Here is a 144,179-nt window from a genome sequence, read left to right on the forward strand (position 1 = left end):
GGTAATTAAAAAACAAAAAACTATTCCAGAAACAATTTTATGAGAAGATATGGCAAAGGTGAATAGGCAACAACAGTGTGTCTTCATACTCAAAACAGTAACGGATGGTTTGTATTTAAGTGTAAATATACTTTATTAATATAATTAACTCAGTTTTCTGTGGTGGGTATTGTCCAGGTGTATATTTTACCTTCATTTTACTTTCAACCTTCCTGTGTTTTAAAGTTTTAGGTGTGCCTCTTTTGAACAGAATGTTACTGGGGAACCTGGGTGGCTCAGTCAGTTAAGCCTCCAGCTTCGGCTCAGGTCATAATCTCACGGTTCCATGAGTTTGAGACTTGCGTTGGGCTCTGTGTTGACAGCTCAGACCCTGGAGCTTGCTTATAGCTCAGAGCCTGCAGCCTGCTTCAGATTCTGCGTCTCTCCCTCTCTCTGTCCTTCGCCTTCTCATGCTACGTCTCTCTCTCTCTTAAAAATAATTAACATTAAAAAAAGTTTATGAACAGAATGTCACTAGCTGTTGAGATTATCTTAAATCCAATCTGGCAGTAGTGACCTTTTCAGTCTGCTTACATTTAATATTATATGACTGTCTATCGATTTATTGCCATCATTTCATTATATACAATATTTCCCCTTTGCTATGTTTTTAAAATTCCTCTTCTTTTTTATCGCGTTGAATTGATTGTATCTTACAGATTACAATTATCCCTTCTACTGGTTTAGAACAAGGGTCAGCAAAGTATAGTCTATGGGCCTAATCTTATCCCCACCTTTTTTCATAAGTAAAGTCTTAGTGGAATACAGCTACACGTATTAGTGTACCTATTTTTTTTTAATTTTTATTTATTTTTGAGAGAGCACAAGCAGGGGAGGGATGGAGAGAGGAGGACAGAGGATCTGAAGCACGCTCTGTGCCAACAGCAGTGAGGCCCACACATGACTCAAACTCACAAATTGTGAGATCATGACCTGAGCCAAAGTCAGCCGCTCAATCCACTGAGCCACCCAGGTGACCCTAGTGTATATATTTCCTATGACTGCTTTCACACTACCGCAGTAGAACTGAGTAGTTCCAACAGAAACTTAAAACCTAAATTATTTATTATCACATCTTTTACAGAAAAATTGTATCAATCCTGATTTAAAATACACACTATTTCGTGTTCTGAGGTTAATGAGTTTAATCGTCATTAAATAAAATGCAAAACCATTTCCAACCATCCGTCTTTCATTATATATTCCATAGTTGCACTGTATTTTACTCTACTTAACCCGAGTTAATGTTATTTAATTCTCTTCATTTTTAAAACCATGATTATTAGGCATTATTATTTATTTTAGCCTACCCCCATCTTCTTGCTCATCATTATTGTATATATTTTGGGGTTAACTGTTTTTCTCCCTAAGGTAAAATCTTTAGCAGTGGTTTTGCTATTGATGATAAATTGTCTCTCCATTTTACTTGCCTAAGAATTATTTTGCCCTAATGTTTGATATAGTTTTGCTGGGTATAGAATTCCGAATGATGGTTATTTTTCCTTAGCAATCTGAGGATAGTAATTACCTGTTGACCGACTTCCAAGTTGAGAAGGCGCTCTGATAAAGAGGTCGGCTGTTGACCCAAAAATTGTCTCCAATTTTCTGGAATACTGATTAAATAGATGTTAGAACTCCCTTTGATCTTCATATACTTTAAGTTCTTTTAAATTTCTTGTTGCATGTATTTTTCCTTCCCCGAAGTTCATTTAAAAATTTTGTACTCCCGTTTTTATTCTCTCTTCTTTAAGGCATGTAAAATTATTGGGGCTCCTGGGTGGCTCAGTTGGTTAAGCCTCCAACTCTTGGTTTCAGCTCAGGTCATGACCTCAGGGTTTGTAAGTTCAAGCCCCACTTTGGACTCTGTGCTGACAGCTGCAGAGACTGCTTAGGATTCTCTGTCTCCCTCTCTCTTTGCCCCTCCCTCCACTCATTATCTCTCTCTCTCTCTCTCTCAAAATAAATAAATAAACATTTAAAATAAATGAATAAAATATATAAAAATATGCCTATTCATATGTGTGCGTGTGTGTGTGGGTGTATGTGAATTATTGAAGAAAGTATAAAGATGCATAATCTAAGATATCTCATTGGCCTTGTGGCTCAAGGTAGAGAATTATTTTCCTAGTTTGGGCTTTTTCTAGAAGCATCCGTGGGAAAATAAACACAGTCCAGCTTTTTAAGTATGTCCTGTTATATTTCACCGTCTAGTAGTAGCCACAATGAACTGGGGAACAAATACTGCTCACCTCAATAAGCTATCAACTTAGGTTCTGGTTCCAAACTGGCTGGGTCTGGGGGCTCTATACGCAGTCTTTTGTCTCTCATCCTTCTACATATAAGTTCTAGTTTGAAGCTGTAGTGCTTCTACCCATTCTCTCCATTGTGTACCTATATTGACATCTCAGGAATGATTGGAGGTTAGCTGCCTCTGCAAAGTTGAAACTGAGACGCAAAGGTTTTAAGGTGCATGCTTTAAAACTTCTGAAATGTCAGGGCACCTGGGTGGTTCAGTCGGTTAAGCGTCTGACTTCAGCTCAGGCCACGATCTTGCAGTACGTGAGTTCGAGCACCGCGTCGGGCTCTGGGCTGATGGCTCAGAGCCTGGAGCCTGCTTCCGATTCTGTGTCTCCCTCTCTCTCTGCCCCTCCCCTGTTCATGCTCTGTCTCTCTCTGTCTCAAAAATAAATGTTAAAAAAAAATTAAAAAAAAAAACTTCTGAAATGTATTTGTTATTTTTAAAGGCTACATCTGATCCAGGTTCTTCTTTGAAATCCCCATGTTTCAAACACGCTTTCACAAATGTTACGACAGATGTTGAGGCAGTTTTGCAGACCCTTTGCTCTTTTTAAATTGCTAACTTGGACAAAGTGTCACTTTTCTGCCTAAATAGGAATAAATACTGGCATTGATTGTTACTTTACCTACTTTCTTCTCAATTATGATCTTAACCAGTACACATAAAGTACAGATGCATGGATGTATACTCATCAACATATATGTTTTATCAGCAAAGGCATTTTCACTTCTAACTTTAAACAAAGTTCCAGGCAAATAAAATAAAATAATAAAATAAAATAAAATATGCAAAAGAGAACCCATAGAAAAGCAGGTAATCCGAAATGGAAATTGGATGATAGATTGAGCACTTGACTGAGTAGTTATGAGATGGTGACTTGTGTTTGGGAATGATGATTTCTTCTGCCTTGCATGGAACTGCATCATAAACATTATTCATTGTAAATTTCTTGGGAGATGATATTTGCCAAACTGTATAGTAGCCAGTAGACTCTGGCTTAGATTCGATGATGGTGATATAGGGATTATAAAATGACAGTTCTTGAGAAAAAAAATAATTTTGGATATTCTTTACTGCATTTTTCTTATTTCTTTAGTTCGATGTAGACGATTTATTTTTGTCTTAATTTTAAAGAACTGGAATGTTTGTGATTTATGCCCTTCTCCTTTCAAAAAGAATTAGGGCCACTTTACAAAGCAAAATGCATATAAAGCAGGAAATTTAAAAAACAAACACAAAAAGCCAATACCTAAAGAACTAAAAGACTTGAATTATTTGGATTCTATTAAAATAGGCCAAATTATTCTGGTTTCTGACAGCAGCTTAAGTATTACCAAAGTAATACTACAAATTTACTATAATAGTTCTTTGAGAATAATGTAACTGAACATATGTGCATATATGTACATATATTCATATATCTAATTTGAAAAAGTGGGAAAATACTGATGCTAATGATCTACTTTCTTAAATGAAAAAGAACCAGTGGGGTATTTTTCCATCTCTATCATTTTTTGCTATTTTCAAAATCTCTTTGTTACTGGAGCCGATTAAGAAGATATTTAATTCATGGATTGTTGCTTTATCTATTTAACAGTGAATTATTTATTAAAAACACAAAAGTTAGTTTTGGCAATTAAAAACAGCATAAAGAGTCAAGTAACCCACGAACATTTTACATCTGATAGTCTTCTAGTCTCAATTCATAACACACTTACATTTTTGTATCCCTCTTAAATACAGCACAGCAGAAACTAGCGTCACACATTTAATAGATTTTAAAATATAGAAATATATTTAAACAGCACATTTAGAGAATAATATAATAGACTTCCGTTTCTTATTCTTACAATGGCACACTATTTATTTTAAAATATATTACTTAATGTACCCCCCCAATATAGTTATTATCAAATTTTCTTTAAGATAAACTGTATTTTAAAACAACATTGCAATATACTGAATTACAAATGAAATTATAACATTTTGGAAGCTATTTCTGATATAAGTTTGATTTGAAAGGTCCAAAACATGATTAGAAAGTGGTGCTTTATGAATATTTTAGATGAACTGTAAATAAGCCTAACCATGGAGCCACCAGGAAGAGCAAGTAATCCATCTAAATGTCATCCTTCCCAAAGTAACTGTGTGTTAAAGAGAAGCCTTAGAAGGCAAAGAAAGAAAATAAATTAATTTCAGAGGGAAGAATACACATGCACATACACACAACAGAACCTTCCCGTTTGGAATTATTTGCTCTTGGAGGAAGGTTTACAAAATCCCCTTACAAAATAAGGTTTTCATTGAGCTCATTCTCAAAGATATGAAAAATGGATTTCAGCTGTTCTTTCGAAATGGCAATTCTGTCAAAGCCATTCTGGGGTTTTTGGTAATTTCCTTCAGTTTAGTTTCAGTGCTTTCACCTAAATAAAATCCCTTGCATCACATCAATCAGCAAACTCAGTTTGAAAGGAGAGCTAAAGAAAATGGCTCTGTCGGCATCTTTGCTCTGGTATGTTTTATGTATGCAGTGACTCTTGTCTGTGGGGAGGGAAGCGGAGCGCATGTAAACGTTTCTTTATTTTAGACTGTTTTTAAATCTGGGAAAAAAAAAATCTGCAGAAGTCGTGTTCTAGATAATAGGCAGACGTGATTTATTTGAGGTAAGAAGGTTGTACTACGATTTTTTAGTGTTAACTTGGAAAGTTACGGACATAGGCTCAAGCCTGTCTCCACAGAGTTCCTGAAACTTTGAGTGCTTTGCAAAATCTCCAGTCCACAAGCCAGGAAGGAACATACTCCTCCAGTTACACGAATTCGGTTAAAGAAAACAGTTACAACAATTGTGTGTCATCTTTCGTCTTCTGTGTTCTGCCTACTGCTTATTTATTCAAATCCAGTTCAAGATTTCACTTTATCTAATGAAGCAGAAACTCTAAAAGAAAACTTGTGTTTATCCAAGCATTTTTGTTTGGGTTGTTCATCTTTTTTTTTTGGTTTTAGTTTTATTTCTAAATAAATATCCTATCACAGTTTTCACTGGCACAACATAACTAAATGCGTTCAATTTCCCTCACTGATGACAAAGGAGTCCTGTCTGATTTCAGATAATCATATAAAGATTGTATTAGAAAAAGAGTGTTGAAATGGAATTGAATTGGACTTAGCATATCCCATTGAATGTCAAACTAGGCTATCTACATTTAATAGACCTATAAAATAGATTTTATTGATAAGGCATCCACAAAGGAGATATATACCATTAAATAAATAAAAGTGACTATATACATGATATCGTACATAGGAACAGAGATGAAAAGAGTCAGACTAATTTTATGAAATTCCCTTTTTGTCTGAAAGCATACTTTTTATTTTAGTCATAAACCTTAACACAGATCTTTTTCTTATTACCATTCTTATTTAATATTAATGACAGCCGCATGAGCGCACTACCATATTTCTGTATTTTTTCAAAATGACATTGGAGCTGTCATCAAAGTACAGCACAGAGATGGCATTTAATTTGGTTGGAGCACAACAAGGCTTTGGCACATGGTCAGGAAACATCAGATGAACCTGGGAAAGAAAAACATGTTTTGTTTTTTTTTAAGAAATAAGACATTTTGTCCACAGCTTTCAAATAATATTCCTATTTTGTCACTCACAGTCAGGTACACCCTTAACCTATCACTCTTCTCCTATTTATGCTCAATGGCTGGGGTGGGGGTTGGAAACTGGTAGTGAAGGATGTATTTTTAAGCATTAACACCTAGAACCAACTCACCAGTTCTAATTATGTGTTGGGGCCTTGAAAAATATTCTACCAAGTAAGGAAAACTCCTTCTATGGAATATTCAGTGGAAATTTTCCTGGGGGAAAGAACATGGCAACCTGCACTGAGTTGCTTTTGGTTAAAACGACAACTTCTATAGACTTCATGAGAAGTACAGAAGTTATAAATGCAAATCAGTGAAGTGACAGCACGAGATTTGAATCTCAGAAAGATTTGAATCTAAGAATTATTTTTTAAAGGACAATTAAGCAATAAATCACTAAAGTTATGCCAACTCTTAATTTTCCACAGTTAAAGGAAGCATAAAAATCACAGCAAAATATATTCCAGGTACAATCCAAAACTTGTTTTAAAGCAATGATTTCAACTCTTCTCTATAGAATTTTTTCTTACTGGATTGGCTTTGACTTTCTTTCTCTCCTAGCCAAGTGCCAAAAAAGCAGGCCAAGCTAAATCAGAAGCAAAGAGCCTAGATATTTTACAAATTGAATATCCCTCTCCCCCAAAAGCCTAAAAGGTAGCTGTATACTGAAAGTGAAATGCTTAAGTAAAGGGTTTACTCTCATTTCCATCAGACTGGCAGTCTGCCGATGATTTGCAATAATTGAGCAAGGAGCCAGAACATGGTTTCCCCTTTCCCACCCACCTACCCCGGCCCTTTCCCCAAAGGGGTTTATGGGAAGTCCCACTGATGAGTCCTGAGGGATCCACAAAAAGCAAATACAGACTCTTAGAGTTTTGGCTGCACAGTGTCCTGGCTGAAATGATATAGGAGCCCTGCATGTGGATAGAAACAGCAGGAAAAATGAGGTGATCTGACATGAACTTGAAATTTCCTAAGACCTCACAAAACTAAAAGTTGGATAGTTTCTACAAATTTCAGATGCAGCTTTTGTCCCTCATCAGCTTTATCTTCCATAACCCACACATACATGATTGATAACCCCTTGTTTCAATGGCCTTGGCAGCTTCACGAAGCAATCATTCTCAAAAAATGGATTGTTCTTGAATAGTTTCTCAAACATATTAGTCACAAATATGCTTGCCTTTAACAACAAACATGCCTGTCTTCTTGTTTCATGTCCTACACAGAACAAACGTAGAGTGCACAATGCCAGGAAAAAAAAATCAAACTTCCCATGTATGCTTCAAGTTTTGCAATGACTTATGTCCCATATCCCAGGACAGTGATACACAGCAGGGTCTTGTTCCAAGTCCATGTCAGATTTTTTTTAAATGTTTATTTTTTGACACTGCCTTCCAGACTACAGCCCTAAAAGCTGACAGTATGTGCTTGTATATTCATAAGAAAAAAAATGAAAAGAAAAAATGAGAGAAAGGGAGAGTTTTTGACAGAGTTTTTCAATAATTAAGCAATTCTTAGCCTGAGGGAAACTTTGATATATTAGATGCATATCTCATGAAGCAGAAGTCTGCTGAGTCATTGAAATGACAGCATAAAGAAGCAAAGAATTTTCTGAAAAAGTGTCATTTCTCTATAAGCTAATAGTGACTGTTGCTCTGACCCTACAAAAAGCCAGTGATCATGGCTATTCTTCCAAGGCTTGAAACAGTAGCACTTCTCTCTAAGTAATTGGCTTTTGGGTTATGAAGTCTCATAGGCAAGGATAGATGGCTAGAGTTCACATAGTCTTTTTACTGGAGGAGGTTTGAATACAACTTGAAGACCTGCCCATTCCCCAGAAATGATCTCCTGTATCAAGAAGTGCTTCTATTTATAAAAAGCAAAGATGAAAGCATAACAAATCTTAAAATTCTCACAGGAATTTACTCTATACTTTGCATATGGCACAGAAGTAGACAATCTCATTAGTCAAGCATAAAAAGAATATTTTAAATGACAGCCTTTCAAAATATACATTTGTTTTATCTCTGGCTTTTTGTTTTGTTTTGTTTGTTTGTTTTTACTCTAAATTATTTCCAAAGTTTTTGACAATATCCATGCTCTAGTTGCCACAGATGTGTGTCTTTGGTGTCTAACTATTCTCTAGTACCTATGATGTCAATGAAGAGAATAGAAAATACCAAGTCATTCAAGGATTAATCTGTCAATTTAGATATACCCTTTCTTATTCAGAAGAAAACTGGGATAGTCTTTCCATTAGCTTTAAATTTTAAATTAATTCTGAAACAATCTTCTGAAGAGTCAACTCACAAATTCTAACAGTTATGTTTCTTATTGGCCACAAACAAGACTCACCCACAAGATTTTTTTTTTCTTATAGCTACTGCTCACCTACTGCCATCCACCAAATAACCACTCTGTCACTAAATCTTAAATCTCAAATACTTTGTTCTCTTCCTTCTATACTGATGACATACAGTTAAAAGGTTCGTATTAACCTAAACATTAATTTGTAATTATATCAGTCTATTGCACCTTCTAGAAGCCTTTCACTTAGTCTTCCAGACTGCCCCACTGCCAAATCAGTAAGTCATACACCATAAGGCAGGTATGTCAGAGTCTCAAGAGGTTTCTCGAGCTCATTAGATATAGTAGAATCATTTAGACAGCATGAAACCAACACTTAACTATTGTTTTCACAAAAATAAGCCCAGGTTATTGGAGATTAAATCACTGCTAAATTCCTGAGTGAGGAAGGGAAGAAAAGAAGATTAAATCCACCTTAAAGATTATTTAAAACAAACAAACAAACAAACAAAAAACCTAGTATCAAGAAATAGAAACGAGTCTTCTACTTACATTCTATTCGAAGAACTTTCATAATATGAAAATATGTTGTGGAACATTCTTAAATAATTAGAGTAAAAGCGCTCAGATGAAATTCAGTAAGGCTATTATTCAATGTTTTTGCAATGATTACTAATGAATTGCTAGGTTAGAAATGGCCCTTGGGAACCTGTGTGGTTAGTCATATTGCATAGTGAAGAAATCAGTGCAGAGTGACTACTTCATGTGGTTACTCCAATTTTCCTAGCTGAATCCTTCCCCATTCTGGAATCAGGATTATTCTTTAAACAAGCCCAAATGTCCTGACTATATCCACAATTGTTAGTTTGGCTCTAAAAAATACCAAAGGAGTTTTAAAAGAAAAAATCATACATTTATAGCTATAAATGGATGCTTCCCTTTAAAATAACTTTTATATGATGCTTGCATCATAAACCACTTTCAATTCTACAAAAACAAAGCATACCAGAGTCTGAACGATGGCATGGTTGGTGGCATTCATGTGGGCATTGAGTGGAAAAGAACATTCTCCATCACAATAAAATGCAGCATATCCTTCCGGTGCTATAATCCAGTCCTAAAATACACACACACACACACACATAAACAGAAGACAAAACAAAACAAAACAAGGGAGGAGGAGGAGGAGGAGAAAAGAAATCACCAAAATAAAAATAAAGTAATTCTTGAAGAATACCCATATTTAGTTTAGATAGGTTTCTCTTCTTCATCCAACAATTATTCTAACATGACAGCTTCCCTCAAGCCATTAATTTATTTTTAGGTTCAAGTTTACAACACAAGTATAAATATTTTCACAAGAAATTGCCCTCTGTAATTTTTCCCAAGAGGTTACTATGTAGGATATTCATAGTATGTATTAATTCATGTATTCATGAATAAAACCATAATCATTAAACAGCATTGTAAATATTGTTTAAACAGGAAATGATGAACTTTGGAAAGTTCAAGTGAACCAGAAAGGAAAAGAAGAATAAACTTAATTGAGATAATTCCCATTACTTCTTAATAACTCATTCCTGGTTTTAGAAGTCTGACAACCTCCTAAAGCTTTAATATCTGTTCCTTTTTCTGTTTTTCTTTCCATTCATGTGTTAACTTTATAGTCTCCTTAGAAGAAATAATTTGGAGCAAATTCTTGAGAAAGGCACATGAAATTTTTTAGGAAGCCAAAAAATTGGCATGTGGAATGGTTGTCCTGATTTTTTTTCCCCAAGAAGTAAAACTTGGTCCAAATATAAACTTACTGAATGAATCATGTTGAAGGTTTATCATAAAATTTTTAAATGCTTACATTTTATTATTACTTTTCAATGAGATAACTCAAATTCTGCAAATCCATTATAATTGGATAATATAATCTAAAAACTTCAATTTAAACTATCAATACATAAAGCCATTAAAAACTATTTTGGTTGGGGCACCTCGGTGTCTCAGTCAGTTAAGCATCCAACTTTGGCTTAGGTCAAAGCCATGGTTTGTGGGTTTGAGCCCCGTTGGGCTCTGTGCTGACAGCTCAGAGCCTGAAGCCTGCTTTGGATTGTGTGTCTCCCTCTCTCTCTCTGCCCCTTCCCCACTAGTACTCTGTCTTTCTCTCAAAAATAAATTTTAAAAAAATTATAAAAATTAAAAAAAAAAACTATTTTGGTTAAATTCTCTTCCTCACCCTCTTTGTGAAGCATTTGTAAAAGACAGCAATAAGATTTTTTAAGTTCAAGAAAAATTTTTTTTCTGTAGATCTACTTATTAATAACATTATAGACAAGGATTCTGTTTCCTAGCTCTTGAGTTTGAGACCATAAGGGGGCAAATGCTGTTACTCAAGTAAATCTGAAAAATTGGTATAAAATTAAAACTTTGGGATATGTAAACAACAGCACCTGTTTTTCCACTTTCTTTTTTTTAAATTTTTTTTAACGTTTATTTATTTTTTTTTGAGACAGAGAGAGACAGAGCATGAACAGGGGAGGGGCAGAGAGAGAGGGAGACACAGAATCTGAAACAGGCTCCAGGCTCTGAGCTGTCAGCACAGAGCCTGATACGGGGCTTGAACTCACGGACTGTGAGATCATGACCTGAGCTGAAGTCGGATGCTTAACCGACCAAGCCACCCAGGCGCCCCTGTTTTTCCACTTTCTAAGTATCATAGGATTATGTTTCTTCTTCAGCGTAGTTGTTTTTTTACTGTAAACCCTAATAATGATGTTTCAATGGCAAAAGGATAAGGGAGAAATAGAAATGATGTGGGTAACTTATATACTGAATAGTCATATCAAATATAATTGGTTAATATATTGGAAATATTACTAACAAAGATTATGAATAACTCTGGATTTATAATAAAATGGGAAAGAAGCACCCTAGTTAACTGGCCATTCTTACCTGCCATCCCAGATCCCGGAAACTCACATAGAGTTCATGCTTCTTACAGGCTTGTTTTTGTTCACTTGTATTATAATCTGAAGGTAAAAATCAGATTTTAAAGACAAGGCAGCTTATCAGGTATCATAATGTTTCTTTTGTGAGATCACTGATAAAATTAAAAAGAAGCTGTATTTAAAGTTGTAAACTAGGAGTTTGAATCATAAACTAGGAGTTTGAAGCCAGAGGCACCTAATTAATTATGTGAACTTTAGGCAAATCACTTGTCATGAGTTTCTTTTTCTGTAAAATGTAGAAGATACCATTTACCTTCTGAGGTTCTAACAAGAATTTAGTTAGACTCCCTGCTTTATGGTGCACGGTCTGATGCCTGCTATTCATTGAGTACTAGCTGCTCAATGAATGCTCATTTATTATTTCACACTGTAGCGGTACTTCTTATATTTGTATACATTAAACGCTCATACAATGTTTTTTTAACATCTTCCATGAGGTAGACACTGGGAAGGTACTAACTGTGATCTTACTGAGTTGATTTTAATTCACTAAATTCAGAATACTCAAAGTTGAGCTTTTGATGTTCTCCCAAAACCTGTCCAATCTGTAAACCCCTCCATTTTTGACTGATGGCAGCTTCCCCCCAAAAAAGAGAGAAAGTGTCAAAATGTACTCTGCTTTTTCCTCTTGCTCTTACATCCGGCCTGCCAAGAAACCCTACACATGCTACCTTCGAAATGGTCCAAAATCCACCTACTCTTACCACCTCCATGACTAGTCCTGGTTCAAGCCACGTCAGCTTTCGCCTGAATTACTGCAATATTCCCATTCCTAATTCCCTTTGCTTCTGTTCTTGCTCTTCTACAACAAAGCAGTCAAGTAGACCTTCTAACAAGTAAATCAAATTCTATCACTCCCCAGCAAAAACTCCCACTCTGGTCTCCCCATATCACTAAGTGAAATATCTTTACAGTGGTTTACAAGGTCCTGTATGATTTGACCCCATCATCTCTCTCACTCATTTCCTATTAAACTTCTTCTCCTTTACTCCATTCTGGCCATTATACCTCCTTGCTGTTTTCTACCCAGGTCAGCTTCCACCCATCTTAGGGGCCTTTATACTCACTCTTCCCTCTCTCTGAAATGCCTACCCCTTGGATTTGGATATATCCAAAAGTTATATATATCCAAAAGTTGAGGAAGTTATAGGCATTCCTCAACTTTTCACTTAAGCATCATCTTGTCCGTGAAGCCTTCACTAACTACCCTATTTAAGATCACAACTCCCACCATGATATTCCTGATATCCCTCACTTTGCTCTTATTTTTTTTCCATTTCACTTACCATCTTTTTTTTTTTTTTTTTTTTTTTTTTTTTTTCAACGTTTTTTATTTATTTTTGGGACAGAGAGAGACAGAGCATGAACGGGGGAGGGGCAGAGAGAGAGGGAGACACAGAATCGGAAACAGGCTCCAGGCTCTGAGCCATCAGCCCAGAGCCTGACGCGGGGCTCGAACTCACAGACCGCGAGATCGTGACCTGGCTGAAGTCGGACGCTTAACCGACTGCGCCACCCAGGCGCCCCTCACTTACCATCTTTTAATATGCTATACCTTTTATTCATTTATTATGTACATTGTTTCTTGTCGGTTTCCTCCCACTAGAGTATAAGTTCCAGAGGGCCAAAATCTTGTTTGGTTCTGTTTGGTTCACTGATACATCCCACATTTCAGAAATAGTTTCTGACATATAGTAGGTACTCAATAAATATTTGAGGAATATATAAATGAATTCCTCAATGTGTTCCACAAATAACTTGAAGAAAAGGAAATATATTATTTCCTTTATATATTTTAGAATATAATTCGCAAAACTCACAATCTTTTATAATTACTTAAAAGAATTAAGAACTTTTTAAAAAAGAATTAAGGTTAAATAGAGAACCTCCATATTGTATCCAGACTAAAGCAAAACATCAAAGAAACACAGAACTTTATAGAAACTCTATGTTGCCTTCCTTAGAGCTTACTCACACTTTATACATATAACATTCAAAAAACCAACCCATTTTTTATTATTTACAATATGACATATGAAAGAGGAAAAAATGTAGGGTAAGGGAGCCAGCAAAATAACTTATTTTCAAAGAAGACAGCTAATTCTTTCTTTTAGGAACAATTGCTACATTCACTCTGACAGTCATCTCTGTTAAATCAGTGTAGTTGTTTACTACACAGAGTAGTCTGTCTTAAGATGTCACCCTCCAGTTTAATTATTCTCAACCTCTAATGAAAATGTAGACATTTCAAAGATCCATGGAGTCTATCTTAGCAGGTCTTGCCATCCACTTTTCACAGTTACTTCATGTAGTTATTTATTTAATTTCTGCCTAGAGGGGCGCCTGGGTGGCTCAGGCTGTTAAGCATCCTACTCTTGGTTTTGGCTCAGGTCATGATCTCACAGTTTGGTGAGTTTGAGCTCTGCATCTGGCTCTGCACTGGCAGCATGGTGGCTGCTTGGGATTCTCTCTGTCTCTCTCTCTCTCTCTGTCTCTCTCTCTCTCTCTCTCTCTTTCTTTGTCCCTCCCCTGTTCGCACTTGTCTCTGTCTCTCTCAAAATAAATAAATATACGTTAAAAAATTAAAAAAGAATTTTTAAAAATCTCTGCCTAGAAAATAAAATAATGATTAAATATTGAACTCAGGCTTTTTTACTTCTAGATCAGAGTTATCCCTGCTGTGCAATTAGCTTTATTAAAACAAATTAAATATGTAGACAATGACAGAAAATGGAGAAAAGAGAATGTATTTGAAATACAGCACTCTTATTCTTTTGGCAAAGAATATTCTTTGGGCCATACAGAATACAGCACTCTTATTCTTTGGGCAAATTCTTCTTGGGGCAGAATAAGAATTGCACAGGGAATCAATTTTGCCCAGGACAAAATTGGACAAGCATGCTGTAACAGTAAATACAAGAACATGAAATGGAATAGTTGCCTGTGTAATTTTTAGGGGAAAGAAATAATTGATTCTGGTGTTATTTTGATTCTATAAATTTTTGAAATTCAGAAGAAAATAAAAGTCAGCAATGCAGTAGACCAGGGGTCAGAAAACCTTTTCTTTAAAAAGATAGTAAATATTTTAGTCTATGGGGTCTACCATTACAATGAATGAACCTTGCCACTACAGCATGAAAGCAGCCATATACTAATGTAAATGGATAGATATGGCTATATTCCAATAAAACTTTACTTTTGGAGGCTAAAATTTGAACTTCATATGATTTCTACAGGAAACAAAATTGTATCCTTCTTTTGAGTCTTTTTCAAACATTTAAAAATGTAAAACCTATTCTTAGAAATTGGGTCATACAAAAAGAGGCCATGAGTCCTTACTTCGCCAACCCCTGCATTAGACAATAACAGGAATATTATTCATTCATCCTTGTCTTAATTAAAATCATCAAATATGAATAAAGACATTGTAGCCAATAACACATACAAGTATATATGAAAAGCCATAAACTACATATATGGTTACATGAATTCCATGTTTATAAAAAGAGAAAGTAAAACTTAAAAGTCAAATAGATCTGTTCCATCTATGCAACTTTTCATGAAGGCTAAGTGATGTATATAATGTAACATCACATAAAGGTAACGAGCAATGAAATTTATAACAGAATCTGGTTCCAAGAGTCTGATTTCATAAAGCATTAGGACCATATGTTTATTCTGTCAGAAATAAAAATTAATGGATGAGTGAGGTGAATGTGGTACCAAAACCAGCAAAGCCTACAATTAGGTTTACTATAAATGGTTGGCAGAATAAACTAAAGGAGGAAGGGCAAGGAAATTAAATTTATATCTTTAAAAATTATTGATTGACAGCTCTTTGAAAATTATAATGAAAGGGACATAATGCCACTGTAGAGTAACCTGCTGAAAAATGAAGAATTCTGCCAGAAATTATTAAAATGTTCTGTTGCCACAACCACACTAGAAAAGTATGCTAACATTCCTCAACCACAATGGAGGTGTTACAAATGCATCATTTCTTTGTTTTGTCTCATAACGGTAATAATATTGAGAAACCAGTGCCAATATTGCAAATATTATTAAATTCTTTATGCAAATTTCTTTATGATCAGTTTCTGCAAACAGTGCAAGTTTAATCTTTTCTTTTAAGGAGTTATTTTGTCTTAGAAAAAAATTGTGAAAAAAATATGGAGGTTAAAAGTAGCAAAAATCAATAATCCTGAACTCTACATAGGACTTCAATGGTCTGTCTACTAGTCTCTGAAAAACAAACATTCAAGTAAATAGACATGGGTTAGTTTAGCTATGAAGTAGGCCAGAAAAATTAAATCCAGACAACTCCATATACCAATATGGGTTTTCTTTCTTTCTTTCTTTCTTTCTTTCTTTCTTTCTTTCTTTCAAATCTAGTATGAGCTTCTTCAGTGGGTGAAATATAGACATATCTATAAAAGAAAAGAAAAAAAATACCCAAAACACAATTTAACACTCAAGCATGTCAAAAGCTTAAATAAGTCAAATATGATGAGAAACTATGCTTCAAGGTAAAAGAGGTGTTAGCATTCTCATGCTCAGGGCCCAACAGAAAAAAGGAAATCAGCACCTAAGCAGCAGGGTTTTCACTAATTTATAGAAAATGGAAATGACAAGTGAATGAAGGTCTAAGAGGTAAAGAAACAGGAATAATACTAAAATAGACTGATAATGTAAATCTTGATATGGCACTGGGGGGTACAGAAATTCATGATAAACTCCAAACACATAATAATCCCTTTCAAAGATAAGGGATTTTCAAAATGCTACCGCCATTCTATCTTAAATCACCATCTTCTATAGCCAATGAATCTCTCTCTTGAATTTATGCACAATCCGCTAGGAACTACTGTTATTGATTTGTGTAGCAGTAACTGTGTTCTTCTACGTACAAATGTCTGACACAGAACAGATTACAACAAAATGATAACTATCTGCTGTGTTTGTTGAATTCTGGTTAGCAAGGCATCTATGTGGGTGATCCAACTAATATCTTCAACTTTGAACTTACTGATGTAAAAACTGTCCACAAACCTGAGTTTCCATCTCCCCACCAGGCATCTCTAAATAAAAGCTTCCTAAATGCCTCCTACTCACTATTTTTACTTCTGACCTTACATTCTTAAGATGCTACCCTTCAGATCACTACTTTGCTTAACAAGATCACTGTCACCTAGTGGCCCAAGTGAGAACGTTTAGTAAGTTTCTTGATTTTCTTTCTTTCTTCTTCATGTCCTACACTACATTAGTCCACAAAGCCCATTGACTGACCCATTTCTAGTCTAGATAACCTTTTGGAAACCCCGTGCTCTCTTGGTTACCTCACACTTCCTCAACGTCCTCTTCCAGTAACTTTGACCTAGGATAACAGTTCATCCCTGCTTTCCTCCTCCATCTCTCACCATAGTCTTCTGTCTCTTTTACGGAATTGCTTTTTGTCCTTGCTTATATTTAAAGTACTGACGCTCCCACAGGAAGCTCTATTTTTTTTCTTTTACTTTATTTTCTGTGTCACTGTCAAGTCCTAAGCTTCATCTAACAATCTGGGCTCATATCCATATCATTTTCCTATACCTTCCACTTATTCTTGACACTCTCATCTCCCAAACCCTGTCTCACCACCCGCTGCTGGCCCCATCCCACATGTTTTGGTTTCCACTTCCCCTTTCTCCAATCTATAATCTTTGCTACTTGGAGTGTTGGACTAGCCTCCTAGTCATTATCTGGGCTTTCGATTTCCTCCCTTGGCATCCCATCCTTAACTTTTTAAAATGCATATCTGATTATGGTACTCCTTTTTCCAATTTCCAGATGAAGACACCATAGTTCCTAACTATCACATACCCTACTCTTTATAATTTGGTTCCTGCATACTTTTCTAGTTTTTCTCACACCTCTCACACAAAGCAACTTGCATGCCCAGATATTTAACATGGATTCATGGCTCTGTAACTGCACATCCATCTGAAATGGCTTCACCTCCCTTTCCATTTCTGGAAAATGTCTATTATTTCTCATATAAATCCTTCATGAAGTCTTTTGAGCCATACTTGGTATTGCTTAGGTGCTCTCTCCTTCCTACTATTACACTACCTTATATCTACTCTAATAGAATTGACCTCCTAATAATTACTAACTCTCATGTCTTTCCTATTGTCTGTGGGAGTGGTTTTTAAGAAGCAAATTCCTTAGTTATCCATCTTTTATCAGCATATAGTTAATACTGTGCTTATTGCACAATGGGTGCTTATTTACTTAAAAAATTTTTAATGTTTATTTATTTTTGAGAGAGAGAGTGTGAGTAGAGGAGAGGCAGGGAGAGGGGGACAGAGGATCCAAGACAGGCTCTGTGCTGACAGCAGAGAACCCAAAGTGGGGCTCAAACTCACGAACTCACGGACCATGAAATCATGACCTGAGCCCAAGTCAGACTGAGCCACCCAGGTGCCCCAATGGGTGCTTATTTAATATTGAATACATTTATTTTACAATAAATCATACCCAGATGTATTCTCTCTATGGATTCTTTCTAGACAGAGAATTGGCAACAGACACAATCCATTAATGTCTATTGATGAGTTTATTTTATATAATTAATTGCTCAGATAGACTGGCCAAATTAGTGAAGGCCTCTAAAATCCTTCTTGTGGGGCGTCTAGGTGGCTTGGTCGGTTAAGTGTCCGACTTCAGCTCAGGTCATGATCTCACAGTCTGTGAGTTTGACCCCTGCGTCGGGCTCTGTGCTGACAGCTCAGAGCCTGGAGCCTGTTTCAGATTCTGTGTCTCCCTCTCTCTGCCCCTCCCCTGTTCACGCTCTGTCTCTCTCTGTCTCAAAAACAAATAAACATTAAAAAAATAAAATAAAATCCTTCTTGCTTCTGAAGTCTCAAAGGCCAAGAAACTCCAATAAGCAGGAATATTGGTACTTTTTAGGGAGAGAGCTTCTAGTTTTCTCTGATATAAGAGTCTGAACTCTATGCACCAGTTCTGAAACACCAAACCATATGACTCATTAAAAATTAACAGTGATAATGGCTTATACCAAATAAGCCATGTACCAATGTTCTCAGTTTTTTATTAATATTAATTCATTTAATTCATTTAATTAATTAGTTCATTGAATTAATTTAATTCTCATCTGAGGGGGCAAATATTATTAACATTCTCACTTTACAGATGAAGAAACAGAGATAGGGAGAGGTGACATCTTGTCCAAGATTTTGCAAATAGTAAATGGTAGACTCAGGATTAAATGACAAAATCCTAAATGGATAACAGATAAATAAATGTACAGATAGATAGTATATGCACAAAAACAATTGTTTCTTTAGGAGGGATTTCCAAAATTTTGTATGATTCAGGGCACAAATAACAGTTTTTAGTGTTAATTATTAAAATTAATCAAGTGAATTAGAAACATTCTCACAGGTGCAGCCTTGTAGGGTTTCCACTGCAACCGTGATCTTGAGAGCCCCAATTTGGAAACAACCAAAATGCTGTTTAAGAGTGGCATGACTAAATCAACCCTGATACACACACTGTTGACTATATTGCAACAGTTAAAAAGAATGAGGTCATTCTATTTGAAAGATGGCTGAGACATATTGTTTTTTAAAAAAATCCATAAAACTAACTCTAAGACATTCTGGAAAAGCCAAAACTTTGAGGACAATAAGGAGACCGGTGGTTTCTAAGGGGAGAGAGAGATGAATAGCCAAAGGAAAGGGGATTTTGAGGACAATGAAAGTACTCTGTATGATATCATAATGATGGATACATGTCGTTATATATTTGTCCAAACCCACAGAAGGTACAACACCAGGAGTTAACCCTGATATAAAGTATGAACTTTTAAAAATTATAGATTCTTCCTTGTGATTCATCCTTGGTAAGAAAGGCACCATTCTAATGAGTAACGTTGATAATGGGGGAGGCTAAGCATGTCTGGAACAGCGGTATGTGGGAAATCTTTGTACCTTCCTCTCAATTTTGTTGTGAACCTAAAACTGCTCTAAAATAGTCCTGAAAACTACATAAGATATATCATTTATGTAATTAAAAACACATAATAAAAATATATTCTCCACAAGAGATGTATATAATGAGGAAAAGATTTGCAAATACATGTACAAAGAAGTACAAATACCATGTTGATATGTGTATCAGAGTAACCTATTTCAAAAGTACTTAGGGGATCGAGAGAGAATTTTAGTTTTGCTTATTATTTGCTTATTTTTAAGTAATGAAAATATGTGTTAATTACATGATATAAAACCTTTTGGGGAAATAATTGTAATTAATTGTTCTTTCTGGTTTTGATTAACATCAGTCTGTCCAAGAGGCATGACTTTATATTGTATGTATTAGGCAAAAGATAGTGACTATCAGAGTTGAAAATACATACAAAATGTTTCCATTCCAATGACTCTTTGAACTAGTTGGCCTAAGAAATCACCAAGATCTTAGGCAGAGCCACTAATGACTAGATTCACCTTCAACTACACTGAGTATCCAGCACACAATAAGCAGACTTTTCAAGATCTGCAGTGAACCAGGACTTGCCATTTGTCTTACAGTTCTTCCAAATTCTTAATACTCTATTCTTTTCAGCACTGATATAGTCCTTAGAACAGCATCTTGTTCTCAGCAGATTCTTTACAATCTTATCAACCTAGTACATACAGCATTTTTAACCTAACTAATAAAATAGCTATTACTTCCAGTTCTTTCCTCCACATGTAAAATTCAAATAAACATCCATTGTGCTGCCTCATGGGGAGGCAATATCTCCCGCAATGTGTCTGCTCAAACTCCTTGCCAAAAATCTGAACAGAAACAAAGAGGGACAGGTTCTACAGAAAATCTGGGCACTGTGGCACTGTGTATACTCCCCTGAAAGAGGAATTTCGTTTTTCCATACAATGGACACATTAATTTACTTAACAATTCCTATTTCGTGCTAGACAATGTTCTAGGCTCTTCCATAGAGCGAGCCTACAGAACAAAGGGTTACTAAGAAGTTGGAAGGCAAGAATCTTTGAAATAGAAAAGAAATTGGGTAGAGAAAGTGAGAATGACCTGGGTTTTAATTCTCCTGCATTAACTGAGACTTTTAACATTTGGCAATATGCTTTGGAGAAGAACAAAATGCAATCAGGTAAACATCTAATACAACTCTCTTCCCCCATTGGCTTCTTTCTTAGCCATGTAGTCTTCAAACAGTAATTTATTGTAAAGGCTTAGTGCTATTACAGCATTTATTATTTATATTTGAATAATTTAAAAATTTCACTGGCATTTCAAGTCTCCTAAGTATCAAATTTTGTGTTTATATTAGCATTCCCTTTCCTTAAACCCCTGTCTGTTAGGCCAAATCCTATGAGACTTCTTCCCGTCTGCTTGATTACTACCTATTGAAAGGTTACGTCTCCTAGACACAAACCAGCTACTTTCTTTCTTATTATCAAAATATGAACATGCTCCAAAACATCTACCACATATTTCACAGAAATGGCTGCCAATGACAAACTTTTTAAAAAGAAAATATTGGTCTGTATTAGAATAATTTTGTACTCTAAACAGTGTTAGGAAACTGGTGAAAAGTTACATGATTTCTGCTCCATGTGTTTTATTCATCTCTAGTTATAGAAGTACATTTGTTACTTGTGGTCAGAAAGAGAAGATAAATAGAGTTCACCAACAGGGAAAAGAACTTTGATGATTTCAGTCTCTGGAACGCCTCTGCCACAGTCGTTACAAGCTCCAATAATAAGTATGCAACTTGCACTTTTCCCTTTGTGACTTCCTGAAAAATTATTCACTATTCTATCCATGGTTAACAAAACTTTTTCTTAATGCAGTCTGCTACATCAAATTAAAAACATTTCAACCAATTTCAGAACCATTCTACATGAAAAGAAAAATATACAACTTTGACAGGCTAGTATTTACAGGGAAGAAAAGGTCTTAGAAAGTTATTTTTCTCCATCTTTCATATGAAGCAATTATAATTTTTGCCAAACTAAATATCTTGTGAAGATCTTTATAAAATAGCTTTGTAACAAGGCACAAATATCATGTTTTACTTTCAAGTGAAAAATATGGCTAAACTTATTTGTTGGAAAATTATTTTAAAACATTGCTCTATATGTAGTATGTAGTTTAGTAAAATGTAATTTCATAAAGAAATCTATCCCCATTTCTGTTGCTGGATACATCAAATAGACTTCTTAGGAAGCTTCCAGTGAACTCCAGCTTAGTATGTTTGTGGAGCGTCCCAGGTGTAAGAAACTTAATAAAACGTATTATTTTGGTTTTATTTATAATCATTTCTTAACACACATATACATGTGAGTAACAAAAAAATGCAGTATGATTTGTCAGTTTCAAGTGATTGAGGGAAAAAATGAAGATTTCAGGAATAACGGCAAATATTGTCTGAATGTCTTTTTGGAAGAGTAAAGCATCTAATTTGTTTGAATACCATATGCAGGGATCTTGTCTGTTTTGTTCACCAGCTCATCCATTGTGCCTGGCAAGTACACTCCATATGGTGGCCATTAACATAGAACACATACTTTTCAAATGAACAAACATATTGTACTCAGTTGGGATGTTCTAGGGTAAATTTTCCCCTTCAAACAGATTTATTTTTTATAGATAAAGAAAATTTCTTGGAATAAAATAGCCATCATTTCCATCTAAGAAAGGCTTACGAAAATCTGTTTGCAGCCTGGACTAAACAAGGTACTTACTGGTGTAAATAATATGATTCAATAACTTCAGATTTTGGCAGTTAACCATTCATTCCAAGCTACTGTACTTTTATCTTCCTTTTCTATCAATTAATAGATTAACTTGCAAGTACATTGGGATAATTGTGTATCTGTAATATTTTGTTATTAAATGTTATACGTATGTGTGTACGTACATACACATACTTAAAGCAGATTATCTAGACAATAGCGTCCAAGTAATTAGTGGAAATGGAAATATTATCTTAATTTCCATTTAATCTGTCCTGCTTTTATTGTCAGAAAAAAAAATGTAAACTGCATGATTCACATGTATCGCTTCAAGTACTAAAGAAGTATTTTTCTGTTGAATCTACCTGGTTACCCATCCATATTTGAGAGGTTCTGGGAGATGTCAACTCAGCAAGTTGTGCAGTTCAGTTTTGGCTAGACTCTGTTGACGTAGCCATTTCATAATTTTATTACTGCCAGCTTGATTTTAATTTGAACTGAATCTTTCAACATACAAAGGCGAGTCGTACTTACTTTGAAATGCACAACTGAGTGATTCAGTGATGAAATATTCTGAGGATGTTCGAAACATTGCTGCATGATTTAATAGACCAAACAAAGGTATATCCAAAGGGTAAATTTATCGTGGCTACTTGATTTGCAACATATGACCCCATAACTCTCTGCACACAACTGCTGCTCTGGTTTTATCTTACCTCCAACACTGGACATTCTGGAGGAGTCCTGATGAGAGTTGGATTTATTGCGGTTTTGATTTTTCCGTTTGTTCGCCGCTCTCACAGATCGAAGAAGTACCTCACTTGCCTTGAAGAAGGCCACCATGAACGGTTGTTTTGACTGAGGCCCATGTCTTCCCACGAGACCAGCGGATTTTACATTGATACTTCGTCCTAGAATGGAACGCACAAGCACTTGGTTTATGAAAAGAGCTAAAGTTTACCTGCCGTGAATGAATTCTGAGGGTACTTTGAAAAAGTAACATTACTTTTTCAAACATGATCAGAATGTTTTCTTTGCAGGCCACAGATTTTTATAAACATTGAGAGTTTGCTGTTACAGACAATTATCCATGCTTGGTTTTCCATTTTGCTTCATTCTTCACCACAGAACACCCTCAGGCTGCCTTCACTAGCTGATCCTTCTCAGACCTGGAAGTCAGCAATATTTTATATGGAAAGGCTTGACTACCATCAGCCTGGAAATGTCCACATTAAGTAACAATTTCAAAAATATTAGCTACGGGCTCTTCTGCATTAAATGCCCTATAATTTTCCTCTAAGTGATAAAAGCCGAATGGCTGGCTGGGTGTTTCTACTTTCTCCAGCTTTTGCACGCCTTTCAAGTGTTAATTAGTGCTGATAGCCTTCCCCCTTCACCTCTGGCCTGTGCCCAGCAAACTTGACAAAGCTATAGCTCCACTAAAAGCTCTTCACAGGTCATTCTGCAAGTCCCTGCTGGGGATGGAGGTTTGCTTTAAATTCCAGCTCTTTCTCAACCTCAGAAGTATTTTGAAGTAATCATGGAAATGTCAGAGACCTTCCCTTTCTGAGTTTTGACACACCTGGATGTTTCCTGAAGGGATTTCACAAGTTGTTAACGGAGCCTGGAGATTCTCAGAAAGGAGACAAGACTCCAGGTGAGTTTGGAGACTCACCTTTGTCTCTAAACCAGACTGCATCCCAGACCCTTCTGAGGCTGTCGGTGTGGTTGTGTATCAGAGAATGATTGCAACCAGAGCCTGTACAGGAATGCATTAGAAGTCAAGGTGTCTTAGAGACTAGAAGTAGATGTTGATAAAGAACCTCTCCCATTGGGTAGTAATACTAATACTTACAGTACTGCCAAATGTATTTGGAACATTGGCAATATATGTGCCAGGCATTTTTCTAAGTGTTTTCCATATGATAATTAATTTGATTCTACAGATACTCTAGGAGTTAGGTGTTAACTATTTTCCCCTTTTGACAATTCACTCTTGTTCTGCTCTTCTAATTTAAAAAAATCACTGAAATTATATATATTTATATAAATATATGTAATTTATATATGATTATAAAGAAATATATATATAATTTTCAGATACATACATATATGTGTGTGTGTGTATATATATGTGTATATATATGTGTGTGTGTGTATATATATATATATATATATAATCTTCCAGTTCTAGTCTGATATCTAGTTCTATGAAAATCACCCAAGGAGGAATAACTATTTAATCTTAGGTTGTAAATTTAGTTGAGAATTGCTAAAAACTCATGCAAAGTTTCTACTCTAGATACAGAAGTTACCAATCTTTTAAGAGTAATATATATAATGTGGCTTGAAATATGTGCATGATTGACTCTGCCTCGCCCCCTGAGAGATGAGCATGTTTTCTTAAAATATTTATTCAGTAAAGACTGTGGAGTAACCTCAGTCCATTATAAGACCTGACCCACCTTAGAAGAAAGGGAAGGAAAACAAGTCCTTGAAACGGCATCAATGGCATTTTAGCAAATAAACTCTTGCTCTTAACAAAATTTATTTTGGCAGCATAAACACTTTTGTGTATACTTGTATTGTGCAGAGACCTTCTACCGTCAGAAAATGAGACTGTGTCATGTGAGGCTGTGCAGCTGTTGAGAGGGACACAGAGGTCCTTTAAATGTGGAGGTATTGGTTAAAAGGAGGGAAAAAAGAAGAGTGCGTGCTAATCCAAGCTGCATCCGTATCCTCATCAATTGTTCTACAACGTCTCAGGAAAACTCAGTTCCCACAGTTATGAAAATGGCTATCTGCCTCACAAACGCCACTAGGCTCAGTCCTACCAAAGAATTTACAAATAATCAAAGCAGCAAACCTTAAACAAATAAGCATATAGGTTCCTCTTTTTAAATGCAAACTTACAGTGGCTCTATGCCAGAGTCTATATTTCTTAGAAAAACTCTATCACTGGCATAAATGAAAGAGGCAGTTTGATTTGTGGTCAGAGCAGTTTCCATTCGACTTCCACTGTAACAAATGTATTAATTCAGCTCAGACTTCCTCCTTCTGGCAGCCCTTTTGCTGTAAAAAGAGAAATTAGAAGTTCCAGCCAAATACCATACCTTGAACTGACCCACTTCAATACATAAACACTTTTACAACATGTTTATTCAGGTGTAGCACTTGAAATTGGTTTAAGATGTTTCCAGTGACAGAGAGCTCAGCAAAAGAAAAAAAAAAAAAAGAAAGAAAGAAAGAACTGAGAAACTTAGCTGTTATGGAATAGAATAACTGGCAATCTGTTCTTCAAAATTTTTTTCTATCTTGCAGTACAACATAAAATGTATTTGTTGAGCTTTTATTTTGAGTTTTTTAATGAAGTGTTAATTTAACAGGAACCAAATTTTTACTTGTATACATTGGTGACTGCAGAAATCATTTTTAATATATGATCTCTCTAATACTAAAATAGGTTGCCACAAGATGTTCACAAATGGAATAGAGTAAAATCGGTTTTCCATTCATTACAACACACACTGCCCCTTTTATAGTTAAATAAGCACTTAACACAAAGTTCCAAGTTTCCTTTGGTTTGCTAGAGAGTATCTTTTATTATCATTCTAAAGATTTTCAAAGTTTTAATTTTTATCTGTGCAGAAATAATACTGCCCTGAAGATTTACGTTCTGAAAACTGTAAAGATGTGTGTTGGTTACAAATATGGGTTTCTTGGCTTGACAAAGGTGGATATTGTGTGTGAAGAAAAGTAGTCTTCAAACCAATGTGAACTCCCTTTAAAATAACTTTTGATATTATTAAGTTTCCTTTTGGTTTCCATTTTACTTCAGCAACGAGGTGACTATTAAGATTCCATAAGTTAATGCTTGTTCAGTTGCTCTGGGTCTTGAGCTACACCAATAGAACATTAACTATGTGATCACCCCTTCAGACACAATATACCTGTATTGATCATGTTGACTAAACCTTCTGAATGGCCGAACAGTTGTTTTCGCTAAAAGTGCTAATGGGACCCAGACTACATTGCATGTATTAAAAATAGTGAATCTTTTATAAAATGTATTCGAAAATGTTGAATTTTCTTTTTAAAAGTACAGCTTGTCTTATTTTTTTAATATTTTTTAAGTTTTATTTATTTATTTTGAGAGACACCCAAGACAGTGTGAGTGGGGGAGGGGCAGAGAGAGAGGAAGAGAGAGAATCTCAAGCAGGCTCCGCACTGTCAGTGCAGAGCCCGACGCGGAGCCTGAACTCATGAAACCATGAGATCATGACCTGAGCTGAAATTGAGAGTCGGACACTTAACCGACTGAGCCACCCAGGCGCCCCAGCATGTTTTAGAGATTGCAAATATATAAAAAAGGAAGCCTCCCTGGGGCGCCTGGGTGGCTCAGTCGGTTGGGCGTCCGACTTCGGCTCAGGTCACGATCTTGCGCTCCGTGAGTTTAAGCCCCGCATCCGGCTCTGGGCTGATGGCTCAGAGCCTGGAGCCTGCTTCCGAGTCTGTGTCTCCCTCTCTCTCTGCCCCTCCCCCGTTCATGCTCTGTCTCTCTCTGTCTCAAAAATAAATAAATGTTAAAAAAAAATTCAAAAAAAAAAAAAAAAAGAAGGAAGCCTCCCTAAAACATTTGATGTAGAAAAATTTTATGTAGGTGTGTATCATAGTGTTTTTATTTTTCAAAGGTGATCCTTATTTTTGATTTCTAGCTAAAATCAATAGATATATAAGGGTTAAGGATTGGATGGATATACAGTGAAAATGGAAATGGGCTTGGGTAGTGAAAAGAATATTAAATAAAAGAATGATAAGGACACCAGCTTGAGCCCAGCCTTCATCTCCTTGGGATTTAGGCATGCTTAGCCATAACAAGAACGTTGATAGGTTTAATGCACTAGGCATGGAGCATAGAGCAGCCTCATGAGAAAGAATTCATCCTAAGAAAAAGGTGAACCCAGAAAGTATAAATTCAGGACAATGTCCCAGTGAGTATAGACAAATGAAACAATTTGAGCAGCAAATACATGGGCATATTATTTCTCAGTTTCATCAACTACACAGTGAGTAAAGACGGGCTTCAGGTGATACCTTCTAAAGAAATGATTATTCTCACACAAAAATCTGAGAGGGAAATATGTGAGGCTGGAACTCTAACCTACTAAATTTTGCCATAATTGAAGCTGGAGATTTGAGACTTTCAGACCCGCTACTCTGACCCTTATGACTTTGTATAAGCACTGGGGTCAGGGGATTGTATTCACATGTGCCTAAGGGTACAACCATCCATTTCAAATTTACAGTCACTGAGAAGGTAGACTGGCAAACAAAAGATCTATCCCAAAGTTACTAGTGTTATATCTCAGGCCATTCTTTTCGGAAAATGTGACTTTCAAAATGTTTATTTCTTTAAAAAGAAGGTTATTAAAGGAGGCTCTGACATAAAACAGCTCTTCAGAGGCATGTTGATATTATAAGGATAAGTGGTTCCAAATTTGAGCATTTAGTTTCCCTCCAGAATACACAGTTTGAAAAACATTCATTTGAGGGTTTATCAGTCTAATGTTGATATCGCTCTAAGATGTTTGCATAAATTCCAGTTTGCTTTTTTTTTCTCCTATAAACCCACGGTAATTGACTGCTTAACCCAAAACACCTGTGATGGAACTAGTGCCCAAATTACCTTTCCTTCATTTTGAAAAAGACTCTTGCAACATCCTTTATGAACTATTTCATAGAAGACAAATCATTCTATGCCATTCTATGTGCATTGTTTCTCATCCACATATCCTCTTGATCTGCCTTTATTTTCAATCTGTGATTAAATTTGATTCTGGTGCTCTTAAATTATAGTTTTTGTGACTCTAAATTATACTGGATTCTACCCTTTTTTTAGAAACAGATGATTTAAAATGTGCAGAATTCGCTACCGAGTATACAGACTAAATCCTTTTTATATCAGATTTTAAGGAATGTGGGGAAGAGAGAATTCTGTCTACTTAAATTCCATATACATTCTAACTCAAATTGACTTAAATTAAGCATATTGTATTCTAGCTATAAATTTCAACTCCATTATAATTTGATCAAATTTGCTTAGTTTCTAGTTGTATAGTAAACTCCCTATTGCCAGTTATAAGCACATGGATTTGAAGTATCACAAACATAATTTTACATTCGTGCTCAGAACTTTCTTGTGTTTAAGATGGTTTACATTGCCTTGTAATCTTAAACAAAAACAAGGAAAAGTTGGGACTTGAAACTATTTCATGTTGCTGGAAACTCACAGTTAAGTGGTATCTGGAAAAATTTTTGGAGCTTTAGAATACAAGGTAGTAGGATCTTTGATTTGTTCTTCAAAGTAATTCTGGGGTCCTATTCGACGAGCTGGGCACTTCATGTAATGCCTTTGCTAGATCTTTCCATTCCCTTCTTCATACTGACATTTAAAAGAGTAAATTAAAAATAATCACTTTATTTTATATGAAATATTATATATGTGCAATTATATATTCATTATTAAAAAGTGTTAAAAACAAAAGAAGGGACAAATTTGATAATATATGTGAATAGGATAGGATTCTGTGGCTGATAATAAAAGAGAAATGACACACTGGAGGTATGAAATCCATGGAGGGCAATTGGGAACCAGATCCTGACACAGTGACATGAACTAGGAGTTGAGAATTATCTGCAGACAAGAACTGAGTTTACCATTCCTGGTAACATAACCGTAGGAAAAAAATCCGTTTTCCTCTATCTAGTGTGTGAAGGGTAAAGAAGATTAAAGAAAGAAGATATTTTTTAAAGAGTTGAATTTTTTTTTTTTTTTTAATTTTTGCTGAAGGGACTGTAATGCCTCACAGTTTGAGAAAGTGGTGGGGATTAAAAAAAAAAGTGTTCAGAAACATTGGCATGATGAGTCAAGACGCATGTGAGGGGTAAGGGTGGGGGACACAAACATTCAGAACTGAAACTCATGCGACTGCAGGAAGGAGGGCCTGGGGGAAGAAAGGCTGAGAACTGTAAAGGAGCAGAGAGGTTTGTGCCTAGTTGTGGAAGCTGTCCAGAACACTCAAGTGTTTTATTGCACCAAGGGTGGGACTGAGGTGATGGAAAACGATCGGTCTCCTTCCATAGGACATCATTCTGAAATGAGGAGGCTTACTGTCTCAAGCCTGACAAGCCCAACAAATGTTTTTTACTCAGGCCTTATTTTCAGCTTGTGAAAATATGAATGTCAAACTAGGAACTGCAGTTTACCTTCACATAAGCACTTATTTTTTAAGAGCTCTTCTCTTTATATATAGCGCCTTTCCCCTGAGACCCTACAAGCTTTACAGACATCATCTGTCACATGCTCCCCAAAGATTGGTTAGCAGTTGGTCTTACAATCCTCATTTATTTTAAGAAAGCAGAAACATTCTTTTCACAAAACCATGAGAAGAGTGGATTATTTTTAGCCCTGTTTCCAGTCTGATGTGACTTTTTAAAATAAAAAAGTCCACACTTCTTTCCTTTCAAATCATAGATTTAAATAAAACTATAACATAGCAGAGTTTCCACAGAAATCGACAAAAAGCCTTGAAACGCTATTTCTGTGGGTTAAGAAATCAGTGAACAGAAATTTTAGAAATCAAACGTGTTTAGTTTGTTTGATAGCAGTGAAATTAAGTTAATTGCAGTGAAATTAAATTATTTTCACACTTCATTTTATCTCTAGTAGGTGAAAGTGGCCTTTGAAATGAATATAATGCAGTTACTTGGGAAACTGATAAGTGTCTAAAGGAATCATTCATTTTTACCAGTTTATATGATATATTATTCAAAAGAATTGTTATCATACAGAAAAACATGGTTCATTAAATGTTTGATCTTTCCTTTCCGTTTGATAAGTAAAGCCATGAAACCATCACAAGCTACTTGCAGAATCTTTAGACAAGTCCATACCACCAAAATGAAAGAAATTTATTTTGACACCTAATAGAGAACGAAGAGAGTAAAAGGTATTTTCCAAAATATGCAATGAAGACCTGATACTGAGATACCTAAAATGTACACCATGGTAAGTATCTGTTTTTGGGAAAAAAAAAAAAAAAAAGTTAAGACTTTTAGGAGTTAATTCTTTCCTTCACATATGAAGTTTGGATCACAAAACATTTTTTTTAGTGAAAAAAAGCAGAACTTTTCTTCACCCGTTTCTCATGTCTCTGGCTATGGAAAGAACGTGAACTGGCCTGCCTCACATAAGGGAGCAGTCGCACGATGAGATCTCGCACCACCATGAGGCCACGCGTGGTGTTCCCCAGAGCAAGTGCATCCTGCTGAGCTGTCTGCATGCAAAATAGTAGCTGGGTTCCAAGAGCATTACCTTTTGGTTATCCTGGGTCAGCAGCATCTTCTGATTTCATAGCCTAAGTAGATCTTTCATATTTCCATTAGCTCCATTACTTTAGAGAGAAATTACGTGAATACTTCCTCATATAAATATGAGTACCCATAATAAATAATAAGCATGCTCTTCAAAAGGATCAAGAAAAGTGGGAATTGAGAAGGTTGGCTAAGTCAGTACTTCTGATGATAAAACAGTTGCCATCTATTGAAGGGAGGTACCTCACTAGATGTATATGCACCATATTTACACCTTGCAATCACACACGGGTTACACTTGAAAACTGAATAAAATAACAATCAGAGAAGGATCGGATCTTTCACTCAGCCCTGTCAATCCTAAAGTAGCATGCTATTCCTTTAAGTGTTCCCTTTTGTTGAGGATTGGTTAGGCCTGATGCTTTGTCTTGGGTCTCTGCTTTCCACCTTGCAAAGACTCCAGGAAAACCATCCATCTCAGATCTGTCAGTGACACACACGTAGTGTCTGGAAGAAGTGTTACAGCTGCTTGTTTTGTTAAGTTCAAGGTTGGACTTTCCTTAGTAAGCAGGAAAATAAGGATTCAACACTTCCCACCAGCCATGAAAGGGCAACTGGTTTCCCCAGTGTCTATGCCACTCAAATTGCAATGTGTCACACTACAGAGAAATGAGCATTCATTTCTAAGCAGCTGAGATATGTCATCCCCTTATCAAAGTATTTTCCCTCTACTTTCAATTTCAAATTCTGATCACCTCTTGCAACACAGCTATTGGCTCTGTTTGTCAGACACTTTTGCTTCTCTTTTGGTTTTCTTCTCTCCCACTTGAGCTTACACCAGGTGTGCCAGAGGTGAATTCTCAGTTGCACAGAATACAGTGGCTGCTCATGCCTTATATTCACTAAAGCTTCTCTTTTCTTCCCACTGTGTTCTCTGCTCGCGATGCAAAACAAGCACTGCTGTTATTTTCACAATGTGTCTTTAAGAAATACGGATCTGCAATAGGTGAAGTTCACAAAGAGAAGAGTGGGAAACACGGAGTTAACTCTAGTGTATGATGAGAATAAGGAGAATCTCATATTGTTCATGGCTCTAAATCAATATTACCATGAAAATATTTACCCTCAGATCATTAGTTAAACCAGAATTAGAGTCTAGAATAGGGAATATAACGAACAACAATAACTGGCATATGTTCCTGACATTGGCATTTGTTTGGCAAGATTGGTGATCCATGGTTACTGTTCTGAATTAGGGAAAATCAAAAACAGAAATACAGATGTAGCCAAACACTTCCATATCCTTTTTCATTAAGGGAAGTCTAAAAAATGGTAAAATACATCTTTCACCAGATAATGAAGTAAGACTAACTCCTGTTTGTCTCTGCTTACTTTAAATCACTGATTTCAAAACTCTTTTTCACGTATGTTTTTGAGTTGTGATGATAAAATCTGGATAAGAAAATTATGTTTACCATGTGTCTCTCATTGAAATATCAACATACTATAAATTAAAACAAAGAAAATTGCCTTTAAAACCTAGTTTTAAAACATTGTATATATAATGGACATGGTAAAAGCAAATTCAAGTTCTTCCATTTATTACCGAATATATTCCATAATCAACATCTACTTATAAAGGAAAATTATTTCTCTCTACGAACCATTATACAAGATTAAATTAGGCTATGAGAGGCCCATTTCAGCCTACTGATCAGATACAAAATATAATGCAGACATTTTAAAAGAAATAAGAATCATGATTCTTCCTTTCTAACATAACTAAAGGATCTATAAATTACATTGTGATCATTTTGTTCAAAGCACCAGGTTTTTAGAAAAGCAGTCATGGTTCACCCAACTAAGCTCTGCTTATAGGGAAACAAAACGAAACAAAACAAAACACAATCACAAATTTTAAAAAACGTGTTTAATTGGCAGAGGATTTATTTTTCAATTTGGGGGGGAAAATCACCCTAATGTGTTGATTCCAAAACACAATTCAGCTAGTCCAAGATCTCTTCAGGGTTAAAACAATACCAACTTGCCGTCAGCTTTGATGCTGGAAGGTGGGAAGGTGAGATGGGGGAAAGGATTGACTTCACACTGACTTTCTGTACAATAATTTTAGAATTTGGAAACTGCATGCTTGACTAGCCTCAGGGCAAGTTTGCTGCACTCTGACTTAAACTACAAACTTGAGTACCAGATGCCATTTAAAAAGGGCGGTGAGGGAGGTAGATATGAGGATTCCATGATGAGGAACATGGATTACGGGAGAGAAAATGACAGGAGAGCCTATCAAAATACATTAGTGAGATAAATACTGTACCAAGGAAAGGCATGTTCATTATTAAATTCAAAATAAAGAAATTAAATTTGGCTAAATTTAATTACATGTTGATGTGAATCACTACCTTTTCTACTTTTTGATTTATGAGTGTATCAAATTAACTATAATTGTGTAGGGGCTGAAAGAAATACTGAAGTAGTTAGATTTAGAAAACAAAAAAATATGGTTAAATTGCTGTTACTTTTTGTGGTAACAAGAGGTAGATCAAAATTCAATACCAGACAGAAAATATAAAAACTCAAAGGTAATTCCCAAAAGGTCCAACATAAAATTCAATTTTGTCCCATAACAATCATTATTAATAGCATTGTTTTATATGGAAATTATAAAATTACCTTTATTTTTTCAGTTTGGAATTTGTACGAAATTCATATAATTTGTGGGAATCATAGTATATAAGAGCTGGCTCTGAAAATAAATCATCATTAGATTCATGGGCAAAATTATTAAACTTTCTAAGACTGAGTTTCCTCATGTACAAAATAGGATAATAGTGAAGATAAAGTAGATACTCCATTTAAAGAGCTAGTAAAATGTCAGGCACTTAATAAGCTCTCAGTAAATGTTAGATTCCATTAGTTATTAATATTATTGCAACTGACCGTCACAGCAAATACACAGTTTGAATATTTATTTAAGATGAACTAAAGATGTACCTAGGAAGTAAAACTTAGGTTAATCATAAAGAACTAAAAAATATGAAATATTAGCCTGGAAGAATAATTGATGTTGGCAAAAAAATATTGCCAAAATCAGGGTATAAAAAAGCATATCTTTATGTAGACAGAAGATAAATTTTGATAAATAGAGTGAGCTTGAAAATACATGAAGTATAGTTTATGAAAACCATATATGACTAATAAGAGAATTAATAAAGTCTAGGGTTGAACAAAGTACAAATTTACCAGTGCTCCAATATTTATGTATAGTTACTCTAGCTATGAAAGACATATTGATGATTTTGCTCATTTTTATGCAGTGGGAAAATTGCAAAAATCTAAAGCACACAGAAAAGATTTATGTTCTCTGATGTGCTTTAAGACATTACACGAGTTCGAAAACCCATAGGTCACAGCCTACATGATTTTGGAAAATTAACAATACTTATTTTAAACCACAAGGGAAATCTATGTCGTACTTATTTTCAATAGACATTTTTACCATAAAGATACAGGAATTCTTCTCAATGGAAACTTTTCTGAATCATTCACATAAAGTGACCAATATAGTTTGTTTCTTCTAGCCATCTTTTATTTATTTTCTTAATTTATTTTTTTAATCTTTATTTATTTTTGAGAGAGAGACAGACAGAGTGCAAATAGGAAGGAATGAGAGAGGGAGACACAGAATCTGAAGTAGGCTCCAGGTTCCCAGCTGTCAGCAAAGAGCCCGACACGCGGCTTGAACTCATGAACTGCGAGATCAGGACCTGAGCTGAAGTTGGATGCCTAAATGACTCAGCCACCCAGGCCACCCCTCTTCTAGCCATCTTCTAAATACCTCTCCATGGTTTGATTCATACAAAGAATGATTTTTTAGGAACTAATATATTTCCATAGATTAATTTATGCTTTAATGTTTTTGAAATTCTATAGAAATAGGATGGAAACTGAAGCCACTTTAAAGAAAATGTTCCGGAAAAATTTAGATTAAGTTTTATGTTTTGTTATGATACTGAAAAAGTTTGTGTGGCCCTTAAAGTAAAAGAAACTATAACCTGTCTAAATGCTGTAATAAGAACTCTCTAAAAACCTTAGTAATTATAGATTATCAACTGTGAACTTATATCTGATTCCTCCCATGATTACTTGAGAATGTGTTTATGACCAAATATTTTCCCTCTACACACACGTGTGTGTGCACGCATGCACACATTCACCTACATGCACCTATCCCAAAAGAAAGTTCATGAGATGTCTAACATTTCTTTCCTCTCTTTACCAGTTTCTCCATCTCTGGTTTTTATACAATATCTTTAGTTTTGGTTTGAATGTAACTATTTAATACCAGGTTCCTTTAAGAGGGTACATTTCCACTAACTGCACCCTCTCTGAATATAATATTTATATATGTATAATGCTTAAAGTATAAATTTAAGCTCATAAATTACAATTACCTGATAACTTATGCAATGTAACAATCCTTAGAAAAAAAGGTCAAATAAATGAATTCTTCCAGTCACATGTAGCTCATTCTCTCACCATTAACGTCCACTTATTAGGCACTTCTTTTTTCTTATGCCTAAATCTGCTTCCCCCCTCCCCCCCCACCTCACATTAATTTAATTTCTGGACTGTGGGGTAAAAGTTCAATTTTATTTATTTATTTATTTATTTATTTGAAGTCTGTTCTTCAACTATCTTCCTAATTTATTCTTAAATATTCATCTAAAAGTCAAGCAAGTATGCTCTAAATATCCTTAACATGAAATAGTACATACAGAATGACTTCCTTTATATTAATCATAGGAGTATATGCTCCCTATTATTTTCAGAACATTTAGCAAGATATGTGATTCTTGCAGTTTCTTGGATATGCAGATTCTCTCATTTATTTATTTGAAACCAATTGTCATCATCATAAATTCAGCAAAAGGGAGCCATATGGTTTTATGAACAAAAATGGCTTAATTACTTTATAAGATAAAGTTCAGATAAGGGAAGAGAATATTATCAATCTCAAATGTTTAAAAGATCCTCTGATAAGTAGACATAATTCAACTTTTTGAACTTAGATAAATAATGAGAAACTATAGTCAAAACAGCAGGACAAAAAGAAAAATATCACCCTTGATCTCTGAATTTCTTCTGCTACTTATTAGCACTATGTCAGCTGATATTCAGATTAACTGGCCACATAGATCATCTGACCCTTGACACAGATAAATAGTCATTTGACAACACAGGCGCTTAATTTGGAGATTTTTCCCCTGTGGTAAAAACGACTCTCTTAGGAATCCTTAGGATAACACAACAAACTTATTTAACCAAATACTTCCATTTAAAAATAGTAGATTCTAGGACATTAAATGGAAACAGATACACATTAAGAACTCTTCATCTATCTCACATCAACATGCTCACATTCAATAAAGTTTAAACGAATATCAACTTAGTAACTTACACGTCTGTTTAACATATAATGACACGAGGACTGTAGACACCAGGATATATTTTTCTAATTAGGAATAAATATTCTGCAATTCAAAAGATGCCAGTGAATTTTTTAAAAATCTGACTTTTTAACATAGCATATTTAAAAGATATAGCACGATACTGCAATTTTGAGGAAAATTTTTATCAGTATGTTGAATTACTCTTCACTGAGTAGGGAAAATTAGCAATTAACACAGACCTCATGGCTATAGAAAAAAAAATGAGTAATTCCACTCCCTATCATTAATGTAGATGGAGTAGCTGCTAATTCCCAGGAGTGAACAGCAACAAAAACCCACGAGTAGGAACCCTGGGTAATAAAAGTTCAAAAATACTCACTTTCAAGATAATAGTACTGATAACTAAAGTTGACTTTTTTTTTTAATTGGCACAGTGTTGGTGAAAATAATAGAAGGTTAAATTGTGTCTTTAGAAAAGCTCTGATATGTGTGACTTCTAAAAATACAACAGAGAAAACCCTTGTGCACTAACAAGCAGAAAAAATGCTCCAATTTTACTCCTTTACTATGTCTGAGAAATAGACAGCTGCTGACCAGCATGGGTCAGATTATAAACTGAGGAGGAGGAACATTTACAATGGTTTGTTTCCTTCACTTTCAGGAAGGTCTTCTCTGATTTTCTTCCAATGAATTCATATGGTATCTTCCATTTTCTGATTATTTTATAGAAAATGGCATTTATAGAGTGGGGATTTTATGCAATGTGCTATAAATATCAGCATGACATGTTCAGAAAAACCCTTTAGCAAAGACCATCAATATTTCTTTAGCCACGTGTTCTTTGAACATTAAAATACTGCTTCTAATCCTACCTTCTTTGTAAGAAGACATCTTGATGCTAATAGGTTTATGAAGTCAAATACTAGTAATTTATACTGAGGCATCTTTGGTTTGGAAATTGTTTCTAATGGTAATATAGGTTAGCCTTTAATCAATTATCCCTATATGGGTGAGCCTATTAAGTGACAAAAACTTGTTTCCATTATATTCTTTTTTTAAATTTTTTTTAACATTTATTTATTATTGAGAGACAGAGACAGATCGTGAGCATGGGAGGGGCAGAGAGAGGGGAGACACAGAATTTGAAGCAGGCTTCAGGCTCTGAGCTGTCAGCAAGGAGCCCGACGCGGGGCTCAACTCACAAACCAACAGATCATGACCTGAGCGGAAATCGGACGCTTTACTGACTGAGCCACCCAGGTGCCCCATTCATTATTTTCAATGAAGTAATTAGTTATCCCCAAAATATCTATGTTATGTTTTCTAAGAGTAAGATGATTGGGACTCAAGAATGCTACTATATCAGTACTAATAATTTTATAATCTCTGGTACCAATGGATAACCAATATAAGGAATCAATTAATCATGATGTATATCTCTGAGTGTTCATTTCTATTGGCTTCATACTCCAGATTGGAATATATTTAAAAGTTTCCTATCAATAATCACTTTATCAACCCAAGTTATTAGACATGAGCATAATAATGTAGCTACTTATACATTTGGCTGCCAACTCAAAGTTTAAGAACATTTATCAATAATCTCACCTTTTTCCAGTGGACTATCACTTGTGAATTTATCTAAAACTTCCTTAAATCATCAGTACAACCTCTATATTTAAAAAAAAATTGATCCTAAGTTAAATGAGTGTCACCTGGAGTAAGTGAAAAGTCTGTGTGCATTCTCTAGTCCTATTCAGCATAAAGACCTTTTATTCCTGTCTTACCATATGCCAGGTCCTTTCACCTAATACAGCCTCACACAGTCATTGTAAGTAATTAGCACTAATACTCATTCTATTAATGCTACGACTAAAACATGAACTACTTTGTCAGAGCCAAGATTTAAAAAAAAATTTTATGTTTATTTCTGAGAGAGAGAGAGTGAGGGAGAGAGAGACGGAGATAGTGTAAGCAGGGGAGGGGCAGAGATAGAGGGAGACACAGAATCTAAAGCAGGCTCCAGGCTCTGAGCTGTCAGCACAGAGCCTGACACAGGGCTCAAACCCACAAATCATGAGATCATGACCGGAGCTGAAGTCGGACGCTTAACCGACTGAGCCACCCAGGTGCCCCAAACAGAGCTAAGATATGAATCTAGTTTTCCTAATAATTTCTTCTTAGAATTTATATTTCTAGAATGGAGTTATTTATTCTATTTATTTATCCTTCTTATGTCAATTAAGTATGAAAAAATTAAGTATATAAACTTTAAATTCTATGTCATTTGTAGTAATAACTATGTTTCTCTATCTTATATTTAAGCATCAATCATAATGGAATTTTATTTCATAGTTAATACCTCTGAAATTTGTTTTCTTGAATTGGCTACAAAATTCAGTGAAACGTTGAAATCTGTCTTTAAATCTGAATTTTTACCTTGATAGGCTTGGAAATTATGCCACAACTTCATTTGAAGAAAAATGGATATTAGAGTCTTATTAAAAAAAGAACTTTATAATGTTTCTTGGACATTAAACAGTACTCTGACAAAACAACATTTTGATGACTTGAATACAAATGAATCAGAAACATACGGATTGAATTTTCTTTGACGTATAAGTGGGTTTGAATAGAAAGAAAAAAAAGTCATTGGCAAAATTCATTCTGAGTATTGCCAAACCTAAAATGTCTGAAAACATAGGATTTTTTAAAGACATTCTAATGAACCCAAAAATACTCTCTTTGTTTTTCCATCTCTATAAACCCAAGTTTGAGAAAAGGATTAATGTACTTGGAAGGTTTAAACTATATAAAGCATCAAACAGTGGGAAATTGTAGTGTTTGGGGGAAACACTTAGTCTTTAAAGCTCGGTTAAGTTGCTATCTGTGTAATAAGCCCTGTATGTATATATGTGTAAAGAATAATGGTACCATAGGTTTATTAACAATTTTAATAAAGACCTAATAATTCAGATGATTAATGTGTTTTTATAACTTGGTGAGCTAAAAATCTTACAATAAATTATAAGACAGACCTAAGCCTACTCATTTGCTGTTAATAAAGAGAGACTATCTTATCACAGAAATCTATTAACCACCATGAGAGAATGCTTGAGAACTTTGAAAGTGATTTTACACAAGTGGATCCATGTCTGGAATCTCTAGATTAGACCATTAAGAAGCAGCAGTGTTTCTTTTTTGTTTGCCTGCTCATATGTTTGCTTAATTTTGATGAAACAAATGTGTGGAGTTCAGGGAATTATTCTGTATGAAAAAAAAATCAATGGAATATTCTTAAAGTCTCCTGCCAAATCGATGGCAGTTCATTTGTCAAATTTCTAAAAAGAGTATTTCATAAACTGACATATTTTTCACAGTTCCTCTGAGGAATCATAATGCTAGTTTTGATTTCAGCAGTCTTTTGACTTCCAAAATATATTTGGGCCTCTTTACCTTTTTTTCTCTTTTTGCAGGAGAAAGATAATCAAAATTTAATAATATACATCACTGGTTTTCTCCTCACTTTATGACTAAAACTGCTTTAACTACTGTACTGTGAGTTGGGTACAAAACTCTGCTCCTGTGTTACACCAGACTGACTTGGTTAATAATCACCCAAAAGTTATAGTTTGGAATGTCTTCTTAAGAGTAACATGTTCAGGGGCAGATGGTGTATAAAAGTCTTTTAAATTACAAACTCATTCAGTGATCATTCAAGATACATTTTTAATACCTACCCACAAGCCTCATTGTACCAAGCACAGAGGGTACAACTGTGAAGGTGAAATATACATCCTATGACCTCATGAAACCAACATTCATACGATGGTGTTGCTGTGATTGATTAAAGCAGCAAGTCTGGTTCTTTTATGACGTGTGATCAAGCAACAAGAATATACTATACATAAGTGAGATTTCATTTTCCTTCCATGATTTGTCTCCAAATCACTTTCCTAATAGCATTTGCAGTCATATTTCATACATGATTGTTGTTCTGGCCAACTCTGAGCTATTGACTTTTTCCAGACTATTCCATGCAATTTGCCATTCTATTCATTTACTCACCTTGTTTCCTCATCTAGGAATGAATTCTCCCTTCCACCATTCCACATACGCCCACAGTTCCCTCTCTTCTCATCTCCATTTCTTGAAATCTTATTGAACTGACCTGGCTTAAAAGTCACCTGAACCACTGTCCTTCTGGCTCTGACTTGTTTGGAATTAACTCTCTATCTTCCATTTTCCTGTAGTGTCTTGATTGTGCTACTATTTTTAGCATTTAGAATGCTTTATCCTTTCTAAAATTAGCTACGTATATCTGTCTCCCAAATTATATTGCCCTTTAACATATTGTCTTTCATGTATAGATACTCAATAAGTTTATGCCAAACAAATGAATAAGTGGGTAATCAACAAATCATTTGAAATCATCTGAGTACCATCCAATCATGACTGCCAATTACTTTTGCTGAGAAGTAAATGTTTTCAGAACCCATTACTGTAAATTAAAGATGGTTTGCTCTGTTTGAAGCAATGTCACAATATCACATTGAGCACATCAGCAGTAGTAATGAATGAAGCAATAATAAGCTGAAGCATCTGGTTATTCATATTTATAGAGAAATGTCACAAGTATATTCTCCATAAGGTCACAGTTAATAAAACTAAGGGACCAGGAGGGCCATTTGCTTTCTGAAGGCCAAATATGCTCTAGCTCTGGTTAAAATCTGTTTTAAGTATTGCTTTAAGGCACAAAGCCAGTTTGCCTAGCACATTTAACCATTTTCATATTTTAATATTGGACAGTATTACAGAGATAAAGAAAAGCAACGAAGGCTGTATATAACCTAAGTCTTAAATAAAGGACTTGGAAACCTTTGAAAAAAATGAAATATTAATTTATTTTAGGCTCAAAACAATCTTCCCATATTATTAAATAATACAACATTAATTTAAAGTAAAATTACCCTAACATATAGGAGAAATAAATCAAGGAGTGGGAGGAAACTACAAAATATAAAGTAGTTCTTGGCAAGAAAAACATAAGTTGAAAGCAAGACAGAAGCCAAATTACATAGATAGTAAAGCAGAGAGAACCAATACAGAAGAAAGAGTGAAAAAAAAAAAAGGGAAATTTCAGAATTTTCAAGTGGGGTGCGAATGGGTAGGGAATGAAAAAGAAAGAGGCTGATCATATTTCATGGATCTCTTGAATTGTTTAGTTAGACATTTCAAGCATCTCCCTAAGGAGAAGACTAGGAGAAGCACATACCACTAATTTAATTTTTCTTGTTTGGGCCACATACCAGGGAAGAAATGACTGCTCACCCCCACAGTGCTGATTTCCCAGTCACATTTCTGACCATAAATGTACAGTAGTTTGACAGTGTAAGAATTCTTGGAAGATTATTTAAATGCATACTTTCTCAGTCTACATTCATAATGCTTGAACTCTGCAAATCCTCAATGCTAATCGCAAAGCCATAATTGAAAAATAACCTATACTTCAAAATATTTGAATTGTTTTAAAAAATTTAATTCGGCACTGTCATTAAAATCTATGAAAAGCCTAGATTTGGTGGGAAAATGCCTGAAACACTTCAATAACACTAAGAACTTCAATAACTCTATTACTAGATCAAGATCTGAGGATGAACTCGGTAATATATTTGGTTTGTATCTGTCAGTCTCATTTCATATACACAATCCTTGGGGAACCAGCATTGGTTATAGTATTCTTCAGCAATGAATCTGGTTATATAGGTAACACAATGTCACTGTGAAGTCCTAATGCTTATAGCGACGAACCCCTTTAAAAGAGACCCAAATCAGACCCAACTTTTACTTAACTGTATGTTTTGAGCAAGGCTGTAGTGTGATACAGCAAAGAGGAATGAGTAGGGCAGCCTCTAGGGTGAATGTGTCTACTGACTGATCCTGCAGAAAACTAAAACAGTAAAACTTAAATAAGGTACACCCTCTAATTAATCATCCTTTTATAAATTACCCTCCCTGGGCCTGGCCCTAACATTCACAGGGTGTGAGGCACAATGTAGCCCACTTGGTATATTTCTAAATATACCATTTTACGTCTAGCATCTAGCCAAGCGCATGCCATACAGTTGGTCAATGAGTACTGGTGAGCATAAAAAAAACTTCTGGAGCTTCTTCAAAATAAACCTTTCCTACCGATCCCCTCCCACCCCCAACTCCACAGATGACCCTGGAGGTGTTGTCTTTGACCAAATATTGGAATATGTTAAGACCAAACGATGTTATTTTCTGCAGTATTTCGTGCCTCTTTTCTCCCCTGTATTATCGATAGCTCCTTTGCCTGTTTCCCTAGCACTATTATGTATATGTGTATGTCTTTGTTATTTTTAGTCAAGTTTTCAGATATTTTTTACATACAGTAGTGTTCATTTCAATGTACAGTTCTATAAATTCTTATAAACTATATAGTTGTATAACTACCGTCATAATCAAGACATAGATCCATAGCATTTTGTATATAGCTTTCTTTTGGTGTTGTTATGGTAGTGCTATTTGTTTGCATACAGTTCTTCAAGACTAGATTAAAAACTCTTTCAGAGCCAGGACCGATACATAATTCTTCTTTACCCCTTATCCCCACCACAGAGGCTGAAAATAAATGTGTGTTGAATAAATATGTTTATAAATCAATTAACTAATTGATGTATTGCACTATCCTATGGCGGGTGCTACCTTGCACAACGTAGGTATAAAACATATCTTGGTTAAATTGTGTACAAAGTCGTAACTCTCAGTGTGTCAAAACTAGCCCCATGAAAAATATTGAAATTCATTGCTTACCATCTCCTGTTTCTGCACAGAGCTGTAAACCCAAATTATTCTGTGGATTAATTACCCAATGATTGCTGGTCACAGTGATATCAAAGACAAGCCAACCCACATCTAAAGCTTGGGTCTTTCTTGTGTCTAACAGGAACAGATCTGCATCCCTAGGGAGAAAAAGAACAACAACAAAAAAAAGTTAAAAGTGTGAACGAAAATCATCATTTCCTATACTTAAGTGAAAACATTCCAAAAGCACTCTTTAAAATAACAAAACTTAAAAGAAATAACAAAAGATAATTAAAGCACAAGGGGAACAAGTGACTCAAGTGACGGGTAAATAAGACACAGAACCTTTTATTGTTGGGCCCCCAACCCAAATCTGGTGCAGATTAGTAATATCTGAAAGTAATTTCCATTTTCCTGCTCTTCACTTGCCTTTACAAACAGGCTTTGTGGTCTAGATTTGGTCTCTGATAATCAGTGTTCCCTGAAACCACTATCTGTACATAGCCATCATTGGCAAGTTCACACTAGCAAGGATTAAATTGAAAGGAAACGGAGATGAAAGTAGCTAGTCTAATTTGGGTGATGAATGTGGCTTGTTAAAAGAATGGAGCACAGGCAGGTGATGCAAGCATCTGTTTTAGGGACGTTTTTCTTTTTTATTCATTTTTTAGTATATGTTTTCCCATTTTTATAATATATTTTTATTTTGTTTACTTCATTCCATTTTTATTATGTAATTATTTTATGGGTACCAAAGGCCAAGAGAGGGTCTCAGACCACACTATTTGATTAAAAGTGAATTCAACGGATTGAGCAGCAGGTGCACCCTGACTTGCTTTAACATCCTCTGCATGCATAAGACCCCTGCGGTGATAATTACAAACTTGTTGTTTTAGAATGATCTCCACAGTGATTGACATTTATCGAGATTAATTTTAGCATTCAATTTCCAAATGCATGAATGTTTGTTGAATTATAGCGAATTGCTTTATTTATTATTTCCTTACTAATGGCAGCCTCGGAGCTAAATGTTACAAATTTCCAACATGTAATCTTGACAATAGCTCTTTCATACTGATGAAATTGAAGGTCAGGTAGGCGAAGGGTAAAGCATTAGAACTTCTTCAAAGCAGAATAGAAATAGACTATTATGCACTTTTATGACCTTTTATACTGTGCTGATTCTGCTTAAGGACATTACTTGTATGAGGAAAGTCAAAACTATGTCATAATCAGCTATGTTAAATACTGTTCTACTGTATTTGCCATCTATCTGCATCACACAAGACACTTAGAAAATGGCTTAGAAAATGTAAAAAGCAAATTTTGAGTAAAACCAAATCATGTATATATTATTTCTTAAAAAATATTATAATTGAAAATTTATTTTTAACAGAAGTGAAGATTCTCAATGTTTTGGAAGTTACATCTTCATTTCTTTATTTCAACTTGATTTATTCCATCTTTTCATTAACCTAAAAAAGTTAAAATAAATGCATTATGATTATTTAAATCATCCATCTATACTACTCCGACTATACAACTCTCATCCTCCTTCACAATTTTATTTTTTTAATTTTTTAAAAATGTTTTATGTTTTTATTTTATTTTTGAGAGAGAAAGATACAGGGTGAATGGGGGAGGGGCAGAGAAAGAGGGAGACAGAATCTGAAGCAGGCTCCAGGCTCTGAGCTGTCGGGGTAGAGCCTGACATGGGGCTCAAACTCATGGACTGTGAGAACATGAGCTGAGCTGAAGTCAGATGCTCAACGGATTGAGCCACCCAGGCACCCCTCTCCTTCACAATTTTAATCATAATGTTTACCAAAGGAGGGTTCCAGACACCTTTTCATTTCCCAAATCGGACTCAGTGAGATATCAAAGACATATGACAAGCATATACTACAATACAGTGAAAATATACAATTAGTTCCCACTTGAATTATAAGGACCCATTATATTCTTAGTGGGAAGGGATCAATCAAATTGTCCCTCTTCTTCCTAACTTGGAAAACTCACCAAGTAAACAGAATCCAAGAAAATACAAATTATCATTAAATTCTTGAGATATTTGATAAGTGTCTTTGAGACTGTAATATTAGAATTAATTTAATCACATTATTAGCTCTTAAACAGAAGGAGTCGCCCTGCAGCTTGGGAAATACTTAAGCGCCACCCTGCTGTCAAAACTGCTTTCGTTTGAAATACAGTATACATGTTCTACTAAACTCCGCAAAGCTTGTAATGTCATCCCTCGGTATGATATAAACAGACACTTGAAAAACAAAAAAAAAAGAACAAAGAGGTAAAATTTGTTTTAGTGGCAATCACCACTAATTAACAAAGGTCTTTAGGTAGTTACTCAGGTAATATTTTCTTTTATTTTTAAATTATGCTATTTTTCCAGAAAAAAAAATTCCCAAATATCCATGCCCAAGTCCCCAAATTTTCAAGCATGACTGTGAGGAAAATGGTTTCAGTTTTAATGCACATATTTAGAAAACACACAAGCCAGAGGATTCAATCAAGCCTTAAATATACGAATTTCAGAGATGCAACTTGCAATTCATTAGAGGGTAAATTTAGGCAGATAGTATGGCTTGAAAAATCCATCCATTTCTAGTCACCTCCCCCCGAAGTTATGACATTTCCATTGCTTTCATAAGCTCCATGATTTCCTATTCATATTCAAAGCTATTTTATTTTTGACTGGATAAATTGTATGTTTTAATTTCTCCTCAGTCCTTTTATAGAAACTCTTCTGCATTACCTATGGGCAACAGAATATGCTTTGGAAAAATCAAGTCTATTACTAATCAATGCAATGGTAACAATTCTGTAATTTTCACTGATGTAGTACCTTTCATAACAGTCTCTTAAAAATAAATTCCCACTCGTTCTATAGAAAATTAGATGTGATTTCTTTTGAAGTATAAAATTACTCCTCTAAAAAATGGAACTTACATCATTGGAAATACTAGAAATAATAACCATGTCCTATGAATAATACAAAATAAACTTGGAAAAGTTGCCTCATCTTGCTATTTTCACCTGATGTTTTTATAGAAATTCTCAAAATGTCTAATAAAAGATATTTGAAAATATTAATTCATTTAAAAGGAATATGGTAGAGATAAAATATATGTGTAAGAAAATATATTTATTTGTAGAAGAAATAAGTCCATGATAGAATTTTTGTATATCTTTTACAATTATAATAATGAAACCAAAAATAAAATCTTCATTCTAGCAAAGTCAATAAAGTCCATTTACATAGATGTATATAAGCAATTATTTCAGAATGCTAGTGTTAGTTCCTAAGGTTGCCATAACAAAGTACCATAAGGGCACCTGGGTGACTCAGTTGGTTAGGTATCTGACTCTTGATTTCAGTTCAGGTCATGATCTCACAATTCATGAGTTTGAGCTCCATCATGGGATTCTCTCTCTCTCTGCCTCTTCCTCGCCTATGCTCGCTCTCTCTCGCTCTCTCTCTCTTTCTCTCAAGTAAATTAAAAAAAAAAAAAACTTAAAAAAAAGTACCATAGACTGGGTGGCTTAACAGAAATTTATAGTCTCACGGTTCTGGGGACTGCAAGTCCAAATCAAGATGTGAGATGTCAGTAGGGTTCTTTTGAGGGCTGTGAGGGAAGGATCTGTTCCAGGCCTGACTCCTTGTGTTGTAGATGGCCATCTTTGTGTGTCTTCCTATCATCTTACCTCTGTGTATGTGGCTGTGTCCAAATTTCCTCTCTTTATAAGGCAACCCTAATTGGCTCATTTTAATTTATTTATCTCTTCAAAGACCCTATCTCTAAATAAGGTCACATTCTGAGGTGCTAGAAACTCAGACTTTGATGTACGAATTAGCGGAGAAAAGGGGGCACAATTGAGCCCATAACACTATTTTAAAGTATTTTGTAAGGCATAAATTATTCTGGATGTGAATCTTCTGTTTATTTATGCTATAGCAATTATCAACACTGAAATATTTTCAAAAACAAATATATGAAAGTAAATGTATATTGATGAAAATAATTGAAAATTGCTAAAATTTGTATTTTTTTCAGATAGAATTTGATTATTTGTCTAGACTATGATATAAATAAGCATAATAATTTCTTATACAGCTAAATGAAGTCATCATGCAATTGTTAAATACAGGTATATTTAACAGAAAAAGGATTTGCAACATGCATGCAGACCTCTTTAATAACTTTAAGAAAGTTATTAAAAATAGTTACTCAAAGGTGAAAAATCATATGCACATATGTAGATACATTTATAGCTCCGTACAAACACAGTGGAGCAGATTTTACTTTAATCATGACCAGAGGTTTAAACATGTCCAGTCATGGGAAATCGGTGAGCTGTAGATGTGGATTTACAAGGGTGCTTTTTCTTTTACTGAGAAAGGAAAGAGTTTTGCAAATGTGCCTTGGGAGTCTCAAAATACCAGGAGGGTAGGTAGTTCACTATAGACTGAGCAGCAGGGGCCAAAATTCAGCAAACTTTGAATTGTCATCATTCTTACAACTCATCTGAAAATTTAGATGGATGGAAGGAGAAAACTGAGGCTATGTATTTCATTATATGACAACAGATGAAACTAAAGCTTAATTTTATCATTATGATATAACTATTAGTGTAATGTAATGAAAAAAAGGATTTGGGGATCAGACAGAGCTTGAACAATTAAGGGGTTCCTCAGCCTCAATTTCCACAATGTTTAAAATATAGTATGGTGACCCCTGCCTTAAAAGATTCTATAAAGACGGAAATGTAATATGATCTGAATATCTAAATGAGAAGCAAACTATATGTGGGTTTTTACATGCAGTGTCATAACACAGATGGCTCTAAATTGCTTAATTTTGACCTGTGAAGTCTGGGAAAGTATTACTTGGGGAGGCACATTAGCATCAAGTAACCTGAATCAATGTTATTTGTGGATGCTTAGAGATGTTAGGGATAGAATCGGTTACCACTAAAGCAGAACGGAGGAAGAAGATAAAGGCAGGAGTAGACTGGGGTGGGGTGGGGATAGGGAGGAGATAAGGAGGCAGAGAAGGAGAAGACCTAAAGAAATTTAGTAATTCTTCCTGGGTGTGTTGTCTTGAAAATCCAATTATTGGCTGTCTTTGTTAAGCCACTCTCTTAAAAATCACATATATAGAAGCATAGAGTCAGAAGCTGCATTGTGGATATATCATTTATCCATGTAGAAAAGTCTACAAACAGGCTCCTGGGTGGCTCAGTCGGTTAAGTGGCGGACTTGGACTCAGGTCATGATCTCGCGGTCCGTGAGTTCGAGCCCCGCGTCGGGCTCTGTGCTGACAGCTCAGAGCCTGGAGCCTGTTTCAGATTCTGTGTCGCCCTCTCTCTGACCCTCCCCCGTTCATACTCTGTCTCTCTCTGTCTCAAAAATAAATAAACGTTAAAAAAAAATTTTTTTTAAAAGAAGTCTAAAAACAAACAATAACAAAAAACGCGTAATACCGGTGCTTTTGATAACATAGTATTTCCAATGACAGCATCAAACACAGATTCAAAAAATGTTGTTTTTCAAACAACAGAGATGGACCTGCAGATGATGTGGTTTGTAATACTGTGATATATGACTCTAAATATGGCTACGGTGATAGATATGATGTCAAACATGCATGTAAAAAGTTTGAAAATTTTCACACATATATTTTGAGAGTGAAACAAGGACTATTGCTATACTAAAGAATATTTTCTACAATATGACTAAAATATATGTGCATAATTATTTATGGTATTACTTAACTGCATTGATTATATATCTGTGTTTATAAACAAATACATTATATAAATATTCAGTTTCTCCCTCTAATATTTTGGATCTTTTACTTGGGTAAAGCAGTTATCATTTTTATAGGATCATATCATGATTATGTGTTCTCTTTATAATCAGGCATATAAGTACGCCCATATAAGTATCCAAACATGTGCATAGTAGCACACTATGCATGTAGTTTTAAATGTGTGAAATGTTAACTTCTTCTACTGTCTAAATAGTTGAATAATGAGAGTATTCTCATTATAAAACTAAAATAAAAATTATGACCAAGAATGCCTGATGTGAAATCAGCTAGTCTGGGATTCTACCTCTGAAGGTAACCAAAACATATCAAAGAGTACTGGAACTAAGTGAGATATAAATTACTTAGCTGAATTGTTATTTTATCGATGAGAAAATTTAAAAAGCAATCAAATTAGTCCTATGATTACTCAGGCAGTTGGAGGACCAGATCCCAGGTTCATCCATACTTCATTTTCAGAACAATTTCTCATATATCATGGCAGTTCCCTTTAGTCCCAAACTATATTTTGACTGCTGTCCTACAGGAAGATCACTGGTTTTGAATTGGAATACTAAAAGGTTGAGCTGAGCCACCACCCTAAAACAAGATGGTAGAATTGGGGCCAAGGAGTGACCTGAGACATTTTGCAAATCTATTTACCCAGCCATTCATTTATTCATTCTTTCAATTTAACATTCATTGACTCCTAGTGTAGGTTTTATACAACATCAGTTTAACTCAACTGCAGCTATGCTATAAGGTTCTGGACCTGGGTTGGCCACAAAAGAAATTTGGTTAATATTTGGAAAGTAAAAGTGAGGCAGTAACCATATTTATGCTTGGAAGACTTTTGTATGATCAAGTGTTATTACAGCTTAGGCATACTGTTGAGATTTGCTGGTTCACCTTATTGGTGTGGGGCAGCTGCAGATCCCATTGAAATCTCCTTATTCAGTTCCTCTGAATCCAGCATCAGGCATCTGGACACATCTATGAGGAAAGATTTGGTAGCTAGGAAATAATCTGCATCATTGAAATTGAACCTTGAAGATAGGTTCCAATTTGGTTGTCTTCATGGTTACGAGACCAACCTCACAGGTTCTACTTTGCCCTTCTTTTTCCCAACTCACACCCATCTTTTCTTCTAGTCTTCCCTGAGGACCTCGGGCTCAGCACCAAATGCGGAGGAACAGCCTTACTTAGACTGTTTAACTATCTTCCACAATTGCATAAGGTCAAATCCCTACTCTAAATCCTTATAGTATCATTGTCCAGAGGGATTAGACAGCTACCTTGTGTTTGGTCAATTAGATTGAAGCACTTACATCACAGGACGGCAGTACTTGTCCTCACTGGAATAGGCATTCTGAATATAAATTTTCCTTCTCTGCCCATAAGGTTTCTGCCAAAATCACTACCCATGCACTTATAGAATGCCTTATTAACTGTCGTGGAATTTTAATGCTGCTTCTGATCAAAAAGTTGATTTAACAGCAAATGAAGAGCAGAGTGGCTCATGTCATGGAATTCTCTTGTCTCACCATGTGTCCCATCACCTTGCAGCAGATGGCCTGGCAAGATGATGGAATGGCCTGTTTAAAGACTCAGTTGTGCCACCAGTTGGTCGTCAGTATCTTGTGCAAATGGACTAATATCCTCAGGAAGCTTTGTATGCTCTAAACCAGCAATCGATGTAAGACTATTTTTCTCATAGCCCTCTCTCCTGGCTCTAGAAATCAAGGGGTAGAAACAGGAGTGGCTCTTCTCCTCACTCTTCCTGATTCAGCTAGCAAAAATTTTGCTGCTTGGCACCAAAATGTTGGGCTCTGTTGGTCCAGAGATTTTAGTTCCCAAGAGTGGAATGGTACCATTGGTAGCCTTAACAGTGGTCCATTAAATTAGACATCGAGACAGCCTGGGGTCACTTTGGACTCCTCATGCCAGTGAATCAACAAGTTGAGAAAGGGCTGCTTTAGTCTGTGGGTTGATTGATCCTAAATGTCAAGAGGAAACCACGTTGATGCTACCACAGTATGGAAAGGGAGAATGTCCGAAATATATGACGTTACCTCTTAGTATTCCCATGTCCAGTGATAAAGGTCAATGGAAAACTACAGCTCAATGCAGGCATTACCGCTAATAGCCCAGACACTTCAAGAATGAATATTTCATTTACTTCACTAGGCAAGGAACAATGACCAGCAGTAGTGCTTAGGGTAAAGATTACATAACAGAAGAAAGAAGTTATAAATACCTGCCTCAACCGTGTGACCAGTTGTAGAAGTGAAGGTGGTAATCAGTATGAGTATTACCTTCTTATTTTGATATTAATGTATTTGTACACATATTAACCAATTCTTTTTTTTTCCCTTCCCCCTCTGCCTACCATATAGTTTAGGTAGTTTTGATAGTAGCTAACCTTATATTTCATATTGAAGTGACAGGATATCAAAGGGGCAATATGACCCAGCCAGAAAAGGAATGAACAACATCCAAAGATGGATAAAAAAGTGAGAATGATTTTACTCTTATATTTTTTGGAAAGTGTGGATGGTTATAAAATGTATGTTTGTGCCAATTCAACAAAGATGGACCGCTACGGCTTCATACTTTGTCAAATCAACTCAACTGAAACCCAGACTCGCAGAACTCTCTTCCCTGTTTGGTTCTGTGTTACAGTGAGCCGTATAAGAAGTTTGTGCAGGAGTAGAAGCAAAGCAGCAGCCAAGTTTAGGCTTGGAAGTTTGGTAGAGTGCCAGACTCTCCTCCTGCTCATATGCATTGTCGCTGATCAGCTGGCTCACCTTGTTGTGGGGAACAGCTGGGCCTACAGCTCTTCAAGCTTCCCCTGGATCTCAGCAACATCAGTTTCTCCAAATCCTGACCCACAATTCCTCCTGCCAGATCACCCCCTTCACCTTCTGCACATCCTGAGCAAGAGGTATGTGGAGCTCACGGTGAAGTTCACCAGCTACCCCTGCAGGTCACCCACATCACTGAAGTTGGCATTTCTGAGAATTAGAATGGTTCCCCAATGTCTTTGGAGTTTGAGCTTATCCTCCCAGGTTTCAAGTTCTCATTCTCTCCTACTCCACATCCATTTCCCTTACCAGTTGCCTATACTACAGACTTCAGACTCATCACCAGATGCAGAAGCAACGGCCTCACCTAAACTCTCAGCCAGGTCCCACAATTGCAGAAAGACAAATCACTGTAATAAGTCCCTTATTCCTTATCATTCATGTAGTTCTATTTCTCTTATCTGAGACTAACTGACACGCTCCCTGGTATGCATTGAATGCATACGGTATGTTGAAGTCCTAATCCCCGGTACCCATAAATGTGATCTTATTTGAAAATAGTGTCTTTACAGTGTAATCAAGTTGAGATGAGGTCCTTACGGTGGGGCTAGTCCAGTATGGCTGCTCTCCTTATAAAAAGAGAAGAGACGTAGATAGACACACACAGAAGGAAGATGAAGATGAAAGCAGAGATGGGAATTATGCTGACAAAGCCAAGGAACTTTGGGGGCTACCAGAAGCTGGAAGAAGGAGGAAAGGATCCTCTCTTAGAGGTTTCAGAAGAAATATGGACCTACCAATACCTTGATTTTGGACTTCCAGCCTCCAGAACAGTTAGAGAACAAATTTCTGTTGCATTAAGCCATCCAAATTTTTTGGTTGTTTCATGTGTTAAATACGAGGTTGTAGGCAGCATCAAAGAATGAAAATGTGTCCATAAGATTTGGTAACAAGGAGGCTGTTGGTAGATGATCAAGAGAGTGGAATTATGGGAATCAAGTTGCAGGAGTTGAGGGGTGAATAAACATAAGAAAGTGAAGGAATTTAAAGGGAAGTTTTATATCAGTGAGTTTGGATAAAATGAGGAAAAGAGAAATAGCATGGAATTTGGGACAAAAGGAGCAAACAGAGTCAATTAGAGGAATTTTTAGTTAATGCAAGAGAAGTGAGGGTATTGATAGGACCCATTTAAATTCACATTTAGAAGACAAAACAACTTGTACTATTTTTAACACAAGAAGAAATATGCATATACAACACTGAAAATCTTCCAAAATAGGCATATGCTTGGTTACTTCTTTGTAACACTATCCTTGGTTTCACATGTAAAACTTGTTTATAAAAGAAATCACTTCTTAGCAAAGGGAATTGGGTAAACTAACATATATTGGATGAGTCCTTATATGGGACTCCCATTCATCTTTTGCTGAAATCTGTTTTATCAGGATACTGTATCACAGACTTATAGCAAATACTTTCTTATTACTTAAGCAGAAGGAGTAGGACTCATGGATACTCTGATGAACCTCATTATTATAAGCCTTCCTTTATAAAGCAAAGAATCATAGTTGTAGGTGGAGTTGTTATCTGCTTAATTTCAACAATGACTTGCTATACATAGCTTTGTTTAGTACTAGAAAAATAATTATTCCCTTCAAGTTACCTTTCTGAGCTTGTTTTTTCTTCTTTAAATAAAGGTTAAAATATCTACCTCTATAAATATATTGTAGGTATGAAAGGATACACAAATAAAAAAAATGCTATGCAAATGACTACCATTGCTATTTTCTTAGCAAAACACATTTATTGCATGTATGTATGTATATAATAAGTTGTGTTCATTATGCTTGATAGAATAATTCGGATAAGAAGTGATTTATGCAATTTTTACTGTGAAAGTTCTTTAATAACCTATACTTACAAATTTGGGGTTTAGGTATTAATTCATTTAAATTTAGTAAAATTTTTGATGCATATAATCCATACTGAACCTTTATATCTGAATCAATTAGAAGAAAAAAAATTCAGTGGAACATTTATCAAAAGAAGTAAAATTATTTGTATAATCCATAACAAGAAATATTGAGGCAGAAACATTCCCCAGATTGTTATAGTTTCAATATCTATTTCTACATGTGTATATATGTGTATATATATATATATATATATATATATATAGTTACCCAAGAGTATAACCATTCTATAATCTAACCAAGAAGCACTCAACCTGGTCAAGGAAAGCTTTCAGAAATTGTCTGGAAGAAACACAGATACATTTGGAAGAAAAGTTTCAGTACTTTACTTCCATAAGTCATGAACCTTACAGTCCACAGGACATCTCCAGTTTTTCCAAAATTTCTACTATTATAAGTATTTCACCTCCTTCCATCACCCTTTGCCTTTGGATAGTTTACCAAGTCAAACAAAAATGTAATGATTGCCACCCAAGGAGAAAGCATCATACATCTTCCTCTGGGTGTTTGACATAGATACCATAACACAACTTAAGGAGCCCACTGTCCAGCTCTGGTATGGAATACATGAACAAGGGACAACAAATTAATAAATTATATTCTCTGGAGTTTATAATGTCAGAAGTTTCTCTCACAAGCAGCTGTAACTTAAAAGAGTTAGAATTTGTTAGCCGATTGATATTTTCAAGTGTTTTTTTCTACCAAAACAAATGTGAAATAATAAAATGCTATGAATCTCACAGGGCACCAATTTTCAGAATATCTGATGTAATGCTGTATTTACATTTCAAAAGTACAGACACAAACTGGTAAAATAGCAATATTAGATGAAACTGGATGACACACATGGCAAAAATGGGAAAAAAAAGTTGAATTCCCACCACGAAAGTTCAGTTTTCTCTCTGCAGAATTTTTTTTTTAATTGCCAAGATATTGTTAATGTTTAACAGGTTTCCTGGCATGACATCATCCCATATTTTTCCCCTGCAGGGAAATCCAAACATGTGCTACTGGATATATATGTATATATATATACAGAGGCCCCATCATTCAACAAGATATAAGGAAGTAAGACGATCAGAAAGATAGTCCCACCACATTTAATGCCCCCTCATCAATGAGCCATGTGTCCAAAGCACCATGCACCCCAAACTCTAAGACCTCTAAAAACTCTTCCTTGCTATGATTCTCAGGACCCAAAATATGAAATTAGTCAAAGAAAATTGACTTGACAGCACTTTATTCCTGTGTTTAAATTTATAACTTAAATCTATACAAAGAGCAGGATTTCTTGGGGTGCCTGGGTGGCTCAGTCAAACATCCGGCTTTGGCTCAGGTCATAATCTTGCATTCATGTGTTCAAGAACTGCATCAGGCTCTGTGCTGACAGCTCAGTCTGGAGCCTGCTTCAGATTCTGTGTCTCCCTCTTTCTCTTACTCTCCCCCGTTCACGCTCTGCTCTCACTCTCTCAAAAATAAAGAAACTTTAAAAATAAATACATAAATACATAAATAAATAAATAGAAGGACTTCTCAACCTCAGCATTATGGACATTTTGGATCAGATCATTCTTTATTGTGTGGAGGTGCTGTCCTGTCCATTGTAGAAGGTTTACCCTAGCATTTCCACCCACTAGATGCCAGGAGCACCCCATCTTCCCACCCTGACCAACTGTGACAGTCAAAAATGTCTCCAGAAATTGCTAGTGTTTCCTGGGGGGCCAAATCACCCAAGCTGAGAACCACTGAACTAGAACGCAAATCCCTGCACAGTGAAGAAATTTAAGCTATACTTGTGTACCTACGATCCTGTATACTTAGTAAAAGGTCATGAACCACCAAGTGTCCTCCTCTGCTATCCTGCTCTCAAGAGCCCATGAAATCTTCCCGAGTAGAAATTGTCAATGTACATTCTGAAGTACCTCCACAGAAGAATCACAAATCTTAGAGTGGCAGGATCGGGAGATGATGTAAATATGAAGCTGACTGAACTGGAACGATGACAGCTTAACTAAATATATCCAAGTAGTGAAGGTGGCTAATGACATCGAGCAGGCTAGCTTCAGATGTTTTTGCAATGGAGTACAAAAATGTATATTCATAGCAGAACATTAGCAAAAGGTTGAATTATACATTATATATATATATATACACACACATATATAGTTATATAGATATTAATTTTTTCATATACATATAGGCATATGTGTGTGTGTGTGTGTGTATACATGCGAAAAAATTAATTCAAGTAAAGCATTTAGTACAGTGCCAGACACATGGTGAGTGCCCATTAAATGGGTAAGTGCTGGCTGCTATTCTTAGTAGCAGTAATACAGGCCCTGATAGTTTTATTTGTATTATTTAATTTATACATTTAAACATTTTAATGTTTAGGAATATTTCTTCTAGGACATGTCCCCCTCTCTGTTTCCCTGTCTCTCTGTCCCTCTCTCTCTCTCTCTCTCTGTCTCTCTCTCTCCCTCCTTCCCTCTCAATTGCTCTCTCCTTATAGAAAATTCCTACTCATCTCCAAAGGCCCAGCTCAAGGGTGCACCCCTCTCAGTGGATTCCCCTAAGGTCCCTCACCTTCCCACATGAAGAATTAATTTCCCCTTCATTTGTGTTTCCACAACACTTAGTGCATACTTACATCATAGTGCTTAGCACATTGTATCATAGTTATTAAAGTCTGTGTGCGGCAGGCCCACCACAGCCCCTGGCCCTCGGGCTGTGGGCTTTTGGGATTTTATTTACTCGGCCTCCTGTCCCTTGTGCTAGCTACATGGTAGGAGCTCAGCAAAAGCATGCCGACCTCAGCTGAATTATCTGGAAAATTCAATCATGTGGAAACCTCATTTCCCAATAATGCCAGATATATGAGGTGTGACCGAAGAGCAATGCCTTCTATATAGAATTTGGGGCTGTCAGCCTTATATGAAAAGATTAAATCAGTGAAATGATGCAAAGTGTGCTAACTTTTTAACCAAGAACAATAAAAATCTGGATAAATATCAGAACACTCTGTTAAATTGCACACATTTAAATACAAGTAGGAATAAATGGGGGAGGTGGGAGACGGTAGAACTAGAATATATCATTTTAAGACTTTTAAGTCTTGCTAAGATAAATAGCTGTGAAAGAGATGACATAACGGGGCATTAAAAATTTTTTGATTCATTAATGCTGTCAAAAAATTCACAGACTAGATAGTTAATAGATCAGACAATGTCTTGAGTAGAAAACATATCTATAAAACATCAATCTGAATTACTTCAAGAATCCCCACCACAACACTCCTTGATAATACGTTAGGGAAAGTAAGCCTTATATATTTAACACAGTGCATTCAAAAATGCATATACATACATGTATATACATATACATATAATATACATATACACATATATGCATTGTTGAATGCACTGTATTAAATAACACAATCTGTACCAGCTTTTTAATTGTTTTTGAGTTTAATTCAAAACACTAAGTAGGAGTGCCTGGATGGCTCAGTTGGAAGAGCACACAACTCTTGATCTTGGGGTCGTAAGTTTGAGTCCAACGTTGGATATAGAGACTACGTAAAGAAATACACTTTTTTAAATTAATTAATTTATTTTGAGAAAAAGAGAGAGCAGGGGAGGAGCAGAGAAAGAGAGAGAAGCAGCTCAGAGATGTCAGCACAGAGCCCAACAGACATGGGGCTTGATCTCACAAAAACATGATATCATGACCAGAGCCAAAATCAAGAGTCCCACGCTTAACCACCTGAGCCACCTAGGCACCTCCTAATAAATAAAACTGAAAAAAAAAAAATCTAGGTAAAACCTGTAAGCCTGAAGATAGAAGTTTTAAGAGGTGACCCCAGCTTTTAAATTGGCCAGAGGTACTGGTTTCTTTTCCTGTGCCCATTTTGGTTCTTGATCTAGGAAATATATAAAACCATAGATAATCAACACTAAACAAAATATAATAACATTTGAGTTTCAAAAGTACTTTTTAAAATTGAAATTCTTGGGGCGCCTGGGTGGCGCAGTCGGTTAAGCGTCCGACTTCAGCCAGGTCACGATCTCGCGGTCCGTGAGTTCGAGCCCCGCGTCAGGCTCTGGGCTGATGGCTCGGAGCCTGGAGCCTGTTTCCGATTCTGTGTCTCCCTCTCTCTCTGCCCCTCCCCCATTCATGCTCTGTCTCTCTCTGTCCCAAAAATAAATAAAAAACGTTGAAAAAAAAAATTAAAAAAAAAATTGAAATTCTTTCTGTTTTAACTGTGATCACATGATTTGTAAATTATTTTTAATCTATTCTTCCTCACCTTCACAGAGTTAAAGTCAAAGCTCTCTGTTGCAGAAAAACTTTCCTTAGTATAGAGGAAAAAATATATCTATTTCTTTATCTCTCTCCATATTCTGTATGGGAAAAATGCCTTCCATGGCTTAATTAAAAATAAGAGCTACTTATTGTTAAATTCTGGTGTTTTGTTTAGTCTCATTTTGATTTGGTTTTTGCCGGTCTCAACCTGGAGAAGTTTGGGAAGGCTATTTTGTAGAGAAATGTGTAGCATAAAGTTGTTTCATTATTTTCTCTCCCTCTCAACTAGAATTATGTTTGTTTCTAATTATAAAAATAATGTTTGTTATAAAAAATTTCAAAAGTACACAAAAAGGAGAGAATTAAAATTTCAAACCCACAAGTCTGCAATAAACACTTGGTGCTTCCTTCTGATCTGTTTTCCACATGAGTTTATTTTAAATTAGTATAATCATATATCATACTTTTAGTCAACTAATGTTATAATCTGAGAACCTTCCAGTGTTATCCAATATTTTTAAAACCCAATTTCTACTTGCTATATATAGTATCTCTGTTTTTCAGAAAACAAAGTGTAACTTCTTACCTCCTGTTTAACAATGAACTGAAATATTCTCAATTTATGCAATTGCCAACACTAATACTGTAATAAACACTTATATGTGAATCTGTGTCCAATTTGTCTACATCTCTGATATTCCTGTAAAATAAATTCATAAATAAGTAATCTCCCATCTCCACCACTCTTCAGCAGTATTTTAAATAAGAGCTTTATTTATTTACAATTTGCTTTCGGAGACAGCTTCACTGGTGTTGCTAGCAAGTTGGGTGGTATTCATTTCATTATTAAATTTAAAAGCATACTAATTCCTTTTATGTGAATCAAAGATCAGGTGATTTTTTTCATGAAGTAAAGGCACCTGGCATCATATGACTTACTTGATCTTTACGTAAAAATAGGTGTCAGTAAATGGTAGCTATTATTATCATAATAACCACGTACTTTTGGTTAACCTATGTATGCCATCCTCTAAACCTAGTAAACTAGGTGCTCCTACTGAACTATATGAGTATATATTGACCAATGTATTTATAAAATATCAGCTGTGGTCTTTGTACTGTGATAAGCACTAGTTCTTCCCAAATCATCTCAAATACTTTCATTGTTCTGAAATACGTATTATTACTTTTATTCTTTTCATATTTGTAAATGGAGACCCTAAGATATACAGCAATTTCCCCATAGGGAAATTCCAAACTCCATGCTGTTATTGCTATACATGACTATTTTCTGTGCTGGCTGAAATCCTACACAGACACTTGAAATATTCGAAGAATTACATGTACTGTTTGTATATCATCCATCCCTTAAATCTATTTCTTTGGAACAAAAAGAAGAGTGCAAAACGTGACTCCTGGATGTATAGACAAGAACCTAGGACTGCATCTTCTTACACTGTAGATTAATGAACACCAAGTAATGGGTGAATGCCAATTTCAAAGAAAAAGAAAGCACTTTGCCAGAGATTCTCTCACCTGATCAATAGAATATAAAATTTAAATGTAGGGTATACGTGTGGGAATTTGTATATTTTGGATATTGAAAAAGATAATTGGCAAAAATAAAACCCACAGAAAATAATAAGTATAGCATAAACTTACAGGATGATTCAGCAACAACATGTGATAGTAGATTTCAAGTGTGTGAACTTGATAGAATGAATATGGAATTGAATTTACTGAATTAAATTTTAATAAATGCTATTCAGTAAGTTGGATGCAAACCTATTCAATCTATGCCATCCTAGAGTTCAGAATATCAAATACAAATATTTGAGAATATCAAATACAAATACAAATATTTGAGAATTGATCAATATATACATGTATTTTAGAAATCACTTTTCAAAGATGTAGGGAAAATATCAAGGACATTAGGAAATCCTGTGTCTTAGATTTAAATACATGTTAAAAGAAGTAAAGACTTAGCCAACTTATACTCAAGAGTACTGAAAACGCATACAAATGTAGCTATAGAAACATTGAGAGTAATATTTTTTAAATCATGTATAATTAGATAACAAACTTTCAAGATAAACAAATGTCCCATATTTAAAGAAATAGAAATTCTCAAAATTGTGAAGTCTGATAAAGTAAGCATCAACACCCATAAGTATTCCCAGATGTGTTATTCATAAAAATCAGCATGGGTTCATCAGAAATGAATCCATAAACTATTATCGATAGTCTTTTCTATTATTCCTTTATTTTCATCACATGTATTATGTCTTAAATTATACAGTTCACATACTTAGAGGTGAAAGAAAGCTAAATGGATGGCTGGTTCAATGGATAACATTCAAAAATATCCTGAGCAGACAGAACAATAGACCTAATTAAAGGTTAGGACATCAAATTGTGATCATTGTAAAAGTCTGTATTTAGATTCACATAATCAATAAGTATATTCTAGAGGTAGAGATCTGGCATACCAGTGGTTCCTGTAAAAACCACTTGGGTGGTTATGAAATAACCAACTACAAATTCTGTGTGCATAACTATTGTGAATGACAAAAAATAGAGACAATTCAAGCATTTTGAGATATGTTAATGGAGTATTATCCCAGTCATGGACAATAGTAATTTGAAAACTAATTCATATCAAGCAAATTAGTGCTGAGGATTAAAAAAAAAAGAAACTACTTAAGACACTATCCTTTCTTGGGGTGCCTGGGTGGCTCAGTCGGTTAAGCGTCCGACTTCAGCTCAGGTCACGATCTTTAGGTCCGCGAGTTCGACCCCCGCGTCGGGCTCTGGGCTGATGGCTCAGAGCCTGGAGCTTGCTTCTTTTTTTTTTTTTTTTTTTTGGAGCTTGCTTCTGATTCTGTGTCTCCCTCTCTCTCTGCCCCTCCCCCGTTCATGCTGCGTCTCTCTCTGTCTCAAAAATAAATAAACGTTAAAAAAATAAAATAAAATTTAAAAAGACACTATCCTTTCTTTAAGGAGCTCACAATCCAAATGTGGGAACAAACATAGAAAAACAGAATTATAAATAAAATATTTGTTAGTTACAGAAATATAATTAAATAATACATGGAGTATTATTTTAAATTCTAATCACTTAATTTTAAGGTGCCATCATTATTTAGTACTAAAAAAATAATGTAGTATGCCAGGCTCTGTCTCTAACAACAACAACAAAAAACTTAGTATACTCATTTTTTTTTAATTTTTAAAAAATATTTTAATGTTTATTATTTATTTTTGAGAGAGAGAGACCGAGTGTAAGCAGGGGAGCGGCAGAGAGAGAGGAGACACAGAATCCAAAGCAGCTCCAGGCTCCAAGCTGTCAGCACAGAGCCCAACTCAGGGCTCAAACTCACGAACCACGAGATCATGACCTGAGCTGAAGTCAGACACTTAACCGACTGAGCCACCCAGGCGCCCCTTAGTATACTCATTTTATAAATGAAACCACTGGATTGAGATTTAAATAAACAACCGAAAACTCACCCACAGACAAATAGCTAGTAAGTGTTAGAGTTAAGAAAGGAACACAAATCTTTCTGCCATGAAATTACTGCTCTCAAAATAAGATCAGCACTTAATCAAAGTATGTCCTGCTGAACCAGTGTTTCATGGGCATTAAGTATTATGCACTCAAAGGAAAAGATTCCATAATGAGATAATTTTGAAGAAGACTAGGTTTCCTTACTTATAAAGCCTTTCTAAGACTTTAATATATCATGTGCATTGTGAATCTACTAGAGAAAGGTCTAGCAGGTAGGATTTTCAAATGCATTTAACCTCAGAAGCTTTTTATTCTTTTTTCTCCGTTGAGTATTGTGAGGGACCAATGTCCCACTGAACATCCATTGGGAACTCTGGCACTCTCCAAAACCAAGAAAAATCTAAATGTCAGGGACTAGAAATTTTCAAGGAGAGGGAGGAGCCTTGGAGGGGACAAGATAGCTGTCTTTAAATATCTCATCAAAGAAAGACATACTATTTCACCAGAGGGATGATCTAGATCTAATAAATGGAAACAGATTTCACCTTAACATTTCACTGTTGCACTATATGCTAACTAACTTGGATGTAAATTTTAAGAAATAAAAAAATAAAATAAATAAATAAATAAATAATCAATGAGAGTTGGAAAAACTACATATGAGAGCTGTCCAACAAAGGTGGCTAATCACCCATGAAGGTTTTACCCAAGAGATTTCTTCACTGGATGAAAGGTCAGACAACTCTGCTAAGCTTTCTTTTCAACTCTTCTATTTGATGGTTCATTTGCAGTAATTATCAACTGAAGTTTTCATATATTTTGTATTTCAGACTATCTGTCCATTTTTTGTAACATTTTGAATTAACCATTTTGTAGACAGAAGAAATACAGGTTAATGGGCAGAATGTTGCAAATATAGTGCCTTACATCAAAATACACATAACAACACACATATAATTTACATCCATGCCAGTGAGAAATAAAAGGTCTCTTCTCCAACTTAAAAAAAAAAACAGCAAGTGATTTAAATCATTTCAATTATAAATTTTGTGTGAGCTGAGTAAAATGAAAGTTTTCTCATTTACAAAAGGAGACAAGGGGACTGGAAAGCAAATATGGGGGAAGCATGGGACCATCAGTGCACAGATTGGTGTTAGGAGGAAGGAGAAGCTGGGGAATGTGGAAGGCACTCTTCAGATCCATTACTCTTACTTTCAATGTGTCTACACCTGGCTTTGAATGTCATTACACCCAAAGAAAACATAATATGATAGATCACATGATTATCAATGGATTTAACTACAATTCATTTGCTAGGATAGTAAGTTAGACATAGAGTTGTTACCTATTAGTGTATTCCTTGATGATCTGATATATGCTAATCTTAATTGTTTCATTTTCAAATCGACTATTACTCTGGTCCTTGTATATCCGGAATTCAGCTGCTGTCACTGCTTCCCCATGAGGAATTTGAGTCAGATCAAACCTGAATTCTTTGTAATGCCTTCGCTGGTGAGAAAAATCCTTGTCTCTTTCAACTGTAAAAGAAAAAAAAAGGGAAGGAAAAAAGTTAATCCTTTATAAAATATGGAAATTAATGGTAAATTCTCCTGCTTTGAAGATGAAAACAAGCAAGTAGGATATTATAAAACTGGGAAAACACTGGAACCGCAGGCTCATACATGTTTCCAGTTGAAGGAAATTCCACAAACCAACAACCTTTATTTCAAAAGCAATATAACCTCTGTGGTTTCATACAAATTCTTGGATCCTAACTAGAAAGGGTATCCAAAAATGTTTTTAAAAGCGAAGGTTGTAAAATGATTACTACTATTTTATCAGGTACCAGAACACAGAGGGGTTCATACAGGAATTAGGGATATGTAAAAGAAACCCCCAGGGTTCCAGGTGAAGTCAGTGATGAGATTTAGCACAGCTGAGGGAGGAAAATAGCAAGGAGGACTGAGAAATTGAAGGAGCATAAGAACTATGTTTATGACATTGCAAAGGTCAAGTAAATAAAGTAAATTCATGTTCACGAGAGGGATTATTTCTAAAATGCCTTCCACAGAATTTTTTTTTCTTCTTTCAGCAAATGAAATGTCCTTCTTTTGTTTAAAAAAAAAAAAGCACTTTTATTACTTCTTATACATTGTTTGGTATAACCTCCTTATCCATGGGGCAGCATAAAGCCTTCCAAAGACTTCTGTCTGTTCTTACTCAAAATAGAGAGGAAAACATATTTTCCCCCTTCAGCAACCTTCCCACCAAGTGAAGTCAGAGAACTTTTCCTCTTGGGAACATTATGGAATGTTGAAGAATGCGGGTAGTAAGTGTGAGGCATATTATTATATAACCTGGCTTTGTAAAATAGTATATTATTTGATACTATATCCACTGAACACCATAAACCTTCGTAAGAAATTATCTATGCAAAGGACTCATTTTTAGTAATGCACTATCATGTGGTGGAGTTATGTTTCTCAGTATTGGTAGCTTGCTCAAAATCTCTGTTATCTAAGATAATGTATAGGTCAGGATCACAAAAATTACACTGCAAAGCACTGGGCACAAGGTGCCTCACAATTACAGCCTATAATAATACTTCTACATATTTCCAGTGATGTGTTCTATTGCTAAAATTTTGTTACAAGAAGATAAAAAATGGGTAAGTTGCGTAAATGAACTCCTAAGTTTCAAAAATTGCAGGAAGATAGGAAAATATCTTTAGGTGCATCATTGAAATCATGTCAACGCTGCTGTAATTATGTGAAACTTGGGGGTCCTAAACAAGAGGAAGGATTAAGATTAAGGAAAAGATAAGAGGGTCACGACCAACCAGGAATGAGGGTGGAGGCCATGGCTGCTAGAACTCTGAGTTCCAGGACCAGATGGGTTCCATGTCTAGAGGAAGCTCATGACAAAGGAATGCATGATTCCTGGCCTTCATCCTTCGAAACAATCTTCAGTTTATTTTCCCCAGGAGTAGGAGGCCGTTTAGGAGGGCAGAGAGCTCATCTCCACCTCCACCTCCCATACCTAAGCCATCAAAGAAAAATATAATCTACACCTGGCCCCGGGAAGCTTGACAAGAACAGTGTTCTGGCAGTCGGGCACATGCTGACACCATCTCAGCATGAAGTTTTGTTTTGTTTTGTTTTTTTAAGTATCACTATCTTGGTCCTAAGAGAGGTCTGCTCCCAGGAAGATCAGTAATCAGCTTCTCACTAAATAAGGAAGACAATCCCATTTTTAGGATGTTATTTTGGTCCATAATTTAAACTTCTCCGTCTAACCTTCTGCTGGCAATAGCTTAGACTGGTATGAACATATCTCCCTCTGTTCTGTTTGTCCATCCTCCTGACTCAGGTACGTGAGAGGGAATGCGTAAGGGTAGAAAATGCCTACAAACTGGATGTCTAATAACTGAAAGTGCCTTAAAACTTGCCATATTAAAACTTGCCGATTGGGCGCCTGGGTGGCTCAGCCCATTAACCAGCCAACTTTGGCTCAGGTCATGATCTCACGGTTTGTGAGTTTGAGCCCCACGTTGGGCTCTCTGCTGACAGCTCTGAGCCTGGAGCCTGCTTCGGATTCTGTGTGTCCTTCTCTCTCTGCTCCTACCCTGCTTGCTTTCTGTCTCTCTCGCTCTCTCTCAAAAGTAAACAATAAAATTAAAAGGAAAAAAAAACTCGCCACAACTTTTGTTTACAAAGAACTAAATTTAATTCAGTACAAACTTATTCTTTCCTGATCCTCATATTTGGGCACCATTCTAAACATTTCATTCATATTAACATATTATACTTTGTAACAACCAATGAGGTATGTTCTATGATCATCTCTACTTTGAGGGTAAAAAAAAAAAAACTGAGGAGGCAGAGAGAATAAAGACCAAAGAATATGAATTCAAGTAGTTGAGGCCACCAAGCTATGTTCTTATGCAGCTTCTGCTTGTAGATTATTACCATGTCCTAATTTATTAAGTATTTAAGCTTAACTAGAGATCTGAAATCTCATATTCACAAGTCCAAAATCCAAAAAGCTCTGAAAACTGAATGTTTAACTTCAAGTTAGCTTGGCAGGAGAACTGGAAATTAGCTGATTTGAGGCAATTTAAAGTCTCTATTTATCCCACTTTCTATAAATATTTACTGCTTTGCTACAGAAATGTTCATGTGTTTGACTAGGTTCCACTGTTCCAGACTCTGCTTGAGGACTTCCATATTTTATGATGTATAAACCAACCAGCCATTCAAAAACGTATTTTTCTATTCTTAAAGTCAATATTTAAAATTCTAAATAACAATCATCATGCAATTTTTCATTAACAACCATTTTTGTATTTGAAATTTAGACCAAAGAAATTATAGTCCTAGAAATAAGGCCTGAGACACAGGTTAGCATCCAATCTAAAGCACACACCTGCATAATGCAGGTAAGTATTGAATTCATATTATGTAAAGTCATCTACTGTTTTGGAATCCCCTGTGAGATGTTAGTATAATAAAGTGGAAAGCTAGAATTTCAGCTGTTATTATAAAATTTCAGTTTTCTAATCCAGGCTATTTAACCTAACTCCTTAAGGAGGCAAATTTTCAAAGAGTTTAATAAAATTTTATATTAAATATACCACACAAAATAAAGTTGCAGTGCAGATTTGTCCAATGACTCAAATTCCTATATCCTATTGCTTTGAATTATAATTGCACTAGTAAATTCCATGGGACATGTTGGAGTGAATAATGGAATAAAACTTATATTTATATAGCTTTGCACTCCTAATGATGCTCACAAATATTCACAAGGTAAGCTCAGTTACCTCAAAGAGCAATCCTAGGGAGGTGTGAAATATTAATATCCCTAATTTAAGAATAAGAAATTGGGTGATGACAGCTAGGCGGTAACAGATGTCTGTCTTCTAAAGCTCATTATAAATCTTTGTTCAATGTCCATACCACCTACATAATGACATCCCACAGTTCTGTACTTAGAGACTAGTTCATAGCTAGTATATTTACACAATGTTTCTCAGCAATCAAGGATTTGATCAACAATAGTTAATTAGCATCTAACACAAAGAATGCTTGATCCAAAGAAATCTTTCAATAAATACTAAATGAAAGATTATATGAATGGATCAAAATCTGGCTCTGTTCACTAAGTATCATCCTGCTGTATTACCCGATGACAAAAGACATGATAATTTCTTTAACTCTCATTTGTTTGGCACATATTTGTCTAATCCTTACAACCTTACTTATGTTTGTAAGTTTCTATAACTTGCCCAAGAGCCCACAATATATAATTGGGAGAGAATAGATTTCATTCCACAGCCAAGATTTCAATTCCTCATCCCTCAACAACACAACACTGTATTTATTTGTTTTTTTCTGGATGTGGTTTTGTTTGTTTTATCTCATTATTACTCAGCAAAGTTGATCTTTCAATGCTCTCATTCTTCTCTGTGATGCTCCTACTTAAGAGGATGCCATACTTTCTGGAATCTTCTCATTCTTCTAGAACTCAGTGCCTCCAATATTTATCTGGGTAAATACTGTATTATATTCACTTATTTAATATTGATTCCATTTCTTATCTGAGGAGTTTTTACGACTAAACAAGTGATTGTATTCATAGCTTGAATTAATATTATATAACATCTATATTAATATGCAAGCTCATTCTTTTACTACAACCTTATTTTAAAATAATTGTAACTCACCAGCTGGATCCCTCCATACTCCAACTTTTTCTCCACCAGACCTACCAGCAGAATAACTTTCTCAAACAAGTTGAAAAAGAACATACAGCCATGTTTTATATCCCTTAAGTGTAAGCTTTTTGTAAGAGATGTCCTTGCCTTGTTCATATTTGATGATTTGAGTAAAAATTAAGCATTATTTCACCATATATTACAATGTGCTACAACCCACTGCAGTTATAAATGTCTTGGAAAGCTTAAAAGATAAGCAAGTAAACAAGAAAAAAATCAGAAAAATATATACATCTTTTGTTTTTTATTCATATTGTGTTAAATATTTTGTCCTTTCAATATGCATTTTAATTTGTATATTATATCAACTAAATACCATGAGTTTCCTTAATCACCTTTATTATCATTTCTAATAAAATCTGTATTACCGGATTAAAAGATGTAAGACTCCATAAAATCATAATTACATTCCTCTCTGGTGGTAGAAAAGACTCTCTTAATTACTAGACAAACAGAAAACAAATGGAAAAACAAAAAGGAAGACAAGAGCGTTAGCTCATCGAAAGAAGACCCAGATTTGTCAAAGGGGATAGAATGACACATGTTAAAACATACTGAGGTCAGGAGGTTGACCCTTTTCTCTAGTGAAGACCATTCCTTTTTCTCTTACCATAGATACCATTTCTCTCATGTGAAGTGAAAAAGAGAGTTTGGGAATAAACTTAAGTAGATTTAAAACACACCTCCTGTATCAATCAATTCACCTCTGGGAATTGCATTTAAAAAGAGAACACAATGACCTGCCCAGACTGCTATGTTCATATCTGCTTATATATCTAACAAGGTTCATAGGCTGTATTTTCAGCCATATGTACATTACACTAATGCCACACTCTCTTTACAATACATGCTTGTTTTGAAGATTGTTAGGTGTAAGCCGATGAATATCACCATAAAAGTGAAATAAGGCCATCAATATTGGACTGTTTATTTTTTTTTTATTTTTTATTTTTATTTAAGATGATGGTTGCCAACAGTTCTGTCTACAAATTAAAGAGTTGCTGTACTGCATATATATATGTTATAACATAATATATATATTATTATATTATATGTTATATAATTATACATTATATATTATATATATTATATAATATGTTATGTATTATACATATATGTTATATATGTAATGCATATATATGTTATAACATATATAACATATAACATATATATATATGCAAACTCAGAGAAAATAAACCATCAATAAGTCAGCAAAATTTAGAAGGTTTATCACACAAAATGCAATCATAATGATGGTGAATAATCGCTTTCAGGAAGCAGGTTTTTGAATATTGCAAACATTTCCATCTATGCGAACTACCAAGAGCAACTGAAAGCTCACCAACCCTGAGAGAACCAAAGAATCAATTTATTATTACCATTTGGTTTTAAAAAGTGGCAACATCAAAGCACACAAAAGGTAGAATATGAATCCAAAGAGTCACATTCTATAATTAATGGGCTGACAGTAAAAAGAAACAGACTGCCTTATATAAGCACCAAACTACATTCTCAATGCTCTAAATTGCTAACGTTTTGCAGATTAAGCTTCTTGTGTTTAAAGACAGCCACTGAAACCTTTTATTGCTAAGATACAACTGAACAGAAGTTAATGACTGATTGCAGTCTTTCTTTTTTCCAAACAGACACCTCTCTGAATGTCTTTATCATTAATAGAAATTGTATAGAAATGTCCCAATTAAAGATTTTTATGTCTACAACATCTGGAGAATATAATTAATTAACAGAGGATTGAAGTTTTATCTATTCTGTGATGTATCTGCAGTCTTAAGGAGATGCATTCATGGGCAACCAGCCTTAATCTCCCACACCAGGGCTATAACTTGGAAGACACAAATAGAATCAGTAGCTGCAAGGCAAAGATAGCATTCTCCCAGGAGCCTAGCCAGCTGTTGAAAGAGTACAGATCATTGTTTGCTGCTGAGTGCAAAAAATCATTAAGAGATTACTCATAGAATTATTACTTATCTGTGCTGCATTTTAAAGTTAAAGGGGAAAAAAAACAAAGATAACATGTGACTACCAAGATATATCACTTCACAAGACATCCTTCACTGACTAGTCCATTGAGAAACATAAACTTGTCCTATAAAGGCCTATTCATTGATCAGTGAGTGCACATGTACATGTTCCTTTAAATGGATAACCATTCCGGAGAGTATGGTAAACTCCAGATGCCAGAAACCCTAAGAGCCTCTTGACACCCCAGTCATGTTTGACCTGAAGGAGAGAAAACTGTCCCCCTGAATGTGCTGTTTCAAAGAACAGTTTCAATGGACTTTCAAGTGTTCTGTAGTTAAAATACTCTTACTTGTACTCATAAATGCTTCATAAATAGTTTTATAAAGAAGGAAAAGAAAGGTGAGATGGTTAAATATTTTAAATATCTTAATGAAATGCCTAAACAAATTGATTCCTGAATCAATTTCAAATACATGTGATTTTGAAATTTAAAAAATTTAATTAATGGCCCAATATGTAAATATTATTTTGCTTTACAAAATATAAATGACTTAGGAACAGAAAGAATTCAGTCTTGTATGAAGACAGCTTTAGAACACAATGAAGACTTGGCTTCAGATTGGATGAGCCCAGCATTCAGCCCTCGGTGGTTATTAGAATGCTATAATGATAAACTTTTACATATCAAGCATTGGCATGAAAACGGATATATTTAATAAAAATAAATAAACAATAACAATTAAGTAATTTCTGATTTCATAAAAGCAATATATATCAAATTTTTGGTCCTTCTCCTTTATTGGATGCAGTCCATCTCCTGGCTGTCAGATGGCTGCTTTTCTTTCTCATCTTCCACACATACTCATTTTGATTATCCTAAAACTAGCTACCGTGCTACTGCTCCATTTATTCAATCCCCAAATATTTATTGAATAACTATTCTAGGTCAAGCCCTAAAAGATATGGAGATATAAGAATAAAAGAGATATGAGCCCATGATAAGGAAGACAGACACGGAAAAGTGCAATTGTGATACAATTGTGTTGAGGCTTCCAGGGATAAGTGTAATATAAGGCAGAATAATGAAGGAAGGAACAACACATTGTATAGGAGGCTTCAGGAGGAGATCATTTTGAGCTTGGTCTTAAAGAAGTTTTGCCAGATAAAGGGTTCATATAGATGGAAAGAGATTTGGGAGCTTATAGCCAAAGAATGAACAATAAATAGTTTGTTGTCATTGCACAATATGGAATCTGAGCATAAGCAGTGCAATACGAGGAGTGGTAAGAATTTACTGGGAACAGATCAGTTTTTCACTATTCCCATTCTCATTGGCGCATTCTGTATTCTAATAACCAAAGACAGGAAATTATTTTTTTGTAATCAATATCACAGGCAAGTGTATAGTCGACACTTTTGAAAGAAAGTTGGATGAATTAATGATTCCTCAATAATCCCCTTCCTTTCCTAACTTGATAGTTTTCCTCACTTTTTCCTCTAACTAAAATGCATTCCCTACTTTCAGAGCTCCAAATCCTACGTCTGCTTAAAATCTCCATTCCCAGTGCCACAAATACTACTTTGAAATGTTCTGTCCAAGTTAATTTTTCCTGCTGGAGACATTTTCAGTACCTGTGCACTTTTTCTGTACCTCCCTTTTGATAATGGGCACGACAGAATGCCATACTTAAGAGTGCTGGATTTGAAGTAAAAAAACAAACAAACTTGAATTCCATTTAATTTACTTAACTTACTAAAGAGTGTGGTATTAGGAAAGTTATTCAACATCGCTATGCCTTTATTTATCCATCTTTAAAGTGGAGGTCGATAATAAAAGGCAGTGTGTTGTAAAGGTTAAATGATATTTGAGAGAGTCTTCGTGTAGGTGTCTGCAACACAGCAAATTCTCAGAAAGTGGTAGCTATCATATTAGTAACTTTCCACTTTCATTGTAATTATTACATCACCATGTAAGTACCCCAGGGGTGAGATACTTTAGAGAAATATCCATATTTTCTTTTTGTTCTGTTTGTTATCTTCATATTCCTGCACAAACCCCCAAACATGACTTTTTTCTATAGCAAATGGTCAATAAAAGTTTAATGATAGAAAATTGCTACCTGTCCTAAAACACAACCATTTTGATCATCAGAATGTCATTATGTTTCCCTGGAATATAGGTATATTCATAAATGGAATAAATATTATTGGTTTTTTAATTTGTTCAGTAGTGTTAACAAAAAACTTCAGGCTAGAGCTAGATTTTTATAAGGGTGGATGGATAGAAAATAATTGTGTTTACTTGATACCTTGTTTAGATGTTTCACATCTATGAAGTAGAGAACACAGCTGCACATAATTTGATGTTCACATATTGCCCATTAGTCTAATCAAATTTGCTGGTTCTGACGCATCTCCTCTTTAAGGGAGTCTGACAGTCACTTAGTTCTTTTTATCCCTGAGGATCAACAATGCATCCTAAACACAGAAAATATTTTGTTATGGTTTTTATTATAAGCTTTTTATACCAGAAATTATTAATGGGAACTTAAAACAAATGTTCATCTTTTGTGGGTTAGATATTATATTAAATTTCAAAAATTAGTTGATAGTTAAAACAGAAGACAATATCTGATTAATTCACTTATTGTAATGAAAAATGATTATTTAATAACAAGTGAATATATTTAGTGTATTAATAGCAGATTTCAATCACACTGTGTACAAATATTTGAGAAAAGTTTGTGTTTGCCTGTAAGAAGTCAACATAAAAGCCCAGCTGTCTGATAATCACCTTTTGGTAAATATTTAGTTCACATGTTTTCTTTACTAGAAAAATCTGTGGGTTTTATAGATTGTCTGGCAGCTAGAGGTCAACCATTCTAATCTCACCAGATTTCACTGAATGACCTTGCAAATTCTTCTGTTCCATCAGTAAAATAAAACAGTCCATTTTTAACCACCTGAAGGTGATAGAGGTTACAGTAAGTGCATATACAGCAAAGAACCTTCCTTTACGTCTTGAATACAATGAAATGATAGTTTATCTAGAGTGAATACTTGTGGTTATCTGACAAAAACAGGTCAAAGGTTTTGTGAGTTTTCTTCTGAAATTGTTCGGTGCCTTCTCTAATGACTGATAATTGAAAACAGAGATGGGAACTATACAATGTGGTGGGTGACAGATAAGCAGTAGATTAATGCCAATACTTGGTTAGGAGACACTAAAAGGTCAGGAGTCACAGGAATTAGCTATTGTGCTACTGTGACAAGACAGACATCAAAAGTCTATTACCCCTTCAACAGCCCTTCCCCAAGGCTAAAATCTATTCTCACTTCCTTTGATTGTAATTAAGAGATAATTTTTATGTCATTATATATACAATGCCAAACTGAAGCCACTCGCCCTAAGTGTACCAAATAGTTAGAGTTTCAATATGTTTATTTACATAATGGATATCTTTTTCATAGCATACTTTTAATGTATTCAGTGCTTATTTTGGAGAATTTTAGAAACATTTTATCAAGCAAAAAGTAATTATATTTAATGGGAAGAAAGAAAAGCTTGAATAAATTTGTTTGGAATTTCTCTGTGGAGGAAAAATGAAGGCTAAAACAGAGTTTGCACAGCGTGAAAGATATGAGAATTTTTTGTAGCTGAACATATAAATGTCTTTCTCAAATTAAGTACTTTAAATTCTAAATTGGTATGATACCTTTAATAGGGTTCACTCAAGTTCAATCTGTGGTTTGGTATGTCATTTTGAAACAAAAGCAAACTATAAATTGTTTCCGCCAATAGGGTTTCATCAGTGAAATTTGGTGCATTCAAAGAGGTCACGGAGAAATGTGGTTGTATTTAATGACATATAAAGTTATTAGAGACATAATTACCTGGTTTTATACATTTTTAAGAAGGATAGAATGATATATAAAAATATATCACATATAGGCTCTATAATTAATATAATGGTAGCTGATCTATTAGGCGAGGACCACAAGTGGCCATCGGTGCCCACGTTTATTTCCTACGAAGTGTTTATTTGCTGTCTGTCTCCCTGACTAGATTTTAAGCTTGACAACAGCAACACTTTAGCTTGGCTCATTTTTGTATAGTCACCTCCTAACTCAATCTCTGGTGCACAGTGGGTATTCAACATACATGTGGAATGAACGAATACAGGAATATGCATCAGGTTCTGATTCCTTTTTTTTTTTTTTTGGATGGTTGGTTGGTTGGTTGTTTCAGGAGGGAGAATATACAGGTCCTGTTAATCCAACTTAGTCAAAAGCAAAACCCCTCAGCCACTTATTCTTAAATGAGCCCTGCCTATATTACAAAACAGTATTGTCCCTAATGATATATTCCTTTTTTCCTTTCTTCTCTGAAAGGAATTCAAATAAATAATGATAACTTAGACAGAATCTTAATGTCATATATTTATTTTCAGTTTCCACTAGCTACTTTAAAACTTAAAAATATATGCTAGACTATTAGAATCTCTATGATCCTTAAATAGTATATTACTCTTGGAGAAGGAGAGGAAGATCATAGAAAAATTAAATAGCATTGCTCTTATTTTATGGTTATTAATAAAATTGTATTTAAAATAATTAGAAGAATGAATCATGTGTCATAGAAGGTAATATTTATGCAGTTTTTGATATAATGGTGAGTTATATGAATCTATACATTGTATTAAAAGATGTTTTCTATAATTGGAGACCTACTTCAGAACATGTGTTAGATCTAATAAAAGATGTAACAGGTGCCAAAATCAATAAAGAAATCATACGATCTTCCCACATTTATTGAATGAGACCACACTGTAATTAGAGTCAAGGGATCCTTAGCGGTCTCAGATCACAGAGCATTCATATGAAGAATCTCATATTTTGGTTGATCTGGTTTCACACTCCTGGGCTTTTCCTTTGTATTGGGATTTCAGGTCAACCACAAAACTCAGAGCAAAATTCATCACTGAGCAGTATGTGGTTTTGAGTTCAAACTATACAAATCCTGCAAGTTTCATAAGATGCACACCTGGAATAAACAATAAGTCTTCTGAGATCCAAGTCAGACTATCTCATTTTAGATTCAAATTTAACAACTTCCTGAGTCTCCAATCCATTGTATATTAATTATCAGATGGCCTATTTTCTAATATTTTTGTTGCTAAAACATTGACATGTTCTTCATATTACTTAATAATCCATCCAACTAACCCATATGCACTGTTACATAAAGGACCAAATTCAGCAACAGGAAAAGCTAAGGGTCAACCTTATTTAAACCACATATTAAATGTGGCTCAGTGTGTTAAGAGTCTGACTCTTTATTTAGGCTCAGGGCGTGATCTCACAATCCTGAGATCAAGCCCTGCATCAGGCTCTGCTCGGGGCATGGAGCCTGCTTAAGATTGCCTCTCTCCCTTTCCCTTTGCCTCTCTCTCTCTCTCTCTCTCTCTCTCTCTCTCTCTCTCTCTCAAAAAAGAAAAAAAAACACATATTACTAAAAATGAGTGAGGGTTAAAATAAGGATCCTTGAGTATTAGAAGTTTAAGGAGATGGATTCTTAGATTGTTCTCCACATCTGTGCTGTTCAGTGATTGCTTTTCCCCACTGAGCCACAGTTTGGAAGTTTTTGGAGAGGGGAAATGGTGGCATCAACAGACACAATGAGAGTGGGATAGGGTACTAGAAACACAGGAACTAGACAAACTTATGCATAATGACAGCTGAGTTCCCAGGCCTCTTCTGCCATTTGATTCCCAGAATGTTTGACAGCCAGGCTTGTGCCCTTCAGAAAAGAGAATGAAAGAGTCCTCTCATTGAAATCTGACCATTCCAGAAGTAGGAATAAGTCTCCATAAAATGGCAAAGCAAGAGTATCTTGAAGAGAAAATTATACTAACAATTTCTACCCATATGCATAAAGCTTCTAATCAGCTTTTTAAGAGTTTATTTTTTAGGGGTGCCTGGGTGGCTCAGTCAATTAAGCATCTGGCTTTGGCTCCAGTTTGTGAGTTCAAGCCCCACATCAGGCTCTGCTGACAGCTCAGAGCCTATAGCCTGCTTTGGATTCTGTGTCTCCCTCTCTCTGCCCCCCTCTGCTCATGCTCTGCCTCTCTCTGTCTCTCACAAATAAATAAATGTTTAAAAATATTTTAAGGGTTTGTTTTTTTAATTAAAAAAAATGTAGAGAGAAAGAGAGTGCAAGCAGAGGAGAGGGGCAAAAGGAGAGAGAGAGAGAGAGAGAGAGAGAGAGAGAGAGAGAGAGAATCTTAAGGAGGCTCCACACAGTGTGGAGGGTGATGTGGGGCTCAATCCCATGACCCTGGGATCATAACCTGAGCCAAAATCAAGAGTCTGATGCTCACAACCAGTTGAGCCACCTAGGCACTCCCCTAATCAACTTTTTAATCTTTCACTGTTACCTAAGAGCAGAGAAACAAAAAGATCACTAGATATCTGAGAAAATTCTCTACCTGCAAATATAGAGACAAAGTAGCTCTTTAAAATAGGAACTTGAAGGAACTTAAAAATAAAGCAAACCACTAAAATCCTACCATAATATCATTTGAGAACTAAGAGAAGGTATTACATTCATGAAACAAGAAGAAGATGCTATATAAAACAACAACAACAACAACACATTCATTGCTAAACATCTCTTGGAAATAAAGCTAAAATCCATCTGAGTTTGAAATATTAAGTTGAAAAATTCTTCATAAAGGAGAGAAATTAATCAAAGTCAAAGGAGTGGAAAACAGAAGAGAAGGACTGAACAAAAAAAAAAAAAAAAAAGGAAAGAACACAAAGGATTAATCCAGAATTGGTCCTAATAATCATGATTCCATAAGGAGAGATGTGGGCGGGGGAAGAAAATCATCAAAGAAATATTTCACTTCACTGATCGAAAGTATAACAGTGTCAAGGTTGAAAATATCTGCTTTGTGGACAAAGATTATCCAAGCTTCCAGAGACAAAATACGAATCACATACACAGGGATCGGGAATCAAAATGGACACAGACTGCTCAAAAACAACACTGCAATCTAGAAGACCAAGGGACAAATACTTTCAAAATCATGATGAAAAATTATTTCTACCCTAGAACTCCATACTCAACTAAATTATACATCAACTATGAAGGTAAAACAAGGATACTTTGAGACATGGGATATATAAAAAATCAGATTCCCAAAAGCATTTTTTAGGAATTTCTGACACAAGTTGCTCCACCAAAACGAGGAAAGAAGCCAGAAAGAAAATGAAAGCATGGGCTACAGGGAAAGGAAGTTTAACACAAAGGAAACAAAGATAATTCCCAGAATTATTTTGGAGGGAGGTCTCAGGATAACAGCTGTACTCCAGGCACAAGGCAAACAGTCCATCTTGGGTGTGACTGAACAGAAAGACATGTGATGGCTAGCATCACAAAGATGGCGTTCCCCATTCATACCACTCTTTGAACTTGACAAAGTCTAGGTGAGCTCAAACCAGACTTGTATCTCTCAGTAGCTTTCCTGACATATATTTATAGAGTTCCTGCTCTCTCCTCAAAGTCCCACTGCCTGGGTCCTCTGAGAATAGTCACTTTCTCCCACAGAATTTTTTTTTTAATTTATTCCTCAGCGCTGTATGTTGACCATTGTAAGCCTAGAAACTGAGAATAAAGGAAAAGCTTGCACCTTCTCACTGTGTTTCAGTTGACCTAGCCTTGCCACACTCCATCTCCCCAAATTCCCAGGGCAATACCTCCCCAGAAAGAGGCCTTTAAAAACTGTCAAGCAGGGGCAGCTGGGTAGGTCAGTTCATTAAGCACCCAGCTCTTGATATAGGTTTAGGTCATAATCTTGTGGTTTGTGGAATAGAGCCCCACTTCAAACTCTGTTCTGAAAGGGCAGAGCCTGCTTGGGCTTCTCTCTCTTTCTGCCCCTCTCCCACTCACTCCCTCTGTTTCTCTGTCTCTCAAAATAAATAAACTTAAAAAAAGCTGTCAAGTAAATTAAACCACAGTTATATCCAGAACCTATGTTTAGCTCATCTGGAAACATTCAGCTAAACACTTAAATATCCAGCTTTGCGCTTCCTATTACTTTTAATAGTAATTGGCTTTATATTTACTTATATGTGAAATATATCTGATAACATGTAAAATATGCAATTGAGAGAACAACATATCCAGGTACATGTATATCATAATCCATGGAGCACAGTTTCAAATCAATATCTGCCCCCTTCGATGACTGTTAGGAAATATTCCAATAAGCTACTATTTTTTTTTTTTTACCTTTTACTATTCTATGCCTCAGTGTTTACACTAATTCCAAAAATCTACTGTTTCTCACTTTTCCTGTGGACGTCTTTCCTTTACAAATAAACCACAGAGTGATTTGATATATTTAACACTAGGGAGCATTTTCAGTAATCCCATCGGCACTGATTACAGTACGGGATGTTTAGAGTCTGCAAAATGCAAGTGTTATTCACACCTAAGTACACCACAATCTGCTCTTGCATAGAAACGAAAAATACATTTAAAGTTCTGTTTTATTTTCTCACCCCTTGATGTGTGATCACAGGGGCAAACAAGGCATAACCCTGAAAGCTTACAAACATCCCTGAGCAGTCTCCTCTACACTGCTCTTAACACAGAGTGACAATAAAAGCTATCTCATAGCTAAGATATGTTTCACGTATGTCCACTTACAACTAGCTTTCTTTTTCTCTTTTGAAAGAAACATACTAAAGCTGAAAATGGTGATGAGAATACTGATTAAACAGGAGAGAGCTGACAGTGATAATGGAACCGGTGAAAGGAATTCATTTGAAAAAGAAGACACTGAATGCACCTGAGAGTTAGGGATTAAAAAATCATTAATACTCATTTGCTAATAAATTCAAGCAAGGGATGTCACAGAACACATAGAACAGCAACTTTAAGCAAAGTCTGTGGAATTCATTGTATTAATGATGGTGTAGAAATTAGAAGCTATAGTGTCACGTTTCTTCTTTTTTTATTAAATATTTTTAACGTTTATTCATTTTCTTAGAGACAGAGCATGAGTGGGGGAGAGGCAGAGAGAGAGGGAGACACAGAATCTGAAGCAGGCTCCAGGCTCTGAGCTGTCAGCACGGAGCCCAACGCGGGGCTCAAACCCACGGACCATGAGATCCTGACCTGAGCCGAAGTCGAATGCTTAACCGACTAAGTCACCGAGGTGCCCCATGTCACTTTTCTTCTTACTCAACAGAGGATATTATATATTCAGTCATAAAATCCTAATGAGTTTATGAAGCTTCAATAGATTTTTGTTTGTTTTTTAAAGTTTATTGATTTATTTTGAGAGAGACTAAGGCAGTGCCAGCAGGGTAGGGACAGAGAGAGGGAGAGAGAGAAAATCCCAAGCAGGCTCCACTCTGTCAGCACAGAGCCTGGTGCGGGGGTCCAACACACAAACCACGAGCTCATGATCTGAGCCGAAACCAAGAGTCGGACACTTAACCAACTGAGCCACCCAGGTGCCCCAGCCTTGATAGACATTTAATAGTTTTATAATGTTTGGAGAATCAATAATAATAATGACTATATATATATATCTACCTTTTATGAGACATTATGCTAAGTGCACATAGTCTTATTTAACACAATACATATTTTGTGAAAGAAGAGAAATTCAGCCAGCATTTACTGAATGTTTATTACCCAGCCACCACTTGAGGTAGAGAAGACCAGGGAACAGAAGGGAGGCTAGGGCGGTATGGAACAAAAAGTTATCTTCCTGCAGACAACTGGTTAATTGCTCCCTGAGGTGGTTTAATTCTAGAAAAAATAAAGATCATGGAAAGTAACATGAAATTACCGTTAATTAAATTAGAGCATTTTTTCTATCTATGATTAATGTCTTGCTTGTTGAAATAAGAAATTGTCTGTTCTCTTAAAGCCACTTTAGATTAGATTTCAAAAACAGGCACTTCGTTTCCTCTCTTCTTGAATCCTGCCCTTTATTCACTCCTAGTTATATTGTGAGAAAATTAAATGAAAGTAAATATTATTAAGGGTACCTACATTAGCTTGATAAGTAAAATGACATACTCAGGTGTTTAACAGTATTCACCTCTTGTCTCTGACATAGAGGGCTGTCTTTATTTTTTTAAGATTCTAAATTTTCTCAAAGGAAAATTTGCACTCAACTGGCCCATGTACATTTTTTTCAGATCTATACTCCATTCATAGGGATTATGGCTATAAAAATTCAATCAACTCTCATTTTGTTGAACCTTTGCATGCGGCTGATACTATACTATATGTTATGGGGAATACAACTCTCCAAAAAAAGTGCAATTCATAGTTTATATGCTCTCATTGATATATTTTAAAAAATAAAAGAACACATTGAAGTTGACAGCACAGATGCGATTTCAGAAACAGACTCTATCTGTACTCAGAATATAACAAACAGACGGTACAAAACTCTAGATGCAGTTAGTTTGAAAAAACCTTTTGTGAATAGAAGTCCTATTTAGTATTTTGACATAACTCCATTTCCAGCGGAACATTTACATTATACTTGATATACCACCTAAAAAATAACTGAATGAGAACAAAGGCCCTGTCCCCAAATCCACACCCCTCCTCCAAATTCCCAGTAGTGAAAAGAGAAGACAATTCAAGATTTCTTCAAAACCTTACAAAATCAATTATCATGGATGGGACGAAACTCCCTAACCAAGCAGGGATCATCTTTTGTATTTAAAATGCACATGTATAGGAAAATATTGACTTGGTTAAGCAATGCTGTTTTACCCTTTGCACAACATTCTATATTGCAAATAAATTCAACTTGCAAATCAAATTCCCTTCATATTCAGTGGCACCTATTTGGCACAAGGTAGTCAGCTTGAAATTGTGAAGAGGGGAACAGAATATACATTATAGAAATGATTTTTGTGCTTAAGACTAAACTACATTGTTCAGGGCTCAGGATTATATAGTTCTGTTTTTCCATCTCTCTGTCTGAGGCTTGGATTCTGTCCAACTTCCAGTAACCCATTTTTCCTTTCTAGAATGCCAACTATAGCCTTCATTGTGTTCAAGAGGAAAGGCAACAGATAGAGCAGATTTGCAACACTTGAAAAACACTTCAGTGGCAAGGGACTAAGAAAGGAATTTTCTGTCAGAAACTATTTGGGGGAAAGTGTTACAAACAGTTTTCAATTTAAATTTAAAACCAAAGTGAGAGACGAATTTAAAGTTAAAGAGCACTTGTTTAGAACAAAAGAATAGTCATGTAATCTATACTACTGTTGGTATGTTTTCAATATGTGTTTCGATGTAACAGAATTAAATACTTAATTTGTTCTTTCTTTCTTAAATATTGAGTAGAATCATAAGACCATTTCATTATCTATTAAGTTGTAGGTCACATGGCTCAAATTCAAAACAAAAAACAATACGTGTGTGAACTTGATCAGGATTCTAAAAACACTCATAAAATAGCAGAGGGGGAGCACCTGGGTGGTTCAGTCGGTTGGGAGTTCAACTTTGGCTGAGGTCATGACTTCATGGTTCTTGAGTTTGAGCCCCCATCGGGCTCTGTACTGACAGCTCAGAGACTGGAGCCTGCTTTGGGTTCTGTGTCTCCCTCTCTCTCTGCCCCTCCCCTGCTCGTGCTCTGTCTCTCCCAAAAATAAATAAACGTTAAAAAAATATTTTAGGGGCGCCTGGGTGGCTCAGTCCGTTGAGCGTCCCACTTAGGCTCAGGTCATGATCTCCCGGTTTGTGAATTCGCATTCCCGGCCTCGTAGGGTTGGGCTCTGTGCTGACAGCTCAGAGCGTGGAGCCTGCTTCTGATTCTGCGTCTCCTTCACTCTCTGCCCCTCCCCCACTTGTGCTCTGTCTCCCTGTCTCTCAAAAGTAAATAAATGTAAAATAAATAAATAAATATTTTTAAACAATTTTTTTTAACGTTTATTTATTTTTGAGACAGGGAGAGACAGCATGAACGGGGGAGGGTCAGAGAGAGAGGGAGACACAGAATCCGAAACAGGCTCCAGGCTCGGAGCCATCAGCCCAGAGCCTGACGCGGGGCTCGAACTCACGGACCGCGAGATCGTGACCTGAGCCGAAGTCGGCCACTTAACCGACTGAGCCACCCAGGCGCCCCAATAAATAAATATTTTTAAAAATAGCAGAGGAAAAGCAATTACTAAATAAGTAAAGTTGGTGTTTATTGAGCTTTTAAAGTTTTCCATACAATGAATTAAGGCCTATAAATGAATTTTTAAATTCAATACTATATAAAGTCCATTACTAAAATTCAAAATCATCTTGAAAGTGATTGCTACTGAATTTTTGCAACACAATTATTAGCGTTAATGAGTAAACGTTAACGAAATCCTGGTGCATGTACACATATAGAATTATTTTGCAAAGAATCGAGAGCCTATTTCAAAAACAAAAGCAAAAACCTTCCCCCATTACTCTAAAGGGACTTAGATCAACACAAGAGTTTCATTGTCCAGCGTAAAATCTAACTTGCTAACTCTTGGTGAACCTAGTTATGTGATGAATCAGTAGTAAGAAGGAGATTTTTTGGCTACTGACTTTGCAGATCTGTTCCCAGTTGCTGAGCTCTAGGTTGTAGGGACCTTAAATCCCCTCCACACACATACACCTGAGTAGGTATCACCGGGAGACTTCACAGATTGTCTAGTTTTTCCTCTCATCCCCAGATTGGTGCGCAACAAACACAGTTCAGAGGGTGCTTACAATTCTGGACTCACCTGGCTGTACTTTTATAATTTCTTGGTCCAGTGTGAAACATCAGTGTTAGGAAGTTCATAGATCTATCTTTAATACCTACTCACACAACAGTTTAAAAACATTTCTTACATTGAACTTGGGGGATATAAAAATTCAAATCAGAAGAACTATTGTGGAAGACTAAAACTAATTAATTATGAACAAAGTTCTTCACATTTCTAAGGTGTAATTCTATCCAATGTGCTTTTTTAGGCATTGAAAGTATGGGATGAACTCCTGAAAATTATATGTGTTAAAAGAATCCTTTGCTAACTTACAAAATATAACTAATTTAGATAGATGATGTATGGATAGATAGATATTTAATTTGAGCAAAATCATTCTAGTCTTTTTAAATTGTCTCATTAAATGTTACTTTAAAAACTTCTGTGGATGTTCTCCAGATCTGGACTGTCTCCAAGTTATTTCTGTCTTAAAAAAATATATTTTCTGTCCTATTATTTTCCTGGTGGAACATCTACAAAAATCACATATTTTCTGTTACACCTCTGTCAAACTTTATGAGTTATGAGTGCACACATATTCCTCATCCCTTTTCCTTCTAATTGCATTTTGGAATTTCACACAACTCAAAATAAGCTTTAACAGATAGGTATATAGAAACCACAGAAAGGGCAACTATTAGAGTCCTATTATACTGAACTATTTTGAAAAACAAAATGCACCAGTAGATGAAGGGTTAGGAAATTGTTCTCTAAAAGTAGATCTTATTAATATCATGGTATTTATGGAAATGAAACTTGACTAAGTTTCCCAATATAATCTGTTCACTAGAGATACTTTAACAATTATTACTCCGTTTGATTTTTAACCTTATTTTCTAAGTCAGACTGTTTTAAATATTTTCTAAAATAATATGGAAAATATTAAACACTTGAGAGAACTATATCTGTTTTCATACTTGATCACTGATACACATTCAATTTTCTGTCTACTCTAACTCCTAGATGACTTTTAGGACACACTGAGTATCACATACTGTGTAAGGGGTTCCTTCATTTTTTTTAATTTCTTGTGGCAGTTTTCTAAGTATCTTTATAACACTTCATATTCATCTGAAATGTTGGCAGGGGCCAAGAAAAGGAGAAAAAACTAAGAATGATATTGAGTAAAGTGTGCTAGTATTTCAGCAAAGTCAAAATCCAGTAAAATGACAACCTACTAGAGGCTAGTATAGGCCATCCACACCCCAAAAATGCTACCCCCCTTCCTTCTCCTCCCTCCCTCCCTCTCTTCCATTCTCTCTCTCCCACTCACTCTCTTTCTCTCTCTCTCTCACACACACACACACACAAATACCCACACAATGCATAAAGTATGCTCTGGCATACTTTGCCTATAATAAAGGATTTTGTAATTAGAAGGTTGTTTTCACATTGATGTAAAAAAAACGTAGAGTTAATTGCCTAAATTCATATATTTAAGGGTTTTTTTAATGGAAGTTTTTCTTAAATGAGATAAAGTTGATATACAGTGAGATGCACAGCTTAGGTCCACAGTTGTGCTATCTGATGAATTCGGATAAGTGAATACACTCATATAGCCAACATTCCAATCAAGGTAGAAGTTACTCACTTCAGACAGTTCCCCCATGTCCCTTTCCAGTCAATCTCAACCATCATAGATAACTATTTCTATTTTTATCATAAAATCTTAGTTTTGCTTATTCTTGAATTTCTGGCTTCTTTAATTAACAAATTGTTTTGGAGATCCATTTGTGCCTTGTACCTATTCATGTTTTGTATCTGTTCATTCTCTAAGTATGCTATTATTTAATTTTGTGAATATATCATAACATGCCTAAAATAGATAAATCTATTTATTGACAGATATTGGGCCATTTCAAATTCAAAGATATTACGAATAAAATTCATATATATATATATATATATATATATATATATGGGCCTTACATGCATTTTTAATTTTCTGAAAAACTGCCAGAAAGTATTCCAAACTGGTGGTACCATTTTTCACTCCCATTAGAAATTCATGAGCATTCTAGTTGCTCTACATCTTTACCCAACATCCGGTGCAATCTTTTAAAATTTTGCTGCTTTAGTCAATGATTTTTATGACTTACCTTTCCTTAATAGCAAATGATATTAAATACTCTTGCATATTTTTTGCCACTTATATACATTGTCACCAATGTTTCTTATATATTTATAAACATGTTCATGTTTTTTGCCATTCATTCTTTGTGAAGTGCCTTTTCAGATTTCTTGTCAGTATAGTATTGTATTATTTAGTTTATTGTTAATTGTTTGTATGAATATAATATTCATTTTAGACGCAAGCCCTTGGCTGGATGTGTATATTGATAACGTTTTCTCTGGGGGTATGACTTTACTTTTCATCTTATTAATGGCGAATTATGAACAGAAGTTTTTCATTTTGATGAAGATCAATTTGTCTATTTATCTAGACACGAAGATAAAGGAAGGAGAGAGCGTTAGAAGTTACTAAGTTCTTTCAGGGTCATGAAGATATTGTCCTATTTTTGTGTAAAAGCATTATAATTTTTTCGTTTAATTATATGATCCATCTCATTGGTATGTGTATAGTGTGAGGTAGGGGTTGAGGTTAATGTTTTCAGTACATTTATCCAGTTGTTTCAGTAACATTTCTTGAGAAGACTTTCTTTTTCCATTGAATTTCCTTTCTTCCTTAGCACTTTTGTCAAAAATGCTTTGAATGTAATTCTGTGGATTTATTTCCACACTCTCTACACTGTTCCATTGCTCTATTTACCTGTTCTTACTCTAATGCCACATTGTCTTGATCATTGTAACATTATACTAAGTCCTGAAATTAGATAGTACAAGACTTCCATCTTTGCTCTTCTTTTTTCCAAGATTATTTTAATGATTTCAGGTATTTTTCATTTCTATACAATTTTAAAGTCAGTTTGTCACTTTAGATATTTTTTTAAGATTTTTGGTGTTTCAACCTTCATACCATTAAATGTATAAATCAAGTTTGGGAAAATTATCATCTTAACAGTTTTGAGCTATCCAATTTGTAAATTCAATGCATCCCTACATTTGTTTAAATCTCTTTATTGCTGCTATGTTTTATCAAGGTCTTATATATGTTTTATAAAATTTATTTTTAATGGCATAATAAATAGTGTTTTAAAATTTTATTTCCCAAACCTTCGATGACAGGATATAAAATTACACTTATTATTTTATATTCACCTTGTATGCTGTGACTTCGCAAAATCCACTAATTTTTCTTAGCGTTGTGAAGATTTTTTAAAGGATATTGTACATGCATGTGCTGTCTGCAAATAAAGAGTGTTTTAGTTCTCCTTTTTAAAGCTTTGTATCTCTTATTTCTCCTGACTTATTTTACTGGATAAGAACTGCAATACAATGTTGAATAGACATAATAAACCTAGATATTCTTACCGTATTCTTTTTTTTTCGAGATTTTATTTTTTTTAATTTTTAAAAAAATTTTATCTTTATTTTTGAGACAGAAAGAAACAAAGCATGAGCAGGGGAGAGGCAGAGAGAGAGGGAGACACAGAATCTGAAGCAGGCTCCAGGCTCTGAGCAGTCAGAACAGAGCCCGACATGGGGCTCGAACTCATCAACTGCGAGATCACGACCTAAGCTGAAGTCGACTGAGCCACCCAGGCACCCCAAGATTTTATTTTTAAGTAACTGCTACACCCAATGTGGGGCTCAAACCCACAACTTAAAGATTAAGAGTTACACACTTTACCAACTGAGCCAACCAGTTATTCTTTATCTTAGAGTGAAACCACTCAAAATTTCAACTTCTGGTATAATAGTAACTGCAGATTTTACATCAATGTCCTTTGCAATACTGATAACATTTGCCTGACCTTGAAGATTTTCTTCTAGAATTTATGAGAATGCAGACTGCCTTGCTTTGAAATATCCCCACTTTCATTCATTTGAACACATCATTATTTTAGCCATGATTATGAATAATATATTTTATAGAGTTTTAAAAGACAATTACATTTCTCATGAATCCTTTTAATGTTGTCAACCTTCATAATTATAAAATTCTGATGTTTTTAGAGTAGATCAGTTTTAGTTCATCTTTAGTTCTAGGGTATGAGCCCTATCCATGGTATCCTCACTCCTGAGGTCTGACTTCTCTGGAGTTCTAGCCCTAAGTCCAAGACAGCAATTTCTGTACATTCTGGGTGGGCTTATATTGTATGGGTTGGTCTCCTGCATGTCCCATGACTTGGCCACTGGCTTGACAGTCATCCCTGTAGCCACTGCTGTCTGTTAGAGAGCCTCAATCTGCACATGCAGAGCCCAACCCTTGACTAAGTTCATGAGGGCAGTCCAGTGCCTCCACATAGCTTCTTCATCTGTAGTACCTTTCCCTGAAAATGTCAACTGCCTCAGGAGCCCAGATTCTAAACAACTACCTCCTCAGCTCAATGGCTGCTGCTCTCCATTTAGGTTCTATTTTCTTGTATACGGCCCCTAAAAATGCCTCCACACAGAAAACTTGAGCAAATATGCATCTCACCTCTTCAGTACTCATTCCACTAAAGATTATAAGTCTCCACTGCCTGCTATTCAATGCCTAGAAAAATTACCTCATATATTTTTCCCCAGATTTATAGGTTATTTTGCTTGGTTTTATTCTATTTTTTAACATTGCACATTCAAGTCTAAGACCATTAGTCTGTCATAGTCAGAAGAAAAAATATTATTTATGTATTTTTTGTTCAGCCACAAGAATATATATCATCTAATTTTTGCTAGGAGACTGAAGAGAAACTAACTGCTTGCTTGCACCAGAGAGAGTCTCCTAAGAATAGACATCTTTAAATCTGTTTTCTGACTATTGATACTGATCCTTATGAAACATTTAAAACCTAAAATAAAATAAAATAAAATAAAATAAAAATAAAGTAACACTTGTCCAAATTTTCTCTGTTCATAGGCTTATCAAATAAAAACATGTAATTTGCATGGCCACATTCTACCATGCAAACACACTTTATTTTCTAAGTATACTCACTTAGGATAGATTATTTTTAGCCTTACTGATAAATGATGAGCTTTTAAAGCAGACTGACTGTTTCATTAGATTGCTTGAGACAGGTATAAAATTTAAAAACAGGTTCCTTTAAGTATTTAAGTATTTTATATACTATATAAATCAATACATTTCTGAAGTCAAGAAATATAACCAACGGGGCACCTGGGTGGCCAAGTCCACTAGGTGTCGGACTTCTGCTCAGGTCATGATCTCATGGTTCGTGAGTTCCAGCCCAGTGTTGGGCTATGTGCTGACAGCTCAGAGCCTAGAGCCTGCTTCAGATTCTCTCTCTCTCTCTCTCTCTCTCTCTCTCTCTGTCTCTCTCTCTCACTCTCTGCCACTCCCCCACTAGCACGTGCATGCTCTATCTCTCTTAAAAATAAATAAACAGGGGCGCCTGGGTGGCGCAGTCGGTTAAGCGTCCGACTTCAACCAGGTCACGATCTCACGGTCCGTGAGTTCGAGCCCCGCGTCAGGCTCTGGGCTGATGGCTCGGAGCCTGGAGCCTGTTTCCGATTCTGTGTCTCCCTCTCTCTGCCCCTCCCCCGTTCATGCTCTGTCTCTCTCTGTCCCAAAATAAATTAAAAAAAAAATGTTGAAAAAAAAATTAAAAAAAAAAAAATAAATAAATAAATAAATAAATAAATAAACATCGGGGTGCCTGGGTGGCTCAGTCGGTTAAGCATCCGACTTCAGCTCAGGTCGTGATCTCACCGTCTGTGAGTTCGAGCCCCACATCAGGCTCTGTGCTGAGAGCTCAGAGCCTGGAGCCTGTTTCAGATTCTGTGTCTCCCTCTCTCTGGCCTTTCCCTGCTCATGCCCTGTCTCTCTCTGTCTCTCAAAAATGAATAAACGTTAAAAAAATTAAACAAACAAACAAACAAACAAACATTTAAAAAACATTAGGGGGCATCTGGGTGGCTCAGCCGGTTAGGTGTCTGACTTTGCCTCAGGTCATGATCTCTGGAGTCGTGGGTTCCAGCCCCATGTCGGACTCTGTGCTGACAACTCAGAGCCTGGAGCCTGCTTCAGATTCAGTCTCCCTCTCTCTGCCCCTCCCCCATTCATCTCTGTTTGCCTCTCTGTCAAAAATAAATAAACATTAAATTTTTTTTTAATTAAGAAAAAAGAAATATAGCCAACTAAAACTTAAGTGACATCTCTATTTTAATATTTGGAGCAAAAACTTCAAAAACTTGCATAACCATTTTGCATAAGCAAAAACTGTCTTAACCATTTGATAATGTTCAATGTAATGCTTTTTTTTTTTTCAAATTCCATTACATTTTTTTGTGTGTCCGATACCCTAACAAAAAGGTCCTTGGATTTCACATTGAATATGCTGTCTTTATCTCTTTGGCTCTTCTGCAAGCACAATCATTTACAAATAGTGAAGGCTAAATAAACTGTGTGTATGTTAGATATAAGAATCTGTAATAAGTCAAGCTACTACCTAAAGGTAATATGAGCATACTATTGTTTTTCAGGTTTTATTATTTCAACTTTAATAACTGAAAAACTAAAATAAATATTAGACTAGTTTCTACTCCGGTGGAACTTTTTTCTTGTAATAACAACAAAAATTAGGTACTAGTTTTGAAGTGAAGCTTTATGTAATGATTTCATTTAATAAAATGGATGAGCTATTACTCACACTGTATAGCAGTCTGATATTCAGGAAGAAAAAAAGTGACTAATCTGGAACAGCAGAAATGATTTATCTGGCATACTATCGCATCGAATGCAGTACCTGGCACTTGGTATTCACTTAATAAATGGATGTTGAATGAATTAACCAGGCTTTCCAGTACTGCCTGAGCCAAGATTCTAATGCAGGTTTGCTTGACTCCAGAATTGGTACTCTTAATATCCTGCCCTGAATAATACCCTTCACATCCTGCAAAGAAACTTGAATTCTCTAGATAATATTAAAGTTCAGATTATGGCACTTTTGTTTAACTACAAAGGAATCGTCCTTAAATTTTAAATAAGTATCAGTTCCCAGATTTCTCATGAAGTCAAACTTGACCATAAATAGCTCCCTTCACATCTCTACCAACATATACACAGAGAGAAAGGGACTGAGGGAGAAACCTACATATCAATCAGTTTTGATGCTACAGGATGAGTTGCTTTTATTTTAATGAAATTTCCACCCACCCTTTGGATAAAGCATCATATTATTTATCTGAACACAGCAGGAGCCCAAGAGTTGATTGTTCTGTTCTCTCTGTTAAGCCATTTCCCCCAGAAAGATTTTGTAGTCAGAAGAGGAAAAGCAGGCAGAATTTGGAGATGATCCACTGATAATTTATCAATTCTTTTAACTATGCTGCTGTCATCATGCTTCATTAATCAAATTTTGATTTGGATAACTGAATAAAAACATTGTCAGGTTCTCTTTCCTGTAATATCAATCTGAGGACAGCAAGTCCTTTTTTCAATTAAAAATAAAATCTATCAGCAGCGGGAAGATGTAATATCGTGAAGTTATACCATTTTATAGCTATAACAGATTATGCATATTTGTGACCTCATTTTTAGTGTTGTGTATTTAAACCAGAAGTAATTTCCTTTTTATAATTGACTTTTTCCTTGAAAGTTGTTTTATGAGATCTACACATTAACAGGTAACATTATTTTTCCCAAACTTCAGACTCCAAACTAGCTCACGGCAGATTGCTATAATTCAATGTGTATTCGATAAGTAGAATAGCAATGCTATTATTAACAATTTTACAAACTACATACTCTACTGAAACTTTGTCTTCATGCCCTTGAAATTCTAGTCAATGTACAGTTTAACTCTTGCTATAAGTAATTCTGAAATTCTACAGAAAAACACAATTTCATACCACATGAAATATACAAGACATAGAACTTAGTAAGATAAAAGTAATAATGCTGCTTAACACCTACCAAAATATTTTCTAAAATATTTAGATGTTTAGCTAAAAGTGTATACTTTGAAATGTTGATTTTGACATGTTAAATTCATTTTAAGTGCATTTCAAAAACAAAAAAATGACACCTTGTGTATATCACATAGCTTCAGTTTAATTCACCATGTGCATGACTGTCAGTTGTATTTATTATTTCCTATCCACACGAAAAACCATAAACAAACGCTATTCTTCAAGTTATTTAAAACATACTAAAGTTTGAAATCCCCTACAGGACATTCACCAAATTTTATGGCTAATATCTTTACACTACACATGCACATAATAGGAAACAGAGCTGTCATATTTACTTCAATGGATATTTATAATGAGATTTATATTTTGCCAAGAAACTTGAGTTTCACAACAAATCAGATATGCTAAGACAATAAAAAATTAACATGGAAATTTATGAATTATTCCAAGTTATGATTTTACCATACAAATTACTTGACATCTGCAAGTAACTAAATCACTCTATAGAAAATTCACCTAACAGATAAAATGGGTCTGTAGAGCAACTCTTGAAACAAAACTAGGGTCTGGAAGCTTTGATATAATGATATAATCAGAAGGTGGCAAGATTTCCGTGGAATGTGTGAATATGCAACACTTCATCTACTATAAATATGAGTGTCTCCTACTGGCTTTAAGGTTTTTTTTTTATTTACTAGGCAGATCTATTGGTAATAATAACAGTGTACTTTAAAATTCCTTAAATAGCCAATATATTTACCTGGATTAAAATATGAGGTTGAACTATCACAAACCACAGCAAGAATACTTTCAGAGAAACACAGGGAATCAAGAACTGATTTTCTCTTATTCAGAGAAAGAAGCATGGTGCTTCTGTCCCTCCCTGACTTGGGAGATAAGTTATGAACCCTTTGTGCTCAGTTTATCAAATTTTCCCATGTCAGTCTTCTTGGAAAACATATATTGTACCACTAAGCCACTATTTTAATTCCTCATGCCCATACTTTTATGGAACAAAGTATTTGGGAAGAAAGACACCTAATATAATTCTGTCTCTTCCCCAAGCCCACCCCTCACCCCCAGTGTTCTAGGGTACTGAAAATCTCAGAGCAAGCAATCCTGTCCCTAGACAGAGTTTGAGAAATTTACAGAGCTTAGACATTTCGCAGAAAGAGCAACCCCAGAGTTTCCCATAGGGAAGAATTTTCTCAGGCCCCACATTGCCTTTGAATGGCCACCAAACTAAACCTCCATAAATATAAACTGATCGTTCTTTAGAACATAATAATACTAAAAGTTTTTAAAAGAATTTACATGAAAATACCAGTAATTCAACAAAAATTCAATGTAGAGAGGGAAGCTTATGTGGAATAAAGGTGCTGACCTGAAATTATCCAAGTATTTACCTGATACTCTATACTGTAGCCAATGTATGATTTAAATGTGATATATCCCTAGTATATAAAATGGGAAAGGCGATACCAGTAGTGACTGGATAAGTTTAATTTTGTTAATATTTGACAGAATTTGGCTAAAGACACATGGTAATTGTTGGCGATGGTCCTCATTATATTATTAGAGAAAAATTAGTAAAGATGGCAGCCTGAAAGGCTCATTGTGATAGCATAATTATACTCCTACTTAATACTTATCTTAACACGAATCTACATGCTCATTTCCTCCTGAATGCTCTCTAATTTCAGTGTGTTCCTTAAAAACATTTCTTCTGACATTACTTAAATATCTTAAATTTCAGTATTTTCATTTCTGGTAGGTTTAGGCATTGATTTTATGGTCTACTGAAGTAAGACCCAAGTCGTTATATATTTAAATATACAATAGTTAAGAATAAATTCTTTTTCTTCTATCCCTCCTTTATATTACATGTAAGCATTAGCTGATATTATTATAATCATGCATAGGTAGATTATATATTTTGGTAATTGTCACTTCAGGAAAGTAAATATTTGAAGTTAAAAGATAGTTTGAAGACGAATTGCCTTCCCAAAGCAAGGAGAGGAAAAGTAACCACCAGGGGCTAACTATGGACTGGATCTGTCCCAAGCATTGCATACCTACAGTTCCAATTTCTCATACGGTGGGAATTGCAGTTCCTATTTTATAGATGTGGAATAGGAGGTCCCAAGAGATTTACCTGTCCAAGTTTGCACAACAAGAAAGTCCAGGAACCGGGATTCAGTCAATGCATCCTAAAATGCACCCAAGTCCCCATACTCATCTTGACCAGGCCCAGGATCAATGTGCCTGACTGCCCAGGCAAGCCCAATACTTCATTTCATGCAAAATATTTTGTAATGCATTGTTTCCTGTCTTGAAATAAAACTCTTAGATGATATATCCTGCCTACCTTCAGAGTCTCCAAAACATCAACGTGAAGTCAATATTATAAAGTAAGTTATCTGTACAGGAGAAAGAGTCAGGAGTTGATATCACCAGGAACACAATAGCCTCGAATAGAGGTCACTGCCATCAGCCACAGCATTTATCAAAATGGAAGATGGAGCTTCTTAAAATCCCAGGCAGAAATAACTAAGTACAACCATCCTTTGATATAAAAAAGGACAAACATTGAGGCTCCTGGGTGGTTCACTTGGTTGGGCATCTGACTCTTGATTCCAGCTCAGGTCATGATCTCACGTTTTGTGGGATGGAGCCCCATGTTGGGGGGAGACTCTCTCTCTCTCTCTCTCCCTCCCTCTCTCTCTCAAAATAAATAAACTTAAAAAAAGAAAAATATTAATGGAGAAAACAATCTATGTGTTTTCTATTTTTCTGTTGAGTGGGTTTAGAATCTAGATTTTGTTTTTTCGCCTGCAAGCCATGTCCAGTAGAGGATTAGAAATTTGTGTAAGAAGCAGAAAGTTCTTCACTGCACGAAATGTTTATTGAGTGTCTCACACTCCACTTACAAAATATCAGCAATATGTCTTAATATCGTGAAAGTAAAGGCTGAGCTCCAAAATCTGAAAAGGACTCCTAGGGCAAATCACATCACTCCTACAGTTTTCATATTCCCAGTGAAGAGTGCTTTTAATTATACTCCAGTTAAGGTTTTTTAATAAGGATAAATGATTCTAACATATCCAGTTTGACTATTAAGCCATTATTTCTAAGACAACTTTCTAAAGACTCCTATTTTCTTTCTTAGTCAAAACTGCTAGCATAGCCTAAGTTACACTGAGACATCCCTGTGTAAGGCAAAAGTTTCTGCTTTCAACCGAAAGCTTCTTTGTGTATATTTCTATAACATTGCTTGTAAAACGTTCTGTTTGTTGTTCTGTTTCCCGGAAGACCACCCTAATGTATGAATAAATATCCTGCAAAAATTCAGCTGACTCCTGGTTTCTGGTTGACCAACTGCTGTCACTTTGGTATAATCATTCAAAGGCCAAAAGAATGTGAATTTGTAAACACAGAAAGCCCTGCATCCCAGTCACCACATTTTATCCTCTGTCTTTGTCATTTAGAAATAACACACCAACTTTAGCTGATTGGCACACTACTCATACTTCAATATAGTCATACGTGTATTTAATATACACACACATGCATTTACACACATATTCATAACCGTAGCTACCAGATGATGGATGGCATCACAATGAGAAGACAGTCCTTGTTTATCCCATTTCCTGCTATAACCCCAGGGTTGCAAACAGTGCCTGGTATGTAGCTGGAGCTTAATAAATATTTTGCTGATGACTGAGGAGCTGGGACCTTATGCTGTGGTCTGTGGGTGACCACAGAAAGCCTGTTGCAGGGGGATAATATCATTTTCTAGCTTTCAACTTCATTTTCTATAAGACCTCTAGTGTCTGTCAGCCCTAAAATGTTATGATTCTGAATATGAGCCACACATCGAGCGGGACAAAAGACGCTGCAGGGGTCATTTTTCTCTTCTCTTTGGTTAGGAAAGAAAGCAGAGATAAACCTGTTCTCAAAGTTCATCTAGTCTGCACACGATCCCCTCTAGATCTTCACTAAGAAATTAAGCAGATGCTACTTGAGTGCCTTTCATCACAGGGAAGGAACACTACCTTGAGAGTCTACTTAATCTCTGCAAAATTGGGACTGTTACAAAATACTCCCTCATCTTGAGCTCAAGTGTGATTACCAGTAATTCAGGGCTATTCCATATTATGTCTAGCCATACTTCTATGCAAGCTCAATTCAAATATATGATAATAATTATTAGCCACACTGCATTTTTCCCTTCTCTAGGCTAAATGGTCATCATTTGTTCCTTCAATAAATATTTACTGTGAGCCTACTATGTGCCAAAACTACAGTTTTGGGGAGTGGGTGTACAGCAATGAACAAACTTGACAAATTCCTGTCCTTAAGGAGTTCATAGTCTAGTGATGAAAACCGTGATAACAATGACTAAGAAGTGATGGATGGATAAACGACATCAGATGGTATAAGTACCACATCATGGATGCATACATGCCTACATTCACATCAGCAGAAGAGGAAAGAATAATATGGATACTATCTCGGATAAGATGGTTGAGGAAGGACTCTCTGAGGAAGTGGAAATTTAGAAAAGTGAGAGTAAGTCACATACATACATACATACATAGGAGAAGAACATTTAGGCAGTGTGGGTGACAGGTGCAAAGGCCCTGAGGCAGGATGTTGGCAGGTGTTGGCTTGTTTGATGACAAGCAAATGAGCCAGCCAGAGTCAACTGAACTGCAGGAAGAGTTAGAAAAAACTGTAGGAGAGCTAGCCAGAAACTGAATTACTTGGAAACTTGTAGGGCAGAATAAGGAGTTCAGATATAATTCTGTGTGATGGAAAGCTTATAGATTTCCTTCCAAGTGTTCCTGAACTAATTAAATGGTTTAGAACACCCTCACAACCTATATTCACCTCACATGAACCTACTGAATTTTCTCTGCATGTCTTTTAAATCATAGGGGCTAGGAATAATGAAAACAATCCCACATTTATCTGACCAATGATAAGAATAGGACTATTTCTACTTTACTTTTGATCATCTATTAATAAAGTCTAAATTTGCATTGCATTCCGGTGGGCCTATCAGATTGATTCCTCCTGTATTTAGGGTCAAAGAACATTTTGGAGCCTTTCACAGTATACATGGCAATTGTCAAAATCTGCTGGTGCTGTTTTTCTTCTGTTTTTTTTTTTTTTCAACGTTTTTTATTTTGGGGACAGAGAGAGACAGAGCACGAACGGGGGAGGGGTAGAGAGAGAGGGAGACACAGAATCGGAAACAGGCTCCAGGCTCCGAGCCATCAGCCCAGAGCCTGACGGGGGGCTCGAACTCACGGACCGCCGCGAGATCGTGACCTGGCTGAAGTCGGACGCTTAACCGACTGCGCCACCCAGGCGCCCCCTGTTTTTTTTATCTAGAGCAAAACTTCAAGTTTGTCTCTAATATGTCATCTATTTTGGATGACCTGGACTCTAATCCCAGCTGCCTTTAACTGTTGGTACAACTTTGACTAAACTTTTGTATATTTTATTTAATTAAACTGTAAAATGGGGACTATAATAGTATTTATCGTAAATATTTTTGTTGAAGATTACACAAGATAATAGATATAAATTGCTTAGAATGGGCCTGGTGAATAGCAAGCCATATATAAAAGTTAACTATTTTTACTTTACATGAAAAAATATATATACATATATATTTATATATACACACATATACACGTGTACATACATTCATACATACATATATCCACTTATAAATTATATATATGCATTATTGACTTTATATAAGCATATCCAACATTCTTCCTCATAACTCCCTAAGCATGAGTGCTGGATCCCAATTATACATGCAAACTCCTATATCCTCACACTACTCAAGCCGTTACTCCATCCCACAGATATCTGCAGTCCCAAATTCTATCCAATGTCAACCTTATCCAATATGAGCCTTATTCTGTGCACATGTTTTCTACCACTCCTTCTCCGTCTGCTCTCAGTGATCATGCTCTTTTCCAACAAAAGCTCTCTTGCAAAAATGTTTATTTTTTGACAGCAGCACTGCTATAAAAACTATTTGTTATCATAAATTCATCCATTAAATATTTATTCAGCATCTACTAAATGTATATCTGGAGGCTGTCTGATATGGTGGTTAACAGAGTAAGTTCCACCTTCATCTTCTTAACTTACTAGTTGTGTGACTTTGCCCATTTATTTAGCCTCTCCAAGCCCCAATTTCCTCATCTGCAAATGGGACATAATAAACAGGACTCACCTCACAGGGTGTAGAGTGGTTGAAATGATGAAATGAATGTACAGCATCCAGCATTTGGTGGATGCAAAGCAGGTATATAGTAATAGGTGGTCATTTCCAAAGTTATTGTTTTAATCTAACAGATTATAAACTCCTTAAGGAGGTTTTGTGTCCCATAGTTTTATATATATCATAGAGTGCATAGTGACATGCACTGTCAGTGTTGTGGTTTGCTGCATCTTTGACTGTTTTAATAGAATAAGGACAAGGAAAGCTGTTTATAATTTTCTTCTCTTAATTTTCCTTTCCCCATTCCAAGCACAAGATACGTCTTTGTGCTATCTTTTCTTTCGGGGGCTGATTAAGTTCTATGATAGAAAGCAGAGGTGGCCTGTAGGCAACCTCCCTTCCTGGCTTTTTTTATGCCTATAACTTAATGTCATTGAGGGGATTATGCTGAGTATTTCAGAGATGGAGAGAGAGGCTAACCCTTTTGAGGGAAAAGAGGTGGGGGCAGCAAGGCAGAAGAGAAAGATTTCCCAAGACCATGGAGGGGGTCCAAAGCCAGTTCTTTCTTGGAAGTAAGGGGTGGTAATACTTCTGGAAGGGGTATGGAAAGCAGTTTCCAACCCCAAGGAATATTATTGGAACATTTCTCAAGAGGGGTATGTGTAGCAGAGTCACCAAACTTTAAAGGAATCTGTGGGCTTTGAAAATAGAGAGTACTTCTTATTTTTCTTAACAAATCTTCATATCATGATTTAAAACACGTGCGTGTATAATTTTGAGAAAAAGTAAAAAGCAACTTAAAAGGATCAACTATTACAAAAACTACTTATTAATTTTAAACACTAGTCATGGCTGTAGTGTTCTTTATCTGACAAATGTCATAAGAAGCATCTGATAAGAATTCTACCTGTTTCCTCTGGTAAATCTCAGGAAATAGGCCTTAAAAAGTATGAAAACTATTTTTTTTTTAAGTTTGGGCTATATCAGATTTTAAGAAGTATATTTCATTGCAAAAATATCTTGAGTTCATGAACCAATAAGAGAGTTGATGATTCTATTAATTTTCCAGTAAATTCAGAAAAAAAAAAAAAAAGGCCTTCACCCAGATTTTCATACCTCCCATTGCCAAAAGAAAAAATTAAGGATAATTTCTTTTATTTTGCCATGCATTTCTTAATAAGAAAATTTGGAAAATTGTTCTGTTTGTATATCTATCTACCTTCACTATATTTAAATTGATCCAATTCAGGAAGCATGTTATATACAAATCTTGTTTTGTACATAATAGTTGCTCAATAAGAAAAATGGAAGGCAGGCAGAAAATTCTGGAATTTATATGAAATATAGAAAGTAAAGAAATTTTGATGTAGGTATTTTAATAACATATGTCTAATGATAAAAATACATATTAATTATATATGATTTTGAAAAATAGCAGCACATATAAAGAAAAAAATTAGTAAATCACTATAAATTTAACTCCCAGAGATTAAGCTCTCTTGGGAGGAGGTTGTTTCCTTTCTTCTCAGGAATTCTGTGATAGATTTTCAAAACATCCGCATAAGTAGTTGCATATTCCTTAACAGTGGTTTGATCCATATCTCTATTAAACTCCCTGCTTTTATTTATTAGAGTCCTGTGCTTATGCTAATTTATGTAAGCTCACTATACATTTAATTTGTAATATTTATATTTTGTGTTTGTCACAAATTTTTTATCCAACTGATATTGATCTTCAAATTCTATTCTCCTTTTCTTATGTGGGAAAAATGCTCATTTGTGATATAGTGAAAACCAGCTATCTTTTTTCCAAGATTTTTTCCATTTCCATTAATAGTAGAACTTTTTCCCCTAATGAATCCTTCAAAATAAATGTTCACCTGCACTGCATGATGACTACAGTTAACAATACTATATTGTATATTTAAAAGTTGCTATAAGTATAGATCATAAAAGTTCTCATCACACACGAAAAAATGTGTAACTACACGTGGTGACAGAGGTTAACTAAATGTATTACGGTAATCATTTCACAATGTATACATATATGAAAATCATGCTGTGCAACTATAACTAATACAATGTCATCTGTCAAAATATATCTTAAGTAACTAATAAACATTGACTCTTTTTACTTCTAAATAGGCATTTATTATATATTAAATTTTTATTCATGGTAGTGTTTCTTTTTTTTAATGTTTATTTATTTATTTCATATGTAAGTGATGAAACACTGAGTTCTTCTCCTCAAACCAATACTACACTATATGTAAACTAACTGAATTTAAATAAATACATTTTTAAAATAAGTAAATAAAGGTTGTACATGTTCTTGCTAAGGGTTCCAATTAAACTTTTTATGTCTTTCAGTTAGTGCTTGATTTTACTTTTCTACTGTCACTGGGGTGTAATTTTTTCATCAGAGTTTTTAACTGGTTGTTTATGTTCAAGAAATCTGTGTTTTTTTAGTTTTAGGATTATGTATGCTCATTTAGCCAAACCGATCTATTTTAGTACCTTTCCAGTTGATTCCAAAATAAACGATAATGTTAACTATGTGTAGTTAGACTTGTTGCATTTCTCAGAACTTTCAGACATGTTAATTATTTTTTTTAATTTTAATGTTTATTTTATTTTTGAGAGAGATACAGTGCACAAGTGGGGAAGGGGCAGAGAAAGAGAGAGGAGACACAGAATTTGAAGTAGGCTCTGAGCTGTCAGCAAAGAGCCCAATGCGGGCTCCAACTCACAAACCATGAAATCATGACCTGAGACAAAGTTTGCACTCAAACCGACTGGGCCACCCAGGCACCCCCTAGACCTGTTAAATATTAATGGTGATACTGTTGTTTTGTTGTTTAGTTTGTTTTGTTTTGTTTTTCATAGACAGGTTTTAATGTTAAAATATTTGCTATCAATTTGTGAAAGATTTCACCATGTGACTAAAATATCTCTACATACCTAGTTTTCTCTCTCCAACAGAATCAAGAATTGAATTTCATTGTACTCCATTAACTTTCTGTTAAGATCATTGGTGTCCCAAGAGTAGGCAGTTTGAGCAATCCACACCAAAGCCAGGAACAAAGGGATTCATTAAAGACAATAATGCAACCAGCTATGTTACTCTGCTTTTTATTATCACCAGACCTCAGCAATTCTAAACAGTGCCAGTGATAAAATATTCCCCAAAGAAATAATTTTGTGTTGATCAAAGTTCAAAAAACTGCTATTGTTACTGTTGTATTTTCATAATACATATGTAAGCTTCAAATTAGCACTTTTTATTATTTATCCTTTAATAAACACTGTATCATTTGCAAGTTAATATAGAGAACTGTTGGTTATATAGTCAACCTCGATGCACATGGGTAAGAACTTGTTTGCTTATATTTTTCCTCTATAATCACTGTGCTTTCATTATTTATACCTAATCTGTTTAAATGCAGAAATATGTAGTGTCACATGACTTGGCCACAAAAATAGCATCCAGAGCAAGCTCAAACAATTCTGAACCATTATCAGCTTCAGAAGTTTTTACCAAATACAACAGAATTTCACTATGAATTTTCTGGTGAAGATATTTCAGCAGGAAATTTTCAAACATGACAACTTTTGAAAGCCACTAGAAGTAATCCAAGGTAACACCGATAGACAGTATTGCAATTTCTAGAAAGGTGAAATGGTTTTTTTGTGGATCTCAAACAAATTTAACCATATGTTTAAGACTTTCCTTAACTATTTGCGTATCTGTTGCTGTAGGAAAAAGGAACTTGTCAAAGTTAAATTTATAAAAATTATTCATTGATCAAGTAGGAGTGAAAACAAATTAACAAAAATGGTGGTACTGTTGCTGAATCCAAATGAAGATAGTTTTTAACAAAATCATTGACAAATTTGCAGAAGACTTGAGAACAGAAACTCTAAGGTTATTTCTTACATCTTTGACCAATATGCTGACATTGGTATTTTTATTTCCATTTTTTTAAAAAATGCACTAATATAATTTACGAATGTTGATTTAGTACCTCTTTTCTTATATGTAATTTTAAATTATTTTATTGACATACATACATATGAACACGTGTATATATCTCATTCAATAAAATTTTACTGTATTTTTTGTGGTCTTATTTTACTGGATTCATTTCATGATTATTATAGAAAATAAAATCTGTCACATAGAGAATATTAAAATGATCTATTCTCAGTGTCTAGTATTATAGGTATGCCATCAATCAAGATAATATAATTTATTAAATTGACAGATTCCCTGATACCAAATCATCCTTTCATTTCCAGGATCAAATTCAAATGGTAAAGATAAATGACTATTTAAGCTTACACTTAATTTCATTTTGCAAGTATTTTAATTAAGACTTTGCTACAGGATTCTTAATTTTGATTTGCAAGCAATTTTAATTAAGATTTCTTACATGTTATAAATGATCTCTTTTTCCTATTTTCTTAGCCAAGTTTACTAATTTGTTAAAAATTTCTACAGGGCCATGATCAAATTTTTAATAACTACCAATGTTGTTGACTTACTTATGCTTCTCATTCCTGAAGTACCTCACTGAGATTTTCAACTTATTAGCATAGAGTTAATGTAGTCTTCTATAAAGCGTTAAATAAATATTTATAATTATATATCATTTCTCTTTTTATTATTTTTGTTCCTTTACTATTTTGATCATATTTGCCAGAAGTTTGCTGATTACTTGGTCCTTTGAATTAACAGCTCTTAGCTATATTACTTCTACAGATTTTTTTTCTCATTCAGTAGATTTTGTTTCTATTTCTATAGGTCATCTTCTAAGATCTATTATGTTGAATAGAATGCTTAATTTATTAATCTATATTTGTTATCTTTTTCTTTGAGTACACAAGCTCTAAAGGCATGAATTTATCACTGAGATTAGCTTTGGCAACCACTGTTAGGTTTTAGTAAATTTTCATGTATGGTATTTCCTAAATCTTATTCCTTAAACATTTAATTCCTCTCTTAATTTAGCCAAAAGATGTATTTTTTAAAGTTATATATTTTATGAATAATTGTAAATATGACATATGAAATGCCTACCTCTTTTTATTTTTTTTAAGTAAGCACTACACTCAACACAAGGCTTGCACTCAGGACCCTGAAATCAAGAGTCACGTGCTTTACACACTGAGCCAGCCAGGCATCCCTTGTAATTTACTTTTACACATGAAACAGGATATTAGGTCTTTTGGCAAATGCAGAGTTCTGTGGCCACCATGGCAATTAGATACAGAATACTTCCATCACAGTCCTGCAGCTCCATAGTAGTCAATCCCTTGCCTATGTTTAATCCATGGCAAATACTCATCTGTTCTCCATCTCTTGAGTTTTGCTTTATCTAGAACTTCATAATAGGAAATCATACAATATGTAATCTTTTGGGTCTGATATTTCTCACTTAGCAAAATGTATTTTAGATTTATCTGTTTTAGCACATATGAACAGTTCTCTCCTTTTTATTGTTGAGAATTTCATTCAATGAAAGTACAGCTATTTGTTTAACCATTCAGCTATGGAAAGATATTTAATTCTTTCTACTTTTAGGTAATTATGAATAGAGCTTTTATAAACATATGTACAGGTTTTTGTGTGACGTAAGATTTCATTGCTCTGGGGTAAATACCTAGAAGTGAGATTTCTGGATCACAATGGCAAGTATATGTGTAATATACATATATGAATATAAAATACAAATGCCATGATTTTTTTTAAACTGGCTGTATCATTTTGCATTCCTAACCAGCAATTTATGACAGCTCTACATCCTTGCCAGAATTGGTTGACTTTTTTTTTATTTTTTATTTTTATTTTTATTTTCCATTTTCCATCTTAGCCATTTCTGTGACATGTAATGGTATCTTATTGTGCTTTTAATTAGTATTTTCCTAATAACCGATAATGTTGAAAATGGTTTTGTTTCTTGGCTATCTATAACTTCTATAATTTTTTATTTGAGAGAAAGAGCATGCATTCATGAGCAGAGGAAGAGAGAGAGAATCTTAAGCAGCACAGAGCCTGACACGTGGGATCATGACCTGAGGCAAAATCAAGAGCCTGATGCTCAACTGACAAAGCCATGTAGTTGTCTCTGTAATATTTTAAAATTTATATATTATCTGATTAGTGTTTTTTCTAAAACATACCATAGAATCAAAAAAAAGATATGTATTTACACCATTTGACACGTGTCAATGTATTTCAAAGTGCAATTCTTGAGGTATGTCAATTAATTCAACTTCACTGATTACATTATTCAAGTACATTATTACTTTACATTTGTCTGTGTGCTTTACTATGCAGTTTTAAATGTGTGATAAGATTTCAAACTGCAATTTTGTTTCCACAGATTTTCACACATACTTTCAGAAATTAATGTTTTATACATTTTGATTTATTACTTTTATATAAAGAACAGTGCTAAAGCTTTCTTGAGTTTTAAATAGTTTATGATCATAGTGACTGGTTCTGTTCATGCCATTCATTTTTCCTTTAATTCTAGACTTGCTATTATAAAATTCTGACCCTTGCTTTCATCTACTTGTGTAGCCCCGATACACTTCATTCCTTGCTTCAGAATTTATCTAATTATTTGAGTTGCTTTGGTTGAGTTCCTTCTGTAGTTAATACACAATTGTATCTAAATTTTCACTTTTCTTTCTTAAATATATTTTTAAAAACTACACTATGTTACAGTATTAAACTCAAAAAGTTTATTATATGTATGATAGAAAGCTTCTCAAAGCTAAGAGAGGTTGATAAAATGATGAACATGTATAATGAAGAAACATGATTTAGAGACCAGATTTAGCCAAGACGAAAATGCAGGTATACCCTGGCACTCTTCCATAACCTCAGATGTAGCTATCAACCTGGAAGGTGCGAAAGAGGTCAAGGTGATGAAAGTGGGTTGTGAATATTCTACATGACTGTGATCATTTAAATAACTGCTGATGGCAAAAAGTGATGCTGAAATATCTTGGGATTCCATAAAGAAGGCTTAGACTCAAAACTCAGACTAGGATACTAAACTAGAAACAGTGTAATTTATGGCTAAGTGTTGGCAATTGCTGATAGGTCAAAAAATAATATGTGTATTTACTTAGTACTCCTTCCCTCTTATCCCAAAATGTAACCAATGAGATACTTATGACACTCCTGCATTCCAAATGTTCTTAGGTCATAGGTATCTGCATGTTCTATAATTAAATTACAGATCATTTGGGCATAAGTTTATTTAGAGCAAATCCATTTGCTCAGCTGATTTTAATTCTAAGACTGTGTTTCCTCGAAGACTATGAATTCCCCATTCTTCTTAATTTCTATTTCAGTAATCTGCCACAGCATGGCTGTGAGCAATTCTTTCCAAAATGGAATGTGGGAGATATGTTTTACAAACTCTTAATTATCTGAAAATGTTTTTATGTGACTGCTATATGTAAATTACAAGTTGGGGAAAAGTAAGAAATCAGGCATAAAAATGGGGAAAAGGTGAATAATTCTTAAATATCTAATCCTAGGAGTAATTCCTAAGCATGAGCAACGATGAAATAGGAAAAAAAAAAAAAAGAGAGAGAGAGAGAGAGAGAGAGAACAAAAATAGCATAGAACTTCCCAAAGAGAAAACATAAATGGCTAATAGACATGTTTAAAAAAAAACTCAGAAGAAATACAAATTTTAAAAAATATAAGTTTTCAATTATTAAGAATATAAATGTCATATTTAATTTAGGTTTCGTCTGATAAAATAGCACTAACATTTACTTGTAGGTGCACATATAAAAGAAACAAATTTACTAAAAAAAATTAGTAATATATTCAGGAGATTTGAAAAATAATACCGTTTGTTCTAATAATTCACTTTGTAGGAACAGATCTTAAGGAAATGATCAGATATTGTCAGCAATGTTTACAAAACTTATAAAGATATACATTACAACAGAGTATATGATAGTAAAAAGTAGAAAAATTGCATGCTCTATAATTAAAGAATGTTTAATATAAATGGTAAATTATTCAGGTGAAATAATATTTGTCATTAAAAATGTGCTCATAAAAAATGTGCTCATAAAGAGCAAATGAACAAATGAGAAAAGTCATATACTAAAAATCAAGAATAATCTAAGGGCTCAGAAATAAACCCATGCTTATGTGGTCAATTAATCTATGACAAAGGTGGTAAGAATATACAATGTGGAAAAGACAGTCTGTTCAATAAGTGGCTCTGGGAGAACTGGACAGCTACTTGCAAAAGAATAAAACTGGACCTCTTTCTTATACCATACACAAAATTAAACTCAGAATGAATTAAAGACCTAAAAAGCGAGACCTAGGGGTGCCTGGGTGGCTCAGTCCATTAAGCGCCGGACTCTTGGTTTCCGCTCAGGTCATGATCTTGCAGTTCCTGAGATTGAGCCCTGCCTCAGGCTCTGTGTTAAGAGGACAGCCAGAGCCTGGTTGGGATTTTCCCTCCCCCTCTCCCTGATTCTCTGCCCTTCACCCACTCATTCTCCCTCTTTCTCTCAAAATAAATAAACTTAAAAAACAAAAAAAAGAATCGTCAATCACCATATTGTGTACCTGAAACTAGTATAACACTTTATATCAATAATACTTAAAGAGTAAAAATAAAAATAAAAATAAAAATACATAAAAATTGAAGAACAAACTAAGGGTACAACACATTACATAAATATGTTCAACCTGATGTAAAAGGTATATTTTTAAAGTATAGAAGGAAATATATAAAAATACAAACAATATTTGGTTCTAGACAGTGGAATTAAAATGTCTTTCCAATTTCTTTTTAATTTGGATATAAAATGACCAGTGTCAACAAATCATATGGTCGTAATGCTCTGTTTGCCGTATTTCCAAAACGGCTTTTATAAAATAGTATTTCCACATGGAAGAGTGTTTCTCAGAGTGAGTTCCCTGTAACAGTAGGCAAATCATGGGGCTGTTACGAGAGTTCCAGGGTCTAAGGCTCTGGTGAAACCACAAAACTTTGTCCTCCTTGCAGAGAATCACAAAGCTAATCAGCATAAGAAAGATACTGAGAAGTCTCCTCTTGGAAAAAAACAAAACCTATTCAATTATGGTTTCTCAGCACCGCTCAAACTAATTTGACTATAAAATTTCAGATAACACCTCTTAAGATGTGTAAGTGCTTTCAATGAGATCCACGTTAGGAAATATTGACAAAGAATTCTGATCGTGATTGAAGTGCCCAAGAGATTTAAATAATTATGAGTTACCATGTGTTTTAGTTATTTTGTGTCAAGGAAGTTAGTTGAATGAAAGTTAAATTTTTGACCTATTCATAAGCGATAATTTTATCATATGTCTTTCTAAGTACATCTCAGCCTAAGTAATTAGAAATCAAATACTGAGATCACTTACACTCATTACATTACAATCAGGTTGTACCTAGATTGCGTAGGTGTGGTTAGGTAAAGGCAAATAGAGAAAGTGAGAAAGAAAACAGAATTGTTAGAGTAGCAGATGACATCCTCAATGCTCGTCTTTATTCTGCAGCTGCCTCTTGGCTTGCTTTGCAAAGCAGAGATGAGTCCTCATTAGTTCACCTGGAAGTTGATATATTAACTATGAAACCTGCTTTTTACAGTTCCTCTTGAATTTCCTTGCCTGGTATTGAGAGCTGAGGGGAGCTGAAAATGAATTGTCCTCATAAGCTGTATCATTTTGTTCTGAGAAATGTCAGCCCAAAAATATTTCCTCTTGGAAAAAAAAAAATTTATCCCAAGGCCTTAGTCTTTACTTCATAATATACCGGAGGAGCAGAAAGAATAGACTTAGCTTTTGTGTGGTGAGTGGGAAATGAGTGAGCTGTGAGAAGGAAGCTGACTCCACACGTGTAACAGATAGGGTCGTAGCTGCTACAGATCAAGAGATGTGCATTAGATGTGGAGAGTTCGATGTTGTATAGAACACAGAGATTTCAGCCATAACTAGTAGGATGAAGCACAGTCTAAGTGCCAGAGTTTCTATCTATAGCAAGAAGAATTTTCTAATTTGTAGTGCGTCCTATAGCCCAAGTTCCACTTTCATAGTCTTCTCAGGAGACTCTCTGGCCAGTCCAGGCTTGGGTCTGAAACAGTGGACCAAGGACACTCATACTAGTCTGCAGGACAGGGTGCTTAGGTGGCTTCAATACTGGTTAGCAGGTTGGCAGCTTTCCAGCATCTAAATGAGCCCACTATCAGTTTGCTTCAAGCCCCAACCCCAGCTTTTGAGGTCTTTTACTGTTTGCAGTTTTGATATTCTGCCTCTCTTCTGTTTTGCTAATGTTGTTATTTTACCCCCGTTCATGCCAAGTCTATCTTTTGAAGTTGGGAATCAACACAGACCACCTTTCCTTCCCTCAGTTGGTTCCGTGGCACCAAGGTCAGTCAGTACCGTTGGTGCCTGCTAAGTGCTGCTTGCCCCTCTGCCTGTGAGTATTGTGAATATTTGCCTCCTTCAAGAGGCCACAGCACATCAGTTTAGAAGTTCTGTAGGAACCCAACTCCAGGGATAAGACTCTTGGTTAAACTCACTATTCAGTGCTTTTCTATAAAAATATAAAGCGTTACTGGGACACCTGGATGGCTCAGTTGGTTAAGCGTCCAACTTTGACTCAGGTCATGATCTCACGATTCATGGGTTTGAGCCGTGCATCAGGCTCTGTGACAGCTCAGAGCCTGGATCCTGCTTCAGATTCTATCTCCCTCTCTCTCTGCCCCTCACCCACTTGCACTCTCTGTCTCTCTGTGTCTCTCTTTCTCTCTCTCAAGAATAAACATTAAAAATTTTTTAAATATAAAGCATTACTAATGAAGTGAAAATATTCCAAACCCAATGCACAAAATGTTGGGGAAATATAAAGAACTTTACAAAGAGTTGAAACAATGTCCCAATGGCAGCCTTCCCAATTACATTCACAAAGGTAACAAAGCAGAGCAGTGATAGCTTGGACTCTGAATTCAGTTCCTCCTCTTACAAGATGTAGGACTTTGGACTAGACTTAACTTCGCTGGGTCTTACTTTCCTCATCTCTAAAGTAGGATCTTTTTGTGAGAATGAAATGAGTGAACACTTGAAATACTGTTAGTGCCCTGTCTTGTATTTCATTCACACCAGATACATGCTACCTGTGGAAGACAGTGAATTCCAAGTAGAGCAGAACTCATTGCACATCTTCAGTTCTATTATTATTTGACTTGGATAATCTGGCGGTTTGTTTGTATCAACTGATAGGTAAACACCAATAACTGTGTTGGAGTACCAGCAGACTTAGATCTGATTTTGCTGCAACATTTACTTCACAGTTACAGCAGACTGTTGGTAAAGAGTAACACAGTTATAAAACATTAGTCTGTTTTTTTTTCCTCCATAATCACTTCAAACTTGAAGTAATAATTGCCTAATGCCTAATATCCTGAGTAAATTGAAAGCAATGTATCAAAGAGGCCTTTATACCAATTCTTGGAACTCTCTACCAGTTTCTATATTAGAAAATGTGTCTCCCTTCACTCTTACTATAACTTGAATCCACATCATGTACAGTAACAGTTAAGTATACACAGAACACAACCTTGTTAGCACACCATTGAAGAAGTAAGGTAAGGTCAGGGATCAAGATTTAGACAAGATCAAACAACTTAATTTTGAAAAATTGTATGACATTTTACCCTTATATCCTCAGTACAACACAAATAAATAATGAGTGTTTAAGCCAAACTCATGCTCCAGGATACGCAGGAAGCATCCAGAGCTTTTCAATTCACCTTTAAAATCACTGGTGCCTCCATATTGATAAAGCCCTATAGCTACAAACACAGATTTCTGAAAGAGCCCCTATGCTTTGCTGAAGCTTGGTTCTACCTTTGTTCTATGCCTTTTGGACTAAAGTCTTCTTAGGTTCTGCTTGCTGGTAACAGGCTTTTATCTATTTATTTTAAATTCATTTAGGGGCGCCTGGGTGGCTCAGTCGGTTGAGCATCCGACTTCAGCTCAGGTCATGATCTCGCAGCTCGTGAGTTCAAGCCCCGCGTCGGGCTCTGTGCTGACAGCTCAGAGTCTGGAGCCTGTTTCAGATTCTGTGTCCCCCTCTCTCTCTGTCCCAACCCACTCACATTCTGTCTCTGTCTCTCTCAAAAATAAAAATAAACATTAAAAAAAATTTAAATTCATTTAAAGGGATTAAGATTTGGAAAATATTTTCTCTATACACAGAAGGTTATTTAAATACACACCTGGCTATTTAAATAACAAGACATATTCTTTCAGATAAGGTTTGCTAGTGCTTTTCATTTTACTTGGTACTGGAATTTTTGTGTGGATTTTTTTCAAAGTATGTGATATTGAGCAAAAAAATCCTGGCATAAGAATCGGGGATTCTGGGCCTAGACCTTGTTCCTCTTGCCTCGTGATCTTGGCAGTAAAACAGGCACAGTCTTTCGCACAGTGCCTGGCCCAATAGTAGGTAATCAGCTTATATTTGTCAAATGGCTGAATGAATGACCTTTCAGAATTCAGGTTTCCAGAGATGTTATATACTGTGGAATCACATCTACTTCCTCAAGTGCCATACGCTGCAGCGATCCAGATAAAACTACGTATTGTACACAAAAATGCTTTCAAGGAGGAGAAACCGTTATTGTTATTGTTATTAAAAGTCGCACTGTTTTTCTAGTTTTCAGAAGTGGGTTTCCAAGGTAACAAGTAGTAGCCAGACACATCACGGTTCCAGTACTGATTCTACCATTTACCAGTTGGGTGACCTCTGATGAAGTCTCAACTTTCACATCAACAAAATAGGACTAGAAAAATACTTATGCATATGATTGAGATGCAAATTAATTAACATAATGCATGCCAATCACTCAGTCCAGTTTCTGGCATAGTAACTATCTATTTATTGCTGTTTTTGTTGCTTTAATTACTACTGCTACAACTATACTATAACTTAAAACTATATATACGTGACAATGTCATATACTGTAAATGTATCACATACATACACACCAGAATGATAGTGGTTTGCTTAATTCCAATAAATTCTTCCTCAAAGTGAAAGGTAACGGTAGAATGGTAAATGTTTTCACATGGCAGTAGGGAAGAGAAAAATCTTACATGTTGATTTGAATAGGTCAATATATATAGTTAGAACCTTTATTTTAAGAACTTTACTCATCATAATTAAAAAGTTAACAAAGACCATCTTTCAGCAAGCTATCAAATAACAAAAAAAATCATATTTTCCACTCAATGTATTATATAAAATATCAAAAGTCAACGTGATGACTTTATAATATGGATATTATAAACACGTATGCCTTTTGTTTGACTTTTCAGATCAAACTCATAAGTTTCCATCCTGCTTCAAAATATCACACAACGCAATTCAAGAAAAGTAATAAAAAGAAGTGACTGTCGTCTGAAAAAAAATAAACAGCCCAAACAAATAGTTTAGGAATGTCAAAATACTTAAAGCTAAATGGTATTAAATAGAAATAAAATGATAATAATAATGCAAATAGTAATGCGAACAGCTACGAATCAGAAAAACATACATTCAAACATGATTTGAGTTACATACAATACAAAAAGTTCCTGGATTAAGCAATTATTTGAACAGAGTGGCTTTTCTGTTTAGAGTTGAGGAGTTTATTCACCAAGATTTTCATCATAGATCAACTTTTTAAAACATTAAAACTAAAAAAAACAGGTTGACTTATGAAAATAAGCATTAAAACCCTTCAAGATTTTTCTCCCCTTCTTTCAAAGGGCCTTTTAGAGAGTGCCCATGTCTTCCCAACCAAATATTTTTCTAATTGTTTACTATTACTTTGGCCTGCAATCAGCTTCCTCTTCCCCATAACAAACAAGGAAATAGAATAGGTAATATCTGGAACTAAAGTAAAACCATAGTTCGTTCTAAGGATCTGGCCAAAGGTATCATGAAAAGCACTTTTCAGTAGCACATCACGGAAAATGTTGCCTCTGGGTCCTCAAAGGAAAACCCCACAGTTACCTTTTGGCTCTCTCAGGGACTCACCCTTTTTTTTTTTTTTTTTTTTTTTTTTTTTCAAGACAACCTGATGAGGGAAGAATACAGTCTGTCAACAGTCAACTGAGAGACAGGGTCCCAGGGGCACCTGATGGCTCAGTCAGTTAAGGATCCAACTCCATGAGATCGAGTTCAGGTCTAATGATTCATGAGACCCAGCCCAAGTCAGGCTCCACATTGGCAGTGCAGAGCCTGCTTGGGATTCTCTCTCTCCCTCTCTCTCTACCCCTCCCCTGCTCATGCTTTGTCTCTCTTGGTCTCAAAAATAACTAAACATTAAACAATTTTTTTTTAAAGAACACCATAGACTCTAGTAGAAGTAGTTGTAGTAGGAGTGGGGACTGTTAATTGAGTACTTTTTTCATGTAGTCTTAAAGGTCTCCAACCTTACTTTATTATGTACAATTCTGTATTAGGATCTCCACTTGACAGATGAGGAAACAGTTTTAGTAAAATGAAATAGTTTGCTCAAGGACATGGAACTGTATGCAAAGATGGGTTTCAAACCGGTCTGACTCCAAAGACCCTACCTACATTTACACTGTTCTGAGAGAGATCAAGAACTAAGTAATCCCTCTTCCCTCTGAGCAAAGAAAACATCTACAAAACACTAACCATAAAGCCTATTTAATGGCTGACCTTCATTCTTCCTGACTAAATAAGTCCTCAATGCCTGCATCAAGATTATTTGTAGAGGAGCTTATACAATTTCCAAGCTGAACCCTCTCTTCCTCTGTTTTTGATAATTACAGACATAAAATCAGGTTAAAATTACCATCCTTAGCAGCTTTGAAGGGGAACATAGACTATACTGGAAAGTTGTCGTCTACTCTGTGCTGGTCTGTGATTAAAGGGCAGGGGTATGGCTCTGGGCCTCCAGGCTCAGCAGTTGGTTATTTATGAGAGTGAAATAGCAGAAATACCTGCTCCTCCAGTAAATTTTGCCTCCGTGAGTCACAAGAACACTGACAGAAGAGAGTGAAGGTAGTAACTAAGAACAACAATCATCCCAATTTCCCTCATCCCAACATTATTGCTGCCTGAAACATTAACACGAGCGATATCGGGTGATTCCACTCAGAACTCACAGTCATGGGTCACTTCAGGAAGAACGATCAAGGATCGAGAACAAACAGATGGAAAGACTGAGAAAATATATCGCTCTTCATATTTGCTCGGCAATTGCTCTGCCTATTTGCATGTAGTCTAGTGCTCTCCGCACTAAGCTTTCTGACTGGCAACTGCAGTCCACTGTTCGTTTTGTGATCTAAAAGTGCTACTTCTCCTTGGACTTTTGATTTTTGTTTTTCATTCACTTTGCTCTGAAATCATCTTAATAGATCACATGAAATTACTGACCCATATACAATTTAAAAATTTTTTTCAGCATGCCATGCCCATTTTCCACCTCACCAACTTGTGGAGTTAATAACGTCCATGCTAAATCATGATTATCTCTTGCATTTTATAATAAGTTAGTAGGATGAAGGTTAATGCATGTGTGTGTATATAGACACACACAGATGTATATCTATATGTCTATATAGATATATAATTATCTTGCGTTGAAATTGATGTGATTCTGTAACTTATAGTAATGAAACACGTAATATTCATTTATCTATTTGTGCCAAATATCTTCAGTGTCTGTCTCGAGGTCCACTCTCCATATCTCTCAACTCTGCTCTCTGCACCAGGAGGCTGACTTTCATGAGCTCCACCAGTAGGCTCCACGGCCCTGTGGCTTTCAGTGAGGATCGGCCAAAGAAAACATGGCCGAGAAGTGTGGTCTGGGTATTTATTCCTGGGTCTCCCTCCCTGCTGAGTCTTTAGGGGTTGGCTACATGGCATCTCTCACAAAGGCTACAGTTCCTGTCAGGATACCGTCCCCCTAAAGTTCTCCTCTGAGTTTTCTGGTAACTGTTTCTGCTCCCTGCCCAGAAGTAGTGAAGGAAGGCTCCCTCGCTGTTCCAGGTGCCGCATTTATCCCGTTTTGCCAGAAATCTCTGCCCACAACTCAATAAATATTACAACATTAGGTAAACTCTCCTAGATGATTCAGTTTGCTCATGCTGGCTCTTTTTTTTTTTTTTTTTTTTTTTCTGGGACCCTGATACACCCTGGGGATAAAAAGGGATGAATAGGACATGATTCCTGCTGTCACAACATGTAATCTTCTCTGGCATGTGACCTGTGCAGTTGCACAGACTCCCCACTCGGAAGGACCTCCTACTTGAGCTTATACTCTGCTTCCCCTATGTTGGAATTCTTGATCATTTTGGAACACTGAGGCCCCACACTTTTATTTTGCAGTGGGCTCCACAAGCTGTTTAGCCACTCCTGCAGATGTAGTGCAGACACTGGATACAAATGCAACTCTAGTAACAGTAAGAGCTATTTCCTGAGGTCTCACTATGTTCCAAATGCTATTCTTAACATTATATGCCTATTACCTCATTTAATCCTCTCCACACACAATGAGGAAGGTGGCATTATTATTGGTACTTTTTAGATAAGGAACTAGAGGCACAGAGAGAATTTAAGTAACTTGCCCAAGGTCACAGTGCTACAAAGTATGGAATATGGGATTCTAATCCAGGTATTCTGGCTTCTTCTATGCTATTCTGCTCCTGTGATGGAAACACAGAAAGGAATATAATCAGGTTTAGTCTGTAATTAAACCTTAAAGGCATGTGTCTAGTAATATGCCACGGACTTAAGACTCTAGCAATAACTATGTCTCCTACATAGGAAGTCTAATCACAAAGTTACCATAGGGACAGAAAAACTATGCCTCACAAATAAAATTGAATTTCTCATATCATACAACACAAGAATAGCTGAAGGGGCTTATAAATGTTAATAAATCTTTTGGTTTTGACAGGTCTCTTGGTTCTGAATAAAATCGAAATGAGATCTACACCTGGTTATCTTGACTTTCTCAAACTATATTCTTTATTCCCTAACACCTCCAGGATAGCCGATAAACAACAAGAACAATAAAAATTGTTATTTACTTCCAGAAAGAAGTTAAATAAACACAATATCTAAGGGATAATTTAATTAGATTCCTTTATTTCTACAATACAGAGTTGTTTCTTCTAATGCAAGCACCAATACTCTACTGCTTATAAAAAATAAATAAAAAAAATAATAAAGGCCACATCCTTATGAAGACAGGGGTCTTCACTGTCTTAGAACTTATAAAATAGCACATATCCCAGTTTAGTTTCTATACCAATCCCATTACGTAAAATCACACGTCTTGGTTTTTAAGTTTTATGTGATGTTTACATAACTCACTGCCTTCCTCTCTTTGGTTATGGAGCGTTGTTATTTTCCTTTCTCCCCCAAACCTCTAAAGATCCTTCTTGCTAATCAGAAATGTCTCTTCCTTCATTTGAAGCATTGCACACTTTAATAGATTTTGTTTCTACTTTCTTGGGTGATAATTTTATGCCCTCGTTTAGACAAGACTCACGCAAATCAGGGGTTACTACTTGATTACGTGGATTCTCAGATTCTCGTAAATATCTCTGAGAAAGGCAGGTAAATACCCTGAGTATTATTTTTATCTTCTGTCATCACTTTAAGATCGGCAACTGGATCTTACACATCCCAATCGGACATCAAAATCACAACAGACTCCCTTTTCCCCCCAAATAAATGAGCCAGTTGTCAGGGCTGACTAGTGCATTTTAAAGGATATCTCAGCCAAGGGTATTATTTTAAGAGATGAGCAAATGGGGAAACCCCACAGCCCAGCCAATAAAATATGAAGTGAAGGTGCAAAGAAGCACTCATAAATACGACTTCGAACAAGGGATTCATTGTTTGGCTCCAACCCTTTCAGTGGCTCCTCTGATCTCAGCCCCTCTCTGTGCGTCAGGGAAGCCCCTTCCTTTAACCTGTGGTTTTTTCAAGCTGAGCCACTGCATTATTTATGACTGTAAATGTGAGTAGCCTGTCTGTACGCTCCTTGTACACACACACACACACACAGCCCCCCTCCCTTTTCCCCACTTCGGTATTTTAGTGTGGAAAGATGAAAGGGTTTCCCCCTGGAGCCGATGTGGTTGGGGATGTTGAATTAGCTGCTGTGTCAGTATGAGGTAGACTGAGGATTTCCCAACACATCCTCCACCTGCACGACCCAAAGACCAGCCTCTAGTGACTCATTTCATTCATTCTCTTTCTTTTAAGGGCTTGTTAAAAAATTACTGTATTTCTTTCTCTGTTTCATCCTCATTATTCTCTCCTCTTGATCTTTTTATCCTCCCTCATCCTCTTTCTCAATTAAAAAAAAAAAGGAAATAATCTCTTCACAGATGGGACACGAGTGTTAAAAATAATGTAAGCTAAGGAGTTTTATAAACTAACAGAGAATTACATTTTCTATCAGTGTTATTTTTGTTCATTTTTTTTTACTTTCCCTTAAATGTCCCTTTTTAAATTTTAATTATGCTATAAAGTAGAGAAGGCAAAAACAATTAAATTCTGTCAATGGGATCCTCCAGGAGAGGTGAGGAGGCAAAGAAGAATAGGGTGGTGAAGAAACAATTACAGGGGATGGCCACAGCCAGAGAAGTCCTCATGCCCTGGGGAGCTTTTCTCCTGATGAGTTGAGGCCGCAGTTGGCACATCATAACCTTTTCCTTCTCAACACCAGAGAAACAGGAGACTGTCCCTAAATGATCAAGCTGTAACTAATTGATTTTCAGCTAATCTAAGCCTCCAGCTATGAAGAAACAAGGACCAAAGGCAGACCTCGGGAAGGGGTGGGGGCGTAGGGAGAGGGGTGCCAAGAAAGCCTGGAGGTAGAGAGACCAGAGAACTAAAGAGCAAACAGGATAAGGCCAAATAATGTGAGGGGAGGGGGTGAAGAGAGAGGGAGGCAATACTGAAAAAATGGAAGAATAAAAGGGGGAGCTGGAGGTGGTGGGTGAGACCTTCCCAAGCCCTTTGGGTTCATGTATCATACCATCTCATTTCCAGCTGTTACTTCTTATTCACCTTTTAAATTGGGCTATTTGTGAAGGACCATTAAGATGAGAAAAAGCTGTTAATTAAACCATATGATTACACCTATCTCTTCGGACAGGCCCATCATTTGAGAATGAACAAGAATCCCTTGGGTCACATTTATGGATGCCAAAGGTTGTTGAAGAATAGAGCAAGGAGATTTCCACCCTCAGCAACTTCTTTTCTCTTCAAAAGTTAAAGGTGTTCAAGAATTACTGTTTTACCCGTTGTTAGTATCTGTTATTCCAGGTATAACCCATGAATATGTACTATAATGGTTTTAGATCATCTTTCTTCCTTTCCCATCACCCCCCCCCAAAAAAAATCTTGTGTTTATGGGTATGTTTATGTTACACAAGTGTTAATAACCCTGTTGGAGAGACTACATAGATAGGCATCTTTAGGTAGATCTGTGCATAAATTCCTGTCCACTGGGCACTTGAGTCAGCCAAAAGCAACAATAAATATCAATGATGTCTTTCAAACCTGTCAACCGAGAACATAAGCATTTTTTCTTCCAGCAATAGGTCCGTTTAATGATTTGGGGAAGTAAAGGGAGAAGGGTTTAATTTAAAGTTCTAAAAGTATTTTTTTTCTGCATCGTATCATAACATGCTAAATATGTTATAAAATTTTAAAAAAATCAAGTATCATATTTATGTGCTTTCATGCTTTTGAATTAATATATGTTCTTGAAATATACCTAAAGTTTTTGACTCCAATCCAACCAATGAGAAATCATTAAAAAACTCCAAATTCTTCTTTATCGGAGAAATACACTTAGACAGGGAATAATACAGAAGTAAATTTCCCTTGTTTATTGCTTTTTGTAATTTCCTTCAAAACATCTACAATAAGACATCATTTTAATTGTACCCTTGCCAAATTTCCAAATAAAATTGCATTCTAAATTTAAAGATCTTAGAAATACACTATGTGTTTATCTTAATGTAAACAGAAGATATAATTAAAAATTATAAGCAAGTTACCTAACCTTCCCTTTTATTGGCATAGATATCTGATATATAAACTATCCTTAACATTTTTGAAAGAGAGATGGTTAAAAAAGAAAAGTTTTATCGAAAAGATATTTTTGTTCTTAACAAAATAACCTGGTGTTGACTAAGTAAAGATCCCTGTGATAGTCACCAGTTTCAGGGACAAAGCAGAAGAGTAAACCTATAAAATCTGGACAGTAGGAGACTGACAAAAGTTGGCCTAAAAATAGTGAATCCAATACAGTGAGAAGTTTCTCTTCACACAGCAATTAATATTTGTCTCTTCAAAGTGAGCAAATCACTAAAATAACATAAGGGTCAAAATAATGTGTTTGTGTTCCTATTTACATGTTTACATTGACCTTAAGGCAATTTTTTCACATTTTTTTTTTATCTTTTAGGAAGTTGTAATCTAGTTTTCACTTAGGAACAAACAAATTTAATCTTATCTGAAATTTTAAAAAATGGTTTGTTGGTTAAATATGATACAGAGTTTAAATACATTTTAATTGTTCTTGAGCAAAACTAATGTTAGAAAAAATGTCTTCCTGAATGACAAGATAATTGTAGAAAATCCATTATTTGACTTGAAAATGACACACAAGCATTAATAAAGAGAATACTGCTACATCCTTTTAATGTAATTCACCTTATTATGGGGACTGTCAACAGATTCTTTTCACATATTTAAACATCCAAGTGACTTCCTCAATACAAATCCCTTGCCTATTGCTAATTTAGTAATTTGCCTTTAGCCCCCACTATACACATATCTTTTAAGATAAATAAATAAATAAATAAATAAATAAATAAATAAATAAAATCCCCCTGAGTCTTCTAAGAACATGATAAAAGTGGCAGATACTATTTGTTAATGAATGTTACATTAAGAACCACTGAAATTCTTAATGCAGTTAATCATGATATTACACTTTTACCTCTTCTAAGTACGCTTTGAGCTATTTTAGTATGGAAGGAATACAGAAGTTAAAGCGTTTTACTAAGCAGTGATTGGTTATAAGCTTTGGATATGTTAGAAAGCATGGTCTAAGGATAAAATAAAATTATGGTTCGATTTTCCTCAGAGACTACGAAGAAATACTCAGTATCAGAATCAATTTGTCAGTAATTTCACGTGAGACATTTAGTTTGGAATTATTAAATAAAAAAACCAATATGGTTTATGATTGAAGATAAATCACTACTCAGCAGTTGAAGCATGATAAAAATAAATATTTCCTGAAGGTTTTATCTGGTATTATTCCTCCAGAGTAAAATGAATAATTGTGTTTCACAATATAGTTAGCAAGCTGCTTTGTTGTTATATCCAAACAATACAACCAAAATTTCATTGATTTAAAAAATGTAAGTATTCTTTAATGATAAAATGGTCCAAGAAGTCACGAATACAACTGTTTATTATTGTTTTGGTTTTCTTATTCTGTGTAAATGTATAAAAAGTAATGGCACATTCATTCCAAAATCATGCTTAATTCTTTTCTAAAATATATTTATTTTGTGAATGATCAAAATATTTGATTGCAATAAAATATATTTTAGAACAGATTCATGACTGAGCTATTGTTTTTTAAAGTACATAACACATTCCTCCCTGTCAGATTTTACGTGACCCGAACTAATTTTTTCAATGATTTTATTTTATGAATATGTAAATCATGCTGATTGAAATTTTCCTATTAAAATATTAAAACTCCTTTAAATTATTGACTAATGCTTTAGAAATTGCAACAAAGTAAAATATACCATGAGCCACAGTGCATTTACCACTTATACTAGGAAAAAGCAATCAAACTAATTTAGAATTAAGCCATATTTAATGGCTTGAAAGTTCCTAACGAAACCTGTTAATTATATGTAGAAGAAAAGGCCTCCAGGACACCTGATTAGGGCAACCAATGATGACTTACTAAAACTTCATAATGAGAGCTTTGTCTCTAGTAACATGAAACATGATTTATTAAGCACCTTATCCTTCATGGTAGAATTGCTAAGAGCAAATGAGCAGAGCATTTTAAGCAACATGTATTATAAAAACATTCATGTATTTAAATTTGTTGCTATCTGACTTTCAAAGACTATTTTCTTTGAGATATATGAGGAAGGTTTTAATTAAGTATAACAAAACATGTCAATTTTATGTCAAAGCAGACTGCAGTTTTCAAAGTTTTGAAAGTTTTTACATTAAAATGGTTCTAATTTTATCAAGTTGATTCAATTTGTTCATGAAATTGTATCTTTAAAAATAAATATATCTTATGATATTTTGAATGTCTGAAGATAGTAAATTTTCATCTTCAGACTCGAGTAAAACATTTTTTTTAATTAAAGCCCGTTTAAAATCACTTTGAAGTGTTAACTCTTTAATATTTTTGAGACATAAAATATTGGACACTAATTTACCATTTGATATGGTCAATATTTAAAAACTACCATGAAAGTACCAGCATTGGGAAAAATATAATTTAAAAAAGTATTCTCTAGTAATGTTGCTAATTAAAGAATTTTTCAATTCATTTTTCATCTTAAAGGAAAATTTTGCATAGGTAAAGACCACATAGCATGTTTTATATTTCTCTTGCTTCTGGAAATAATCAAATGGGAAGGATATCGTTTCATCATTAAGAAGTTAAGAAATGTTAGTTTGAAGCTTCTTTTCCAAAATGTTTTTCATAGCATTTCAGAATCTCTCCCTGAAAATCTTTGATAGTAATCTTTTACAATAGTATTTGATCTTAGTTAATTGCATGTTAATATTTTCACAGTAGTTATCTCCCCCAAATGAGAGTTTTTAGGTGGCATACCTATGTATATTTATATGTTTGCTAAATTGCTAACAAAAAAATGTTTTAGAGTGTCACTCTTACTTTTCAGCCTGTAAATGCTTGTTTCTTTTTTATTTGTATTAATATCTTTGTGCCCATAGCATAGCTATCCTCATAGATTTTCCTTTTTTGTAGACTACTGCCTGTTTATTCATACATTAAAGCAAGGTTGAAATTTTAACAAGAGCTAAAAAGACCCAAGTCTGCCCAACCATGAGTGTTTAATTTTAGTTTTTCATATTTAAAAAATCATGTATATATAATATATACACGTACATACGTGTGTGTGTGTGTGTGTGTGTGTATGATTTTGTTGCCTAAAGCAAAATCTTACATTGCTTCAGAGAGAGAGAGGAAACAGAAGCTGGAGGAGAGTTATAGAAAATGACTCTATATAAACATGACCACCTACCAGGCAGCTACTTTACTATTAGTAAAACTTCCACTTTGTAATAGCAGAGTTTAACAAATAAAAGAACAACATACCTAAATTGACAAAGCTCATGACCATGTCAGCATCATTCAGAAAGTTGGTATCATGTAGGCTGGCTAGAGGAGGGCTCTGGGTGGTCAGAGGAGTCGTTCGAGATAACTGTATGCGACGAGGGTACCCATTGGGAGAAGCTGGGTATCCTTTTCTTGCCCCTCTGGCCTCTCCTGCCAAGGATGCCCTCACTGAGTATTCCGATTCTTCAGGATTTTCTTCATTGGCCATAGCATTGTATAGGTCCAGCATAAAGAGAGGTGCAGAGGAAGCTTGTTTTCCAGGTGAAAATGGTCTGGGTCTATGAGGCAAACCCAAGATAGAGAGAATTTCCCTCTGTATTTCCCGTCTTTCGTGGTTCCGTAGTCTTCTATAAATAAAACTGGAGTGGACATGATTGTCTCCCAAACCTCCTTTTGCATAACCCACTAGAACCCAGCAGCTCCAGAGGAAACCCACAATACTCCTAAGTAGAAATACAGTCAGATGCATTTTTGTCCAAAAGCAAAAGTTGATATTTTTAGTCCTTCTTGTCCTCTTAAAAAAAAAAATGTAAAAGTTCCTAGGAGGTACGCTTTCCCAGTAGCTGAAAAAACAAATTTACCTATTCTTCATGACAGTGACATTTCTGAACATAACATCCTCACGGATTTTCCTGTCCTATTTTAAATATTTTGGAATATGTCAAGAGTAGTTATCTCTAAGAAAGCTGAAACTTGGATTTCTAATTATCCACAGTTGTTAAGAGTTTTTGCTGCATTGATGTAGCAGAAGACGGCTATTATTATTTGATCAGATGACCTATGCATTCCTATATAAATTTATGATAATCAGGCCTTTGGTATTTGGATTAACGCAAGTTGATCTTCTGATAAACTGTAGTTCCCAAAGTTATCTTCACTTGCTCTTGAGTTCTTCTCAACCCTTGAGCTCTTTCCAAGACAAATCCTGATTTCTGAATCACAGATCTATGCTGATCTGCACCTTGGTGTTGGAATATAGATTTGTCCGGCAGCTTGGTGATAACTTTAACATCTTTTGTGTCGTCTTAGTGTAAAGTAACACTCAAGGTTGTACTATTCAAGTAAATGTGTTTCCCTGAATTTACTTGAAAACCTTCCTGTAAGTCCATTCAATCCCTTTCTCCTTCTAACTGTTAATTCCACCTCCAGCAGGCACAAATATACCAGCCCTCTTCAAGGGAGATCTAAAGAGTAATGTAAGCACAACCCTGCTGGGAAAGAAGAGGCTTCTCATTGTAATTTGAAACTGGTAAAGCAAAAAGAACTTAACCCTTTTGCTACCAGAAAAGCCTTCATTTTCACAATTTTATAGCCACGCATCTAACATAGCACAGTGATATGTGGGGCATTTAAGTTCTGGGGGTGGTGAGGGGGAGCAAGTTTTCAAGCAGCAGGCTAAAATTTTTTGCCACCAATCTTATATAGTACTCTCTTAGATCTCTCTTTTCATAGTACACGTTTAATACACTTCTATAGTAAGTCTCAGGTTGTGGCTAAATTAGCATACATCTCAGTTATATATTTGAGGTTATTTCTAGCCTTTATGAGTTATTGAAGTTTATGTCTTAAAAAATAAAAGGAAGAGTTGTAAATTGAGGTTATTTTGTTGTTTCTTAATGACAGCCAGATCTTTTTAGAATAAAATACAGTAGAGAATTAATCACCAGTAAATATATTCTAGCTCCCAAAGCAGTAGTTATAGTAATTCAATAATGGTGGGGAGATAGCCCAGCTCTAATGATTTTAAATACAAAAATTTTAAACAGAAAAATATATTTATATTTCTCTTATTAAGTCAGTTACAGTTGACATACAAAGACCCTAGAATACAGTGTCATGATTCTTTTAAGTCATTTCAGTTGAAATGTAAACACACTTACAAATTAGGTTTTTCCCATAAGTTATACTCAGTACTTTGGTTTGTTTTAACCCATGCAAATAAACACAAGTCAAATATTCTTTATGACTACATGCAGATTGAAATTTGTGTTTTCAAAATTTGATGGGCATAATGGGGAAAGTGCACACCTTTCTAAAATACCATACTTAATCCAAGGAAATGAGCAAAGTATGTGTTTATCCTTAATGTTTAATGCCTTTAAAATTTGGAAGTCTACAATGTTTTTGTGCAGCTATAATTTTCCTTACAAGCTCTCACTTAACCTTAGGGCTCACAGTACTTTCACTGTCTGGGATATTATTCTGATACCAGTGTAGATTTATCGAGCAAATTCTAGAACTATTATGAAATTTTAATGTTTTTCTTTTACTCTACCTAGAGGCGCCTGGTTTCTTGTTTAATTTCTTTTTAAATATTTCCTCAGAGTGTCTAAAGCATAGTCATATTTTTCACAAGTCTTCAGTTTATTGGTGAAGGCAAGATACTGAAAGGACTTGCAGAATTTTATTGTATGCCTCATTTTTCTCACACAAACTCACTGCCCTGAACTTGATAATTCTGTTTAATATTTGCCCTACTGAACTTTCTTTATTGACAGTCATGTAGGATGTACACACAGTAGCAGACCCAAGTACTGACATATGAGGAACACCTCTATAAAAGACACATCATATAAACAGGTTATAAGTCAGTGAAAGAATACTGTTTCAATAAAAAAATGGATTAAACCACTCAAATTCTTGAAATTGTTTATTTCATATCCAAACCAAAGGAAGAATGTTTTGGTCATTGCTGTGGATTCAAATCAAGCACTTTGAGACCAAAAAACAAAACAAAACAAAAACAAACAAAAAAAAACAAAAAATCTTTTTCTCTTCATTTATAAAACCAATCCCAGATAAAGTCTACTATAGTTGTTGTCTACATTTTAAAATAAATTATCAAGTTCTGGATATGCTTCATGTCTCTAGAGTACAGCATAAAGTTATAAGTAAAAACTGGTCACACTAGAGGAAGAACAACTTTTATTATCTTCCACACGTGCTGACTTTTTTTCCTTAAGATACAAGTGAAAAATAAAAATGAGTCTAGGTGTCACTAGTCTCAAAAACTCATTTTCTCAAAGCGTGATTTATAATATCAATCAGTGTCATTGTAATTTAACTGCTTAACCAGGCATGTAGCCTACCTGTACATTGGAAATCAGTTGCCAATATTTCTGGACAGAATTTTTAGTATCTACCCTCCCCCACCTTCCCTTCCAACTCAGACTAGATTTGGCAAACATTCATTTTTCAAAAGGATCAACATGTGCAATGAAAGGGAAAAAAATAAAGAAGCAAAAAACTTGCCAGGAATAAAGGGGAAATGCTAACCACCAAATGAAAAGTCAGATTCATTTTCAATTAAATGCATTTTACTACATCATTTGGATTCCCAGGTAGATTTTTATTTATTTACATGAGAGCAATTTGAAAGATAAAGTATCTGCAACTGCAAAGTATAAACATTTTAAATTTCAGAGCATGTATTTAAGAGTTGTATAAGTCTTTGAACATACTGAATAAATATATGCTGAGAAGCAGTTGGGACTGGAGAAAGACCAGGGCATCACAAGAGTTGTCCTAAAGATAATTACATTTCAAGAAGAGGAGCCTTCATAAAAACCTACCTCTCATAATATAATATTTGTCTGAGGTATATACTAATGGAAGTGACCTTCTGGTCGGGTACAGATACAGTTGAATCCAGATAAGAAGTATTTCTTCACTGCCATTCTTTCTGTTCATTTTCTCTTTCCTTCATGAAAATTTGATGCATTTCATCTGTGAATATGTAAACCAACTACATCCAGTAGACAGACTTTCAAAAGAAACTTGCTCAAAAGAAAGCTAAAGTATTTGTAAATCTGTTTTGTCTGGAAGGGTCTTTCACTTCTGTTTCACTTCTGTTTTTGTTGTTGTCTTCTCCTTGAAACAAAAATTCCTAAGTGAAAGGTATGACTGCAGTGAAAGACACCTTAATATACATGATATCTGCATTCTTAAATTATCTCTCGTTTGGAAAATATTCCAAAATAATTTTAATGTGATTCTAAAATTCTTTAGAAGCTATCAACTGGAGGGAGTCAGGGGAAAGGTTGGAAAGGAGATCACTGAGGAGATTGGAAAGGCTGGCAGCAATGGGAGAATTCGGGGAAAACATAGCCTTCTGGAATCTTCTTGGTGATTACATGCACAAGTACCGAACAGAGCAGCATCTGTAATATTAAATTGCCTTCAACTCACTCTTTTTGAGCCCAAAACATAGCACATATACAAGAATATGGCACACTTAGCAGTGGTCCAAAGGAAGGCTGGGTGGTGCTATCCCACCACCATCTGCCTTAGATTTGTCTGCAGTACCTGAAAGGGGTCGCAAACACGACAGCCTACACTTTTCCCTCTATCTAATTAATATTTGTTAAGGAAAACTTGGAAATTAATAATTAAATACGGTCACCAAAAATTTTTAATGTCTGTTATTATTTTTAATGAATGGTGACATTAGTGAATATTTTTAAGTTAAGACAGAATTTTTCAATATGCTTTGCATTATTACACATTCCTAAGATAGTTTTATATCATTTCATGAGAGAAGGTTTTCTAATAGTTACATAGGGAGAATAAGCCAACATTTAATCATTACGAATCAAACACTATTAATGAAATACCTAAGGACTATATCTGACAAATAGACTCCAATGAACTGCCTTGAGAACAATTGGTCAAATTATGAATTAACATTATATTTTAATAATATGTCATAATATTATGACATAATATTTTAAATAGGTGGGTATGCTATGCAGTTAACCATGTAAGAATATCTTCATTAGTAAAGCAATTTGTAATGTCAAAACTCATTTGCAATAGCCCACCGTTTGGAATTATTTATTCCTTCAGCAAATACTTATTAAATGCCTACTAAGTGCTATATACTTTAGGTACAACAAAAACTTCAGACAAGTTTCTTGTCCCCACAGAGTTTATAATCATATACTATCATTTCAATTGATCTAAGGGCATCAAATTATTCAAATATGGTTATTAATTGAGATATTTCTACTTCTTGAGAAATGAGCTAGAATGTAAGCTGCATAATATTAGGAGCTTATTTTATTTTGTTCATCACTGTCAAACTGTACATATTAGCAGCTCAATTAATACTGGTCACACAATCTATTTTTTAACAATGATGAACAATATTCCAGAGGATTTGTTTGTTTGTTTGGTTTTGTTTATTTGTTTGTTTTTAAGGCAGTACTCTCTGGAAGCATAGGGCTCAGGATTCATTAGGCATACTAGTTGACCAATCACTTTATCTCTTAGTGATTAGGCTCTTCATTTCATGAAGTAGTTACTACTTTCATGAAGAAATTTGCTTATTATATGCCTCATCCCAGATGTAAATTGAAGTACAAACTTCTGTCAATACTAGATAATCATAATGACTTAGAAGGAAAAGCATCACGCAATGAATTGCATTAGTAATTGCAAAATACCTTGGTCTATCATTACAGGGAGAGCTGGTTAGGTTACTGCCTATTCAATTAATGTGGTCCTTGACCCAAAAGAGCAACTTTTGTCCCTGTCAATTAATACCTCATTCTTTTGAGTTGCAATGGCTTACTTGTTTCGTCCTTTTAGGTGCTGTTTTATGGCCTATAGTACAATGCAAGAGACCTTGACAGAGACCACTCTCTGTTTAACAAACACTAGTAATTAACGCTACCCATGCCAAGGCTCATTTTGGTATATATAGAGTTGAGACACCCAGTAGACACTGGGATGAGTTGAGACCTGAAAATGCCTGGACCATGGGAAAAGGCACTTGATAGAACAAGTTAGAGAGTACCAAAATAAAGGTTTTTAAATTCATACTTTCTATAGTTTACACTTTACAGAGAGAAGACTTTACCAACATATGGACAAATTCAAAATCTATAGGACAGTGACAGTTCAAGAAAGGGCACAGCTGTCAATTTACCCCAGTAATTACCATGAAGACCAAATTAACCTCAGTGGAAAATAAATCTATAAATGGCACTAGTCATGTTATATTCAAATAAGACAATTTAAGGAAAGTTTTCAATTATCTAGTGCAAAATAAATAAATATATACACACATGATAAAATTTAAAATTACCTAATGCAAAACTATCTTGATAGCACGCTTCCTATTATCTATAGTATTTTAATTAAATGGTCCTACTTTCACATAACGTCTTTTTCCCCCCAGGAAACAGACAGTATTTCATAGATCCTCATCAAAAGGTTTAGGATAAATTTAGAGCCTAATAAATTAACCCCAACTATATCACAAAAATTGTCCATTAACAACAGAAAAAATGTGTATGCATATGTCACCCAAAACCCATTAATATTCTGAAATATGAGAGGATGTAAACTCTTTTTTCCTAAGACATAACATGCTGAAGAAATATAATAATGAGGATGATAGACAATAATTACCAATATTCAAAATATAAATGTAAGATTCCTCTAACACAAAGTTTCTCAAATCAAGTTGAACATTTCAATCACAAATGGGGAGCAGGGAGGATTTTTAAGAAATGCTAATGGCTGGGCCACACCAAAAACTAATTAAATCATAATTTTTGAGGGACCCAGGCATCAGTATTTTTTTTAGTACTGATTAATATGTAGCCAAAGTTAAGAACCCGTAACAAATAGTCTTGGAAATATCAAAACCATTACATACATAATAAGGCTATGTTTCGGTGTCACGATAGAGTTTCCAAATTAGAACAAGACCTTTGATTTTTCCTTGATTGCTGCTAAGATTCCATGGTATATAATAAATTCCTTAAACAAATACACAATACTTGCATCCAGAAAAAACATTTTCACCCATTACACACTGAATACAGCTTATTCAGCACCTACTACAATAATAAAAACACCATCCCTGCTGTTCCCAAATTTAGAGGTCACTTGTTTCTAGAACAATCTCCTTAGATATTTTATATTTGAACACCAAGCTAAAAATTCAATTTCTAATACACAAAATGCTGTCGTATCACAGAATGAATAAGAATATGTTCCTCAAGGTGACATCTCACTTCTATGCAGCTCTTTCTTGGGTTATACTAGAATGTGAACAAGGTTTTCCCCCCTACATAAGTCTTTAAATTCAATTAAAACAGTCATCAGAACTCACATAACAGGTGTCCTTCATGCCTATGCTGGATATGTTCAGTTCTGAAATTTTCCTACTTTCTTGGGTTTTCAGAGTGGTGTGTGTGTGCGCGCACACACATGCACACACGTGCACGTGCACATTTGTGGGTGCCTCCTATGTCCATGTGTATCTCTGAAGTTCCCTCTTGCATGGGATCTCCTTTCCATCTTTATTCCCCAGTTACTTTCTATTTTTAAAAGCTGTTGATTTTCTCTTCTTAAACTTTGCATTCTCTTGACATCTTTGTTCCTCCATTTTACAATAAATTCTATCTGTGTCTCCAGTTTTAAAAGCCTATCCTCCTAGTTCTCTTATCTAGAACCCTCTTTCAAGTGTGTAACTGGTTTTTGTTTGTTTGTTTGTTTATCTCTCCCCTTTCACCACCTCTCTCTTTCTTCAGGGGAATCCTACCTCCCTACTCCTAATCTCCAGTTCTTTCTCCCTCCTTCTGGAACAGTTAAATCTTCTATCACTGCAGGTTTACCAGCAAGGCAATGATAGCATCAGACTGCAGTATAATAATACTTTTCCCATCTGATAAATGAATTGCTACTGTAGAAATGGAAGCAAATATTGTAGCTTATCAATCCAAATCTCAATCAGTGTTTTCAGATACACATATGAATCCTTTGGAAACATTCACGACTTTTTAATATTTGTAGCCAACAAGTAACAATATAATAACTAAATTTTAATGAGATATGTAGCCTTATATTGAAAGTAAGAGAAAATAACCTAGCCTCCAACTGAAATTATATCCGGATGCCAGCTCATACCTAGCATAATGGATAATTACCTTGAGTCCAAAGACAAACATTTTATTCTCATTACTTTTATATTCTGAATATGAAATACAGTTCTCTAAATAGGAGGCTGTAATCCCCCAATATGCAATGCCACTCAATACTGTCTTCTAAAATGTCTTTTAAGACTTCTGCTAGAAAATTCTCTAGAAAATGGATATGATGCTTATCAACTGCATGTTATCTTCCAACCATTTTTAAGTAAATAAAGTTAAACCAAATAGTCTACAATTTCTAATGTAATCCAGGAATTCTTCATATGTAGATGTTGTACTCATTTATATATATTTTCAAACATGCTTCTTAAATCAGTGAGAAAGACCCATTGGACAAAGACCAATCTGATAATGTCCCTTAAACAGAGTGGTACAAATGTCAACATTCACAACTGGTCAGGTTTTCAAGCACTCTCTAGGTGGGAAAAGTTATTTCCATGGAATTCTGGAACAGTTCAGTTATTCTGAGATTTTACTGTTCTAAATCTACAGATGTTAATGGGTGCTTGGTTCTAAAACTATAAGACCAAAAATACACTGGTGTGATTCCTCAACCAAACATAAGTATTGACTCTTCTATATATGCTGAATCAGAATTTTTTGCATAAAATAAATAAAGTCATGGCGCAGCAACTTAGACTCATTGCCTTATAATATGTATACTATTTTCTTTGCAAGTGTCCTCATGTTATTTGGATGCTTAAATCTTCCAGTAAGTATTCACTACACTTTATCACTTAACTTGTACTCAGAGAATGTCAACCAGGTAACTAGATTTATATCTTGGTTTTGCCACTTACTGTCTGAATGACCTTGGAGAAGTCACTTTGGAATCATACAACTAGGGAGCAATAGTAAAGAGTCATGTTTCTGAATCTAAGTTCCTTCATCTGTGAAATGGGGGAAAAATACCTCACCATGGGGTTGTGGAATCCATTAAAATGAGACACTATATGAGAAACTGCTTCATAAAAAATCAGTGTGTTTCATAACTTATTATCATAAGCTCATGGCACAGTAGAACTTAGATTCCTGTAAGTTTCTCCATTGGTTGGTCCACACTGATAAACTGAGACTCAGTGTTTGTATTCCTGTTTAATCCCTTGATGGGGAGAAAAACATGTAAAACTTATGAAAAGATTATTCCTCAAAAGATGGTTGTTATGTCTGCAGACAGTTAGACAAAACCAGGGAATCAATGCTGTTATCTTTATGCACAATCTCCTAACATCTTGAAGGACATAAAGCATCTCTCTCCCTAGAGATATCCCCTCCTTATTTTATCAGTCCGTCTCAAATCTGTTTTTATGGTATCCCATTGCAGTGGCAGAAAAATAAGCTTGATTAACTAACTGTTCCTCCATTGTACAAGGGAGAAGATTTTAAATGCACATCTACCCTGAGGTTTTCCTCTAGTGTTAAGAAGGTAGTCCACATCTGAACTTGGTGAGTGAAAAGAGAGGAAGAATTAGCTCAAATAAGCAACATATGACCAAAGACTAGGAAAAAGGATGGTCCAAAGCATATAGTCCAAGCCTATCAAGATGTGGTCCACAATGAAGACATTCACTCTTGACAATTTAGAGCATCGGGTTTTGCATCAGCGTGGTTTCAAGTAGCAGGTCTGGTTCTGCCTACTTTGTTATGTGAGAAAGGACTCTCAACACTTCCACTCAGTCTCCTCATCTTAAAAAAGTGGTATATTATTAATATGTATTCTAGAATATTGTTATGATTCTTAAATGGCACAGTTCTTTCGTAAGTGCAAAGTAATCATTATGACAGCACTTGGAAGATTTATTATTCAGAATGCTGTCATTGAGAGGTGTACTGGACAATTTTCATACCTTTTCAGAGAGACCACCCAAAGGATTTAGCATGCAGGTACACATTTAGAATAAGTAAAGATATTTTAGTGGCAATGGTGGTAGTATGCAGTATTTTCCATACAAATTTTCCCATGGAATCATTTATGTAAGTAGATAATTGCTGTTTTGCAAAACACATCCTAAGGCTGGTCTTCAACTTGCACATTTTGGGAAATAATTAATCTATATATTATAACTGGAAAGGCAAGATAAAACAGTGACAAAGAGCCTATGCTCAGGAATCAGAATGAATGTAAATCCTGGCTTGACTATTTCGTAGCTATGTAGCCATTTTCTACCTCAGTTTTCCGATCTTGAAAGTGGGGACAATAACAGTTCTAACACACAGGGTTTTATGAGATTAAATGAGTTAACAAATGTAAAAAGATTTAGCACAGGGCCTGGCACATAATAAATGTCAGGTACCATTAGATTTCATTACTTAGTGACCAATTCCTAGAGGATTGGACTTTCTTTTTATATATCATTCTATCCCCATGCCTAATGTAATGTTTGGCAGATAGATGCCCAATAGAATCAATGCTCATTCATTTGTTTAAAACATATTTACTAATGGGGCACCTGAGAGGCTCAGTTGGTTAAGCGTTCGACTTCGGCTCGGGTCATGATCTCAAGGTTCCTGCATTCGATCCCCTCATTGGCTCTGTGCTGACAGCTCAGAGCCTGAAGCCTGATTCAGATTCTGTGTCTCCCTCTCTGTGTCCCTCGCCCAGTCATACTCTGTTTCTCTTTCTCTCAAAAATAAAAATTAAAAAAAAATTTAAACATATTTACTAAGTATTTACCTGTAGATAAATAATACTCACTGTTAAGCAAAATTTAGTAAGTATTCACATTCCTTATTACTTTACCAATATAGTATTAAACTCTAAGAAATGTAGTCATGATTGTGACTGGTACACATAAACTGTTATCACATTGATAACACAACTCAACAAGCTACATGCTGCGATTTAATATACAAAAGGTCAGAATGTTTATCTCCTAAAGGACGTTTTCTTAGGCCAATGTGACCTATAACAACATGAGCCAAGTGCACCAGATGAACTATAACAAATATGAATCTAGAAATGTGTGCTTTGAACAGTAGTTTTCTTGAACTGAAAAGATATAGTTTCACTTTTTCAAGTTATATAGATGCCGTGAGATTACTATGGAGAAGTAAACAACCATCATAGGAGTCTAAGATCTAAAAATCAGTTCATCAATCTTTCTCTTCTTCTCACTGACCAACTGGAGACAGTTTTACTATCATTTGCCTTCTCTCAATTGGAAGGCACGGGAGTGGAAGAAAGATGAATTTAAAGAACAAGTCAAACTTGTTCTATCTCAGACATTCTTCTTAGGTTAGGTGGTAAAGGGGCTTTAAAGGGATGAATAAATCCCTTTAAAAAGACTTTGAACACTGTCACAAATAGCTGGAAAATGAGTTTTTATTCATTTTGATAACATCAGTCATAAAAATGAATTTTGTTTCACCAACTAAAAATAGCTATCCTTCAAACACATAAAGGCTTCCTTTATAAGTTGTTTTAAAACTTAAAGGGCCATGAATGGTTCACTAATTTGTATTTACTATCATCTGCCAAATATAGCCAACTCTAACTTTTATATGTCATAGGTAGACAGAGATAAAATCCCCACGTCCAAAAATGTAACCATAATAAATGGAAGAGTTTACTTTTTCCCACATTTATGAGGATAAGAAAGAAAGTCTTTTGGTGTTCAGGCCGAACTCAAAACAAAATCGCTCAAATTCTGTTTTATAATTTCGATGCCAATCTCTAACTAATGAAGTAACAATCCACAGCACTGTTGCAAAGCTAAAAAAAAAAAAAAATGGGGTTTTATACAAACACTGACAGGCTCTGACCATCAGTGGCACTAGAAGGCGCCACCATAATTGCAGTCTCCTCAAAACATAACTTATTTCAGGCTAAGCAGGCGAGCCAATATTTTGTATTTTAATTAAGAAACCTGGACTTTGTTTATAATAATTGACTGTTAGGTCAGTTCTTGCCAGGATAGGCTTGTAAAAGAGAATTTTTGCCTCAAGTAAGCTTTCGTTTAAGATTTTGGAACAGATTTAAAATTTGGAATTGAAATCTTTTTCAGTCATTTATTTTAGCATTCATTGTAATATTAATAGTTTAAGCATACATTTGTGGAGATTTCCAACATGCTCATCAATGGCCGTAAATACTGATTTGCTCCCTGAAGAAAACCTTTAGTCATACTGATGAAAATATGTTGTCTGCTATGAACACAAAAACCAAATTGTTTCCCTCATTAACAACTTAGACCTGGAAAAAAGAAATCAATGCTTGCATAGTGTTACAGGATGCATCAGTCAGTAGTCAAGACAGACTAGAACACCAAAGAGATAATCTAGTAACAGATAAATTATCTGAGATGTAAAGTACCCATATACTACTTTTGAAAATGTCTATCTGGGGGCTATTCAAATGAAAGCATTCTATATAATGAATCCTTTAAGGTTCCTATTGTCAAATTTTTTTTCTTTTCAATCATAATTATTTTTTGGCACATGTGGTAATAGCAATATTACTTAATATTGTTTTAAAAGCAAATTAGAGGCAGAATACATGTGTAAGTTATACCTCTCACAAATGAGGTTCCAAAGGAAACCAAATGGAACACTGCCACCTTTTGGTTATATAATTTGTAAAGTTGCAAAAGTTTACTGTACAGTGTTTCAATGAAAATATTTAGACATACTTGCAGCTTTTAGAAATAGCAATCCTATTTATGTTAACATATGAAAGTTTCCATCTTTAAATTTTTGTTTCTCAGTTGTAGTCCTTTAAGTATTTCAGTTTTTATTTTGCAAGTTTGTCCCCCAACTCTTGAACTTTAGTACCTGGAAACAATTCTTCCTGTTTATTTTGCAAAGAAGGGCAAGTAATGACCTCGTAATGAAAAACACAAAGAGACTTTTATATCCTAGGGCTCTGTTGTGAACATTTCTATTACTTCTCTTTAGACCATACCACACCACCACCCTAAATAACAGGATTTTTCAATGATACACTCAAATTCCCCAAAGCACTAATTGCATTTCTTTAGCTAGAAGGATTTATGCCTTCTCACCCCATAAGTGTTTTATGTATATAGTTTTAAATTATAGGGTAAAAAAATGATACAGTAGGTGCCTAGACACATATAGGGAGTAATTGGTGGGTGAGAAGAAATGAAAGGCTATACATAGACATAGATTTCATTTAGGGCAAGATCTGAAGTTATGATGTCTAAGTATAAGGACAAAACAAAATAAGGAAAATTAAGAATGGGAGAATAGACAGCCTTATAAATAAGGTAAATAAAGGATAAATAATAATAAATAAGGTAAATAAAAATAAAAATAAATATTTAAAATATTTAAATATAAATATTAATAAAAATAAATTTAAATAAATAAAATAAATAAAAATATAATAAATAAAATAAATAAAAATAAATTTAAATAAAAATATTTAAAATTTATTTAAAAATAAATATATTAAATAAATAAATATATATATATATATATATGAATGTAAAGAAAAGAAAGATAAAATCTTAGGTGCCAGCAACAAAGAAGAAATGCAAAAGCACGAATTTATAAAGTGACACAGTAGATGTTCAAGAAGTTATCAGGCTCAGGTAAAGCCTCATTTCTAGGAACTTCAGATTAAATGGCCATTTGGGATATGAACATGACCTTGGGACTTATGTGAGATTATATGTAGTACCTGAGATCCCTATTAAAAACAAGGAGAATGAAAGAATGATTCCTGAGTGGCAGAGGAATGGAATAGGATCACTACACCTGGGGAAGTCTGGATATCTCATTTAGCCTGAGAGTCTAAGTGGAAAAAAATAAAATTGTCCTTTAAAGATGAAAACTACAGACTTCATGGTAATATGCCCTCTTTCAGGATGGTAGCAAAATCCTCAAGTCAAGAAATTAAAAACTAGTCCTAAACCAATTGAACAAACATGACTACCTGTTGTCCCTTCAACAACCTATGGTCCACAGAATTCCAACAAGGAGTAAAATCCTTATTTAAGAGAAGTTCAAAATCAAAAATTACAAACCACATAAAGAAATGATCTAACAGGGGCGCCTGGGTGGCTCAGTCGGTTAAGCGTCCGACTTCAGCCAGGTCACGATCTCGCGGTCCGTGAGTTTGAGCCCCGCGTCAGGCTCTGGGCTGATGGCTCGGAGCCTGGAGCCTGTTTCCGATTCTGTGTCTCCCTCTCTCTCTGCCCCTCCCCCATTCATGCTCTGTCTCTCTCTGTCCCAAAAATAAATAAAAAAAAAAAAAAAAAAAAAAAAAAAAGAAATGATCTAACAGAAGCAGGAGTCATCAAATAAATAGTGGGTGGTATAATACATTCAAAAGCTGGAGGCAATAAAACCATCTGAAGTAGGACTATTTTAAAAACTATGCTTAAAATAGCTATAGACAATAGAAACCATAATTAAAAAAAAAAAAAAAAACACCAGGACATTGAAACAAAAAGGAAGATATGAAAAACAAACAGAAATTTTAAAAATGTAATTATTGGCTTTTAAAAAATCAATGAATGATTTAAACAACCAACTGGGGGTGACTGGGTGGCTCAGTTGGTTAAGCAGCTGACTTCGGCTAAGGTCATGATCTCTCAAGTTATGGGTTTGAGCCCCGCATCAGGCTCTGTGTTGACAGTTCAGAACCTGGAGCCTGCTTCAGATTCTGTGTCTCACTCTCTCTCTGCCCCTCCCCCACTCCTGCTCTGTCTCTCTCTCTCTCTCTCTCTCTCTCTCTCAAAATTAAATAAACATTAAAAAAATAAGCAACCATCTGGACATAGCTGAAAGAAAAATTAATAAACTAGAAGATTTAGAAAGTTTATGCATATGCACTACGAAAAATAAAGAGGAAAATATTTGAAAATGAAGTATTACATATCTCTGCAAAACATCGTGGCAGGTTTCTCTTCAACAAATTTAGGTTGTTTGCCTCAGTGTAATAGTTATAAACCAATTTCAAGACCAACTACACTAGTATCCCCCACCATTGGACTCTCAAAAATTGCTTGAAATAATCATAGAAAAACTTTTCTGCGAGAATTGCCAAATAGTAAGCATGGATTTCAAATTATTGAAGTTAAGAATTTTCACACATTTTACAATGCAGAAATTTGAATTGCTCATGAAAATTCTAGCTTTCGCTTTACATACTCTTGCCGTGATAGGCAGCCTCAGAAATCACTTCCTGGTGTTCATGCCTTAGAATAATCACCACCCTAATTGTGGATTGAACTTATGGACTTGCTTCTAATGAGTAAAATACAGAAGTAATGGGACTTTCTTCCAATATTAGGTTAAAAAAAGATTGTAGTCTCTACCTCAGATGCTCTGTCTTTCCCACTCTCTGGCTCTCTCTTTCAAATCATCAGCCATCCGCTGTGAGGACATTCAGACAGCCTATGAGGTGAGAAATTGAGGCCTACTAGCCACCAGGTGAGTGAACTTAGAAGCAGATCTTCTGAGGCCTATCCACAGCCACATGAATGATCTTGGAAGCAAAATCTCTGGCCCCATCCATCCCCATCAAACCCATCAGATGATACCACAAATACCAACAGCTTAACTTCAGCTTCATGAAAGATCTTGAGCCATGGGCATCTACTTATTCTGGGGTCACATTCTTGACCCAGAAAGTATAAAGTATTATAAAATAAGAAATGTTTATTGGCTTAAGCTTCTTAGTTTGGAAGGTATGATGTAGTGATGGATTATTTCTTTTTAAGAATTTTTATTTGAATATAGTTAGGCATTGATTTTATGTAGTAGTTAATATATTAAATACTTCAGTTAATGCATTAATACATTAGTTACATACATACAATGTCATGTTAGTTTCAGGGTGTACAACATAGTGATTCAACTTCTTTCTATGTTATGTTATGCTTACCACAAGTGTAGCTACCATCCGTCTCCATTTAATACAATTACAATACCACTGATTATATTCACTATGCTGTAGCTTTTACTTCTGTAACTTATTCATTCTGTAACTCAAATCCTGTCCCTCTCACTCTCCTTCACCCATTTTGTCCATACCCCTTCCATCTGGCAACCATCAGTTTGTTCTCTATTTATAGGTCTGATTCTGCTTGTTTATTCGTTTGATTTTTTTTTTTTTAGATTCCACATACCAGTGAAATCATATATTTGTTTCTTAGTTTGACTTATTTCACTTAGCATAATAAGCCCTAGGTCCATCCATGTTGTCATAAGTGATACGATCTCAACCTTATTTATGGCTATGTAATACTCCAGTTTATATGTGTGTGCATGTGTGTGTGTGTGTGTGTGTGTGTGTGTGTGTATACACACATATACATACATACCACATTTCCTTATCCATTCATCTATCAATGGCCATTTATGTTGCTTCCACATCTAGGCTATTGTAAATAATGCTACCATAACATAGAGATCCACGTATCTTTTTGAATTCATGTTTTCATTTTCTTTGAGTAAATACACAGTAGTAGAATCTATTGGACCATATATTATTCCTATTTTTACTTTTTGAGCAAGCTCCATATTGTTTTCCACAGTGGCTATACCAATTTACATTCCCAGCAACAGTGTACGGGGTTCCATATTTTTCACTTCCTCACCAACACCTGTTATTTCTTGTGTTTTTCATTTTAGCCATCCCAATAGGTATAAGGTGACATCTCATTGTGGTTGATTTTCTTTGATGATGAGTGATGTTGAGCATCTGTTCATGTTTCTTTGGCCATCTCTAAGTCTTCTTTGGAAAAATACCTATTTAGATCCTCTGCCCATTTTTTAATCAGATTATTTTTTTGATGTTGAGTTGTTTATTTGTATATTCCAAGTATTAACCTCTTAGTGGGTTCATCATTTGCAAATATCTTCTCCCATTCAGTAGATTGCCTTTTTGTTTTGATGATTGTTTCTCTTGCTGTGCAAAAGCTTTTTATTTTGAAGTAGTCCAATAGTTTATTTTGCTTTTGTTTCCCTTGCTTTAGCAGACATATCCAGAAAAAATGTTGTGATGATCAATGTCAGAGAAATTACTGCCTGTGTCCTCTTCTAGGATTTTTATTTCAGGTCTCAGATTTAGATCTTTAATACATTTAGATCTTTAATATTTTTGTGTATGGTATAAGAAAGTGGTCCAGTTTCACTCTTTTTTCATAAAGCTATCTAGTTTTCCCAAAACCATTTATTGAAGAAACGATCTTTTCCCCATTCTATATTCTTGCCTCCTTTGTCATAAATTGACCACAAAAGCGTAATTTTATTTCTGGGCTTTCTGTTCTGTTCCATGATCTATGTGCCTGTTTTTGTGCCAATATCATACTGTTTTGATTACTATGCCTTTGTAGTATATCTTGAAACCCGAAATTGTGGTACCTCCAGCTTTGTTTTTCTTTCTCAAGTTTTCTTTGGCCATTCAAGGCTTTTTGTGGTTCCGTATTCATTTGAGTTGTATTTGTTCTAGTTCTCTGAAAAACGCTCTTGGTATTTTGATAGGATTGCATTTAATGTATAGTTTCTTACATGAGTAATATTCCCTTTAGTTTAGGAGAGTTATTAGCATCAATATCTCAACATTTACAATGGAAAGTTAAATAATATCACTTGATAGTCCAATTTCTAAAGAATATGGATCTGCCATCAATCAACTTTAGATATCAACATTTTTTTCCAGTTGAGGCTATTTATTTGCACATATGTATCATATCCCTAGAAAGAATCCCAGAATTTTCTTTCCTGTGTGTTTTGTCTTTCTTCTCCATGGTCCAGCTGAGATTGTTAGTACAATGAAACCAAACTGGCAGAATGAGGGCAGATTACTCTGCAATTTTTCTAGATCTTTCAGTTATACATCAAATCTGGGCTGATCACCATAGAATATACATCATCAAGAGTAAACTCTAGGGTAAACTATGGATTCTGAGTGATTAAGATGTGTCAATGTAGGTTCATCAATTTTAACAAATGTTCCACTCTAGTGGGGGATGTTAAAAGCAGGGAAGTCTATGCATGTGTGGGGGTAGAAGGTATATGGGAAATCTCTGTACTTCCCTCTTATTTTTACTGTGGACCTAAACCTGCTCTAAAAAATAATAATAAAGTCTTTAAAGAAAAGAATCAATCACATAAAAGAATGCTGGTAGAAAAATAATTTCTCATGGTTTCTAAGTTTTGTTACCTTTGTGATATCAATTACTTCATCAAAGTTCATTCCTGGAAACTTCACTTCTCCATCTACCTTCATAAATTCTGAATTCTAAGAAAACATTTTTGAAAAGATTTTGTTGTGTTTAATATCTTTTTAATTAATATATAATTTATCATATTTCTACCCATAACATAAGCTTATCATTTCATGGCTCTATTTTTTAATTTTAATATCCTGTTTAGAATTGATTTCATTAAATAAATGAAATTCAAGTTTAAAAAAAAATCTGGGCTGATCATTCCACGCTTGTTTAACTTGCCCATGAGGTTCACAACAATTTTCCTAGCTCTGTGATCTTCAATGATTTCAAATTCGCCAATATAACCATGCTTCATCAACACGGTTAGAAACTGGACCATGACTTTGGATCATGGCCTAATTAATAAGAACCTGGCATTTGACTCTCTTTTTGGCATTGTTCATGCTCTTGAGAGCATCTTCCAGGCCATTCATGCACACCATTATGGTGACACAGAAAGATGGTGGAAAGAGCTAGAGATATCAACAGTTTTTACTCATCAAAGAAATTAGTTACCAAAATCCATTTTCTAAGTTTTCAAAATTGCCAAAAAAACAAGGTATTTAGAAAAGGTAATCTAATGGGGGCTCCTGGATGGCACATTTAGTTAAGCATCTGACTCGATTTCGGCTCAGGTTGTGATTTCACAGTCCTGAAATCAAGCCCCACAACAGGCTCCATGTTAGGCATAGAACCTGCTTAAGATTTTCCCTCTTCCTCTCCCTCTGCCCCTCTCCTGTTCTCTTTCTCTCCCTCTCTCTCTCCTTCTCTCTCTCAAAAAAAAAAAAATCTAATGGACATGCCATCCATACATTCTTTGAGACAACTTGATCAAAGAATATAGTATAATGTAAGCTCAGAATGTTAACTTAGAATTGCTATAATGCTGATGTTGAAAACACTGTCTATCTCTAAGTATGTCCCTATTCAAAACATTGCGTGACATTTTTATTTTAAAATTTAGTACCAGGGAAACATGTTTCTTCTATAATTGCATTCATTCATGTATACAATAAAGAGTTTATTTAGTGTCTTACCATAAGTGAAGCCTTTAGGTTGGTACTGGGAATACATTGCTAGAAAAAAAAGTATCTGCTCTCACAGAAGTAGCTGTCTAAGAAACAAGCCAGCAATAAACACTGATCACAAGGAAAAAGATCTTGAAAGTGGAAATTTTAACCAACCCCTTAAAATGGCAAATATCAGACATCAACAAGAAGTGCTAAGCAAACATAAGAATTTTCAAAGGAGGTTTATAAAAACCAGCTAAACACCCAGTAAGTTCTTCACCTTAGGAGTAGAGGAGGATCAAAAGTAGAAAAAAAAAACTGCTGGCACGTTGTGAATTCCTTCTCCTTTTCAGGGGAAAGAATTGGGGAGGGTGTCTGCCTCCAACATCAAACTTAATTACAAGGATTTCATTCAGACACCTCAGAGAACATGGTCATGTATGCCTTAGAGTTGGGATTTACAGTGGCTGGTGTTCTACTTTGACCTAAAAAATGTAAAGGCGAGAAACCAATGGCTAACTGCTCTGATGATGGGGCAAAGGGAGGTGGCTGAGTTGAGATAGGCCTGTATTCCCAGCATCTGATGAAGCCACAGATATTTTGGGGAGTTTTCATAGGCCAGATCTGGGCCACAAATGGAGGAGAGTCTGTAATGCTGAGCTGTGTTAGAGCCTAGCCCAGAAAGGCTACGTAAGGAGTGACCTGGTTACAGTCAATACAACTTAAAATCACCCCAGGCTTCTTAGAGCCTACAAAAGAAAGAAACCACAAATGAAAGCATCACCTACATCAGATAGTACGTAAGAGGCCCCTGGTGATGGGGCGTAGCAACAAGCCTAAATCATCCACATAAATACTTTATAAAAGAAAAGGGTCACTGTTGAACATCTGTAGGCCCAGAGAACAGGAAACAAGGACAGGAAAAGTTCCAATCTGCTGCTTTTATTTCCCTGCATTAGTTCCCCAAGGCTGCCATAACAGATTACCACAAACTGGCTGGTTTATAACAACACACACAACACAGTGCTGAATGCTCCAGGTCTGAAATCAAGATGTCAGCCAGGCCATTGCTCTCTCTAAAGTCTCGGAGGGGTGGGAAGGGGGGGTGGGCAGGGATCCTTCTATGTCGCTTCCAAATTTTCCTTATTGTCAGTAATCCTTGGTTTATCAATGTATCCCTCTAATATCTCCCTCCTTCACAGGGTTTTCTCCCTTGTGTGTGTCTCTCTCTTCTTCTTATAAGGACATCAGTCATATTAGATTTGGGGACCACCCTAATCCAGTATGACCTCATTACAACCAACTATATCTATAAGGACCCTATTTTCAAATAAAGAGGCATTCTGAGGTTCTGAGTGGACATGAATTTTTGAGGACACTACTGAACCACATATGTTCCCCTATAAGTGATCAGAAAAGGTAGCTGGTGGTGCAGGAGGTAATCAGTTAATGAGAAAAAAAAATTCTGATCATTTCACTTTCAACCTCTCCCCCAACTCCTTGCTCACTTTTCTTGCTTAATTCTACATTTTCATGTTATGCTACCCTCTGTCTTTCAGTCACGTTCATTCTCTCAGTTCCTCAAACTTGCCACATTCTCTCCTGCCACAGGGATGATCCTTCTACTGGGAATACTCTTCTTGAATATGCACTGAAATTATGTCCACTGTCCATACCTTCAGAATTCACATGAAACATCACGTTCTCAGGACCCAAACTTTAGTTATCAGTCTTGTACCAGTCCATGGCAAGGCTTTATGACAAAATGAACAAAAAATTAGCTATGGTAATGATGATACCACAATAAAGATAGATCAGTAAATTGATGGAGAGACAGATGTGTATGCATGTGTATGTAAATTTAAGCACAGGAATTAATATAATTGCAAAGTGTGCTTTCTTGAGAAAGACTATTTTTTTTTATTCTGAGATTTTGCCTTTCTCGCTTTTTTTATATTAAAATATACCTTATGTTAAAACATTATAGTGTTAGCAGATGGCAAGACTTATTTATTGTCCTGAATTGCCAAAAATACATAAGAAATTTTAAACTGACAACATCATGTAAGTAAAATTTGAAATTTTATTGGCTTATGAAACTAAAAGTCTAGGAATCACACAGAATCTAATGGTAAGACACCTATTCAGGCCACAAGGGGAGAAAAACATGGAAAAACCCTCATTATACTAAAAGTACTCTCCTTTCACTTCTATTGCCTGTTATCCCATGTGTTTTACTCTGTCACCCTCACAGCTACTAAACCTATTATTTCTATATTCACCTTTGATCCCTCTACCATATTTCTCAATCCATTCACTCAGTATTGCCTTACTCGGCATAGTCCAAATGATGACTCACTTCAGAACCATCCTTCATCAAGTCTCTGAATTCCTCATCTCCCTAAATTTCTAACATTCCCATCTCACAAATCTACTTCTTTGAAGCCTACCAAGTGAACATTTTCTCTGCTTCTGTTCACAGAGTCATGCTGTATCAGTCAGGCCTTCATCACCACACCACAAGTCACTTATTACTATTACCACATTGTAAATAGTAATATTTTTACAGTGGCTTCTCCAGGCTAGCCTAGTAAACTCAACTTCCCATCCCGATTCAACAACCTTCTTCAGCCCATGTGGTAATTTATTGAGAACGTTTAACAACTGTGAAATTAATTCCCTTTCTATCTTCAAATGATTCTGTAACACCAGATATTTTCTTTTCCTTCTCTGTGTCATGCAAAAAGTTGCCTGGAACCTTTCCAATCTCCTACAAGTGGAATAATTCCATACCAGCCTACTTTGCCTGAGGTTATCCTCGACCACCAACTTCATTTTTAATGTTTTCTACCATCCAACATTGGTCTCAGTATAATACAAACTTTTGTTTCCACCTTCCAGTCCCTCAAATTATCAATCTCTCTCTCAGATGAACTTCCACCATTTGATCATTATCCATTTTGTAGACTACTAATATTAATATTTTGTTCCCACCACTTAGCTGAAACTGTTTTCTTACATGCCAACTCTGAAATCCTGTTTATACTATAAAATGTATTTTCTCCATTCTTGATTTTTCTGATATATTCTAATAGCATTTGACATTATATTGCAATATTTAACAATGTCAACCCATTATTTCACCCTGACACTATTTCATCTGTTGAGTCATATGCCACTGACTCTCCTCCTTCTCTTTGTATATTTAGAAAAGCTTCTGATGGGTCTTTTTCACTATCTCTTCATCTTCTACTGTCCCACTAAGTATATGTAGACATACATGTACATGCAGTTATTTATAATTTGTATAATGTATGTACAAACTTTTGCAATTTGTCCACTTTTAGTTTCATTTTTCCCAAACAGATAATGTCTATTTCTTATGGCTTAACGAATACCATCCTGCAGATTATTACCAAACTAACATTCTTAGTTCTGACTTATTTCTTACTTCAAGACCCACATTTCTAGTTGCCCACTGAGTACTTAAAACTGAATAAGTCAATGGCCCCTTGGTCTCAGTATGTGCAAAATGAAATTTATTTGTTCTCCTTCAAACCCAGAGTCCTTTTTTATTCCATAAAGAGTCACTATCTGTTAAGTTTTCTGCACTCTGATGCCATAGAAGCCTTGAGGAATACCAAGATATAAAATACAGTTTTCTACCCTTAGCAATAACAATTCCTACCCTTAGGTCTAGTGGAGAAGATAGAAATATACGATTTATTGGATTTTGATAGAGCTAAGCCCAGATTGTTGTGGGTGTCTGTCGCAGACTTAAAGTGATCCCAGAAGAATTTCTAAGAGGATCGTCTCCAAGTTGCCATGTTCTGAACAAAATGCAAATTACTAAAAGAGCTCCTGTTCATTTTTTCTTTGAGATTGTTTAGCAATAGTGTTCAAGCTTATATGTACAAAACTATAACCTCTAGAACTGTGGACCCCACAAAGTGCCTGGACCCCAACTGAAGATTCTGATTTAACAGAGTCAGAGTGGAGCTAAAAACAGTTTATTTTTCCAAACTTCTCCACTTTAAACCTTCATACTTATTTAGAATCTTATTGATTGCTCCCTTATTGGAAAGAACCAGGATCGACTACAGAAAGGAAGAGTTCTTCAAAACATGGGAAAGCAATTCCTGAACATTAAAAACTGAAAGAATACCATGGGCTACTCTCATACGCTCATTTCTTAGAAAAAGCCCTCCACGACTTCCAAGACCACCTGGTATCCTTGAAAGTACTGTGGGGATTTCAGAGCTAGATGATGTTACATACATTGTTAGCTATTCAGTAAATGTTTATGAATTAATTAATTAGCTAATGAGAACCAATGAACACTGGCTGAGAAATATTCTAGGAAGATGTAAGAGCAAATATAAATTCTTTGAGGTCAGAAAAAGCATGTATATTCAAGGGTAGGATGCAAAGATGGTTGTAAACAGGGATAAGGCCCAAGAGGTAAGCATGATTCAGATTTGTAAAGGGTATTGGATCTCATGTTATACTTTTGAGACTTTATCCTAAAAGTTATGGGGAGCCTCTGAAGAAAATGTTAACAAGTATTGTGTAATTGAACAAATTTAAGTCATAATGATAAGCCATAAACTCAGGTGGGAAAAAAATAATAATAATAAATTTAACATTTATTTTTGATAATTCACTGTAGTCTCAATTTTTAATCTCTATTATCATACTTTACTAAATATTATGGAAACATGGTTATTTCTTATTTAAATGCTTTCTATTCAAAACTTTCCTTCCTTCTACTCTCATTTCTGCAGGGGATATTTAATTCTATGTCATGAAAGGAAGGCATCTCATTTCTGGCCTTTTGCTTCTATCCATACTACCATCTACAGAAATGCAGAGTCAGGTAGGTTCCCAGGATTTTAAATGGGTTAACTGGATGGATGATATTATCATTCACCAAGAAAAAAAGTAGAGGAATATGAGCAGGTCTGTGGAAGGATCAGAGTGGAGAATGCTATCTTTGCAGAGCCTGGGAGACAATCAAGAGATTAACTCAAGCAGGCAGAAAGGCATCTGGGATTTGGAGCTCAGAAGAAAGGGCTGAGCTACAGATGGTGATGTGGATTTAGGATTTATCAACAGAATTCCTGGCAAATATAGGTGCTCAATAAATTCTTATCTAAAAAACATTAGAAATGATGAGTGAAACCGTAGGAATTCATGTGTGGACTAATAAGATATGATGGCTGAAAATAGAAGGTTGGAAACATCAAGGTTTATGAAACAGGTTGAGGAAGCATAGCTCTTTAAAGAGCCACATATGTAGGAAAAGAAACAAAGAGATAGTGGTGTCACAGAACCCAAGATACCAGAGAGTTCAAAAGCATGGATTAATTACCATTCTCAAATAGCTCAGCGAGGTCAAGTAAGATAAGGAATAGAAATTGCCTGTTGTATTAAGCCAGAGATTGATCTTCAAAGACCTTTACCTAAAAAATTTTGGTGGGGTGGCCTTGATGGAAAACAGATTTCAAAGTGTATGGAAAATGAAATAGTAAGTGAGGACGACTATTTTACAAAAAAAAAAAAAAATCTTAAGTGTAAAAGAAGGGGAGAGATAGGTTTGCTAC

General features: G+C 35.2%; 1 protein-coding gene across 1 annotated transcript; it reads right to left on the minus strand.

Annotated features, from left to right (window-relative positions):
• Positions 1-3,912: 3,912 nt before the first annotated feature.
• BMP5 (bone morphogenetic protein 5) lies at positions 3,913-120,653 on the minus strand. The gene is made up of 7 exons (XM_058734304.1): positions 119,419-120,653; positions 62,496-62,688; positions 42,742-42,890; positions 22,780-22,974; positions 11,248-11,324; positions 9,311-9,421; positions 3,913-5,914 (listed from the first exon to the last, which is right to left on the minus strand). The coding sequence occupies exons 1-7, from the start codon at positions 119,906-119,908 to the stop codon at positions 5,765-5,767; spliced, it is 1,365 nt and encodes a 454-aa protein (XP_058590287.1). The 5' UTR covers positions 119,909-120,653; the 3' UTR covers positions 3,913-5,764.
• Between the last annotated feature and the right edge of the window lie 23,526 nt (positions 120,654-144,179).

The sequence above is a fragment of the Neofelis nebulosa genome, chromosome 6, assembly GCF_028018385.1.
Source record: "Neofelis nebulosa isolate mNeoNeb1 chromosome 6, mNeoNeb1.pri, whole genome shotgun sequence".
NCBI classification, from domain to species: Eukaryota; Metazoa; Chordata; class Mammalia; order Carnivora; family Felidae; genus Neofelis; species Neofelis nebulosa.

Excerpts from the sequence above, each read along its gene's own strand:
- BMP5 (XM_058734304.1), bottom strand. The coding sequence starts at position 119,908 with ATGCATCTGACTGTATTTCTACTTAGGAGTATTGTGGGTTTCCTCTGG. Across the intron at positions 11,325-22,779 it reads CAGAATGTCCAGTGTTGGAG|ATTATAATACAAGTGAACAA; the intron begins GTAAGATAAAAC and ends TTTTACCTTCAG. Across the intron at positions 9,422-11,247 it reads TCCGGGATCTGGGATGGCAG|GACTGGATTATAGCACCGGA; the intron begins GTAAGAATGGCC and ends TGTGTATTTTAG.